Genomic DNA, 105,496 nt, shown 5'->3' on the forward strand with positions numbered 1-105,496 from the left:
AGACTCCACCAAAAGTCTGCTAGAACTGATCCATGAATTCAGCAAAGTTGCAGGATACAAAATCAATGTACAGAAATCAGTTGCATTCTTATACACTAACAATGAAGCAACAGAAAGACAAGTAAAGAAACTGATCCCATTCACAATTGCACCAAGAAGCATAAAATACCTAGGAATAAATCTAACCAAAGATGTAAAGGATCTGTATGCTGAAAACTATAGAAAGCTTATGAAGGTAATTGAAGAAGATTTAAAGAAATGGAAAGACATTCCCTGCTCATGGATTGGAAGAATAAATATTGTCAAAATGTCAATACTACCCAAAGCTATCTACACATTCAATGCAATCCCAATCAAAATTGCACCAGCATTCTTCTCTAAACTAGAACAAGCAATCCTAAAATTCATATGGAACCACAAAAGGCCCCGAATAGCCAAAGTAATTTTGAAGAAGAAGACCAAAGCAGGAGGCATCACAATCCCAGACTTTAGCCTCTACTACAAAGCTGTCATCATCAAGACAGCATGGTATTGGCACAAAAACAGACACATAGACCAATGGAATAGAATAGAAACCCCAGAACTAGACCCACAAAGATTAGTATGGCCAACTCATCTTTGGCAAAGCAGGAAAGAACATCCAATGGAAAAAAGACAGCCTCTTTAACAAATGGTGCTGGGAGAACTGGACAGCAACATGCAGAAGGTTGAAACTAGACCACTTTCTCACACCATTCACAAAAATAAACTCAAAATGGATCAAGGACCTGAATGTGAGACAGGAAACCATCAAAACCTTAGAGGAGAAAGCAGGAAAAGACCTCTCTGACCTCAGCCGTAGCAATCTGTTACTCGACACATCCCCAAAGGCAAGGGAATTAAAAGCAAAAGTGAATTACTGGGACCTTATGAAGATCAAAAGCTTCTGCACAGCAAAGGAAACAACCACTAAGACTAAAAGGCAACCAACGGAGTGGGAAAAGCTATTTGCAAATGACATATCGGACAAAGGGCTAGTATCCAAAATCTATAAAGAGCTCACCAAACTCCACACCCGAAAAGCAAATAATCCAGTGAAGAAATGGGCAGAAAACATGAATAGACACTTCTCTAAAGAAGACATCCGGATGGCCAACAGGCACATGAAAAGATGTTCCGCGTCGCTCCTTATCAGGGAAATACAAATCAAAACCACACTCAGGTATCACCTCACGCCAGTCAGAGTGGCCAAAATGAACAAATCAGGAGACTCTAGATGCTGGAGAGGATGTGGAGAAACGGGAACCCTCTTGCACTGTTGGTGGGAATGCAAATTGGTGCAGCCGCTCTGGAAAGCAGTGTGGAGGTTCCTCAGAAAATTAAAAATAGACCTACCCTATGACCCAGCAATAGCACTGCTAGGAATTTATCCAAGGGACACAGGAGTACTGATGCATAGGGGCACTTGTACCCCAATGTTCATAGCAGCAGTCTCAACAATAGCCAAATTATGGAAAGAGCCTAAATGTCCATCAACTGATGAATGGATAAAGAAATTGTGGTTTATATACACAATGGAATACTACGTGGCAATGAGAAAAAATGAAATATGGCCTTTTGTAGCGACGTGGATGGAACTGGAGAGTGTTTTGCTAAGTGAAATAAGCCATACAGAGAAAGACAGATACCATATGGTTTCACTCTTATGTGGATCCTGAGAAACTTAGCAGGAACCCATGGGGGAAGGGAAGGAAAAAAAAAAAAAAAGAGGTTAGAGTGGGAGAGAGCCAAAGCATAAGAGACTGTTGAGAACTGAGAGCAAACTGAGGGTTGATGGGGGGGTGGGAGGGAGGAGAGGGTGGGTGATGGGTATTGAGGAGGGCACCTTTTGGAATGAGCACTGGGTGTTGTATGGAAACCAATTTGATAATAAATTTCATATATAAATAAAAAAAACAACAACAACAAAAAAAAGAAAGTAATCAAAATAGTATTTATTTATTTATTTATTTATTTATTTATTTTCAACGTTTTATTATTTATTTTTGGGACAGAGAGAGACAGAGCATGAACGGGGGAGGGGCAGAGAGAGAGGGAGACACAGAATCGGAAACAGGCTCCAGGCTCTGAGCCATCAGCCCAGAGCCCGACGCGGGGCTCGAACTCACGGACCGCGAGATCGTGACCTGGCTGAAGTCGGATGCTTAACCGACTGCGCCACCCAGGCGCCCCCAAAATAGTATTTACAATAGGAAAAGATGAAAATATATTAAATGATTAACATTAAGACACTGGTTAATTGCCTATGAATTATCACATGACAAAATATTATGCAACAATCATATATAATGCTGTCAAATAATATCTAATGACATAAAATGTTTAAGACATAATATTAAAAACTATGATATAAAAAGATGACATAGGGGTACCTGGGTGGCTCAGTCGGTTCAGCATTTGACTTCAGCTTAGGTCATGATCTCACGGTCCGTGAGTTTGAGCCCCGCATCGGGCTCTGTGCTGACAGCTCAGAGCCTGGAGCCTGTTTCGGATTCTGTGTCTCCCTCTCTCTCTGACCCTCCCCCATTCATGATCTGTCTCTCTCTATCTCAACAATAAATAAACGCTAAAAAAATAAATTAATTAAATAAAATAAAAAGATGACATACATTAAGATGAAAATTGGTGAAAATTTAGGAGTGGGTTAGTGTATGAATATGCAGAGAAAAGAAAAAGATTGGAATGATTGAATCATATGGTATTTCTCTTTTTAATTTTTTCAGTAACCTCAATATTGTTTTTCACAGTGGCTGTCCCAATTTATATTCCCACTAACAGTACAGCAGGGTTCCCTTTTCCCACAACCTTGCTAACACTTATTTCTTGTCGTTTTGATTTTAGTCATTCTGACAGGAGATAGACTGAAAATTTTAATATCACTAAGTGGTATTGAGTATGAATGAGATGAATTTTGTTTTTATTTGTTGTGATTGCCTATATATTCTTTTGTAAAAACAACGAGGCTTGGGAATGCAAACTGGTGCAGCCGCTCTGGAAAACAGTGTGGAGGTTCCTCAAAAAATTAAAAATAGATCTACCCTATGACCCAGCAATAGCACTGCTAGGAATTTACCCAAGGGATACAGGAGTACTGATGCATAGGGACACTTGTACCCCAATGTTTATAGCAGCACTCTCAACAATAGCCAAATTATGGAAAGAGCCTAAATGTCCATCAACTGATGAATAGATAAAGAAATTGTGGTTTATATACACAATGGAATACTACGTGGCAATGAGAAAAATGAAATATGGCCTTTTGTAGCAACGTGGATGGAACTGGAGAGTGTGATGCTAAGTGAAATAAGTCATACAGAGAAAGACAGATATCATATGTGTTCACTCTTATGTGGATCCTGAGAAACTTAACAGAAGACCATGGGGTAAGGGAAGGAAAAAAAAAAAAAAAAGTTAGAAAGGGAGAGAGCCAAACCATAAAAGGCTCTTAAAAACTGAGAACAATCTGAGGGTTGATGGGGGGTGGGAGGGAGGAGTGGGTGGCTGATGGGTATTGAGGAGGGCACCTTTTGGGATGAGCACTGGGTGTTGTATGGAAACCAATTTGACAATAAATTTCATATAAAAAAACAAAACAATGAGGCTTAACCATATAAAACATGAGCTCTGGATTCAGGCAGATATGCATTTGAACTTTGCATTGATTATTTATATGTCACTCCATGTAAACTTTTGCCATGCATCAGTTATTGTTTTGTACTTGCCTAAGGATCAGCAAATTTTTTTCTGAAAAAAAAAAAAAAAAAGTAAATATTTTAGGCTTTGTGGGCCAAGAGGCAAAATTGAGGATATTGTGTACAATGTAACAAGGGAGAAAACCAATTTCCACAATTCTTTTATTGGCAAAACTACAAATATAACAATTGAGTACAGTTGTTTTTTGACATATTGGTCTACTAGTAAGGATAATGGCATTTCCTTGCTATGAATAACATATGTTTAATTGGGGTTCAAAGTTAGTATTCTCTATCCATCAAAATTTATCACAAAGGTATATCTATCTGTGATCTGTAGTAACACTTCCTCTATTTCATTTTGCAAGTGTCTTTGGATAGGTACTGCCAAATGCTGATATCTATCCATGAGCATAAAATTTGATTGAAGCATCATTATTGTTTGGAAAGCATTTATAGAATTCTACTAAATTCTTTTCCACAGTTGTTTTTTTAACATGTCACTATACTGGATATGAATCACTTCTAATTGAAGTTTGGTTAGAAGCTCCTCAATTGCACAGTTAAATGAATTTTGAAATATGGAAATTTCATTCTCATTTGCATTTAGGTCTGAAAAACACACCTGGAACTATATTTGAGGTCAGAACACATATCTGTTGTAAATTTGTATTGGACTGGATATCTCACTTCTTGTTTTAACTTTTGACAGCATAGAAGTATATAAAAAAAGCTTGACATTTCTTGTGATTCAAATAATATTAGGTGTCATTGAGTTTCACATATAAGTGCTTATTTGCCTTATAACTTAAGATTAAATTAAGTAGGAAATATATTCAAATCTGCAGCAAAGCTTATTTTCAAAACCATTTAATGTTCAATAATAGTGGCTTGGAATGGTTCTTTTTTTTTCATAAAAAATACTTCAATTTTGACCCTGAGGCCAAATGTTAATGTTACTATTGTTAAGCCATGAACTTCTGTATGATAGGACAAGTCAGGTTATTCAGCTTCTACTTCTGGCAAAATTCGTGGTCTATGAAAGTGAATGCAGCTCACTGATTATACTAAATCAATGACACATGATAGATTCACCTATTTTCTGCAAGGTACTTGCTGATGAATATTACAATGAATAAACACTTTACAGTTTTATGTTTTATTAATGTGTCCAAATAAACCTTTTTCTGCTTCATATATATATTTTACTACTATCAGCTGTAACACATCTTAGCAGATTCCACTTCAGGTTGTATTGAACATACTCATCTGTAGTTGTTCCTATGCAAACTGTTCATAAAAGCTAATTCTTTATTCACTTCAAACTCTGTATTAACTCTCAAATCATCAAAAGTCAAAGAAAACAACTTGAAATTTTTTGCCTTTTTTTTCAATTCACTATTGATATTGTTTCTAACACCCTTAACTTTGCAAGCAACTGTTATTGTGGAAAAGCTAATATTTTTAAGCAAGTTCATTTTCTGTGGACACATTTCTTCAGCTGTTGCAATCAAATATTATTTGATTAACTCACCATTGGTAAATGACTTGCCTTATCTGGCTAACAAATGAGCTGCTCAGAAGCTTAATTTGGTTGCAACTTCATTCTTGATTTTTACATTTTTGTGTAGGAGTTCTGCTGTTGTGATAAAATCTTCCATTTTAAGTTTTCTAATTTTTCTGTTACTTTCCTATGAGTTGAAGTATCGTGACAAATTCTTAATCTGGGAATATCAACATATATTGCATCATATTAGCATAGCTATAGAGTCATTGAATTATGAACACAATGTTTTGCCATATAACTCAATAACAAAGTAATCCACTGTGCCTTAAAATTATGATCTTGTATTTGAAGTCCACTTTTCTCATTTTAAGATGACAGGTATGCACTGATAATAAAAAAATTGCATGCCACAATATGGTGATATGCATGGCACTCAAAACAATGCTTCACTGTAATTTGTAGTACACCAAATAGCACTGAAAACCAAGGAGAGTAGCACATTCAGTCTCTGTCACAACTATTCAACTCTGCATTGTAGCAGGAAAGCAACTATACACAATACCTAAATGAATGATTATGTGTTTCAGTAAAACTTTATTTATGTATACTGAAATTTGAATCTCATGTCATTTTGATGCAAAATATATGAAATAATATTCTTGTTTAGATTTTTAAAAACAATTTTAAAAGGAAAAAAGCACTCTTAGTCATGGGCCATATAAAAACAGGTGGCAGGCTGGACTTGACCACAGGATTTAGTTTGCCTCTCCCTGCTCTACTTGACTCAAAATATTTTTGTTCCCTAAACATTTCATGCTGTTTCTTTCCTAGTTGCTTTTTTTTTTTAACTTAGATTGTCTCCTCTACTTGGAATGCCATCCATCCGTTGCTCCTTGCCTCCCTTCATTTTTATGAGATTAACTGCTGCATGTCCTTCAAGATCAGCTTTCCTAAGTTTTCCCTGATATACTCTCCTCCCTTAAGATATCCTCCTTCATCTCCATAATAACCTGTGCATAACTATTATTGATCTTTTCACAGTCTATTAGAGTTTTCTGTTTATGAATTTTCTTCCCCAACAGACTATAAAAGTTAGGACAAGAACTATGTGTTTTTTTTTAATTACCACATTGTTGATATCTCTACAAAGAAAACACGGGATTTACATATATGTATATGTATATATATATACACATACATATTTTAGACATATATAATTCATTTATGTGCATATGTGTGTGCATACATTTATATATGTGTATAATTGTATTATGTACATATGTATATTTATATTACATGTATTTGTGTGTATATATATATATATATATACACACATATATATATGTAAAGATCAGCCATAGAACCTAAATCTTCAGCATCATAATTTTTTGAAGTCACTGTCCATGCTTAACCTTATGAAATTTAGAAAACATCTGGAAAAGTTTTTTTTTTTGAGCCTGTGAAGTGAACTCCTATAAGGAAAGCCAGGTTAAGAGCAATGCCAGTTCCATATTTTCTAGGATTTGACTGAAAGACTGCATACAGATGTTTATCAAGCCAATTGTGATTACTGGGCCATCTACTTATTCATTCAGAAGAGTAGTTTTCTTCCATTTTTCTTTGTGTCTCCATTAATATTTTTCTTTCTAAAAAACAGGCTATATTACTGGGCACATTTTAACACCACAATTAGTCATGGATGTGGTGATTCATCAGGTTGGCTTAAAAAGCAAAAGCAGCCTTGCCCTTCCTAAGCATTGACTGTTGGCAACTCTCTTTTCCCCACTCTGAATCAGACGTGTATTTGTTTGAGTAATCAAGAAAGAACTGTCTGTCTTGTGACCTTAACGCTGGTGAAAGCGAGCAACTGAGTGTTTTTGGCATAGTAAAGTTAGCAGAACAATGCAAAGACCAGAGAGTACTCTGCTTGGCCACTTACTCTGGGCAGACTTGAATGTCACACAGTCCTCTGATTGCCGGCAGGATTTTTCACCCTCTGCAGAAAAACATTTTAATATAAGCAAAATGGACTTCAAATCTCATAAAAACAATTCTTAAACTCTCTCTGTGTGCCTCTTATTGAATTTTCTACTATCTATTAAGACCTGCTGCAGTCTTTCCAAAATGAGCGTTCTGAATCCTACTGTGATAAGAGCTGGTAACAGGCAGCTTTACATGATGGATGCCATTAGGGGAAAAGCACATCAAATAACCCTGCTGGGGAAGGAATGAATCAGCCTAATGCAAATTTAGGAGAGGCAACTGGACCACACAGAGGGGATGTTGAAGCCATTTCAAAGATGAGAGACAGGCGTGATAGCCAGTGAGGCCAAGAACTTTGAATGAAATGACAGATCTGATGACAGTGAAGCTGAATCTGGCGGAAGCAAAGGATTCACTTCTCATAATGGATTAACTCATCCTATTTGCCTCTTAAACAATGGGTGTTTCAAAGATACCAGTTGGAGGAAGTCCAAGTACCCCATTTTAAGGATGCCTATTAGAGCAGTTACAAGAGAGTGCCTCTCTCTTATTTTTTTCCCTTGGTAGGGATATGCAAGAGGTCATTAGAAAGCCAGATAGAGATACAAATTACAATGAAGCAAAATATCCTAGTGGACTCCTCCCTATGTTTGACATTCTTGAAATCTATGCCCCATGTCTTGAAATCTTTAAACAATCTTCAATGTTCTTTTTCTTGCCCAGGGAAACCTATTTCAGTAGCAGAGCTATGCTGGCTACACACCTATTCTGACTCATGTTCCCAAGTGATTTTATTCCAGATAAGATTTGGGGACAGTTATGTGTGCCGTTCTGATACCTTCCTAAAAGGAAATTATTTTGGAAGTAAAGTCACTGATAAAATCAACTCAGGAAAATGCACTTTGTAAATATTAAAATATGAACATTATTAAAGGCCACACTGTAAAAATACCAATTATTTTTCCTGGATAACAGTTACAATAGAACATTGATATATCTTTAGGGGACAGTGAAAGGGCCTCACTTTGAGAAATGTGAGGCAGGAGAAGTTTTAAATGATTACATTCAAGAGTATTAACCTATGTGGTTACTTAAAAGATGATTCTCTATGTAAAATAAAACACAAAAGGCCAATATGAAGGGAACAGGAGTTAATATTATCAAAGGAGACAAGTATAAATCAGGTTTCTTTCCATATCCTATCATGGAGGAAACCCCTTTTCTCTTGGCTTTCTATTTTCCATGTGGAGAACACGTACATGTCCTTGAGCATGTAAATCCCAGTTCTGGTCACCCTGACTCACTTCTGTCTAGAGGGGTGAGCAATTCAGGGCAGACTCTGGCCCTGTGGGGATGGCCTGGGGAAGGCCTGGAATTCTCCATCTCTGCCTTGCACTCACTGAGTCCATTCTCTCATTCAGGGGCTAAATGTTGGAGGATATTTATGACTGCAGATCTAAAGCCAAGTTGTCAAATCCACTCTCTTTGAGGCTGCTGGTCTGATTCTCCCTCTATCTCTCAACTGGTTCTGAGTTGAAGTAAGAAAGGGAAGAGTTATTTTTGGATCTGGATAAAGTTTCAAAAATTGACTATGAAACACAATTATGTGATATGCAAAGGGAATATCTAAGTATCCATCAGAGAAATTAAATAGAATTTATCTTCTTGAGACAAAGCAAAACTAGAAAAATAGCACAAACCAAATCCCTTCATGTTTATTTACTTATAGTGATGTATGACCTCAGATACATGTCAGATGTATAAAAGAAAACCAACGTAGAAGGTTGGTTCACTCACATGAGTGCTAGTTGACCAGTGAAGACCTGGAACGTCAAAAAAGCCTGAAAGGAGAGAAGAATTATTAACTTTGCTCTTCTCATTCCTAAAGAGAGTAACTACAAATATTTGAGTGGGAGGCATGGCCATAGACACTGTATGGCTATGCAGTAAAATCATATTCCAGACTAAGGATAACTGATTTCAGGATTTAAATAAGGGTCAGTCACAATAGAGCATATGAGATGCCATGAGACTTTGTGTAAAAGGCTGCCCACTGGGACAGAGTGGGGAATGTCCTATGTGGGAAGGAGAGAGCTTCCTTTCAGAGAAAAGGAGGAAGAACTAAAAGTTTAGTTATAAGAAAGCTAGAGACTGGAAGGAAAGAAGGGACAAATAATGGGAGCTGAAAATGCTTGATCAGAGATAGCTAGAGTGACAAAAATACAGATCTCTACTGAAGTAATATTTTTTATTGGACAAAGAAAGAAAATGAAACTCCTTACCTCTTCTCATTAAAAATTGAGCACTCGGGGCGCCTGGGTGGCGCAGTCGGTTAAGTGTCCGACTTCAGCCAGGTCACGATCTCGCGGTCCGTGAGTTCGAGCCCCGCGTCGGGCTCTGCGCTGATGGCTCAGAGCCTGGAGCCTGTTTCCGATTCTGTGTCTCCCTCTCTCTCTCTGCCCCTCCCCCGTTCATGCTCTGTCTCTCTCTGTCCCAAAAATAAATAAACGTTGAAAAAAAAATTAAAAAAAAAATAAAAATTGAGCACTCTTCATTGAAAACCCTGCTTTCATTATAAAAGAACTCAGTGAGGACTTTAGAATGACAAAGTCTTTAAATAAAAGTGAGATCCAGTCCTTCTATAGCTGCCCTGTCTGACAAGCATGTCTTTTCCTCCTCCTCCCCTTCTTCCACTTTCCATTCTCCACCTGTCATAGCTTGAGGATTGCCCATCTTCCCCTTCTCATCCCTGCACCTCCCACCCCTTCTTCACCTCCATCTCCCACTCCTTCCTCACCTTCACCTCCCACCACTCTGGAGGTAGCCAACTCCTACTCATTCAGTATTCAGTGTAATGACATCTCCTCCAAAAAGCTTTCCTCAACCCTTTCCATTCTCACTTACCCATCAGCCTTATACTGCCTCCTCTCAGACTTAAAGTAGCTGGCCCAGTGTTTAAGAACTTAGGCTATACTGGGGCACCTGGGTGGCTCAGTCAGCTGAGCATCCTACTCTCAGTTTTCACTCAGGTCATGATCTCACAGTTTCATGAGTTTAAGCCCCACATCAGGCTGTGTGCTGAGGTGCAGAACCTGCTTGGGGTTCTCTCTCTGTCTTCCTGTCTCTGTGTACCTCCCCCACTAGTGCTGTCTCTGTTTCTCTCAAAATAAATGAACACAGAGCCTGGGTCACTGAAAAAACCCAGTAAAAGGTAGTTCTGATTACTGACCGGTCCTTCTCATTCTCTAGCAAAACTTTTACCACATTGTATTTCAATATTCTGTCTGCACATCTATCTGCCTGTCTGTTTGCATGCAGACTATGAACTGGAAATTGAATCCCTTAGTGCCTGGTAAAATGTGAAGCCCCATATAGTTTGTTGAATGAATTCAGAGAGTAAGCTTACCCCATTCTCTACCATAAAGGATGCTGATATCTGTAGTTTTATTTCAGAAATGGCATGCTAGACAAAACTCTGCTCAAGTTAAACTATATCATTGTTATTCTTTCAAAATAACTTTAAAAAGAGATTCTCTAATCTCCTTTGGTAAGACTCTCCAGTCAACATTTTCTCTAAGTCAAACACACACTTTAAAATGAAAGTCTATCACTTAATTTTTTACATCAGTGGAAAAAGAAAACAGCTGCCTTCTTTCGCTATAAAATAGCCTCTCGTACATGTAAACATTCGCACTGGCTCGTTCTCCTCTTAGTAAAATAAACCTATTTCTTTAACCTTTTTAAATAGTCTTTTCTCTTCCCTTTAATAATTATGTTCTGAAAAATACTGAGTCACAAAGCATAAAAACAGTGAAAAATTTTATGAAGCTTCAAAAGTAGTACATCTAACACCTGAAGAAAGGACACCCATTTAAAAATAGAACAACCACATTTATTTGGAAATAGTGGTCTTCAAAGCATTATTATACTAGTGAATAAAGTCTTAGTAGTTTTAGCCAGTTGTAAGAATTAATCATTCTTACTTTTATAAAATATATTTCCAAAGGGTTGCAATATTGATGAATTTAATATATTAAGAATCTTAAAATATTTCATTTTTAGACACATTAACTGTTTTTAAAGAGCAAATATAAATTGATACATCCACTATGGAAAACAGTATGGAAGTTCCTCAAAAATTAAAAATAAAACTACAAGATGATCTAATAGTCCCCCTTCTGGGTTTGTATCCAACGGAAAGGAAAACAGGATCTCAAGAAGGTTTACTCTCCTGTGTTCACTGTAGCATTATTCACAATAGCCAAGAGATGAAAACAACCTAAATTGCTGTAAATAGATGAATGGATAAAGAAGATGTGGTATATGCATACAATGGAATATTATTCAGCCAAGAGAAAAAAATCTTGCCATTTGCAACAATATCAATGAAACTTGATGTTGAATGAAGTAAGTTAAATGTTAAATGTTAAATGAACTAAGTCAGATAGAGAACGACAAATATTGCATGATATCACTTATATGTGGACTCTAACAAAGCCTAACTCATAAAAACAGAAAGTAGACTGGTGGTTATCCTGGGCTTGGGAATGGGGGAAATGGAGAGATGTTGGTCAAAGGGTACAAACTTCCAGTTAAAAGATGAATATGTTCTGGGGATATAATGTACAGCATGGTGATTATAGTTGATAAACTGTATTATATGCAGATCTTCCTCAACTTACAATGGCTTTATTTAAGAATAACCAAAAAGCTCATCATAAATTGAAAATGTAAGTCAGAAATGTATTTAACACACCTAACCTACCAAACATCACAGCTTAGCCTAGCTTACTTACATTAACCTATAATTTGGCAGAATCAACTAGCACCAAGCCTATTGTAGGGGCACCTGGGTGGCTCAGCTGGTTAAGCATCTGACTCTTGATATCAGCTCAGGTCATGATTTCACTGTTCATGAGTTCAAGTCCTGTGTCAGGACTGCGCTGGCAGCACAGAGCCTGATTGGGATTCTGTCTCCCTCTCTCTTTGCTCCTCCCTCACTTGCTCTCTATCTCTCTCTCTCAGAATAACTAAAAAAAAACTTTAAAAAAACTATTAAAAAAAACACACCAAGCCTGTTGTATACTAAAGTGTTGAATATCATGTGGGATTTATTAAATACTGTACCAAAAGTGAAAAACAGAATGGTCACATGAGTGCAGAATGGTTGTAAGTATATCTGTTGTTTACCTTTGTAACCACATGACTGACTTGAAGCTGTGTCTCACTGCAGCTGCCCAGCATCACCAGAAAGTGTTGTACCACATGTCACTAGCTCAAGAAAAGATCTAAATTCAAAATTTGAAGTATAGTTTCTACTGAATGTGTTTTGTTTTTGTGCCATTGTAAAGTGGAAAAATCATAGGCTGACCCATCGTAAGTTGGGGTCCATCTGTATTTGAAAGTTGCTAAGAGAATAGCTCTTAAATGCTCTCATTACAAAAATGAAATGGTAATTATGTGCTGTGATGGAGGTGTTAGCTAACTCTATGGTGGTAATAATTTTGCAACATATAAGTTTATGAATATCAACATATTGTATACCTTAAACTTCCACAATGTTATCTGTTAGTTATATATCAATTTAGCTGGAAAAAAATATTTTTTTTAATTTTTTTTAACGTTTATTCATTTTTGAGACAGAGAGAGACAGAGCATGAATGGGGGAAGGTCAGAGAGCGAGGGAGACACAGAATCTGAAACAGGCTCCAGGCTCTGAGCTGTCAGCACAGAGCCCGACGCGGTGCTGGAACTCAGGGACTGCGAGATCATGACCTGAGCTGAAGTCAGACGCCCAGCCGACTGAGCCACCCAGGCGCCCCTGGAAAAATTTTTTAATAGCGAAGACCTAACTGAAGAAGAACTATCAGTAGGTCCATCATGACATGACTCAAAGCTGTGAAAAGTTAGAAACAAGCTATATTCTAACACTAGGGAAAAAGCCATAAAGGATAAGAAGTAATTTGTGTCAGAAAAATTCTTGCATAACACAGCCTTTCCTAAAGGATGACACAGACAATGCCTTAAAAATGATTAGGCATGTGTTTAAAATAATATTTTAAATATTATTTTTGACATTTGAAAATGTTCATGATATAATGTAAAACCAAAAATAGCTTATCAAATTGTATATTCAATATGAAAATTTTGCTTCAGATTTTTTTTTCAGTGTTTAAAATAAATATATTGAGGTAGGCATTTGTCATATATGTGACCGTCTGTGGTTTAAGACTTGAAATTAAGGCTTAATGTTGTGTGCTATCTTGACATCTGGTAAAATGAGGAGGATCTTAAGTGGCTGGCCTAAATGCAAGTTCCCCTCCCCATTTCACAGATAAGGTCCCCTTGCCAACCTTGTCATGGATTAACAGTTCTCCTTATCACCAGGCACAGTTCCTGCTTATCCCTAAGTAGTGGGCTTCGCTTCTTTGCCAGCCCACTAGTCAGGGGTTATTCAAATAAGCCAATCACATCCTTCTGCCAGAACTAGGAGTCACTCTGCCCTCTTGATACTACAAAGCCTGCCTTCCAGTGTCCCTGCTTTTTCATTCTGTTCCTGAGTGCAACCTCCATCTAGTTTTGTGTGGCACGTGGTGTTCCCCTCTCTCACGCAGTGAGTATATGTGATTAGTAAACTGCTGTTGATCTCATCTTTGCAGCGTCAGGTAGCTGTGTTCAGCCATCCCTGTAACTATGGGACAGATATCCCACCCAACAAGGTGAATAGTAGGCCATCAAAACACAACCTAGCCATTGTTAATTAAACACCCTTTTTATTTTTTTAATTTTTTTAATTTATTTTTTTTAAATGATCTTTTTATTATACAAAGATGTAAAATTTCTGTATATCATCAAAAGAATTTTATTTGTTTGTTTATTTATTTATTTATTTATTTTTTATTTTATTTTATTTTATTTTATTTTCAATATATGAAATTTATTGTCAAATTGGTTTCCATACAACACCCAGTGCTCATCCCAAAAGGTGCCCTCCTCAATACCCATCACCCACCCTCCCCTCCTTCCCACCCCCCATCAACCTTCAGTTTGTTCTCAGTTTTTAAGAGTCTCTTATGCTTTGGCTCTCTCCCACTCTAACCTCTTTTTTTTTTTTCCTTCCCCTCCCCCATGGGTTTCTGTTAAGTTTCTCAGGATCCACATAAGAGTGAAACCATATGGTATCTGTCTTTCTCTGTATGGCTTATTTCACTTAGCATCACACTCTCCAGTTCCAACCACATTGCTACAAAGGGCTATATTTCGTTCTTTCTCTTTGCCACGTAGTACTCCATTGTGTATATAAACCACAATTTCTTTATCCATTCATCAGTTGATGGGCATTTAGGCTCTTTCCATAATTTGGCTATTGTTGAGAGTGCTGCTATAAACATTGGGGTACAAGTGCCCCTATGCATCAGTACTCCTGTATCCCTTGGGTAAATTCCTAGCAGTTAAACACCCTTTTTATATTTGGTATAATTCTCACTAAAATACAAAGTGTCAGAGGCAGAAAGGCATTTTTCCAGCCTTCCCTGTAGCTAAGATACGTGTTTATGACAAGGTTTCCAACCACACAGCTGCATGAGACTTTGACTTGGAACATGAGCCATTAAGCATTCAAGGCAGTGTTCTCTTGATGAGGACGGCAGTGGTGGTGTCTGATAGTTATGTACAGCAGTGATGAAGTTCTGTTATTTAGGCCCAAACATCATCATGGAAAGTTGCGGGTTTTTTGTGTGTGAAAGCTGCAGTGTTGCAGTCAAGATGTAGCAAGAGTGTCATGATTAGACATTGTTTCAGGCTGGATGGCTTCTCAGAAGCCATTGAGGCTCTGTCCCGCACAAATCATGTGAGGACCCAATATTATTTTATATGTTTCTTTACTATTGAAAGCAGCCCAGGGTGCCTGGGTGGCTCAGTCGATTGAATATCCCACTCTTGATTTTTGGCTCAGGTCATGATTCCATAGTCATGGGATGGAGCCCTCCATCAATCTCCATGCTCAGCATAGAGCCTGCCTAAAATTTTCTCTTTTTCTCCCTCTGCCCCTCTCCCCTGCTCATGCTCACTCACACTCTCTCTCTCTCTAAGATAAAAAACAATAATAAAATAAAATGAAAAATGGAAGTTGCTTCTACTATTCACAACTCAATACCCTGACTAAAATTTTAAATGGTATCAGAAAAAGTTGCAGGCATCCAGAATCCTTAAGGAAATGGAAATCTGAGAGTATATGGCCTACTTATGTTTGAAGGCCTTGAGAAGAGAAATGTTACCAGATAATGGGATTCTACCATCTGTAGCAAGTAGTGTCAAAACAATTAATTAATTCTTCACCTGTAATTACCTGGAGTGACAGCCTTCAGGAAATAAATATCTGCTGATCTAGGATAGTAGGATAGGTGTGAGAAACGCAAGGATTATGGGGGTAGGCTGGTTGTTTCTAAGTGCACTGGAGAACTTACAGCCATTAAGCAATGTGTTCAATATCCAAAATTCTTGTCTTGATGCATTCAAGAGTAGATAATTTCCTTGATGATACCAAATTATCTTTTACAGTAATGGAACAGTTGTAGTTGAAAATAATAAACAAAATTTTATTCTGAGGTTCACAAAATTACCAAGTCAGCAACTTGTGGGCTTATTCTCATGTAAAAGTTAGGGCATTTCTTAAGCAAGATGGAAACATATAAATTAGAATAGGGCTAAATGAGAGGAGTCAGATCAGGAAAGTACAAAAACTTTTCAGTTCTACAGAATGTCCTTGGTAAGCAGAACCAGCCTTTTCTTCCCTCTGTCATGAGCTTTTCCCTGACTTGCTTGGAAACTTGTTAACAACCTTGCTTAAAGGAATCCACTTCTCCTCATGCCTGCCTGTATCACCTCCCACTGATGTCAATATAACTGGAGTCAGATATGAGCATGTTTCAAGGGGCTGCTTTCCAATAAAATAGGGAGGGGAAAGTTTATATACCAGATAATTAGAAATACTTTATGAATTTGTGATGGCAAAAATCTAGGGAATGACTTCTGAAGGGCCTAGACTAGGAGGCAGCTAGTTTCATGTGTGTTCATTTCGCAAAAAAATTCATAGAGCCGTTCATTTATTATATATGTCCATTCCCTTATGTGTGTTTCATTTCAGCAAAGTTTTTAAACGTCAGTAAATCAGTATGTTCAATCAAATCTGAACATAATGCTGACCCAACCAAAACTTTGTCTTGCTTTTCTTTCTGCAAATTACTCCACGGTGACTTTTGAATGTACCTTTCGTACATACCTGAATTCTTTCGGACGAACATTAACGAAATCATCTCCTTTTATATGTGTTGGCCTCCATAATTGAAACAAAGCAGTTCCTTCTAAGATTTGAGCAGAAAAGTGTTGCAGGCATACAAGCAGTCTCTCACTTTCTCCTCAGGTGTCTCTCCCTCTTGGGAGTCTGGTACGTTGATAGCTGGTGGCACTCTTTATTTCTCAACTTTTAACCCCCTGGCTCCAGCACACAAAAGCCCTTTCAGCTGCTTCCATTTAGAAAAACTAAGACAAGCTGGTAATTTCAAAGTAAATTTTACTAAACAGGAAAAAAGAAGTACAAATAGAAATCCAGAAAAAAAAAATTATACCTGCATTGAAATAGGTTTCTAATACAGATCTCTTAACTATTTCCTCTCTATTCCCCCCCCCATCACTTGCATTTTCCTACTTTTTTTAGATGGAGAAGAGTTGGTAGCAGGTGACCTTAGCATTTAGTTTATATCTTACAATATATTAAGGTAGGTCATTGGTGGAGCTAGAGTGGGAATGAATATTTCTGAGGGATCCTGACTTGAAATCAAAAGAAGTAACTAATTAGGCTTGGGTTATCTCAAAGGCTGAGAGTGTTGTATTCATATGATAAATAGTGGCATAATGTTGGGTGAGAAAATAGTGTTGTTGAAGTTTAAATGAAGAAGGGTAAATGTTGCCATTGGGCAGCAAAGGATAATTAATGGATATGCTTCATATCTGTGGCTGACCTATATGTTTTTGCATACCCTTTCAATATTTTGGGAAGCCATAACTGTATTTCCCAGTCTTTTTCGCATCTAGGATTGAGGCATATGATTAATTCAGATGCATCCATTGAAGTAATTAGTTGAATTAAAACCATCACTTAGAGGCCAAAAGAAGAGAGATATGAGTCTCTTTTTCTCATGAAATAGAATGGAGTGGTTTCAACCTGGGATCTTTATAAACCAAAAGATAGGTAGGGAACTAGGTGAAAAGGAAGCTAGATTTTATCCATTTCTTATGTTGAACCAGATTATGAGAAAATTCATATGGCCACAAATTCAGTTTTATATGTATCCCCTATGATACTTATTGCTTTATGGAAAGTAGAGGTTCAGTGAAGATTGTTTACATTATTATTTTAAAAATGACTCAAGTATGTTGGCAGATATTCCATGTCAATGTTAGTTTGATAGGATATGTGTTAAAATATGTTAAACCAGCATATACAGAGGGACTTAGTTTTAATTTGTAGTTTTAATTCTATAATAGTGGGATAAGGAAAGGGAATGTAGGGAAAAAGAAAACATCCCACCCTGGAGCTGGGAAATATTTTGAATCTGATGTCACAATTAATAGGAGGAGAAAATGAAATTTTCCTAAAGCGTGAATTCAAAATTCCACAGGTTCTTGCCAGGCAGGGGCAGGCCATGGTCCAGCTGCAATAGTTGTGTTAGATCCAAACTCTGAGATAGAAGAGATAAGAGTAATGGAGAAGTCAAATATGTAATTTAGAGAAGGCAGAGGCTTTTAAAAGTAAGGGTGTGAGGTGCCTAAAAAATTACATTTATTGTCAGAATGAAATTTGGCACTCTAATAAATTGAAATATCACTTGACTCCATGTAATGAAAAATCACAGGTTATTCCAACCTGTGCCCTTCATAGTAAGCCATTAATCAAAATCTCCAAAAGGACACTCAGAAAGTCAGAGATTTTTTTAAAAATTTCAATTAAATTTTATGGTTAAATACTGTGAATAACAGACTTAAAAAATGTGGACTCACTTCCTATATCTTTGTGAGGGACAATTTTTTCTTGTCGGCAGAGATGGAGAGAAATGGTGGTTCTTGAAATAATGTTAAGGGGACCACTAGATAAATTTAAGTTAAAGTAGAATATGTGGAGACTGAGGCTGAGTGACTTGGCCATGGTTTCCCTTTCTTCTCTTACCCTCTTTCTTTTCATGTGTTTTCAATGAGATCAGTCAGCTAATAAAGATTTTGAGAAGAAAATCTATCTTTACCATTCATTTAGACTCTTCTGTAGATCAAAGTGGGATATTTACCTTATGGTTGCTATGGGTTGGAGCAACCATATAAATGCTTTATAATATAAATTGCAATATAATTTTCTTCCTATAAAATGGTGTATTTTACTGGATTCAACAAACTTGGTGGAAAACATCATTTGTCTCTAACTGGCCCAGGCAGTCTCATTATATCCCCCATCAGAAAAAGACCTCCTAGATGCTTAGTGGTGGGAACAAAAGTAGGTGAAGGTGTGAGGCAGTTGTCTAAATGAAAAGAGTGAACTGTTCCATTCTCAGTCCTGCTTCCAGACTTTTCTAGAAAGATTTAAAGCACCATGGAGCCCTTTGAGTTTCGACCTATTCTGGTAGTATTGAGGTAAACAATTTCATTCTATTAGTTGCTTAAGAATACACCCAAGCATAACAATCTGTCTAGTCCCAGTTAGGGCCCTGCTATTATGGGTTTAGAAATACTAAGGTCATGTTTGCAGCTGAATTTTATACTTCTGAAATTCTTTCTCACTGCCTGCTCTGATTGTCCAGTCACCTCTGCCCTTGATCTGGTCTGTTTCTGTTAACATGACACCTGGCTTCCCCAGGGTGGTCTGCTCCAGGTCTGAATCATTCAGCAAATATTTATTGAGCAACTGGAAGAATCTGGTCTCTGTACTGGTTGCTAAGGATGCAGAGTTAAATAACATTGTCCCTCCTCTTGAGTTACCCACAGTCTGGTGGTGTGGAAACAGAGATCTATTCCTTTCTCTTGACAAATTCCTTGATACATAGAAGGCTTAAAATGATAGTTTTAGTAATGAACTGAAATAAAGAAAAAGCACTGGACACATCTTAAAAATAACAAATAAGATGAGATGGCATGATAAAACACATGGGAGTGTTTCTGATTTGGTCTATAAGACTTAAAAAAGATAAAATTTAGGTTAAATTTGACTTGGGTCAATAGTTTCCAAGGATTCTCATTTCCACCTAAAATCTGAGATGAGTTTTGTAACTTGGTGATTTCTTACTTGGTCAAAATGATGGTATATTTTCGTTCTTTATGGTTCTTGCCCTAATCCCAGCATAAGATAAGCATCATTTTCTTTTGTCTCCAAGTATTCCTTCTTTGAGTTTTATTCTACATTGAAATGACCTTATGATGTTTTCTTTGCCCTTCCAATAACTTCCTTACCAACCACAGCTTTATGTTCTTTTGGCTTATTCTCACAGATGGTCTCCTACTTTATTAAGCCCACCTAAGTGCCATGATGAAAGCATTTAAAGCTTTTTGCCCTCATATTTAAAATAGTGACAGCATTATTTATTCATTATGGTATTTTTATTAATTTTTGTTCTGTAGTAGACTCTGGATCTGGAGTTCTCTCTTGTCCAGCAAAAGAGCAGATGCAGGGTTTAAAATGCAAGAGAGGCTAATGTCTGAGAGGAGACAAGAGCTCTGAGTAAGTGTCCTTGCTCCGTTTTTATTAGGATCAGAAGGCTTACAAGCATGATGGATGTGCACAAAGAGACAATGAAACCGTGAACATTAACTCATGTGTGTGAGGGAAAGGGGGTTTCAAAGTGTTAGGAGTTTGGATCAATACAAAACTCCTGGCACCAGGCAGATGGTTATTTATGGCATGCAAGAGGCACCACATCTGTTTATCTTAGTTGGCCCAGAGGATAAGACAGATATAGCATGCTACCTCAGGGTCAACAAGACACCATTCTTTTGCTAATGAGCTCCACTCTGGGCACTTCTCCCTGCTGCAGGCTATAGCCCTGTTTACCTGTTTACCTATTTTGGCCCTTCCCTCCTGTGAAAGCAGCTTTCTGCTATTGTACTAAATTAGGGGGGTGGGGGGACGCTTCTGCCCTGAATACCTAATCTCGATTACCTAATCTTGGATGCTTTCATCCTGCTGCTTCCTATTCCTATATGCCTTGTTAACCCATGGGTGCAAGCTCAGGGAATTTCTAAGCTTATTCCCCACATTTTATGATTTTACTATTAATTTAAAGACTGGCAAATACTACAACAGTTAACTGCCATTATTCAAGTAGTCGATTACCATAATATTGAAGTACACATATTAGGGGACCAGAAGCTTTCTGGTTTAATTTATTGGACTTTCTATGGTAGTTAACATGTAATGTCACTGTGGTTTTTACTTTAAAATTCCAAGATGCAGGGTGTCTCAGTGGCTTAGTCGGTTAAGTGTCTGACTAACCTTTGATCTCAGCTCAGGTCTTGATCTCAGGGTTGTGTGTTCAAGCCCTGCATTGGGCTCCACATTGGGCATGGAGTGTACTTAAAACAAACAAACAAAAGTATAAAATTCCAAGATGCTTGGTGATATTTGTGTCTAACATATTATGGAAAGTATAGCCTATATTTAGTAAGTGCTTGCTGATTTAAAATACTGACCTGATGACTTCTGCATTTACCTGTAGCATCTATAATCTGGCAATTTTGTTAATGGTAAAGATACTTCACTATAAAATTTTAGTGGCAATGAAAGAGAATAAAGTTTTTAGTATTATATAATAAAGTGGAAATGCAAACTTTTAAAGCTTTATAATCCATACTGCATTCAATTTAACTTTCTGGCTCTGTGGGTTACAAAAATCCAAACTTCCAAGTTGTAGAAGGTAAGATTTCCATATTTTTATTATAATCTTTTATATAACTAATACATAAGAATATTTTTATTGTAAAGTTTAATCAGTTTGGAAGTATATCTTCAACATCTCTTCAGCAGCCCCTCTCAAGCCCCACTTGCTTTCCCAAAGTATATTGTTAAAGGTTTGTTGCATATCCTTCCAAAGCCCTTTATGCAAAATCACACACACTTTCACAAATGGGATGAGACTTTATATACTGTTTTTGCAACTTCATTTAAAAATTTTACAGTTTCTTGTGGATCTTGCATGAAGCATATAAATTTTACTTATAATTAGTACATAGTAGTTCATGGTATGGATGTATCATAATTTAGTTAATCCTCAATTGACTAACATTTGGATAATTGCCTATTTTTTGCTCTTAAAATAATGTTTCATGAAATTTCCTGTTCATGCCTTTTTTGTAACCTGTTTTGACATTTATTCAATTTTTATGTACCACAAGTCTCAAAAAAGAGAACTGGACCCAAATCTTTTCTTAAAAGCACCTTTATTGAGATATAATTGATATGCAAAGAACTGAACATATTTCATGTATATAATTCAATGAATCTGAACATTCTGGACAAACACCTGTGATAACCAGTGCCACAATTAAGTTAACAGATATATACAGCAGCTCTCAGAGTTTCCATGTGTCCTTGTGGGGTTTTTGCATAAGAATTCTTTACATGAAATCTACCCTCTTAACAAATTTGGAAGAGCACAATACCAAATTTTTTGATGTACATGTACAAAAATATTTTTCTAGAATAGATATTTATAAGTGGAACTGATGGCCCAAAAGTTATAAGCATTTTTAATTTGCATAAATTCTGCCACCTTGGGAATGCTATTTTTTGTACTTCCACATCTGGTTCTCTACTGTATCTTAAATAATGTCTGACCTTCCCCCGAAATCCTCAACTGCATAGCTGACCACATTCTCAGTACAATCTGGGTTTAGAAAAGTTCCAAGATGTTGTAAGGGATCTGAGGAAGGCACTTAGGGTCACCACTTTGAACAACTCTGCCATCTACATTTTTTTGTGTACATAGATGGGCTCATTAGACCTGGGAAAAATCAGATGTGCTCCTTCCAACGTGAGGAATTTCACACTGCTTCTTCTACTCCTTTTAGAACTTTCTATGGGATTCAAATGTAAGGAAGGTACCTTCTCTTTCCTGATGGAAATTTTTAGGGAAAAATCTTTTTATATTTGGCTATAGATAGAAATGTAGATATGTAGAAAAACTTGCCTTTTTAAATTTTTTTTTTCAACGTTTATTTATTTTTGGGACAGAGAGACAGAGCATGAACAGGGGAGGGGCAGAGAGAGAGAGGGAGACACAGAATCGGAAACAGGCTCCAGGCTCTGAGCCATCAGCCCAGAGCCCGACGCGGGGCTCGAACTCACAGACCGCGAGATCGTGACCTGGCTGAAGTCGGACGCTTAACCGACTGCGCCACCCAGGCGCCCCGAAAAACTTGCCTTTTTAAAGCAGAGAGGATAGATTTCTTTCAACACCATGAAACATTTATAAAAATGCCTATGATCATTTTTAAGGTAACAAAGAAAATGTTGTAAATTCCAAAAAGTAGAAGTTATACAGGCTACATCCTCTTCTCTCAAAACTGAATTTATGGGGCACCTGGGTAGCTCAGTGGATTGAGTGTGTGACTATTCACCTGGGCTCAGTCATGATGTCACGGTTCTTGAGTTCAAGCCCTGAGCCCAGCCTCAAGCCCACTACTGACAGTGGTGGAGCCTGCTCAGGATTCTCTCTCTCCCTCTCTATCTGCCTCTCCCCCACTTGTTCCCTTTCTCTATCTCTCTCTCTCTCCCTCTCTCTCTCTCTCAAAATAAATAAATAAACTTTAAAAAAAAGCTAAATTTATTTAGGTAAATGCTAAAGAAAAAAAAGAAAAAGAAAAGCAAGCAGTGGATGCTATTTATATTGACATGTTTGAGGTTAAAGCTAATAAAACTTTCACATATTATGTAACATAGACTTGAAATACATTTTTTAAAATGTGTTAAAAGTAGAAAAGAAGCTCTAAAGAAAAAAAGCAGGCAGAATTTTACACAAACTTCTAAGTCCTTGGTAGATTAAGAAGGTTAAAGGTAAATGGATATAGTATTTCTTGAATAAGTTGTGTTTATTAGGGTGTAACATAAAGCAGCTTTATTCTTTTCCCATAGTCTCTTCGAGCTCAAGCTCAATTAAGTTTTTCCTTACTGTTGAATGGTCTCTGATGGGTCACTCAGCTAAAATGCCTAGTCCAGTGCAATGATCAGAACTCCAAATTTCATTGAGGTAAAAATTTCTCCTTTTCCTCAGTCATGGGGTAGAGGATGAGGGGTAAGGAGTGGGCACAGCAGGGGCAGTCCAACCCCACACAGCCTCTCCATGTTGGGGTCCTTTTGTATCTTCAGGCTATTGTCTTGAGTAGGAGCTCTTTTAAAACTGCCCAGGTATGCTCCCTCCTGGGCAACTACTTAGCTCTTCTCAGGCATCATTGCCCTTTAGGTTATTTGGCTTGAATTGAGGGGATACAAATGAATCTTCTCTTTAAACTCTTAAGAACTTCATTCTTTACTTACTAAAGGTGTATAATCACAGAAGGTGTATGATTTACCTTTAGTGGGAACTAAAACTGATTTAGTTTTCTGGGGGTGTTAAGAAAAAGAATACAAAAGAACAAATATGAAATTAGGAAAGAACATGATTGTTTACTAAGAAGGTGAAAGGAAATCAGAACTAATTACAGATTTTAAAAAGTTTACAAGCACCCTGAACTTCACAAAATTAAAAAAATCACAAGATTTTTATTAGCTGCCTCACACACCTCTAAAATACCTTTTTCCTTATGATTTTTGGCTGCATATTCTTTGACCTCCTCTTCATATGCCAATGATTTAGAAATGCTATTTTCAATAGGTATATTAGAAAGGTATTTCAATTTTTGTTTTGTCATGGTTAATCAAAATTTTTTTATTACTAGTTTAGAAGCTCCTTTACCTTTACACCTCTTTACTGGAACTACCATGTACATTTGTAGAATTCTTGTAAAATATGGGAAACCCACTATTAAGTTTCTTTTATATACGAGCTGTAAGATTTCAGGGTGTTTCCAGTTTTCTGGTGCAACGATTAATATTAAATACCCTTTTAGTGGACATTTTTCGTTGTCTGGGGAGGCACCCATGCAAGTATGGGAACCTCAAGTTTAATCTGTATTAACTTGCAGTAACCACTGTGCCCTGCTAATGTTGGGAGAATTGGTTTTACAGTCTCTTGGAATATATCATCTGGGTCATCCAGTCGCTTGACTTGGGATGCTAGAACTCTCAGCACCTAATCTATTATCCTTAGCCTTTAGGACCTCAATTGAAACAGAGACTTTAAGTGGTATTGCATAATAATATATGGGATCTGAATAAGAAGATTATGTTAGTTTAAAAGACTAAATCAAACTGTACCCTCCAGACAGAAAATAAATATTCACCTTTCAAACTGTGGAAGTTGTTAAGACATTGTACAGGTCATAATCTCTGTCAACAATGCAATAAAACTAGAAAGTCATTATACAGGAATGTTAAAAAGGTTAACCAGTCATACACCTAGAACTATTTTTCTCAATAACTGTTGAGCCATGAAAGGAAATAAAAATTTATAATTATTCAGAAAATAGTATTAATGAAATCACTACATATAAAGATCTATGGGATGGCATTAAAATTGTAACTAAAGACAAACTGAAATTATTAAATACTTGTATTATTAAACAAGAAGTATCAAAATAAATTACACATTAACTAATTAATAATTAGTAGTGATTACCTCTCACAAAGATTTGCTTTGTTTTCTAAATATGCTTAAGCTTTGATAGTTAGGCATTTTAGGGAATGACACAATCAAGCATTCATTAGCCTATTTATATGATAATATTGGTTCACACAAGAAGACTGAACTGAAAGTTAGGAGAAGCTGAGGGGGAAATGTTTATACTTTGAGCTTATTTTATTAGACATTTCCTGTTTATGACTTGGAAAGCCTGGCACATGCTTGTGTATCTCTAGTTAGTACAGTAGGTTCCTAACTTCATTATGCTTGGCTTACTTTATACTTAAGCTTACATAGGATTGGGAGTTTACAATTGGAGAGGGAAATGTGTGGGCCCTTGGACACATGACATAAAACCTCTCAGGGAAATGTTTGCAATACTTCTTGGTAGAAACTTCAAGAAATATTGAGTTATAAGATAATTGATTGATTTCCTGTGGTTATATCTTTTGGGGGGGGTATTTAAAATGGAGAGACAAGATAGAAACAGAAATATTGACTATCTTTTGTTTTTCTATTTTTGCTTTGCATGTATTTTTTAATGCTTTTTTTTTTTTTATTGTTTTATAATCTTACACAGAGATCCTAGATGGGGTTTTCCTGGTTGAGGAGAAAGTATGTCAAGTGGAGGTCTTTCATAGTAAGATTCATTTTAATTTAGAGGACTTTGTTTACTCATCACAAAAAGGTTTTCAATAATAGTGACCCTTTCTTTTAAATTTAGACACATTGTGAAAATACTGAAATAATTGTGTTCAGAAAAAGTGTTATTCAAACGTTATTTAACAATGCTCCTCTAACTTTAACCAAATCAGAGAATGTGATTTATAGATTTTGAAGAGTTCTCAGACATAGTTTGTGGAAGTGAAAATTAGCACAACCTTTGTGTAGTTGCCAGGATTTCTCCACCAAAATATAGAACATATTTGATAAAAATTCTCTGACAAAAGTAAACACGAGCAATATACAGGATATGACATTAGAAGCTTATTGACAGGATCCTCAACATATCTTACATGTAAACTTAGTGGTTTAGGGTTTTTTCAATGTTTGTCCTTTAAAAATTCAGGTTGTTGGGGCACCCAGATGGCTCAGTGGGTTAGGCATCCTACTTCGCCTCAGGTTATGATCTCATGGGTTGGGTTCATGGGTTCAAGCCCTGCGTCTGTGTGTCAGCTCAGAGCCTGGAACCTGCTTCAGATTCTGTGTCTCTGTCTCTCTTTACCCCTCCCCTGCTTGCATACTCTCTCTTTCTCTCTCTTTCAAAAATAAACATTAAAGATAAAAATAAAAATTTTACCATAGCCAGTTTTATTTAAAATACGTGTAGACTCAAGGTTGATAGCCTCTTTTTCATGCAACTGTTACATTTTTTCCCCCTGTAAATTAGCATCTTTTTTTCATAAAAAACTTGGGGGCAGAATTATGACTTTAAAAATTCTTGATTTAAGGGGTGCCTGGTTGACTCAGTGGGTTAAGCATCCAACTTCGGCTCAGGGCATGATCTTGCAGTTCACGAGTTTGAGCCCAGCATTGGGTTCTGTACTGACAGTTCAGATTCTGGAGCTTGCTTCAGATTCTGTGTTTCCCTCTCTCTGCCCCTCCCCTGCTCATGCTCTGTCTCTGTCTCTGTCTCTCTCTCAAAACTAAATAAATATTTTTTAAAAAATTCTTGATTTAAGGCAGAAGTCTTGAAAAATAAACCTACAACTTTTTTTTTTACAAACACTTCAAACTCTGAGAAAGATGAAGCCTAAACAAAGAACAATACTGTTATGAGTCATATATTTATAAAAACGGAACTATAAAGTACTACTGCACAGGCGCACACTGACTAATCACACAGGAGGCTCATTTGAGGGTAGAGCGGGGTAAATATGCTCACTGTGCCATTCCCAGAAGAGCCTCAGTGTACAGCTTTCCTGTGTGATATGGAAAGTGAGTGTGAATGAGACCCTTCCTCCAAGCCACCAGCCAGAGCACAATGGGAATGAACGTCCTTGATGTGGACTGCAGAGGTAGAGATGGATGAATGAGGTGGGTTCACAACCTCTCCTCCTAACATCTAATGGGGTGGGGGGGAGAGGGAAGGAGTTAAAATTCAGCAGCAGCTTAAGAAGAAAATGGTACAACTTCTCTCTACAAGTTTGAAAAATGGTAATCTGAGAAGGAGACAGAGACAGAGAGAAAGCTTCTTTCAAAATAACATGTCACTCCTCTATGCAAAACCCTTCAGTAGCTTTCCATATGCCTCAAAGTAAAAGCCCAAATCCTTAAAATATCCTCCTGGCCTCTCTAGATCCTGGCTCCCACCAGCTTTCTGACCTCATCACCTACCAGTCTTGGCCTCCTCTCTCAGCTTCAAACATGCCAATCACTTTACCAGTGCTGGGACTTTGCATTTATATTTCCTTGGCCTGGAGAGTTCTCCCTTGGATAGCATGGCTCATTTCTTGGCTTTCTTCAGGTCTGTAGCTTGAATATCACCTTATCAAAGGTCTTTTTAGACTACCTTATCCAAAATACTAAGCCCTGTCACTCTCTATTATACTTACCTTCATTTTTCATCATCAAACTTATGATGATACATATAGGTGATAACCTGACTGATGTATGTTTTGTTATTTATTCATTGTTTCATTTCCACTAAAAAGAAGATTTTCACGGGGTAGGTACTTTGTCTATTTTGTTCACTGCTATAAACCAAAAATGGGCTTGGGACAGAGTTGCACACACACAAAAATGTGTTGAATGAGTGACTTCTGGTGTAGCACAGAGTTCTAGCCCTACTCCCATTCTGCAGAAGCAATACTCTGTTAATATCATGAATCCACAATGTAATGACACTCTCACCAACATCTTCCACAGAAAGAGAAATGGTCTGACAGGGCATCCTTGGAAGATCAATGAAAAATATAGGAAATATTTTGAATACATAAGATCTCATTATATGATCTCAGCAAAGGCAAGAAAGGCCCTAAGAACCTGATTGTTTCTAAGGATCCATGCTAGGGTGGATAGAGCCGGAGAAATTTGCTTATGCAGCCCTGGCTGGATACAGTGGGCCTTTCTATAGTTCCTTTAAAAGTATTTCAGGAGGATGAGGTGCTTGGGTGGCTCAGTTGGCTAAGTGCTCACCTCTTAATTTTGGCTCTGGTCATGATCTTATGGTCATTAGATCGAGCCCCACGTTAGGCTCCATTCTAAGCTCCATGTTGAGTGTGGAGCCTGGTTAAGATTCAATCTCTCTCTCGCTCTCTCTCTCTCTCTTTTCCCTTCCCCAACTTGTGTGCATGCTGTCTCTCTCTCAAAAATAAAAATGAAAAATAAAAGTACCTGAAAAAGTATTTCAGAAGGAAATAAAATGTGTCTGAGCACTGTCTTTTCCCCCTCTATAGTCTCAGTATACAGAATATAGAGAATTTCAGATCTCAAAATTAGACTTAAAGTATCATACCAAGATGTGGGGAGGGTGGCTATCAAATAGATTTTACCATACAATACCTATTGTCATGTTAAGAGGGAACACGATCTAGAAGTGTGATCTATCAATCAATAGCTACATAGAGCTATATATAAATATGGGACATGTCATACAAAAGACAAAATGATGAATTCAGTCTGGAAGAAAATGCCAAAGAATAGAAGAAAACCTAATGTGAGTGTTTTGAGTTTATTAAAACACACAAACAAACAAAAACCTTGTAAAATCATGAATTCAAAAATGAATATGAAATATAACAACAGGATGACATTAAGAGGGAGATTACTAATATGCAAATTGTTAATCAGAACACTACTGTACAATAAAGTGTACAGAACAAAATACAAAATATATATGGCTGGAAATATAAATTCTTATACATGGGAAAAACCTTAGCTAACCACAATGTGCACAGGGGTTAAAAAACATTATAAAAATGATAATAGAATGAGCAAATAAAATTCAATATTAGGAGTCTAGATGCCCTTAAAGTAGAAATTCCAACAAAAGGAATAGAATTTTATTCAAAAATGTGGAGGAAATTTCCTCTGAAAGGAAGGAAGAATAAAGTATGAAGATCATAATAAGTTATAAAGAACAATCAATACATACCAATGTAGGCATACATTATTGAAATAATTAAACTTTTAGAAAAAAGAAAATAATTCTTCAAACATCTAGAAAACAAAGGAAGACACTGACAAGAGCAGAGATGAAGACAGCTTCTGTCTTCTATAGTAGCATCCAATGCCAAGAAACAGAGAAATAATGACTAGAGAGTTCTGAGGTCAGAGATTTTAACCAGAAATATTATACCTTGCCAAAAATTTTATTATTTTATAAAAGTCACAAGTAAAATTTCAAACATGGGGGAATGCAGGAAATATAGTCTCCATGAGTTTTTCTGGAGAAGCTATTTGATCTCAACTTTTTTTTTTCAGCTTTACTGACGCATAACTGATAAAATCATAAGATATTTAATTTTTTAAATGTTTATTTATTTTTGAAGAAGAGAGACGTGAGTGGGGAGGGGCAGAGAGGGAGACACAGAATCTGAAGCAGACCCCAGGCTCTGGGCTCTAACCCACGAACTGCAAGATCATGACCTGAGCTGAAGTTGGATGCTTAACCTACTGAGCCACCCCGGCACCCCAAAACTTATAACATAAAATAAAGTGTACATCGTGGTGATTTGATATGTGTGTACATTGTGGAAAGATTCCTTCCATATAGTTAATTAATGTATCTATCGCCTCACATATCTATTTTTTTTAATGCTGAGACCATTTAAGTTCTCTTTTAGCAGATTGCAATTATATAATTCATTTTTATCAACTATAGTAATTATGTTACACATTAGATCATCAGACCTTATTTATTGATAAGCAACTTTTAATGAAGTTGAAAGTTATTTCTTTGAAGCAATATAATTTGTTTCTCAAAAGGAAAGCCCACATAGTAACCTGCTTCAAAACTAGACAGCAGGCAGCTGTAATTATAGCATGAATGAAATTAGTATACTTGGTTTCTGTCCTAGCACAGCTATTGATGAGCTCTGTTATCTTGGAAGATCAGTCAGCTTGTATGTGATTCAAGGAGATTATGGGCTAGTTGGTTCCTACAGATATCTTTAAGGTCTAAATTTCTATAAAGTAACTAGAAAGTTTGTTGTTTTGTATTGTAGTAATGTATTTGCCAATGTAGTGGACTAAAAGCTGTACTAATATTGAGTGCTTTTCAACATTATTTGTGAAACAGTTTTTTTTTTCCAAATCTATCCAGATTCAAAGGAGGGGGTGGAGATTCACTACTATAAGAGAGGAGGTGCTATATCTTGATTTTCATTTGGATGACTCTTAGTTCTAAATTTCTAAAACACACAGATTGTAAGTAAACTAAAAAAGAAAACAAGCTAAAATAAAAACAATCTGGAAAATACAACATGGTCATTTGGAACAATGGTTCTCAGATAATTTTATCTGCAATTTTTCTTAAGTATGTTATTTGTGCTATTATTCCTCTTTTCTCTACATTTTTGTTTTCCTTTTTTATTCACCTCCCTCAAACAGCACAACCTGGACTACTCTTATAAAGAAATAAAAGTCACAGTTTATGCTTCCATTACTACAGATTCTTGACTTTATAGATCTCAACAGAGATTGATGTATGAGGCCAAGGAGGCCAAGGAGGCCACTCTGCTCCTCTGCTTGACTTCAAGGCTGTCACCACCAGCCATACCTCAGAGCACAGCTCTGTGGGTGTCCTAATAGAGTCCTAGGCAAGAGAAAGTCTCCTGCGTCATCTCATAAAAATCTGCTTATTTTAAAGATAAGCAAAGTGAGGATCAGACTTCATAAAAAGTGACTTGCACTGAGTGCAAACTGGATTCCAGTACTGTGATTTCTGAGTCCGGTCAACTTTACCATGTGCCATGCCAACCACTGGCATTCTGTTTGCACACAACCAAATCTTATATTTGCCCCTGGTATCAATTTTGTTGTTGTTGTTTTCCTTCTTAAATTGGTTTCTTCATATGCTGATTCCTCGGCTGTGGAGTCCTAAGTCTCACCCACTGAGGAGCCAACTACATTGAATAAAAATATGGCCATGAACTGATTGGCTTAACCTACTCTTACCCAAGTTCCTAGGGTCAATGATCTTATGGGGGTTTTACCCTCACTCTTTTCCAGGAAGATCAGTATCATCTCAGCTATTTCAAAGCATACCTAATGTTCCAGAATACAGGGAATATCGAATCTCAGGGAAAGACATCTCTGGGGGCATATTTCTATGTTCACACCTTGTTCTTTTCAATGACCTCCCCAAGAGTTTCTGGAATGTGAAAGCTGCTTTCTTCTGAAGAAAAAACCACTGGCCTACATACTTTTTTTTTTTTATTGTTACAAGGGGCACTGCTATAACCAGCAATATGAAATCTTGGACTGTTTCCTAGTTATCTTTCTGCTTGCTCTTTATCTACCAGCCTGAAAAGAGAGGTGCAATTTTGTGAGCTAGCTAAATAAATTAAATAAATAACAAATAAATAACAAATAAATTGAATAAATGAACAAATAAGTATACTGAAGAATAGGCACTCAACTGTGAAGCCAGTGCTTCCAGAATAGACTCCTTTCTGTCACATGACTTTCTTCAAAAATATCCTTTTTCTCCTAACCATTCTGCATTTCTAACACACTAGCCTTCCCTTAAACCTTCCTTTACTTTATTTCCTCTACTTTCTCCCCTTTCCTTCTTCCTTCTCTCCACTGCCACATTTTCTTCTTTAACCATTCAAACAAAAGGGAAATTTTAATTGTTGAATTGTACTGATGCTGTGTTGCAACCACTTATAATCCATAAATAATATTTAGATGTAAATTTTATTTTGATATTTGCTCAAATTTCCTCATGGTGACATAAGACTTTTTGCGGTATTAACAATGAATGTAGAAAAACAATGAGTATGTTGGTATGTGTGTTTGTGCATGTGTGAGAGTGACAGATACAGAAACAGAGACAGAAAAAGACATAGATTTCAGATGAATATTATTTTATATTATTTAGCATCACTAAAAAAAACCCTAAAGGACATTAGTAAAATCAAAACTGTGTACTACTGGGGTGCCTGGGTGGCTCAGTTGGTTGAGCATCCGACTTCAGCTCTGGTCATGATCTCTCGGCATGAGTTTGAGCTCCACATTGGGTTTGGTGCTCTCAACACAGAGCCTGCTTCAGATCTTCTGTCCCCCTCCTTCTCTGTCTCTCCCCTACTTGCGCTCTCTCTCAAAAACAAATAAAACATTAATTTTTTTTTTTTAAAAGCTGTGTGCTACTTAAGTGGAGTTAAAAAAAAGTAGCAAAATTTACTGGAAAGCAATTTTTTCAAATCATATAATTATGTAACAATGATTCTTTTGTTTATGCCAAGCTTTCTAGTTATGTTTTTATGTGAATGACATACAATGATTTCCTTAAATTTACTCCCGCCCTGTTCTCAGGGTGAAATCTTGTTTCCTAACATGTTTTAGGAAGAGAGGTAGAAGTCAGGCTGGCCTCAGAGTGACATGTGCCATTTCCCACTCTGGATCCATCAATTATAATTGGTCATGTGGCCTCACCTGATCTCTAAGTGGGACTGGGGATAGAAGGGATAGCAATAGCCCCTGCCACCCCTGGGGTAGTTGAAAATTCAATAGTTTTGGAGTCCAGAAAAACTATGTTCCCATCTACCTCAAACTCAGTGCAGGAGACAACACTTCATTTTCCATCAAAAAGCATGCTATACTTCCCTGTATTTCCAATCACATTTACAATTCTGCCATAACACCTAACTTTTAAATGTACATTGTTTGCTGAAGAACATATAAACCCTAACATACAAGGTTTATTGTTTTTATTTTAGTTGAGAACAGTGGTGTCCTATCCAATGATTAACATTTCCAACAAAATTAGAAGGGAGCATTAGAAATAAAAAAAGCAGGGGCGCCTGGATGGCGCAGTCGGTTAAGCGTCCGACTTCAGCCAGGTCACGATCTCACGGTCCGTGAGTTCGAGCTCCGCGTCAGGCTCTGGGCTGATGGGCGTCAGGCTCTGGGCTGATGGGCGTCAGGCTCTGGGCTGATGGCTCAGAGCCTGGAGCCTGTTTCCGATTCTGTGTCTCCCTCTCTCTCTGCCCCTCCCCCCGTTCATGCTCTGTCTCTCTCTGTCCCCAAAAAAATAAATAAACGTTGAAAAAAAAAATTAAAAAAAAAAAAGAAATAAAAAAAGCAGAGAGGCATTTATTCTACTCTGTTTAAATGTGATTGAAGAAAATATGCATGTAGAAAAGTGTACATACTGTTCGTGTACAGTTCAGTGAATTTTCACAAACTGACCATACCGGGGTAATCACCCTCAGATCAAGAAATAAAACATTTCTGCCAACTCAGAACCCCCTTCTAGTCTAGAGCCTCCTAAGAGTCACCACTATCCTGCCTTCCAACACCACAAGTGAATCTGTACTTTATATAAATGCAGTTGCACAGTATGTATTCCTCTGTGCCATGCTTTTTTCACTCAGCATTATATTAAATTTATGTTATTACGTTATGCTATTAGGTTGTTCCCTCATAATGTATTCCACTGTGTGAATATAGCACACTATTAGCTTTGGGTTTATTTTTGACCATTAATCCCTATTGGAAAGAGAGCTGGAAAGTATTTTCATAGGTAATTGATGTCCTGCTTCTCTTGATCAGTTTCCTGACTTCTTCTGATCACTTCTGACTGCTTCCTTTTGAGGCTTATAGTCGTTAAATTTCCATGAGGTCTTTGCTGGCTCTGAGGCAAATCCAGTTCTCTTCTTGTTTTCCTTGTTCATTCTTTCCTGAACTTCTCTGCTACTGTTCATATGTATATATATTATATATATGATCTATCTATCTAGCTATCTAATATTTTATATAACACACACCTTTTTCATGATTATCTCATATATGAGTTATTCCCAACTTTTTCACACTGGGCTAAACTGGAGGTGATTTAGAGACATTTATAGGAGATGTGTTGAAAAAATTCATTATATAATTGTTATTTATATAATTATGGTAAAAAATATAACGTGTTAATGAAGAAATTGAGTATTGTTTTTACATATAGATGACAAATAATTGCAGTTTAAAATGAGAAACTTGGGGCGCCTGGGTGGCGCAGTCGGTTAAGCGTCCGACTTCAGCCAGGTCACGATCTCGCGGTCCGTGAGTTCGAGCCCCGCGTCAGGCTCTGGGCTGATGGCTCAGAGCCTGGAGCCTGTTTCCGATTCTGTGTCTCCCTCTCTCTCTGCCCCTTCCCTGTTCATGCTCTGTCTCTCTCTGTCCCAAAAATAAATAAACGTTGAAAAAAAAATTAAAAAAAAAAAAAAAAAAAGAGAAACTTAAGTTTGCTTTGGTGATGAACCTAATTGTTTTGTGTCACATTTTTATACCTGAAGTGGCTATAGATTTCCTGTTCAAGTCTTATTAATGGTACAAACTCTTGGTAATTACTATTGATGCGACACTTTTTTTGTGCAAGTGTTAAAAGTATTAAATGCATTAAAATGTTGGGGTGCCTGGGTGGCTCAGTCAGTTAAATGTCCAACTCTTCGTCTCAGCTCAGGTCTTGATCTCAAGGTCGTGAGTTCAAACCCCAAGTTGGGCTCCACACTGGGCATGGAGTCTACTTAAAAAAAAGAAAGAAAGAAAGAAAGAAAGAAAGAAAGAAAGACAACCATTAAAATTTACAACGTTAAAATTGTATTTGAAAAATTTAACAATCTCTTCCTTTATTTCTCACTGATAATTAAGGATAGATTTTTAACCCAACAGAGTTTTTTTCATATTAAGCATTTTGAGATAACAACAAAGCTCTATTTTGGGATAGATCTACCTACACATCAGGGAAGCTACCATGTAGCCAGCACATCAACTGAAAACAGAAAGAAACATTCAATATATGGGAAGCTAGAAATGTGGGCTCACTGCCCTGAGCTATTCCCTTCCCAACATCCCATCTGCCTCCCCTCCTCTTCATCCTCTCTACCAGGTTTACCTTAAGCTATTTGACACCTCCAACCCCAACTACTTCAGCAGCCTCACAGGCTGTGTAGTAAGATGAGTGGTGGTTCCCCAAAAGATATGCACATCCCTTAATTCCTAGAAGCTGTAAATGTTACCTTATTTGAGAAGAGTCTTTGCAGATGTAATTAAGTTAAGGATCTTGAGATGAAGGTATCATCCTGGATTAATTGGATGGTCACTAAACCCAATGACAAATGCCTTTAGAAGAAACACACAGGAGAGACTTGACAGATGGAAGATGAAGAAGTGGTGTGACCACAGAGGCAGAAATTGGAGTAATGCTCCACAAGGCCACAAGTCAAGGAATACCACCCCTGGCCTTGCTAGCTTCCCTGGGGCTGAGGCTGACAGGATAGTGTAGCACGGCCAGTGAGCCCCCGCGACGCACTGTCCTGGGGGTGGTCACATGGGTTGTTAGCATTCAACTCACCCTCTGCTAGTTATGCAGTTACCTCTCACTAAGATTACCGATAATCTGTGTTGGAAAGAAAACTACTTTCTTTAAAAAATATCCATAGTTTCGGTAGGAAAAATATAAGCTCAGGATGGGTCAGTACCAGGAAAATCACCCCTCAGAAAATATTCCCAATTTTTATTTTTATTAAAGCATTCCTTGAGCATAATACAAAAGAACCTGAAGAGGTGGTAGATGGTGGTGGAAGCCCTTCTATACTGGGATTAGAAGTATCTAGAATTCATGTGTTTGTCTATTTGAACTTCATTTTTATTAACTCTCTGACACATTACTTTTTGAGGGGTAACAAAAGTTTTGAGAAATTTTCTTCAGCCCTCTTCACATCACAATCTGCTCCTTGCAGTTCCTTTACCAGTCCTCTGTCCCTGCAACCCCCTCCTCCAACCCACCATGTGCTGCTTCTCAGGTAACAGTCCTCCTGCCTCTCCTAATAGCCTTGTGCCCACTTGTTTGAACTTTGCACTGGGATAAAGATATTTTCCCAAGGTGGCCTATCCTCCCAATTTATTGAAGAATTTTATAAAGAAAATACAAAAGTAGGGGTTCCTGGATGGCTCAGTCGGTTAGACGTCCGACTTCGGCTCAGGTCATGATCTCGCGGTTTGGGAGTTCAAGCCTTGCGTTCGGCTCTGTGCTGACAGCCCAGAGCCTGGAGCCTGCTTCACATTCTGTATCTCCCTCTCTCTCTCTGCCCCTCCCCTGCTCACACTATGTCTCTCTCTCTCTCTCAAAAATAAACGTTTCAAAAAAAAAAAATACCAAAGTAGACTGCTTGACAATTTAAAATTAGTGATTGATTAGCTTTTGGGCTTCCAGAGCTACAATGATAGGCTTATAGATTTCACAGTTGTTGGGGAAGAGTGATAAAAAAGGAAAACAGGTTCCCTTCTTCTTCTTCTTCTTCTTCTTCTTTTTGAGAGAGAGAGAGCATGTGTGTGAGCAGGGGAGGGACATAGAGGGAGAGAAAGGATCTTAAGCATGCTCCATGCTCAGGGCAGAGCCTGATGTAGGGCTCGATATGGGGCTTGATCCTACAACCCTGGGATCATGACCTAAGCGAAATCAAGAACCTAACACTCCACAAACTGAGCCACCCAGCCATTCCAACAGGTTCCCTTCTTCTAGGCCAGAGCATGGGAATATTAAACAAACACAAGCAGAGCATGAACAATGCCTTCTTGGGGTGATAGAAATGATGGTGGTCACAACAGCACACAGGGCATTCATTTCTAAAACTGTCATTGTATGAACAATCCTGGTGGAGTCCTCTTGTCTCATGGAATACTGTCTGAATTTCAGTTGAAAAGTACTAGGACTGACTGACCCTTTGGATATAAGTAAACCCTCTTGTAGCTTCTTAGTAATACTAAGGATGGGCCCCTGGAGGAAGCTGGAATCTCCATTCATCTAGGCAAGTGGGATTCATTTTACTCTGACAAACTGATATAGCACATACTGTGACCACTGCTCTAAGTACTGCCACTGTTCCATTTTATAGATAGAAAAACAAGGTACAAAGAGATTTAACACCTTGTCCAAGGTCAGAGTTGATAAAGGACAATGAGAGTCAAACCCAGGCACTCTGGTTAGACAGTCTGTTTGATATGATTTGATTAGCTTTTAAATCCAGTAAAGAGAATGGAAGGGTTCCTCTGCTGTTATTCAAATAACAGTTCCAAGAAATAAAAAGACATTGTGCATAAGGTAGTTACATATTAGTGTGAGTTGGTGTCACAGCATGATGGGAGGGTATCTCTGGCATTTTACAACAGGCAAAAGTCATACAAGAATATCTTGCATTTAGTATTGGAAAAGTTGAAACTGCTTTATGTACACAAGATTGAAATAATATTTATTTCAGCAAAATATTTTGAGCCTGTTCATACCCTGAGATTTGGAAAACCTGACATTTTCTTACCCTAGCTAGTGTAATCTATTTTAGCATTGGTGTTCTCCATTTTCTAATAAAATTAGAGTTTTAGGTTAAAGGGAAGTCTTTATTAAAGCAAATGTTACTTTCAATGTGATGTTGTTTAATTTAACCAAACTGGCATCCAGGATGCCCCTGGGACATAAGCTCTGTAGACTGTGAGTTTTAAGAAGGTTAAAACATATGTCCACTGGGTATTCTTGAGGGATCTTAAAATCTCAGGTAATATGTTACAATTTTCAATCAATTTTTGAGAATCCATACAAAAAACTCTTAATAGCCATTATGTCTAGGAAGCCAGGTTGTGACTATTAATCCTTAACATAAAATTGAGAATCAATTACTTAATATACCTGAAGTTTTCTTCTAAACTTGTTTTTTTTTAATTTTTTTTAATGTTTTTATTTATTTTTGAGACAGAGCATGAGCAGGGGAGGGGCAGAGAGAGAGGGAGACACAGAATCTGAAGCAGGCTCCAGGCTCTGAGTGGTCAGCACAGAGCCCGACACGGGGCTCAAACTCACAGAGTGTGAGATCATGACCTGAGCTGAAGTTGGACGCTTAACCAACTGAGCCACCCAGGCGCCCCTAAACTTAATTGTTAAGTAAGTGGTTTATGTCAGTATCTTTTTGTGGAGAGTCTAGCTCATCAAAAAGATGACAAAATTTCATATATTTAGAGATTAAAGATTGAGTCCAAGCTAAAATTGAGTTTGCTCTGGGTCAAGCAAAGTTGTTTGAAGAGAGAAGCTGTCATTTAATTAAAAACACCAGCCGGTGGAGACAATCTTACGAAAAGGTTTTTTCAAAATTTCAGACTTTAATGTCCTTTGTTTTCAGAACTTCAGGCACATCTTACCAGGCATATCCCCCTGGATCTGATATTGGCATTTTAAAGAAACATATCCCAACAAAACTCACCATCTTTATCAACACAGAAACTCCCCAAAGCCCATCCTTTTTGGGTTTTTTTTTTTATGGAGGCCTCACTACCTAGGTGTGATTGACTAAATCAATGGCCGTTCATGACTGATCTCAAATTCTAGCCCCTCTCCCCTCCCAGAGGGCTGAAAGTTCCAACCTTCCAATCACATGGTTGGTTCCTCTGGCAAACTCAGGTGTGCTTGAAAAGGGTTTCTTATGAATAACTGAGGACACGTTTATCTCTCTCATAGCTTAGGAAATCCCAAGGGTTTTAGGAATTCTGTGCCATGAACTGGATGAATACCAAATATGTATTTCTTGTTATAAATCACAATATGAAAGACTTCCTCCCCTTTGCCTCCTGGGTCACTTACACTCCTATTAATGGCCCAGTTCCAGTGTTGCCTTCCTCCCTGAAATCTGCTTTGCTCTCACCTCTATTCCCTTCACACACCCCTCTACTGAGGGCTTAACACATTACATAATCATTGCTTGTTTGCACGTCCACCTCTCTACCCATCTGGTGAGCTTCTTGAGCTCATTGGGTCCTTGTACACCTTGTAAACATCACAGTCTTTTGTCAACTCTGAGCGACTGTTGAATAAATGAATGAACAAGAGCTTGATGTTTTCTACATATTCATGAGACTATTATCTGGAGAATTTTCTGACTTCAACTCTACTTGGTGACCATATAAGATTACTGATAGTGAGAGAACTTTTGTATCAACCCACAATTACATGTATCTAAAATAGTTCATTTACTATTAATTTTCTTTTTCTCATATCACTCACCTACATTTGGAAATATATGTTACAAGGTATGTGAGCAAAATAGCTGTGTTGTTTCTTTTAATATTAACCAAAAGTACCAGGTATCAGACTTACTTCCATTTATAAGATTCATGAAGTAAGAAGATATGATCGTTTTATTACCATGTAACCAGAGAAAACTTTGGAGCATAGATGTATTCTACATTTCTGAAACATGATTTGGGAGAATATGTGAGTTTGATACACTTAACTTTTAGGGAAAATACCAAGCTTATAGCCACAAATATTCTAGTTTTTCTAGACATTCAGAATACCTTCACAAGCCTTTTTTTCTTTTTTCTTTTTCATTTGAAATATGTGGGTATTTTATGGGATTAAGAAGAAAAAGGATTTGGCTAGCATATCTAGTTTCTTTGAAGTGAAGTGAAATTTAGAATTTGATAGCTGGTAAATTTTCCAGATAGTGCATGTTGCTGATACATAAACCTATTTTCCTCAACCTAGTGTAAACAAATAAAGACACATGGTGGGATACAGTGTTCTCATGTCTATTCTGACTTTTAAAAACACACCTATCTTGTAATATTCCTTAGCCTTCTTCTTGTCTTAAAAGATATGACACATCGGAATGTATATTTGCTCAACAGAGTTGATGGAAGTCTTTGTCCATGGCAACCATGAATCTCAACCACACCTCACTTCAGCTCACCAAAAGATGGACTACTTTTATTACCTGAACAGGAAAACCGAGTCATTTAAAAGGGTCAAAAACCAGACTCTTTCCTAATCAGAGACCTTGGACCTTGGAACCCAAACATGTGCAACTTGGGTCCTGTCCTTTTGGAGACTAACTAATGGGAATAAATTTTTCCATAGCAGAAGAGACATTGTGATTTTTCCATATTGCACTCCAATTTTTTGAGAATGTGCTTGAGAAGGATGCTGAACTAAACTCTAGATTTCTGTCTTCTATTTCAAATACATTCCATGCAGATTATGGCACAAGTGTAGGGTGCACTACTCAGCCTCCCCACACACTATGATTCATACGGAAACCCCTTTTACTGGCTGCCAACAAACCAAGAGCTTGGGATAGCAGGATTTGAGAAGGCACGAATTCAGAGTGAGCTCGGGCTGGGCAGGAACACAGTGTGCATTCCAGGCTGGCAAAAGTGCCCAGTTTACAATTGCAAGGGAAGGCAGACCTGCTGATGCTGAAAAACAGTCAAGGAGGCTAATAAATACTTGGTAAATGAAGCCAAGAAGTGCACAATTTCTCTCTGTCTCTCCACCTTTCTTTTCTTTTCTTTTCTTTTCTTTTCTTTTCTTTTCTTTTCTTTTCTTTTCTTTTCTTTTTCCTCTCTCATTTCTCTAACGTGTTCTCAGAGCTGAGACGTTAACTGTAAATTTTCCAAAGTCCCTATTCCTTGTGTAACGGCACGCCACTGTGTTATACTTAGCTATCTCTGCAGCTACATACTGATCCATCCTTAAACTTGTAATGCTAAAGTATGTGCTGGTTTGAATCGGCATTACCATACAAGGCAGCTTTGAATTCCTCATGGTAACCTTTTTATTACTCCTTTTGAATTTCCCAAGCACTGCCAAAATGTCTTGAACTTTGGGAATGATTATAAACTTTATAAACATAAACCTTTGATTCCACTTTGAAATCTGTTAAAGAATGCCAAAATTATATTAGCAATGCACATTTCAAAACCAAAGACTTGGAATACTATTTTGATTACTCTGACCCTAGAAAACATTTGTTGGTATCATTGGACAATTGATAAATGGGCCTTGCAACAGCTGTGCTGGTTTTCAGGAAGATTCTACAACCCAGAAACAAAGACTGGGCTGCAAAGCTAGCCTGTGTGTCTGTGTTTGTACATGCCTCAGATATTTAGAAAGCTGCCCCTTTAAAATCTCCAAAACATTTGTTAGAAACACTTCATAATATAAGTATGTTTCCCTTGGCACCTCAGCAGGGCAATTCTTGTTTTCAGCTCAAAATATGGGGGATTTGGTTCAGAAACAGAAAGGGTTTTGTCTTGAACATGGTTCTGCTGCTGGTTGTATGACCCAGAATCAATGCAATGTGGAGCAACTCTATAAGAAGGAGCTTTCTCCAGAAACCGGGTGAAAGCTTCTGAAGGATGCAAATGTGCATGGAATAAATCCGTATGGAAGTGCAAACAAGCAAAAGAAAACAATTTTTATGTGGTCTTGGTATAGTTTATATGAAAGGGAAGAGATATGTACTCAGTATGACAATATGGCAAGGTAAGAATTCAGACTTTGAGACTGGATTAACAAAGCTCGAATTCCAGTTCTTCTGCTTCCGAGCTTTGTGGCCTTGGTCAAATCACACAATCTCATTGTCCTGTTTCTTTATCTGTAAAATGATATAATAAAACCTACCTCCAAGGGAGTGAGTGTATATGTATAAAGCATTTAGAACAGCGACTAGGTCTGCCATTCAGAATGATAAGGCAATTTTGATTTTTATTTTAGTTTATTTATTTTATTTTCAGAGAGAGAGCAGGGGAGGGGCAGAGAGAAAGGGAGAGAGAGAATCCCAAGCAAGGATTCCCACCATCAACATGGAGCCCATTCTGGGGCTCGAAACCATGAACCATGAGATCATGACCTGAGGTAAAATCAAGAGTCGGACACTTAACCGAGTCCCCAGGTGCCCCTGATAATGGCAGTTTTAAAAAAGAGAGTGACTAAGAATGAACTTTGTTTAAAACAATGTAATAACAAGCTCTCATGTAATAATGCTTGCCCCATCACTCATACCTAGAAAAGATCATTCTAAAGCTATTAAATTTTCCTTTGGTAAAATGCAGATTAAGTACTCTGAAAAAGGCTAAGATAGATCTTTTGGCTAGACATTAGTAATAGAAATCCTATGCTCCTTTTACAAGTAGAGAAGCATGAATTATCCTCAGCCTTTAATGAGGAGACTGACCCCTCCCTCTGGGATGCAACCCCTTACAGCCGGGCTTAGCCTGTGTTCCTACTCTGTCTTATGTCACCATAGGGCAGAGGGGAATCCTTAATAAATATTAAATGGTGATGATGATTTCACAATAGTGCCTTACAGTTACCTCCTAGATTTTGCAAAACTGCATAGGGTATTTCCTGATACTGTAAAATACGGGTGTAGTGCCATTTAGTAGAAAATAATGGAAAATCAATTCAGAATGAAAGTACTTTCAGTTGCTGTGGTCCTATATGGTCTTCCAGCTTTTCTTCCCAGGCCCCATTTTAAGTCCATTAGCAGAACTTCTTTTTCAACAAAGAAAGAAAGAGAAAATGTGTGTGTGTTGGGGTGGGGGGGAAGTACTATATGCCTTTGTTAAGCAGGACTGCCAAAACTCTCATCTCTCACATAATCCCTTATAATTCACTCTTATATATGCTTAATTACGTTGAAGGTAACTGTATAAATTATATAAATTGCATAAATTGTATAAATTGCAATTCAAGAGGTGCCTGGGTAGCTCAGTAGGTTAATTGTCCAGTCAGCTCAGGCCATGATATGGTTTGTGGGTTCAAGCCCCATGTCAAGCTCTGTGCTGACAGCTCAGAGACTGGAGCCTGCTTCAGATTCTGTGTTTCCTTCTCTCTGTGTCCTTCCCCGACTTGCACTCTGCCTCATTCTGTCTCTCAAAAATAAATAAATGTTAAAACAGTTTTAAAAATCGCAATTCAAAGGAATCAACTCATTTTTAAATGTGAGGAAAAATGGTAAGAAATTGGGTAAATCACTGATTATGAATAGTATTACATACTCTTTGATAAACTGTAAGAATTGACAAACTTCCAGGCTAATCTCCAGATTTTGTCTCTACTATTCTACTTATCACAATGGATTGAACACCTGTCTCCCTTTTAATATATAAGATGTGAACTTCTTGAAGGCAAGGCCTATATTGTACACAGTTTCACACCCATAGTACTTGGGAGCTTGTGGGTGACTAATTAGTCCCCCCTCAATGTTCCTTAAATAAATGACTTTTATTTCATAGAACTTGGAGAATAAACAAGGACCTGTGTTCTAAATTCTTTCCCACTGAATCTTTAATAGCACTAAAGGTGTTTCTCATCTTGGCAACTGGAGTGCTGAGGATTCCATTTGTTCAGCATAGGAATTCAAGAACTGAAGATTCCCAGTAGGAATATAGGCCTTCCGTTTGCTCTAGGACAGTGATCCTAACCTCCAGAATGTACTGTCCTGAAAACAGTACTCACCAGGGTTTCTGAATCTGGATTATTATGAATGTCCTTATGTTTATAAACTCTACAGATAGAGTTTATGGACTTATGTTTATCAAGACTCCACATTTGTATAAATCTTTAAGCAAAGGGAGAGGAAAGGCAGACAAAAGGATGAGTTAATACCTTAAGTATTATATTTGTATAAGTAACATTTTGTAGTATATGGAGTAAATTTACGTATTTTACAAGAATTCTTCTTTATGTATCAACTAAATCTGTTACATAAGTCTTACAGATACTATGGCTGTATAACAAATTACCCCCAAATTTGTTGAAACACCCATTCATTATGTCCATGAAATCTATGGTTGGGAATATGGACAGGCCACAGTGGGTTCAGCTTGTCTGCTGACATCAGGGCTTTAGCTAGAAGACTTGAGGTTGGGAATGGAATAGTTTGAAGAATCATTCACTCATGTGTCTGGAAGTTGATGCTGGCATTGGGCTGGGCCTCAGTTCCTTTCCATATGGACCTTCCCACATGGAATCTCCATATGGGCTACTTTGGGACTCCTCACACTCTGATGACTGGGCCCCGTCCCTTGAAATAGCCTAGAGAGGTCATACTTGTTGTGATCTAGCATATGAAGCCATGCCTGCCACATTCTGTTCATTTTGGTAGTCACAAAGTTCCCCTCAGGCTCAAGGGTAGGGAAGATAGATGTCAGGTGGTAAGTGGCAATGTTCTGGAAGAACATGTGAAACCATAAATATTACCATGGCTATTTTTGAAAATGCAGTCTGCCACATAGGGAATGATATTCCCATTTTATGGAGGAGAAATTGAGACACAAGAAGGTTACGTGGTTGCTCAGAACTTTCAATGTCTATTGTAGAAGTTCCCAAACTGCTGATTTTTAATTCACCAGTAAAGAGAACATAGTGCCTTAATTTTACCCTGGAAAAATAGAGAGTAACATGAAAATAATTTCAAAAATATCATTAACATACAGTCACATTTCATAAGGACACTAGTACCCTTTTTTGTAAGTTAATCTGAGATGCCAACATAACTTTTATTCACTGACTTCTTTATCTACATCTTTAGCTAGGTTTTCTTCAGATTCAGATTTCAGGTTCCAGAGTATACTCTTACACCTGCCTCAAGTTCAACGTTTTCCAAAGCAAACTCATTCTTCTCTCAACCTCCATAAGTTTAAGGAAGCTCCTCCATAAGGAGATCTTCCATTTCTGTTGATGTCACTGCCGTTCTTCTTATTGGCAGGAATAGGGTTTTGGGGTTGTCCTTGACTCCTCCCTGTCCTTCAAGCCCACTGTGACTAGGTATTTTAGACTCTGGTTTTGTAATGCTTTTATTTATCTATCCACTAATCTAGGAAAATGGGAAAATAACCTCTGTTATTGGAGAAGACATTTCAATATCTCAGTCACTTTAAGATCATTTCTGTTGTCTCCTTTCAGGAACAGGATGTCATTACTTTAATGTTCTGTTTACTTGTTTGTCTCCTCCAGGAGGCTATGAAGAACTGAGAACAGGAGTCTTACCTTATTTACCTCCAGTTTCCTAGTATCCCAGTGTAATACATGATGTAGTCAAGGTATGTTTGTAGAATTAGTAAGTGATCTACTTTATCTGTACTAGTTAGGAAAGACTATTAACTCCCATAACAAAAACCTTAAATTCAGTGGCTTAAAACAATAAATGCTTACTTCTTGCTCACATCATGTTCCAGTGGGCAACAGTGTGATAAAGGGCTCCTTTATCTCTTGGCTCCACTATCTTCTAGGGAATCTTAAGTTTTAACAGCCAAACCTAGAGTGCGCTTGCAGTGAATTCTGGGAAATAGAGTCCCACTGGAGATAAGTTTAGTTATCATCTAGCCAATATCACACAATCCTTTCAATGATATACTTATTTTTAGTTATAATAGTCATCTTGTAGATCTGCTGGCCCTCCCCCTCCCCCTTTATTTCCATTCTATCTCCCCCCCCCACCTCATTTGGGGAGAGTTTTATCTGTTTTTGGCATAAACTTGTTTGCCAAGTGTGACACAATTGGGGTTAGATCCCCTTTTGGGGGGGGATTTGGACTCAGAACCTAGAGGTGGCCCCAGTCTCTCAGTGTGATGAGATTTGTCACCTGTGAACCCAGGAATGTCAGGATATCCATCATTCACTAATCATGTGAACTGAGGACCAGAACATGTCCACAGAAAAAGAAAAATGGAACAGATATGCATGGAGGAACTTGGATGAAAGCAAGATGGGGGAAGAGAACTGGTGGTTGCCCATCCCTGTTTCTATTCTTTCCTTAGGCTGACAACTTCCTGCCTGTACCCTTATAATGAATAATCCTTTGGAAAAATTTGGAAAAGCCAAAAAAATATGCTAATCAGAAAGACACTTTCTGCAAAGAATTTGAAGCAGGTCAAAAGGAGAACTCATGTAATTAAGTTCTCTGGAAAAATCACAGAGGTATTTAAGTCTCTGTGTAGGGTCATATTTTGCTCAAAATCTCCTGGAAGTCAAAATAAATAGAAGAGATAGTTATTTATGTCACTCTCAATTTCAGAAATGAGGAAACGCATACCTGTCTTTGGATAGTAACGCTCTGGTAGCACTGTTAGGGAGGAAGAAAATTTCCTCTACTTTACTGTGTTCTTTGGCTGATAAATTGAATTAAGACAGATTAACAGGAGAAAAACATATTTAATTACAAATGTGTGGGAGCCCCATAAGAATATGAGACCCCACAGGCAGCCAGGCAATTGAGCCTCATATACCATCCAGAGCTAAGGAGAAGCGGATAGGGAGTCTGAGACTTCCAAGAGGAGGAAGACAATTTACAGGAAGATGGGAAAAACAAGTATTTGGTAAACAAATGTTTGCCATACCATACAAGGACAATGGGACACAGAGAGGAATTTGATCTCCAGACCAGGCTGAGCTTCCCCCAGCTTAACCACACCTAGCACATATTCTTTGTAGTTATCTCTGGTGATAGTCTTTCCCTGGACCAGGCACTCTGTCTAAATTCTTTTAGGCAGATAAGGGAAAGGAAAAGCTTTTCCCAAGTCTTTGGACCTTGATTAACTTCAGCTCAAAATAATCCACATGCCAAATTGGCAAACTCATTCTGAAGCCCTTCAGCACTAAGCTCTAATAGTAATTTCTTAAGCAGTGGGGTATAAATGATTCATGTGGGAGAGTCCACAGCCTTCTCTCAATCCACTGAGACTATCAAAGAGGATCCCAGTTCTCAGATATTAAGATAAAGGCAAATACTTGGAATCTTAGAACAATTGTGATTTCATTATAGCTACTATGCATGCCCTTATTGTCTAATATTTTTAATGGCTTTGACCTATTTGTATATTCTCTGATCTTGAATCTATTTTCCCCCATTTGGCCACATTTAATTTTATGTATTAGAATTCTTTACTTCCATTCTCTCTAGAACATAAAGCACCATGAGAACAGGGACCTTGTCTTGTTCACTACTTTGTTCCCAGTGCCTGCAGGCATTCCAGGCCTATAACAGATGTTCAATAAATATTTATTGACTGTGTGAGTAGTGAGTGAATGAATGAATGAATGATTCAATGGAGACAAGTGGAGATGGAAGAGTGCAAGAGAAGAGAAGTTGGGTAAGACTGAAGTTTGGGGGCCTTGTGAAGAGAACAGCTAGAGGTGTGATGAAACAGTTTGGAGAGAAGAGGGAATTTTAATAAGTATTGCTGAAGGTAATGTGTTTTGATCTTTGTATCATTATTTTTTAAAAGCTAAAGTAACTAGTTTTTCCACTTCCCTTCCCCCATGGTCTTCTCAAGTTCTACATATGAAACCATATGATATCTGTCTTTCTCTGACTATCTTATTCCACTTAGCATAATAGACTCCAATTCCATCCATGTTGCTGCAAAAGAGTTGAGGGGGTGGTGAAGGGGGAAGAGAAAAAGGGTGATGGGCATTGACGAGGGCACTTGTTGGGATGAGCACTGAGTGTTGTATGTAAGCAATGAATCATGGGAATTGACTCCCAAAACCAAGAGCACACTGTATACATGTATACATTGTTTTTTATCCAACTTGACAATAAATTATATTTAAAAAATAAATAAATAAAGTTGAGCTCATATGGACATGCATATACATAAAAAATAAATGAAAACTAAAGTAAAAAATTTTTTTAACTTACTGAGATATACTTCTTCTACTGATCTATTTAAAAACAAAAATTTGACTGGAGCACCTGGGTAGCTCAGTCAGTTAAGTGTCTGACTCTTGGTTTCAGCTCAGATCATGATCTTGCATTTTGTCAATTCAAACTGTGCATTGGGCTCTGGACTGACAGTGCAGAACCTCCTTGGGACTCTTCTCTCTCTCCCCCTCTTTCTGCCCCTTCCCCACTCACTCTCTCAGTCTCTCTCGAAATGAGTAAGCTTAAAAAAATTTTTTTTAAATAAAAAAATTGATCAGATGAATTCCATCTCAACTAGTAAAACTCTTACCTGGTTTTCCTGGCTTATTCAGATGTCAATTCATTTTGTTATTCACCATTTTGGAGGCATATATCATGTGTTGAGTGTTCTATTGGATTCCAGGGAAACAACATAAATAATATATTCCTACACTCAATTAGGGCAATGATATAAGTAATCTAGTAGTATAGATCAAAACCTTTGTGGCAGCAGGGGATGGGTCTCAAACTTAGTAGGTTGTGAAAGTGTCATGGATCAGCTTCTTAGAGGTAGCTGCCTTTGCAGTCTTGGATGTATGAAAGAAGTTGCTAACTTCAAAAAGCTGTAAGCATCTGGGTATGACTAGATAACAATGAATATGTATGAATAGTTGGAAAAAGAGGCTGGATCACTGTTAGATTTTTAAGTAGGAGAATAGAAATTCCATCTTTGTATTGCACTGGGGCAGAGTAATAGAGAACAGATCAGGACAGTGTTTCTCAAATTGTGGACCCAGATATCAGCATCAGCATCACTTGGGAATTTTTTAGGAATGCAGAAATCAGACCCCACTCAAGACCTACTGAATCAGAAACTCTGGGGAGTGGTGTCTGGTAGTCTGTATTGAACAAGTCCTTCAGGTTATTTTGCTGCATACTAAAGTTTGAGAATCACTCAGTGAGCATGAGGTTGACAGGGTGAGACTATAGGCAGAAAGGCCTAATAGGAACTTACAATATCCCTGGTGAGGAACAGTGAGGTCATCAACCATAGTGTTGGGTATGGTATTGGAGAGGCAGGCGTAGACAGATTCAAACATATGTTTCAGATGGTCAGATAAGTCAGCATTGTAGGGAGATCAAGGAATAAGATATAGATTGAGAGACAGACTTTAATGGAGGAAGTAACAATGACCTGTGACTTGAAATGGATCAGAAAGATAGAATGAGATGGAGAGGGGAACAAGTCAAGCAAGATCTAGTAACCAGTCACTTCAATGACTGCACAGTGTCTCTTGTGACTCCACATCACCTCTGTCCATTTAAGTGGCATCCTGCCTAAGAAAGATATCCCCAAATGATGCCCTTGTCTCATCTCACAAGCCAATAGAAACCCCAAGCCTCAGAACTAAACAGCTTCCCAGCAACCCCATACCCTACAGCTAAAGAATCTGAACTCTAAATAATAATTTGCCACAATGTTGAGTTGCTTGCCAACACAATAGCCATTACCCTTCTTCCTATATCAGCAAATTAATATTGTTCTGGGTGGTCATATGCTCAGCCCTTAGGGTATGAATTATAATTGACAAGTCAACCATAACAATGGCTTTCCTTTTTCTCTGAGGTGACCTTGTTCTAGCCAATGAAATGGGAGGGTAGCTCAGTCTGCTGGGGGCTCCTGGGAAAGACTTTACTCCCTGTTAAGACAGTAAAATACCCTTTTGCCCCTCCTCTGCTTTGTACTTTGGGTACTGTTGTGTGAGGGAGAGGTGCTTGAATGAAAGGACAAACGAGAGTGGAAGGCAACACATACAGGATGGCAGAGCAGAGAGATTAGAGAGAGCTTGTTCTGAGCCAAATTTGGACTAGCCTATGTTTTGTCTTTAAGCCACTCTTAGCTGTGTTTTTAGTTACTTACGGCCAAATGCATTCCTAATTGATGACTCATTCTTCACTAGCAAACTACCGGAACTAACCTCGGTATGCCTCTCAGCTCTGTTTACCCCAGACATCTAGATTTTTTGGCCTCATTTGGAAATCTGATATCCATTCTGCCTTTTAAATTTTAATCTGGCCCTATCCCTTCCCACACTCTCTAACTTTACCTCTGTGTCCTCCGCATGCAGCTTCTGTGAACTGCAGACTCTCTGCACCCTCAACTGCTTCATCTCCTTATTCCAACAGATAGCCAATTATCCCTAAGGTCTCTGTTTCTTCCATAGTATTCTCTAGTAGAGGCCAATTATTTTTGCTCTCATATGGGCATTCCACAGTGCTTGCAGTGTTCATGTCTTCCTCATTCTCCATTGGCATTGCCACTAATTCCTTTTTTTTTCCTAAAAAAATCACAGCTCTTTAAAGTATATGTAGTAGATGGCTTTGGGCTTTACCACCTATTTCTACCCTCAGTTGTCATCTTCTATCAAATTCCAGGATACCTCTAATATTTTTTGATAACTGTGGCCTCTGGCTCATTCTTCTCTCAACCATTTTCCCTATTGTTATTTTTGGTAACTTCAGCATATTGATATATGTGGGCTTATTATTTCCTAGACTCCTCGAATTCAATGATTTGTCCTCTATCCTACTCAGCTATAACTATGAGGAGGAGAGGGACAATCAATGGGACTTGGCCAGAAGTTCTCTAGACTCCTAAACCCAGCCCTCCTTTGAACTATATCATGATGCCTTCACAGTCAGTCAGTATTTATGGGGGCATAAACTCTGACATCTCTGCATTCAGTAATGGCTAACTCCAAGAAAGATAACTGGGTGCAAGTTGTTTTGTTATTGTCTGAAGGTCAAGATATTCTGGGGGGAAGTATCATTGAAGAAAAATCAATAGCAGCCTTCATAAATGTCAGAATAAAATGCCATTCAAAACTTGTATAAAAGGTTAATGATATCTTATTTTGAGTGTTTCAAAATACATGATCAGATTAAATAGAAGCTACAATGTCATGTTTTTCCTCATGAAAAGACAAAGTAATTAGCTAAAGCTATTTAAATATCCTGATAAATATATGAAAAAGTTGTCATTGAACATTTAAATCAGGAGAGGTCAGGAAAGGGCAGAGTAAGAATCTGTGGTAAAATGCTATTTTATGGAGACATTGAGGGAGTCGTAAGTTTTCAGAGGAATTAAGCGAATACCCAGGAGACAAGTTCAGATATGCCAGGGCATCTTGAGACAAAGGCTTAATACCGATCTTGGGTTATGGTGTCTCTTTGGTAACCATGGTGAAGCTGGATGAGCTTAAATACTGTGTGTTGGAAATTCCTCGAGAATGAGTCAATAGTGAATCTCTTGCGGGTAAAATTGGGCTGAAATATTTCAAAGTCAGATTTGGAAATCTATGCTCGAAGACTTCAGAAATATCAGCTAGAGTTGGTTAAAGGACAAACCTCACAGGCCCTTATTAAAAAAAAAAAAAGATATTCTACAACAAATAGGCTAGTGTGTCTCTTGAGCAACTTGTATTTCTTAATGGGATCAAATAACTGAAACCCACTGATTTCTCAAAATTATCACTGAATCCATGTGTTATAAGCACATTTCTGCTTCGAGATGAACAGGATATGTGCAGATTCTGTGAATGAGTTCATGATTAATCATTCTAAAGAGTTATATTCTTCCAATAAGGATGATAAATGTATTGCCTCAGTTTTCTTCAGCAACTGATGTATCATAATCTTCTGAACTTCCTGGGTCAGGAAAGAAACTCTTCTGTTCTCAAGTACTCACTGCTGAGTAGGGAATAAGAGAATCAGAAATCACCATTTTACCTTTTAATATCCAAGATGGTGGCTTCAGCAGATGGGAAAAAAACATTTCTCTTACTCTCTGTGGTGCCTTCATCATGGTTCATATTCTGGTGCCTTCTCTTTCCCAGTCTAGTCCTTCCAGGGTGAGTGTCTGCTGCTGTGTAGACATAGTTGTTAAATGCCTGCTATACTGAGTACAAAATGATAAGATAGATCTCTATTAGAACTTAAATGGAATTTGGATGATAAAGATTTCCATTTATTGACCCATGAGAAATTAGTAGATCCAAAGCTTATTCTTCAATGTCTACTTTTTAAGAAAAACAATGCAGGGATCCAGATAAAAATTTATTACTTCCCTATCTTTTTTCTATTGCAAGGGGAGGATTTAACTTTGGTCCCTATACCAAGTAAACCATTGTTTAGAATTGAAGAAAATGCAAAATAAAAAATGATGGTGGTGAGGGAGGGATCTCACTTTAAATGCTAAAGGAAATACTAGAAGAAAAATAAATATTAGAAAATCTAGTAACAATCTTAGTCTTTTGTTAAGTGTTTATACCACAAAGTATTGAAGAGACTTTGTTTTTCCAAAAAAAAAAAAAAAAAAAAAGCAAAACCAAAACTGATTAACAATTAAAAATGGCACTCATTCTCTTGTATTACATTTCATTATAGTTCATTCTCTTGTATTACAAGACCAAACTAAAAATTAAGTCAGGGTAAAGAGTAAAAACCAGTGGCTCTGTATTTCTCAGGTAAAGTAGTTTATTCTTTTAGGTAATGCCTAATATACATGCACTAACCATACATGATTAGTGAATGATGGATTTGGTCAAATTTCTTGTATGGAAATTTCTTTTAGGCTATGGGCAGACATGTAAAGTGTAGCCATGTTAATATGCAGGGGAGTTGCTTCAATTTATTCCCATATAGCCATGCCTGGGAAAGTTAACTTATTCAACTTTGTGACAAAAAAAAATGGTATGGAAAATGTATTTTTTTCATTTGAGATAAAGGTAAAAAGAGCAAGCATAAAGTGATATTTGTAGACAATGATGGACATTTGGGATACAACCATTTAAAATTGTATGTAGGATTAGATTACTCCTTTAGATAAGGTGAAATGTGTTCAAGCCCCAAAAGATACTTTTTCATGACTGGGGAAGGCATAGTGCAGAATAATGTATAAATGTATATATCTGTATGTTAGTGATAGTGTGTGAGTGGTGGGACGGGGTATGGAATTTAAGAAAAGCGCCATCAGCCAGACAATCATGAGATGGGAAAAAAAAAATCCAAAGCGAATTATTTTGAGTATGTGCCAGAGAAAACCACTACTCCCACTATGATACAAATACTTTAGACTGGAAAAAAAAAATCTCATGATCCACTAATACCAGAAAGAATTAATCCCCCACTATTCCACACTTGCTTCCTTTTTCACATTAGGTTGCCATAAAGAATTGTTAGAAAAACCAAAAAACAATTCAAGTATAAGACTAATATTTATGGGATTCATCTTCAAAGAAGATAGCTTAACTTCAGTGAAACTTCAGTGAAAATGACTTTCCTTTTCTGAAACAGAAAACTCTTGCATGAATTGAAAACCAACTTAAATGCCTTGATTTATTTAAAACTTTCCCTTCTCCATCATGAAAAGCCTAGTTTCTGTCTTGTCAGAAACAGCCTTTATTTTTGTATGAGGTTTTATCCATGGAGACAACGCCCCCTGCTGTGACAAGTGCTTAATTGCAAAAGTATTTTCCCTTTTTTTTTTTTTTGCTCTCAGAAAGTCTATTAAGACTAAAGGTACAATTGTTGAAGTGAAAATGACTTTATTTTGAATATACATATCATTCATTCAGTTTCATTTTTATATTGCATAGCCTTGTATGGAAGTATATAGGGAAAAATAAACAGAAATATCTAGGCATGGAAGTATACAGTCAAAGAAGACATTCAATACATATCCTTGAACAGGCTTAGTAGCGTTGTAGGACAGTATCCATTAGAAAAGAATGGGTTCATGCAAAAAATCTATCCAAACAATGGTAGGCAAGTGCAATCAGTACAAGTTATAGTTTTTTGGGTACAAAAAGTATACATGTTCTTTGGATTGAAAACATAATATAAATGAGTGGCTTGGCTTTTATGTCTAAGCCAAAAATCATCTATAGAAGATGTGTGGATGTCACATGTGACAATAATGTGCTTAAGGCCACAGACAGAGGTCACCAGCTGACAAAGAGAATGCTGAGAGGTAGGGCAAGTAAAAAAAAGAAGAAAAAAAAAAGAAAAGAAAAGAAAGAAAGAAAAATAAATGCAATAAAACCACCTCTGCCTAAATTAGAAAATAGCAAAGGCATTAAAATGATAACAGCTCTCCATACTATGCTGCATTTCTATTTTCTGTCAAAACAATTCACTGTGAATCACTACAAAGTTCAGTGAATAAGATAAGGCAACAAATGTAAAGCCTTGGCATTAGGGCAAGTTTAATTTCCTTTCATTTTACACAGGAGGGGGGAAAAGAATACAGAACAAGAAAATGCGCATCTTTCCATTCAACAACACTAATTTTTAAATGTTCATATATACTGTGTTTGGCACAAGAGGGATAGGCACATGAAGATTAATTAAATCTCAAGCTTCCACCTCCAAGATTTTACATATGGAAAGCTAAGCAAAGATAACAGTTCTTTACTGTTTTAAAAATCAAATGCTTAAGCAGGTTTTAAAAATTGAGATGAAAAATATGATAAGGAAAAACAGCAAAGAAAGATACTGAACAAAATCTCCTGGTTTCCTTTACAGTTCCTTTTTTTCCCATTTATTTTTTCCAAATTGCATTTTACAGCAGAAATGCAGACCACTTAGGATAGCTATGGCTCAATATTGCTTGGTGCTTTCCTCTTAAGACATCATCTTCTTACACTCCACTGAACAGAAAACCATCCCTTCTACTGGCATGAACTTCTGCCCAATGAGACACTTGCTGCAGCAGGAACACAAAAAGCACTCTGTGGACGCATGCCAGCTGAAGTTGTTATAGGTCACTCGCTGCACTTCAGGATCAATGGCATTGTGGCATCCTTGACAAACCTGTTAAGTCAATTACACAAATAAGAGAAGAGGATGAGAGATGAAACTGTGATGGTAACATTGTCATGTAGGAACAAACAACACATTTCTTTCAGATGGTAAATTTAACTGAGAATGGCCACCTCAAGAATATACAGCTGAGAGTGACCTTCTGGTTAACCTTTTTAGCCAACTTAATTGGGGTCTAAATGTAGAGCACTGTGAGGAATAACAGGTGAAGGCCAAAAGGTGATTTGATGCTTGTAAGATATCCCATGATGTTTGAAGCAGAAAGTCTTGATGGCAAGTTTCAAAGCAGTTTCCTTTCAGCGTATTCTACTAGACTGCATCTTATAATTATAGATTATTATATAATCTTATATAGACTTATATAATCTTATATAGATATATATATCTATATAAGATTATATATATAATATATAGATATATATATCTATATAAGATTATATATATAATCTTATATATTATTATATAATCTTATATAGACTGCATCTTATAAATTATAATATATATATATATAATATATATATAATTATAAAAAAAAGTCTTACGATTTTTCCTATAATACCAAATGCTGGTGAAGATGTGGAACAACAGGAACTCTTATTCATTACTGGTGGGAATGTGAAATGTATAGCTACTCTGGGAGATAGTTTAACAGTTTCTTAGAAAACTAAACCTACTTTTATCATAAAATCTAAAATTGTGCTCCTTGGTATTTACCTAAAGGAGTTGAAAACTTAGACCCACAAAAACCTGCACATGGATGTTTATAGGATCTTTGTTCATAATTGCCAAAATTTGAAGCAACCAAGATTTCCTTTGGTAGGTGAAGGGATAAATACACTGTGGTACATCCAGACAATGGACTATTAACCAGTGCTAAAAAGATATGAGGTATCAAACCATGAAAAACATGGAGGATTAAATGCATACTGCTGAGTGAAAGAAGCCAATCTAAAAAAGCAACATACTGTATGATTCCACCTCTATGACATTTGGCAAAGGCAAAACTATGGAGAAAATAAGAAGATTGTGGTTGCCAGGGGTGGGATAGGGAGGTGGGAGAAAGGAACAGGTAGAGCACAGAGGACTTTTAGGTCAGTGAAAACATTCTCAATGATATTATAATGATGGATGTGTGTCATTCGCCTGTTCTACACATTTGTCCAAACCCACAGAATATACAACACCAGGAATGAACCCTGAGGTAAACTACGGACTTTGGGTGATTATGATATGTCAATGTAGATTCATCCTTGGTAAAAAATGTAGCATTCAGGTGGTGATGTTGATAATGACTGATGTTATATATGTTTGAGCACAGGGGTTACACAGGAAGTTGCTGGGTCTTCCTCTCACTTATGTTTTAAAACTAAAACTGCTCTTAAAAAATAGTCTTAAAAAAAGATTTTTCCTCACTCTTTAAAGCTTTGAAGTAGTAATTTCACTAGCTTTACCTCTGACACATGAGATTATTAACACCACTAATTTCTAGACAGTATGAAATGAAAAATCATGTTCAAGGTAATTAAGGACTCAATTAAAAATACTGACAGTGTTTGAGAATAATTAGTTTGCACTAAAAATATAACTTGTAGTTAACTGGTTTCTGTTCTAAGTCATAATTTATGTATAATCTAATATTGTAAAACATTAATACTTACATTCTTTGTACCATTCAGTGTATGTTATGTACAAATAAATATATGGCATACATGCACATTCACACCCAGACGCATACATAATTTTCTCCTTTAGCTGAGCATGTATATGAAGAAAATACATGAACAACCCTCAGTATTATAGGAGAAAACAAAACTACCCTATTAAGACCTCCAAACACTAGACAGACCATAGGCCTTCTTGTTTATGCATGTTCTGAATGAATGTGACCATCTAAAGGTTTTAAGTATTTTTATAACAAGTGAAGAAAGGGACGAATTGTCCTGCATTACATAAAAATGTCTAATCTTCCGCACCTTTGGTTTCTTAATGTCTGTCAGGAATCACTGAGAGCTGAAGGTAGGTCATTTAACCTGACCCTCCTTACTTAGGAAGACCTTAAAATGTGGCTACTGTTCAGTAGGGAAACTGGTTTAGGGTATGACCTTGTTACAAATATCCACTTCGAACATGCAATATACTTTCCATACTTTATAGAGCTACACGGCTTCTAATTACAGAGACTATAGCTGCTTAATTCACAGGTTATGTCAACCTAGTGTTTCCTGAGAAGCAAGGGAGAGATTCTCCCTTCATGGTCAATACACTCTTCCTGAATACAACAAAAATGAGTGTTTTAATTACAAATGCACTCTTAATTTGTAGCTGTACCAGGCAAGCAGTTGCTTTTGCAAATATTCCTATCTTGTAGCTTTCTATTTAGAATGTAGTTCTATGTAGTTTTTATGTTTCATATTAATTTTTCAATATTTTAAACATGCTTGTATAAAACAGAAGCATGTCACACTCAATTTTTTTTAATCCCTTGCTTTTAGACCAAGACATACCTTTATTTCATTCCTCTAATAATACTTGTGGATCTTTTTATAATCTTTTAAAACTCATGTTGATTTTAGAATTTTTTAATATTTATTTATTTTGAAAGAGAGAGAGAGAGAGAGAGCGTGAGTCGGTAAGGGACAGAGAGAGAGGGAGAGAGAGAATCCCAAGAAGGCTTAGCATCATCAGAGCAGAACTTGATGCGGGGCTCGATCCCATGAACTGTGAGATCATGACCTGAGCTGAAACCAAGAGTTGGACGCTGAACCCAATTGAGCCACCCAGACGCCCCTTTCATTTGTGATTTTCAAAAAGAGATAACTACTATTCAATTATATGTAAAATTGACGGAATTGTTTAGATTAAAAAAAATGAACTAATGAACACACTGAATGGTATAGGAATTTAGGGTTAGTGGTTTCGTATAATTTAGTTTTGCTAATAATTTGTCATTCATCCCGAAGTCTGACATTTAGTCCCAGCTAAGGTCTACTGCTCCTAATTTTTCATAAATCTGAAAGTTGCCTAGGCCTCATTGAGGGTCTGGGGATTATGGAAACAATCAGGGGATAATATGTTTTTCACTTTCTGCTTGGCATTGATTTTTCTGGGTTCTTAAACCTCTGATATTTCAATTAGTTCTTATATCCTTAAATTTCTCCTACTTCTTTTAGTTTATTTATACACAATGTGAAAAAGCTAATGACACTGGTTGTAATGAGCTCTCTGGCGGGAGGTTCCTGTGAGATCTCAGAGATGTGAATTCAGGGGGTGGCCATTTGAGACCAGAATCCAGAGACCATGCAGAGACAAACTAGGTGTATTTCCCATTACCCTCTTTCCGAGTTAATTTTTATCTCAGAAATGCCCTGTTTTGAGTTCAGTTCATGCCTTCAGGTTTATACATAATTTGTTTGTTTGTTTGAAGATTAAAAGATCTTAGCAGACTGATGTTCTGAACTAGATAATCTTCAAAATTTTACACCATTTAGTATGTGGCATGGGTAGCTCTTTTTGCCATGTGCTGGCTTGTTCAGGCAATGGAGAGAAATGTTCATTTTACTTTTAGACAAAGGGCAGCAGTGCATCTTACTGAGAAAGTAAACTTTCTAAAAGAAATCACACCATATTGTAAAGCTAAATAATTTAGACTCTCTCTCTCTTTTAATAATATCTGTGGTTATTCCTCTCTGTTGGTTAGTTACAATATAATGAAGAAAAACTTCTAACAGTTAAATAAAGCAGCTTCATCTATTTAAAGCTTTATTCAGAAAATATTTATTGAGTATCTACTATGCTGTTCTAGTGTTGGAAGTACAAAACAAAGCAAACAAAATTTCTGCCCCCATGGGGTCTGCATCCTAGTCCTTGAGACCAAGGTCACACACCCCTACAATAAAATACATATTATGGTAACCCTTTCTTTTCCTTTAGAGAAACTGTAGAAACAAAATTCAGAGAAGCAGTTTTTAGCTAAATTATGTACCAGGCCACATGGTGATTCATTATCTTTTCCCCAAGTACAATGAGGGTCCTTGTTGATCCCAAAGATAATGAGAAATATTAGAACACAAATCAGTCACTCAAACATTTCCTAAGGGCAGACATTAAGGACATGGAAATAAACAGGCAAGCTCTATCCACCAGCTACTTATAGTCTAGGGGAGGAGACAGATAGGTGGTATTAATTACATACAGATGTGACTCATGGGAACACAGAGAGGCATTGTGGCCAGAGAAAAGGGGTGGAGCTTGGGGCAAAAAATCAAGAAAGGTGTTCTAAAAAAAGTTAAGCCTACATCAATTCTGGGGGAATATACAAGCATGTCAGGTAAAATAGGGAATAGGAAGGAGGGTGGATCAGACAAAGGAATTAGTATGAATAGAAGACCAAGAACAGTGTATAAACTAGAAAATGAGTAACTTTGTGTTAGATAACTAGTAGAAGAGGCTGGGCAGGCAAGAAAGGGCTAGATCTGTTAAGAAAAGGCTTGATGATTACGTTTGCATTTCAGAAAGATTATCTTCCATCATAACAGAAGGTGGCTTTGCATAAGGTGAAGAATGGAAGTGGGGAGACCAAATTCGAGGTCACTACAATAATCCGAATGACAAAAAATAAAGGTCTGATGTTGAGTAGTTGTAACTGTGAGGATCTGAGATTTACTGTTAAGGCAGAATTGACAGAAAATGATGGACTATACTCGGGAATGTATAAAGGTTGAAAATTTTGGCACTGGCATCAAAACTAGTTACTTTATTTTCCGTAGTATCACACTCCTGGAATGATATAAATATTTCATTCTATTCTTTTATGCTTTACTTGATAGCTCATGGGAGTCTTTAGCTAGTACATATTTTCCTGCTTATAAAGAAGTAAATGTCTATCATTTTAATACCGCTGGATTAAAGGGTTTACCATATATGGTCAATTTTCTTTATATACTCTTTATCTAAATTACTTATCTCTTGGCCATCATGCAATAGCAGCTCTGTGTAAGCAGGGTAGAGCTAAGAAAAAATATATATTTATTTTTTATGTATTTTTATATTATATTTTATAAATATATTTATATTTTAACTATTTTTATCATTAAATATTTGAATGTTTGGCTGATGCAAATAACTCTAAACACACAGGTCAAATTTTGTTATACTAAATCAATTCACAATGAGGGTTTAAGAACTAGGCATTGTACTATCTCCAGGTTAAAAATAAAAAATGAAGCCTTAGTGGGGGGCTTTAGGAACATGAACAGAAATCATAAACACTCAAATACAGCTAAGGAATATGAACAGCCCCTAAAAATATTAATGTAAATGACTCTGATCTATATGATGAGAATCAATCAATCTCATTCCCATTAAAGAACTATTTTTTAGTGGGGATTTGATTACTAAGTAGTGCTTATAATCTACAGAATATACCGTACAGATAGAAATCTTGAGGTAGCTCACAGTGAATGTATGTATTGTTTTTGAATTACCTGAAATTTAACACCCTGTGGTAGGGATTACATGTTTCCTATCTAAGGATATTACCGTCTGTTTCTCATTTGTGAGAGGGTCAAATAAAGGCATAATGTAAAGTCCTAAAGCAGGTCAAGGCGACCATATGCCTAGAATGCTCCTTACCACAGCATGATTCTTCACATAGCAGGGCTTACACACGGGCTTGTCATTGACCATCACGTATATTTCCCCAGCTAGGATGTTGTCACAGTCAAAGCAGCAGAAGTGTTTCAAATGCCAATTTTGGTTTTCTGCCTGGGTGTACTCATTGCTGAATATTAACTGAAAAGAGGGCAAAAATAAGATGAGTCATATATTTTCCTTTTTGGTACAAACGACAACGCCAGGTTCTTTAGATCAATAAAGGTTTTAGATCCACAGATAATATCAACCTACTTTCCTGGGCCCAAAGTCTAAAAATAACCTAAAGCTTACACTCGGCTTATTATTTAGTTTAGCACAAATCAATCTTTTTTGTTTCTAGACGGTCTTTCATTAGTCAACACAATTAACACGGTCACTCAGAATGACTGAAGTTAAAAGATTTTCTTTTCCACTCATCTCCTCTGCATGTAAATAAAGCAACTGATGCTTGGTTAATTCATGTCACCTTTCTGCTAAGGATGGCCTTGTTAGATGGTAAGGGGACTCTATGGAGGTACAAGAAGTAGACTGCCTGCGGTGGCCACAGAGAACATACCTCATCACAGCCAGCACATCGTGGTTTCTCACTGTCACAGTAATGTCTGCCACAGTATAGCTTCCCATTCTTCCAGAAATAAATCATGTCGACCAGGAGTTCCTGGCAGGCACTGCAGACGAAACAAGCCGGGTGCCACAGTTTATCATAGCCGGCTCTTTCAGCGTAGATGGCTGGGTCACCCTCCTTCATACTCAGTTTGCAGCAGTAGCAGGACTGAAAGGGAAGCCATCCAAAACAATCTGGTCATCGTAACCTGGGCATTTCTCATCATCAGTTTACCAGGAATTCGGAGAAAAAATTTACAAGAGAGATGATTTCTACTAACATTAGTAATTTGTCCATGGAGACAACCAGGTGTTCTTACTTCCAGGAAGTGGGCTCCCTTGGCTTCCTCTAGTCTCTTCAAACCTAATTTTTGTGCCCTGCTGGTAACAGAGCACTGTTTCCTTAATTAAAGTCACTTACAGAAAAGGGCTAACAGTAATTTTCACCACAATTTTTAAGGGGTTCTCTCAAAATGATTACCTTAGAGCTTATTATTACCTTTTCTTGCTAAGCCTTATTGGTTGGATCTATGGGAAATATATTACAGTAAGTTTGGCTCTTACTTTTTGTTCATCTGTATCATAATTCTCTTCTACTTTCAAGGCATAAAAAAAAGACTTCAATTTCTCTAAGAGATTTTTTAAAAATATGATTGACTATATAGTTGACCCTTGGACAACACAGGGGTTAGGGGTGCTGACTCCCCAATGCAGTAAAAAATCCATGAATAACTTTCTTTTCCACATATAAATTTTGACTTCCTCAAAACTTAACTACTAATAGTCTACTGTTGACTGGAAGCCTTACCAATAACATAAATGGTCCATTAACGCATATTTTGTATGTTATATGTATTATGTAATGTATTCTTACAATAAACTAAACTAGAAAAAAGAAATTATTAAGAAAATCCTATGGAAGAGAAAATACATTTATAGTACTATATTGTATTAATTTAAAAAATCTGTGATAATTGGACATGCACAGTTCAAGCCCATTTTTCAGGGTCAACTGTATACTCACATAAATTTAAATTTGAATTTTAGGCATGTTCTCACAAACAAAACTGAGTTAACCAAAGCATATATTATTCTTGTTTGTGGGAAGAGATAAACAATTAACACCAAAATTATGTTTAGAAATAGATTCTATATGTCCTATGTCTATATGTCATATTCCAGCATGACACCAATGCTAACTACCATGTACACATACAACTCCCAATTATCCTTGGCAACAGATAATCAGAAAACCTCGCTTTAGACAGAGGTTTCCAACATGATGATTTGCTAAAATAAACCTAAACTGAATTTTAATTTATTTCCTTCACCTACCCTTTTGGAAAACAGAGGAATGGCTCCTCAAAAAAATGTTCAAAGAAAGGGAAATAACCAGTAAATACACCAATTGAGCCAATGGTGTGACCTCTCTACTTACATACTGAGTTCTTTTGTGTTCGGCCGATTTGCCCTCCATGGCCCCCACTGCTGCCGTGGTGCTTCTGTCCCCTCCAGGGAGGAGCATTCTGTTGGGGCCTTGCGTGTCCATCTCACGGGGAAGTTTGACATCTCCTACTCCCAGAGCCTCACTCTTATATTTCTTCACAAACTGTTCCATCTCCTTCACCTCTTTGGGAGACAACTCATGGCACTTTGAAGGGTCTTGATCGTGTGCAGGGAGCTGCTTTGCCAGCTGCTTCTTTCGGTACTGTGCCCCCTCTGAGCCTGCCACGGGCTGCTTCTCCTTCGGCAGCATCTGCATGTATTGCCTGGCCTGAGCCACAACGAGACCAGTGTTAACTGGGAGATGGTCTGGCCATTAGACAAGCAATATTTTATAATACACATCAGAAGCGAGTTATTTAAGAAAGAAAAGTGTTTTATCCATTTGTAACAGTCTTCGTAATATAAATATGTTGAGATGAAAACACATTCAAAAAAGGTACAGCAAATAGATTTAGTTCAGTAAAAATAAACACATTTTTCTCCATGATATGAAAGCTTTTTTTCAGCTTATAAAAGATTTTGCTTACTAATGTCTACTTGAGCTAAATATACAAATGTATATTTGCAAGAGAACATCAATTTTTAGAAGGCACGTTTAGATGTTTAGAATGGCCTGTATAGATCAACAGTGTTTTCACCATTATAAAAAATATTATCACAAGGTTCACTTGAATGATTTTAACTAATCTTCTTAAAAGACTTCCAAATGTCATATTTAGTTGTTATTAACAGTAAAGGGAGTTTGACACAAAATTGCCCTTTTTTGGCCTTACATAGTAAAATATACTGTTTAACATTGTTTCATTCTAAAAAAAATGACAGAAAATTCTATTCTTTACATATTCTTTGCTATCTTAAGAGAAATCTTCTCAAGAGTAAGCTAGAAGTTACTAGATTTATACAAAACATCTGTTTTCATCTAATTATTAAGAATGTCAGACCATTCGCTCAAAAAGATTAACATATCTAAGTAGTCAAGAAATTCTATGAAGTATCTAATCTTAGTTTTAAAAAACCAATAGCAGTTGGAAGTCAAAGTAACAAGAACCCCAGAAAAATAATGGACTTGGGGTTGATTAGCTCACTAAAGGACTGCCCTAAATAAGTAACCTCAGAACTTTAACAAAGAGATGGCCCTTCCCCTTATTATTTACCAATGCCTGATTCTGGACAGGAGGAGCCCACTCGTAGGTAACTGTATTGATGGAGACATTCTTCTTGGCAGCAACTGGATTGGTCAGTATCATAACATTGCGTTTATACATGGGAATTCCATCTGTTTTTAGCTTGGCAATCAGGGTGGTATATTTGGTGTCTTCAAAAAGTTTTCCCACTTTTCGATCCTCTTCATTGCTCAAGAGGACGTCATGCTCTTCTTGGCCACACTTGCAGTTACGACATATTTTTCTATAAGTTTGGAGATAAGTAAGCAATAACTAATTATACCTAATCAATAAGTAAATATACTCAAATATTTATAGTTTATAAAATACTTTTATATGCATTCCATATAATGGTACAGAAAGGCAAGCCACTGGGTGGGGATTCTAAGTACCTATCCATAAATTTAAGTAAGGAAACATAAAAATGTACCTTCACTTTATAAAACCTTAAAAAGTTAGGTTTTGATTAAGTGTATGCTCAAGGGGGCATGTCTGAACATTCCTCATTTTCTTTTTTTTTTTTTTTTTTTTAATTTTTTTTAACGTTTATTTATTTTTGGGACAGAGACAGACAGAGCATGAATGGGGGAGGGGCAGAGAGAGAGGGAGACACAGAATCGGAAACAGGCTCCAGGCTCCGAGCCATCAGCGCAGAGCCTAGCCTGACGCGGGGCTCGAACTCACGGACCGCGAGATCGTGACCTGGCTGAAGTCGGACGCTTAACCGACTGCGCCACCCAGGCGCCCCAGAACATTCCTCATTTTCTTAAATAGATAAGTAAATAAAATCACCAAAACACTATCATAGAAAGAGGTTTCATATTTTATTGCATGGTAACATTTATTTCATAGTCATTACCCAAGTTTTTTGTTTTTTTGTGTTTTTTTTAAGTGAGAGGGAGGCTGATATAACTTTTCTGATTAAGGACTATTATCCTAGATTTAGCTTTAGCTTTCCTCATTTCCTTTCCTGTCCCCTTTCTATTTCCTTTCCTCTCCTTTTTCATTTCCTGTTTCCTTTTTCCTTTCTCTTTCTTTCCTTTCCTTTCTTTTACTTCTTCAAACACTCAGTGACCACTTACTATGTGCTTTCTTATGTATAAAAAAAAAGATAAATGAAAGTCTCTGGACTTTTCAAGAAATGAAATGAAAGATACCACTAAATGAAAGACACCGCTCCCCTTCCCCAATCTGGTCTAGCAGGTAATCATTCTTTAATGCAACATATATGAGTGTCCATGTGCTAAACAATGTACTTTATTGATATGCCCTATTACTGCATTTGTGATAGGAAAGAAAAGTACAAGGCACTTTGAGAGGGTATAATTTTGACTTGGAACTGGTGAGAAAAGGACTCCATAAAAACAAATTCCATAAGAAAGTAATATATTTAGGTTGAGGTCTGAAGGATGTATAAAACAAGCATGAAATATGTTTGTGTGTGTGTGTGTGTGTGTATGTGTGTGTGTATTTGAGATGGGGTAAAGAAAGAAGAAGAAAAGCCTCCAAATATTGAGTAGAAAGAGTATTTGTGGTGGTCCTGAATTAGGAAAGAGCTTGTGCCCTTAGGTCCCATGGTCTGAGAGGGCTGGTATGATTGCAGTGAGGTAAATAAATGGGGAGGGACAAGGTTGGAGAGGTAGGCAGGCATGAGATCATGCAGGGACTTGTAGGATACATTAAAGAATTTGGCTTTCACTCTAAGAATAAGCAGGAGGCACTGAAGGCTTTTAGGTAATGGATAACACAACTAGATCTGTAATACTTATAATATGGAAAATGGGTTAGGGGTAGACATAATTGGAAGTAGGGAGACCAATTAACATGTCAGTGGTGCATCCGGTTTGCAATGGCATGGTTCTAAGTAACAGGGACTACTTCACAAGTGGAATTTACATCTTGGATGGTTATTGTTGTAGTCTACATAAGATGTGTTATAGCTTGGACTAGAGTATTTAACAGTGCAGATTAAAAAAAAAAAGTAACAGATTTAAGATCTCCTTGAATGTAAAACTGACTAAACTTTGTGGTTCATTTGGATGTAGTGATGGTAAAGGGAAGGCCCAGTCTGTCAAAAAATGAACCCAGGTTTCCAAGATGAGTAAGCTAGTAGAAGAAATGTAACTTATTAAGACAATAAATGTAAAAGAAGAATAGATCTTAGGTATTAGGGGAAGATTGATGAAAGTCCTCCAAAATTCAACTACTTTTCAGTAGTTTGAAATGCCTATGAAACAGTATAAAGGTATCAAGTAGATTGTAGGATATAGAGATCTAGTGTTAAAAACTGTAGCCTGGTAGAAAATATAAATTTGGGAATCAGGGTATGACACATTTGCATATAAGTTGAATAGACCACTGTCATCTCCTGGGCAAGAATAGAGGGAAAAGGTAGAGGACTGGAGGAAGGAAGGAGTCTGGCAAAGAAGCAGAAGCTGGAGAAGGTGACAGAGGAAAACAGTGAAGTAGAGAGACTTTGTGGTGTTAAAAACCTAAGCTGGAAGTAAATATAGGGCAAAAAGAATATATAAATCAGAGGGAGGAGGTGAGAGTTTTAAAAGCCATTCGAATATTCTTACATTGTTCAGGAAGATATTGAAGATGTAGATTAACATGAGACGTTGTTAAAGCATGTGTTTTAAACTATCTAGAAAACTAAAGAAGGAAATACTACATATAATTTCAAACATATAGAGAAAATGGAATGACAATATAAAACTCAATTAATTAAACAGAAGGCAGTAAGAGAGGAGGAAAAAAGAAACTTAGGACATTAGGACATTTAGAAAGCACAAATTAAGATGGTTGATATAATCCAAATATACCAAAAGTCACAATAAACAGACTCAATTCTCCAGTTAAAAGACAAAGGATTTCAGTCTGGATAATACAACAAAATCAAACTATACACAACTCGGAAGAAACACTTAAAATTTAAGGACACAGAAAGGATGAAAGTGTAAAGACGTAAAAAGATACATCAGGCAAATACCAACAAAAAGTAAGTTAGGCACCTATATTAAAATCATGCACTTTGGACTTTAATGCTTTCATCTAATCTGTAGTAAAGAGTGTGCCTACATAGTGACAGAAGTTTAAAATCACCTCTATGATGTAACGATTCTAAAATTAATATAGTCTAAAAACCTAAATTCAAATTATATAAGCAAGACACCAAAACTTTAAGAAATAGACAAACTTATTATAGTAATGCTAAAAAATTAGAAATAAAGATTTGAGTAACACAATAAGCCTGATCAAGCAGACACATAAAAAATATCTTATCCAGTGACTGGGGAACACATTCTTTTGGGGAACATTTGAAACACTTCAGAAAACTGAACACATACTGTGCCATAGACAAAGTCTCAAATGCCCAGGAGGGGGCGCCTGCGTGGCTCAGTCAGTTGAGTTTCTGACGTCAGCTCAGGTCATGATGTCATGGTTCATGAGTTCAAGCCCCATATCAGACTCTGTGCTGACAGCTCAGAGCCTGAAGCCTGCTTTGGATTCTGCGTCTCCCTCTCTCTCTGCCCCTCCCCCACTCACGCTCTGTTTCTCTCTCAAAAATAAATACACATTTAAAAAATGAAAAAATAAAAAAAATAAATGCCCAAGGAATCACCATCAACCACATTATCTGAACAGAATATAATTATGCTAGACATCAACAGCAAAAAAGTAACTAGAAAGTAATTTTGGGGTGCCTGGGTGGCTCAGTTAAGCATCCGACTTCAGCTCAGGACACGATCTTACGGCTCATGGGTTTGAGCCCCACATTAGGCTCTGTGCTGACAGCATGGGGCCTGCTTGGGATTCTGTCTCCCTCCCTCTCTGCCCCTCCCCTGATCTCTCTCTCTCTTTCTCTTTTTGTCTCTCTCTCAAAATAAATAAACTTAAAAAAAAGAAAATACTTTTAAAAGACTCCTAAAAAATTTAATATTGAAACAATCACAATAGAAATGAAAAGAAATAGCATTTTTGAGAAAAAAGAAAACAAAACTATTACTTCTTGAAATGCAGAACACAACTAAAGGGGTGCTTAGGATAAAGGGACAGCTAACATGCTCAAGTTAGAAAGAAGAGAGAATAAAATTAATTAACTCAGGAAGTTAAAAAAAAAATAGAAAAAATAAGCCTGAAGTACATGGAAGGAAAATAAAGATAATAGCAGAAACTAATAAAGCAAATGTTTGCTTCTTGTAAGATGCAGGAAAAAAAACATTCAATACATTTCAACATCCCTTCTGATTATATTTTGTTTATTCATTTTAGCTATAGAAGGAAACTAGACAGGATTTTAGAAAGGGTTTCTGGAAAAAAAGCTCAAACTCAGCACACATCATTAGTGCATTCATTTTAGGATGTGAAGCAAGGAAGCAACCTTGCCATCACTTCATTCACATAGTCCTGTGGGTACTAATCAGAGAAGTAAGAAAAATCAAAGAAATAGAAGTTATAAGGATTCATCAGAAAGGAAAAGTTAAACTGTTGTTAATCACAGATGCAATGATTGATCATACAAATGTATTAACATCAGTATAAGAGTTTAAGAAGCATTCTGGATTTAAAATAAATAAAATTGGATTTCTCTACACCAAAAAAACTAGGAAAAACAACTAAATATTTATTAGATTGATCTCTTTACTAGATAACAAATTATTAAAGAATTACAGATTTTTGTGTCCTGTTTTCTTAAGGTGAGGTGTCCAAACCAAAAATATCAGATCTGACATGTGCAGTCCCAGAAAGAGATTGAGACAGAGAGGGACAGAGTCAGAGATAAGAAGGCTAGGGGGGCAAACTAATTTCCTTGTGCACAAATTGGTCAGAAATCTTTATTTGGTAAGCATCTGAAGAGTCTGCAGATTCTAGTTCAGCTATAAAAGACTCTTATATCTGGTTATCTCATACTCCCACCCAGTGGAAAGGAGTATATTGTTCTATTACAGTATGTTCTTCATTCTTGTTCATCAGTTAACAAAAATGATATAATTATTTATAAAACCATCACATTACTTTTGGATCAAGTTTAAAATCATACTTTACTGAGGGGAAAATGTCAGGGTGGGAATTTAGTTCCTAATATAGATAAATAGATCCTTATATGGCTGTGAACTATAGCATGCATCCTAATAATTAGTAAAGTGACTGACTATGGGAGGAAGTAATCATGTTACAAGGATATGTGATGAAAGGTATGGATTTCCTCTGGAAATGTTTATTATCCAGTTCTATTCCAGAACAACATGTGCACCAGAAAATAAGGGGAACTAGATTTTAGAATTTGAAAGACAAAAAAGCACCTGAAAAAAAAAGCCTTCTGGTTTTCAATTCACAAGCTATGACAAACTGTAACATGAGTAAATAAATTATATTTACTATGAAAATGTTATACATAAAAAGGTATATTAACCAATGATATAAAAGCCATCTCTATACTTTTTCTTATTACTTATATCAGCTATTTTGGGGAGATTTACATTCTGAGAATATATATATTTTCCCCATCCAGCCCTCACCAACACAACATACCTTATTAAGCAAGTAAAATCGGTTAAAGCAATATACCAATAGCAGCAGGAAAAAGAAGTTTTCAGCTTTCAAAGTGGGGAAAACCTGATTGATTCATGATAGCTTTTAAAATCACAAATACATTATAAACCCCATCTGCATCCTTGCCGCAACATGGTGGTCTGTGGTAAAGAGCACTTGGCAGGAATGTGACTCAGCAGGGGTGGGATGGTTTTTCAGTTAGAGTTGTCATCATGACAACAGCTGGAGTGACCACAACCCTTCCAGACCCCTTACCCTGGAGCTCCATTTTTACAACAAAAAGGGATAGCCACAAACCACAATTCAAGAAAGAAACCTATAAAATCTGGGCCAGGTGCCAGGAACTATCCATTACAGAAACGTATGCTATTTAATACTTAAATCTATGCTATTTACTAGTTAAAAAATTTTTTTTAATTATTAATTTTGGGGGTTTTTAGTCTACAGTGTTTTACATTTGAATCACCCACATTTAAATTGGAAAACTTTATTTTTACAAATATCTTTTAAGAACTTTTAAACTCATTAGGAAGACAGCCTGTAAGTTAATTGAGAGGAAAATTCTGTTGAGGAATTGGGGGATTTTCTTGGTATCCAAGAAAAAGCATAAGAATGAGTAGGATATTTATCACATAATTAATTTCAACCTGAAATAACGCAGATTCCATCCTTAAGAAAATGAAGAACTTTAAAAAACTGGTTTTATGCCAACTTATAACAAGACAACAATGGCATGGGTGAGCACAGTACTCACGTTGCTGGGGTATGTACAAACATGTATGGTTTGCTTAGTATCTTTCCTCAGGTGCTCCACCAGTAATTTTTTTTTGATATATGCAGACAGATAGCCTGTTTACTACATTTATTTGATAGCAATTTTGGGGGGAGTTGTAAGTCAGTTAGCATACTTAGCACAGTTGCCAAATCTCTAAATCTTCTAAACTGTCCTAGAGCACTTGTCCCCAAATTCTCCATAGGATGTTAATAAAAGTTATGTGGGGGAAGAAAGAAGGGAGGCGAATTCAGAATTAAGTTTATTTAAAATGATCTTTTTTATGACTTTTTTTTTTTTAACGTTTATTTATTTTTGGGACAGAGAGAGACAGAGCATGAACGGGGGAGGGGCAGAGAGAGAGGGAGACATAGAATCGGAAACAGGCTCCAGGCTCTGAGCCATCAGCCCAGAGCCTGACGCGGGGCTCGAACTCACGGACCGCGAGATCGCGACCTGGCTGAAGTCGGACGCTTAACCGACTGTGCCACCCAGGCGCCCCTATGACTTTTTAAAAAGATGCAAATGTAGTCTGAGAGAGTGAGAAGGGGAGGAGGATTATTTGTATGAAAAAGTTCTTTGTAAAAAAAAAAAGTTGAGCATGTTAACACATACACACGCAAAGGTTAATATGAATGACAAATCAGGACTGTAAACTCAAATTTTTACATTACAACTTCAGATTTCTTGAGTTAAATCCAGGAGAGGGAATGCCAAACTGTACCAAAGGTACTGCCTCAGAAAAATACATAGATTTACAGTTTCAAGCTGAAAGCAGACAAGAAACTATCCTCCATCCCCAACCCCAAAGAGAAATTATTTTTGTATCACTATTTGTAAAATATATATATATATATTTTTGTTTTTACAAGGCAAGTAGTAGCAACTGGAGTGCTCTGACATGCTGCCAGTACTCACAGTGATTTAAAGGTATGGTCATGGCACTACTACAAACCATATTTTAAAAGGGCTGGAAGCTGCCCGTTTATAAGAGGGATATACTTATATGGACTTAAGCATGGGCCTCTTGTTACAGAATTCAACACAAGGATTAATCCATTTATGGTGTGGAATTTTTAGTTTTCAGCCAGCCCTAAGCCAATCGGAAATTCTCTGAACAGATGTATGCTATATTCAAGTAACATTTTTCTTTTAAGATGCTACTGTTTTATTAGATGGATTTATGGAAGATAAGACAAAAGAATAATTTTATTGCTTACGTAATAAATGATCTATTATTCCAAATAATATTACTATACTTTCATATGAAATAATTGATTATAAACTTGAAATCTTGGGTTTGCATCTTAACATTTCATAAATATTTGTTAGCTCTAAATATTACTTTTACTTGACAGTGTGTCCAGAAGATAGTATAGCTCTTATTTGGTAAGTATCAGGCATCCTCAACCTTTTATTTTCTCCTAGTCTTGTAATTATTGATGGAGTGAAGAAAGAGAGTGCTCACAGATAAAGCATCATTGTCCAAAAAAGACATATGTCACAAAAGCACCACACTATAGAGAAGAGAGCCTGGTGCAGTCCAAAGTTCACTGGTCATGAGCGTGTAAACATGGGTTCTAGTTTCTGTTCTGCCGTCTAGAGAGATGGTTGAGGAGGAAGGTTTTGGCAAGCTTTGAGTCCAAATTCTAGCTCTGCCACTTATAAGCCTTGCCTTTGGTAAGTCATTTAACTTCCCTCAGTGTTTGATTTCTCATATATAAAATGGGAATACTATCACTTATCCCAAAGGATAGTATGAAGATTAGTAACAACCAAGTATGTAAAGTGCTATGATAAGCAGAAGTTTAAGACAGCCCCTATGACCTGCATTCTCTGGTGTTAATCTCATGATTATGTTACTATGGCATGGCAAAGAGAAATTATCTAGGTGTGCCAAATCTCATCACATGAGCCCTTAAAAAACATAAGTTTTCTCTGGCTGGGAGCAGAAGAGGAAGTCGGAGAGATTTAAGGCACAGAAAGGATTCCAAGCACATTATTGACTTTGAAGACAGAGATGGCCATGTGCCAAGGAATGTGAGTGGCTTCTAGAAGCTGGGAACAGCCCCTGACTGACAGCCAGCAAATAAACAGGGACCTCATGCCTGCAACCACAGGAAATGAAGGAAGTGAATTCTACCAACATTACAAATGAGTCTGGAAGCAGATTCTTCTCCCAATTTCCAGATTAGACCTCAATCTGGCCAAAACCTTGATTTCAAGCCTTTTGAAATCCTAAGCAGAGCATCCAGTTAAGCCTGCCTTGACTTCTGACCTAATGCATAAATGGATGTTTAGTCAATTAATAGGTGTTGTTTTAACCTGCTAATTTGGAGTAATTTGTTGTGCAGCATAGAAAATCATTACAAGTGCTTATTAGTATGTGACACATAGGACATTTTTATAAATTATATTTCTTATTAATAATTAATAGGCTCAAATAAGTCATTTTAACTTCGTTGGGTTTTAGGTCGTTGATCTATAAAATGAGGTTTGGCTAACTGAGTTCCAAGTTTTACTCTAAACTTCCATAAGTCTAAGAATTTATTTTTAGTTTTTTATAACTGTTGTGACACACCTTGACAGGCAGTCATGCCTACTGAATCTCTTCCATTCACTCTCTGCATTCATTCCGCACCGTTCTGCATGGCACCCTGGGCCATGCTATAGGAGGCTGACCCCTAAGGACTGCAGCAGTGGGCTACCTTGTCCCCAGCAATGGAAGATGCCAACAGGAAATCTGAATGATGAAGATAGTAAGGTCTTATTTATTTGCTGGCTCCTACAAATATATAAGGTGCCAAGGCCAAAAATGACCCTTTACTTGGGGGTATGCAGAAGTAGGAAGAGGGTGGTAAGGACTGAATTGTGTCCCCCCAAATTCATATGTTGTAGCTCTAACCCTCCATGTGACTGTATTTGTAGATAGAGCTTTTAGAAGGTAAAGTTAAATGAGGTCATAAGAGTAGGGTCCTAATCTGATAGGACTGGTGGCCTTCAAGAAGAAGAGAGAAGATATCTTTCTCTCTCCATATGCATGCACAGAGAAAAGGACATGTGAGGACACAGAGAGAAGCTGGCCATCTGCAAACCAGGAAGAGGTTTCTTACCAGAACCCAACCATGCCGATACTGAACTTCTTGAACTTCTGGCCTCCAGAACTAGAAGACAATAAATATCTGTTGTTTAACCCACCCAGTCTATGGTATTTTACTATGGAAGCCTGAGCTAATACAGGGATCAAGGAAGAGTTCTCAGAGGTAATGCTTGACAGAGACTTGAAGAATAGGAAGGACTTTTGTTTCATCATAGTGAAATGTAGGGTTTTTGCAGCTGAAGGAAACATACCAAAAAACACACAAGTTCCAGGGAGCAGCATATATCTCAGCAGTTAAAACAGAGGCTACTTGGAAGAGAAGTGGGAGAGGAGACTGGACAAGCAAGCAGGAGTAGAAAGCAGTGAGGGTTCTTAAGCTATTGGGAAGTACACAACAGTATCCATTTTCAAGACCATTCTTGTGGCTGAATAGAAGTCAGGCTGGTAAAATGTGGAGAATAATTTAACTCTGATTCTCACAATGTGCTCCATGAGGCCCTTAGAGTCCTGGAAGTCAATGGTTACCATGAAGATAGAGGAGGAAGCTAAGTGGACAGGATCTTGGGACTCCATGTCCACTGCAGTCACAGCAGTCTGTGGCCTTGGACCAGACCTGGGATCTTCATTACACTCAAGACAACCAGACTTTTGATTCAAAGACTGTACTGAAAACCAGACTTTTACTTCAAAGACTGTACTGAAAATGGCTATCTGGAGGTCAAAAGCACCTGCCCTCCAGCCTTCCAGCTATGGTGAAAAATTCAGAGAATTACCAAGAATTCTGAGGGAGAGATGTGTCCAGATTCATGCCAGGAAGAAGACGGATTTACTAAGTAATACCACCTGGATGAAGCATATAAACTCAAGCTAGGTTGGAGACTGTGGCAAAACCATAGTCTTTTATGGCTCTTAACAGATTCTCAGAGTCTATCAAGGTAAGTAAATGAAAAAAATTAAAATTAAAAAGTGATTTTCATGCCACAGAAATCTGCTCTTCTCTGACATTTTTTTAAATCTGAAAATCTCAGATTATAGTGATCTGTAATAAAAAAAAATATAGCACAAACAATAATTACTCTAAACCAACCTTCTGCTTTGGAGAAAAGATGCTATCACTTAGGAATGAGCTTTAAAAATCTCATTAGCAGTTTTTGGCAACTGTATGGTCAAACTAAAAAGGTTTTTAAACATTTTTTAAGATTTTTAAAGATTGTACAGTTAGAACCATGTCCAGCAGAGGGCACTGCAACTCTCTCCACAGCCCACTGTGAGCACCACTGAATGGTGTGCACATCAGGAGCTGAAATATTCTAGTCCATGAAAACTATTTTGTGTCTAGTGACTTAATGTTTCAGAACCACAACAGACATGTTGCCTAACTTCTATGTCCCTTAAAAAAGTGGCACAGGGAAGATCCATGAAAGTCTTGTAATTAAAAAACTCCCTGAAAAATTTTAGCTCCTTACAAATAAAGAACTGTACCATCATTTCTGCATGGGCTGAGGTTTCCACTACCTTCATTATTTAAAACAACTGTTGTTTCCTAAAACTTGCTAAATAAACCAGCTTTTAAAAGAACCTAATATCTCAAATTTTAAATGTTTATATTCTCCTATAACTTACTTTGTACACAATCCCAATAGCTGATGAAATTTTTTATTCTAGGGAGTTTTCCATGGAAATATGCAGCACAGAAATTGTTCTCGAGTGAGATTTATTCTAACCAGGCATCTGACATCCTAATAATGTATAGTTGATCACTTTAACATTTTTCTTCTAACAATGATGTGCTGATTTTAATTTGAACAGACTTAGATCAACTACCATTATAGTCTTGACAGCCATTGATGAACAAAATTTACATTCTTCATAAGAACAGGTTTAAAATACCAATTTTTAGGTTTATATAACATACACTATTACTTTAAAATATGTAAATAAGATCTACACAAAATTCACATTTTGATCCACCAACATTTTTCCTCCATATATTTGAACTTGATACAAGCCAATGATGGCAATGAATTATTTTTTTAATTCAAGTGTTAAAGCTAAAAATTTCGAAGAGTCCTTAGATACCAGTCTATGTCCTGACAACCAGCACATGAGTGCTTAATCATATTTATTGTTTATTGCAAATATATAGGTAAAATGTGCAAAGTTATCAATTTTTAAGAAAAGAATTATAATTAATAAACAGTCCTAGAAGATTACCATAAACTTATCTGCCACTCAGGAAAGAGACATAAATTCAGTATTCTAGACTCATAGGAAATCTGAAGGACAGCAAATACACAATTTCAAATATAGTCACGATGGTCCAATTAGCTCAGTCACACTTAATGGTAGGAAAACAGAATAGCTTTAGCCTTTATTTTTTAGAAAAGAATATGACAGATCTACAACTTAACAACCATGCTAGAGAATTTATAAGAGATCCCCACTGTCTGAGGAAGCAGTGCCAAAGAGCAGAAATTACTAATGTGGCTGTCATTTTCAAAACATTACCTCCAGAAGTGTAATTCGAATCCTTCACATTTTTCTTTGCATTTTAAACAGGGAGCTCCAAATCCTTGCTCATGACCTAAGCCCATCTGTTAAGTAGAAAACAATGTGTGTTATAACATTTTTTAAATATCTAAAAAATTCAATAAACTGTCCTTCTAATTCTACTAACCACTCCTGTTTTTTTTTAAATTAAAAATTTTTAAGATTTCTTAAAATTTAAATCCAAGTTAGCTAACACATAGTGTAATAATGACTTCAGGAATAGAATTTACTGATTCATCACTTACATATAACACCCAGTGCTCATCCCAACAAGTGTCCTCCTTAATGCCCATTACCCATTTAGCCCATTCCCCCCACCCAATACTGCTCCAGCAACCCTCAGTTTGTTCTCTGCATTTAAGAGTCTCTTATGGTTTGTCTCCCTCTCTGTATTTATCTTAATTTTGCTTCTCTTCCCCTATGTTTATCTGTTTTGATTCTTAAATTCCACATATATGGGGCGCCTGGGTGGCGCAGTCGGTTAAGCGTCCGACTTCAGCCAGGTCACGATCTCACAGTCCGGGAGTTCGAGCCCCGCGTCAGGCTCTGGGCTGATGGCTCAGAGCCTGGAGCCTGTTTCCGATTCTGTGTCTCCCTCTCTCTCTGCCCCTCCCCCATTCATGCCCTGTCTCTCTCTGTCCCAAAAATAAATAAACGTTGAAAAAAAAAAAAAAACTTAAAAAAAAAATTCCACATATGACCACTTCTGTTGATAGAAGTTGCAAACAAATCTTTTATAAGTATCACATTGTTTGGTCAATGAGGACACTTAGGTATGGATATGGGGACTCCAAATACCTACTCAACATACCTTGTATTCTTACTGATTTTTTCATGAAAGGAAAAGCATCAGAATACAACTGTTTAGAGGACTACAAATACTGCAAGTTGCAAAAAGTCATGAATTTATTTCTTTGGTCACTAAATGCCCTGTATGCAATAGGAACAGGGAGTTAAAGAGCCGGAGCTTGGGAAGCAAGCCTGTCCCCAAATGACATATTTTTTTTAGCAAACAAGGAATATAAAAAAGATTTTAGGAATTATGATTCAAATAATTTTATTTCATTTATTATTTATTATTCATTTATTTTATTAACATATGGTCAATTTTGTTCATTATTTCTATATTTATTATATTCAAAATGTTATTATTTATAAGTATAATAGCAATAACATATGTTGAATGCAAGGAATAAAGGTAAGCACTTATCAAAACCTTATAAAATCTCAAAAGCAATATTATTCTCTATTTTAGAGATGACAACTGAAATTCAGGAAGGTTACAGAACTTGCTTAAGACCAACATGTAAATAAATGGTAGAGAAGTGATCTGAGTCCAGGTCTTTCTGACACCAAAGCCTGTGCTTTTATGCCTGGGGTGGGAATAGAGGGGGTGTACTACTGCCCTAATTATAACAATCTATTTTTTAATCACAATAAACAACAATCCTTGGGAACTTACTGAGACATGACTTAATAAACAAAAGAGGAAAGAGTGCAGATGAGGGAAAGCCCCAAGAAGGCAATGTAAGCTCTTTTACCCAACTATTGATATTAAAGATCAGCCCACTTTATATCATCCCATCGGCAAATCACCAGCGACCAGGCTACTCTGTTTTAAATATCACATCAGTGACTCCCGACAAATTCCTTAGCAGCTAGTGCCTGGGGTAAGAGTTCAAGCTGGACAAACAATAGATTTTCTACCATGGCACCCTTTTGTAACTTTGCCAAGTTGTGTTTTTGCTACGTAATCTAAACCACACTGTAATTTGTTCCTTGAAAGCTCAGTCTGACCATGCCCTGAAGTTTAGATGAAGCCCTTCCTTTTTTTCTCTGAAGAAAATGACCACATCCTCTTACACTAACGAAGATCTACCCAGCTGCCCAGGGGAACCCACATTATTTTTAAGTCAGACCATCTCAAACTGTCCAGTATTAACTAAATTTCATCACCTTTGCCATGCCCCCATTACCAATTTTCAAAAGATGTTGAAATTATATACTTTAATACTAGATGACACTTTATTATTATTATTATTTTAAGGAATTAAATTGTTTCCTTGTCGCTAGTGATCACAGCTCATACTACGGAAGTAAAATGGGTTAAGCAAAAGAGAGAGAGGAACGGATTATTTGAATTTTCTGGTCTTTTGCAAGGAATGTAATTAAAGAATTTTCTCCATTACGATATCCAGACTAAAATGAACAGCAAATCTAAAAAAGTGTATTCTTTTTCAAGCTCTTTCAAGTTTTCCATTACAGGAGAGTTAAGAATCCTGAATCCACCTGGTGTATGGATTTCCTTCATACGGTGTTCCATTCATCTCCTGCCAAACTCTGCTCCCACATGAAAATTAAGATGACGTTATTAAGACTTAATCACATAGCTTAGCTCAAATCAACTGCTTCTAAACTCTCCTGTGCATCATTCACAGTAAGAAATACATTTATCTCATGACAGATATACGCACACACATATGGAATTAAATTAATAATAAATTCTTACCTGCCTTCAAATCTGAATCACCTGGTCTGAGCAACACTGGCCTTAATAAAATACAGCAAGTACAGTGGAAAAATACCATCTCGTTCTCGAATTCTGAATGAATTTTGGAAGCTTAGCTAATATAACCAGAACCCTACTTGGTCAGCAGAGATATGACAGTAAGGCCCAGCGTAGTTCATTGCCAACATAAAGTCAGCATTGGAAAGGGCCAAGTTTTTTCCTTCCTACCTGCTTTTTATTCCTCTTAAAATAGTTATCAGTTTATCTATTAGGATTATTAGAACTGGTGATGTTTCATGAACATGTCTTTTAAAGTGTCCCACATGCTTTTATTGCTGGATAGGCCTGGGCATCCCCCCTGGTGTAAGAGGCCGGGAAAGGAAAATCAAGAGAGCAGTTCTGCCCTGGCTGTGCAGCTAGTCAGCAGCACGCTGATCTCACACCCCATGTGTGGCAGGCCCTCCGCTCAGTGCCTTGGTGGAACTTCCCTGCGGCTTCCAAAGATTTCCTGGCCCATCTCTGTTTAAAGGGAAAGGGCTACAAATGCAGGTGCCTGAGCGCTCTAGATCGGGAAGATATGAATCTGTCAGGAAGGTTAGGAAGGCTGTTTTGAACAAATATTGCTTGAACTGCGCTGAAAGGATGAGCGGCTCCTACTCAGTGGGGAGGGGGAGGGGGAGGAAGCACATTCAAGGTGAGGGGACAGTTATGCGAAGGTCTGTGGCAGAAGCGGGAATTGTTAGAGCAGGGACACCTCAGAGCACTCAAAAGGTGATAGGACCAGACTTGCCACAGGCAGAGTGGGGTTTTGTTTTCACCTTATCTTTTCCTTTTCCCAAGGAAAACATAATCTTCCAAGGATGAGACTGGTAAGGAAGAAGCACTAGAGAAAGGCACTGGGTGGGGAGTTGGGGAGCAAGAGCACCCACCCCTCAAGCTCTGCTGGCCAAGCCACAGAGGGGACCCCTCAGGGAGATTAGAACACCTGACTCTGAAAGAAGACGTAATCTGAGAAAATGGCTCTGCAGCCTGCCAGGAGAACTCAGAAAGCACTGCTCCCGTGTTCTTCCACCCACTCTGGCTTGCCTGGAAGGCCAGCTAAGTCTCCAGACAGGTTCCTCCTACCACGGTTTATGACCACCTGAAGAAAGTTTCCCTCCCACCTCTCCACACACACACACTTTCATCTTCCCCAAACACTCAGACACAAGTTGTGAGGGGACTCTGAAAGTATCATAGAGAGGGAACAGGAGCATGAAGGAGAGTGGAATGAGATCATGGCAGTATGATACACTCTCCTGCCACAATTCAATGAAAGCAGTTCTAATTAAAAATAAACCCGCAATAAAAAAGACACCTAGTTTTTAAAACCATTGTTCGCAGCTATCATGATTAGTAAGTTTCACACTGGGAATGAACTTGTTTTTCTAGAGGAATTTCATTAAAAGAAATTATTTTTATAGCTATAAATATATAGGTATAAAAAAACCTGCTTGATTCCCAGCAATGAAGATCTCTAACCCATGCACTTACTGGGTGAGAACTTCTTCCATATTCTTACCCTCTTTATAAACCTCTGTTAGGATAAAAAAGCATAGTGCCACTAATAACAAAGAAATGTGGTTCACACTCTAGCGTGTGCCTAGTTCCACATCTAGAATGCAATGTGTTCTCTAATCCTGTTAAATCCAATTTATATGATAAAATTGTACCAGAGCAGACATATTTCTACTGGTATGAGGCAAATTTCTTCTGTTTCTGTTTCTGCCACAACTTAGGCATCTAGGCATCTGCTATCCTTCCCTTCCCAAGTCAAACATATCACGTGAAGGCAAGTGTACAAATTCCACTCTATAGTAAAGAGTTTCAGAGCCAGAGCTGCCTCGAGCAGTTTCTCCCCTATTCCAGACCTTTTTGGTAAGAGGTCACAGAAGCTGAGATTCCCTGGCTCTTCCAGTGCAAGAGTATGGAACTCTACTTACCCTAAGGGCTCAGCCAATTTCTCTCCCTCCTTCACTTCTGTATTGAGGATTCCCTGAAGTGCAGGACCCAGGACTCTTCTGCCTAGACTTCTTCCCTCCCCTTTATTCTTAGCACAGGCTGAACCCTCTGGTTAGCATCCTTCTTTCCTCAAGAGCCTTGGTGGTTACTCTCAGACATCCAGATCTTATAGGTTGTTCTCTGCCCAGGTGTCTGCGCTTGAGAATTCTTGGTGAGGGGTAAGAACAGACAAGGTGTTACATGATGACACCCAGAGTGTGTGCAGGGGAGTGAGGGCCCAGAAAGTGCTGGCAACCTGGCTGTTTAGAAAGTGAAGTCCAGATCCCTGGACTAATATAAACACCAAGATATGTGTGCTCATAGGTAATATGCTGTGAGAATTAGTCATCCCAGGTATTAAGGAAATGATCAAGAACGACTTGGCTAAACAGAGAACTGTGAAAATGTAGAAAGAGCACTCAAGGGAGTTGGAAAACTGTGGTCTGGTCCCCAGGTGTTACTGCTAGGCCTAGGGATTTCAGAAGTAATTTTCTTCTCTGGATTTCCTCATGTGGATAATGAAATGAAGGGATTGAGTTAGATTAACTCTAACAAACTTTTTAATTCTAAAATTATGACTGTAAATCATGTTTCAGATTAACTTTACCTGAGTTTGTTATTCGGCATAGTCATCTGCTCAACATCTAAACACTAAATAGACAGTAGTCATTTGAGAAAGCTAATAGATTATTGCCTCTTATTGGTCAGAATCCTTTGGAATTCAGTGTGGAGGAGTTGTTTATATAGGAAACAAAAAAAATTAAGTTCTGAGAGCTGAGATACAGTTCTGTTACATGTAATCATTTTAGTAACAAATGTGATATGGTATTCCCTGCAGAATCAACACTTGGTGCCTAAAAACACATGTTTTTCATAAGCACACAGGTCCCAAAGCTCTCCACTTACTTCATATAATTTTAGTAACACATTCTGGCCAGCGTCAATACAAGGATATGACAGATTAATTTTTCTTCTTCAGTGTCCAAAAAAACAGATCCTTTGGATTGACTATATTTGGAAAAGCTATGGTCAGGCTTTAGGAATACCTATCAAAGTCAATTGAAAAAATAAAAATGACTATAGTATTTATCCTGAAATGCTAGTCCTAGACAAGTAAGATTTTTAAAATATCCTTAACTATAGGCTCCAGAACTTACATTACCATGATCTGTGCCTCCAAACACCCCTTTTCCCCTGCTTAGTATTCTAGGATAAGAAATGGGATCAATTTCTCTGTATTCATAATTTCAGGTAACCAGATAGGTTGGCAACATTTCAAGTGACCCTTCTGACCCAGGAAAGGCTATTGCATGTCAGATACTTTAAAGAAAAAGGAAAGAAGGTTACGGAACATCTGGTATTTCAAACACGGTCTGAGTTGATTTGGAGATAATTTGAATCTGGAAGATATTATGCAGCATTCAGGGTGAGATCATCTGATTCATGCTGTTTTCATAACCAAATTTCCCTCCGGAGCAAAGAATCCTATGTGGTTACTAAACAAGCAAGTGTTACTAAGACTTCTTTAATCATTTTGGAATGAAGCAGACCAAGGTAGATTATATGAAATATACATAAATTCTCTCTCTCTGTACATGTACATGCCTATTTACCTACCTATCACATATGTATATATACATATATTCATATTATATTCTTAAAGAGCATTTTAGATCTTGTTTATATAAATGAATATTCTGAACAAAGGAACTACATTTCCAAAAAATGATCTCTCTCAGCACATAGCTCTTTTAGAAAACTGATCTGTGATCTGTGAAGTTCTCCCCACCTGAATCAATTCATTTTGATTAATTTGTGACACAAAAACTTAAAATGTTTTCCATTTTTTGTTCTTTGGCTGCTTTCCAAGCTCTGTCAACAATGGCAATACCCACCTCCACCCCCAGAAAAAGGCTAGGTTACACAGAAAACCAGACTTAAAAATAAAAATAGAGGTATCCTTCAGCTTTTATAGTTTGGCAAATTTCTTAGATGAGAATACAAAGAGATAATTTATCATGATTAAGAACTACTATTAATCATTTCTAATAAAATTGCTCTTTTTCTTTGCTTATAAGAACAAAAACTGTGCATCTCTCACTAAAGTTTGAAATACATAAGAGGAAGAATGAAGAAAGAGACATCACCACTCACCTAGTCACACAAACTGGGGCCCAGAGTCCTCCTTATCTCTGTGTAGCCATGCTTACTATGCTCCAAGTCTTGCTGGTCTGTCCTCTAAGAACTACATGGTTTGTTTCCTCACCTCCACTCCACTGCTCAATGTTCAAACTTCTATCAGGTCAGCCTGGGACCACACTTTCCTAGCTGACCACTCCATTTGAAAGTATCCTATTGCCACTCTCAAAATTATTTTAATAAAACCTAAAGATGATCACCACATTCCACTTGTTAGATGAGTTCAATGAATTCAATGAGTTCAATGAATTTGACATGCCTTAGCATTGCAGAGAAGTTGGTTTTCAACCCACACCTCCCTTGCAAACCTCTGCTTCCAGAAAAGCTTTTCCCTTTGCTGGATCTCATTCCCTTTCCCCTCCATCTGGCAAAATCCTACTTTCTATAGACCTAATCCAAACATCAGTTACTGCGTGATGCCCTTCTTGGACTATTCTCAGCCAAGTTCTAAATTCCTATCACTCTATTATTTAGTCCCTTTCCACTACGCTATGATTATTTACACATCAGTTTACCCCATTAGACTACAAGTTTCTTGCTCATATTTGAACTCCTGATGCTTGTCATAGAGGCTGAGCTTGACAGAAATGCCAGCAAGTTTTATTTATTTATTTATTTATTTATTTATTTAATACTGGTCTTAATTATCTAATGACCTTTTAACATGATACTTTTACTTCAGGAACTCCCATTGCTTTTCAAAAAAAATAAAAATTAAAATAATAAAAAAATTTTTAAAAAGAAGAAAAAGAAGAAAGCTGTGGTAGGGGTGGTTTTTGCCAGGCATGGTTCTAAGATTTTTACACGGATCATCTCATTTTATCCTCACAGCAAACCTATGAAAGTCTGAAGTACTATTAATTATTATGTGCATTTTCATACAGATGAAAAGCTGGAGCAGAGAATTGTTAACTGCCTCAGGTCAGCTGTATTGCAGAAGGCCCATTCTTAACCACTAATGCCTAAATGTAGGTCATGAACATGGAAATCTCTTGGATTAGATAAAGAGTAAATTAGTTTTTTGAAAATAGAAATCAATATAATTTTTAACTTGACACCAAGGATTATAGCTCAAGAATAGAATAATCAATTAACAGTCTTCAGCTATCAATAGCACTTACAAATGGGAATAAAACTCTTCACTGTAGATTCCACAATTCATTTCCACATTCCTTCAGTTTTTCAGTGCCATAACTTTCAAAGCCAGAGCCCTACATGAATCTATATCATAAAATCCACTGTGAGCCAAATGGAGTGACATCTTTTTGTTCGCACACAGTAGTAAACCATCACACAGATTATTGTATTAGGAAAAAAGGAAACAAGTGATCTTTCAGCCTAAATAGTTTATAATAAATTCTATTCTGGAGGTACTGTGTCAAGTCTTCCTGGAACTTTAATAAATTAAATAGATAACTCCCACTCAATCTGTCCCTACATTTCTTAAGGCAGTACCAGTATCAAGTAAGTGACACAGGGACTGTCACCAAGGCAATTTGTCTATTTTCACTCTGAGATGCAGCAGATTACCTAAGACATCTATACAACTTCAGTAATTATGGTAAAGTTTTGACAAGATCAGAAGTAGATCCTGCTGCTTTCTTCTACAAATCAATAATGAATTTTAGTTCTGGTATGATATCTTGAAACATTTCTAATTATATATTTTTTTATACTTAATGACAGTGGTATTTATACCTCCACCACCACCAATTGTTAAGATGTTACTACTGCCAGGCACAATACAGACACCATTTCATTTAATTCACAAGACAACCTATGGGAAAGGTTAATCTTCCCAATTTCACACACGAGGAAACTGGGACTTGGACAGATTGAGTAATTTGTCTAAGACTGCCCCGCTAGCAAGTGGCAGAAGTGAGATTTGAATCTTAGCAATTATAACTCCAAATCCTGAGCTCTTAACTACAAAGTCATCATTTTTTCTTCTCCAAAATGAGAGTTTGAAGACAAATAATAATTTAAATGAGTAATATTCCTCATCTGTAACTCCTCTGGAACAATAGGTTTTGATCTCAAAGACTGCCTATTCGTCACTAGCCGGAGCTCCTCCTTCTTAGACAAATGTGAGACTGATGACAAGGAACCTGAATGTCTGGACACCAGCTGCACTAACGCTAAAGGCCCTGAGGTGATTATTCACACATGCAAGAGGACCCTCAAAAGAATAGGGTGTGGGTCAAGGAAAATCTCCAGGATCCTGATGCAAAATAGGATTCTTCCAATGGTATAACAAGAGAGAAAATGTTTTAAAAGAAACAATGAATCCAAAGTATTTTTATATCATCCCCTGGAAAAAATAAAAGTGAAAAATAAAAACAAAAAGAAACAGTGAAATACAAATGAAAAAGTTAAATCTCAAACTTGAAAGATCTTTATTCAAAATATGTAGACTTATCATTAATACTAAAAACTATTTGCTATGTTATGTATTTATACATCATATAAAAGATTCCATATAATGCCCAGGGGTGATATAATGAGGCAAAAACTGAAGTAATACTTGTCATGTTTTTCAAATCACGAAATTTCTACATTTATAATGGAAAATCTCTGTATTGGTTACAAATTACCCCCAAAAGTTAGGGGCTGAAAATAAACATTTATGATCTCACAGTCAGCCAGCTGGGAGTGGCTTAATGAGGTAGACTGACTCAGGGCCTCTTCCTACATTGCAATCAAGGGTCAGCCAGGGATGCAGGCATCACAAAGCTTGACTGGGGCCAAGACACACTTTTAAGCTGTCTCACAGGGGTGCCTCATGACATGGCAGCTGGTTTTTCCAGGGCAAATGATCCCAGAGAGAGTGAGAGCTCCCAAGATGGAAGCTGTGGCCTTTAATCCCGGAAGGGACATACCATCACTTCTGCCATGTCACACTCTTTGGCAGCAACTGACCAGGTCCGGCCCACTCAAGGGGAGGGGAATAGACAAAAGTATGAATTCTAGGAGTTGGGAATCAATGGTGGCCATCTTAGAAGCTTCCTTCCACAACCTCTTTTCTGTTTTGATTTTAAATCCAAAGACTAAGTGATCTGTGATGAGACAGACATATTACAAAGTGAAGGGGTACAGGTTGTGCTTATCTACCACTCTTGTCTTTATTTTTTTCCATTTCAAATATTTAAATGTCTCTTCAATCAAATGGGCATAGTAACACAGAGCTTTGCTCCTTACATATAAATATTCTTATTCCTCTCAGTCTGTTAGCTATTTACTCAGTCAGGCCCAGGGAACAGTCTTCCGGAAGACAGGGTAGAATATGATTTTTAGTCTCTCAGTCTTATTTTCCATCAATCTTGGCACATATACACACTTGTGTAGTACATATATACACACATATTTCTTGTGTTTTAGAACACAACCATAAAATAGAATACAGAATATCAGGTTTGATTAGCAAGAAATTTTCAAAAATATGTTTAAGACAAAAAATTCACTATTTTTATAATATGCCATAGTCCTCCTCCACAGTAAAAATGGAAAAAGATTTATATAAACTTTGTTCTATTACATAAATCTATCTGGTGATGGAATTAAGTAAAAGAAAAAAAATATATAGCCCTTCTTTGTGATGTCAGGATGCAAATTACTTAATTCCAATTAGGTAATATTTATAGTCAGCAATTCCTAACTATTTTTCTAGTACTGCTTACCTATTGAAACCCAATGTATCCTCACAGTTTTACTATGGAAAAAATAATTTAGGTTTTTAAAAAAATCTACACTCATTTTAGGTAAGCAAATGATTTAAAAATGTATTGTCTGTTCAGTTTATGCTGGTTCCTTATAAACATGTTTCGAGCTGACTACTATCAAATTATTTCTATTCTATTGCTTAAAGGAAGTTGCTTGAAATATTCACCAATAGAATACCTCCTTTGTAGACTCTACTCAAAAAAGGCCTTCTCTCAATCCGTTACTTTGAGAAAGACAATGCAGGCTATAAAAATGTCACAATTAATAGGTTATGATTGTGGCTGAAATAGTTTTTTAATAGGATTGGCTGAGCTCCGGCTCCCTGGAAGGACTCTGCAATGGCATGTGCTTTTATACACAGCCCTCAAAGCTTCCCAATTATTAGCTATAAAAGGGATTTTAAAAATCTGAGTCCAAAAGGCGTCTGTAGTAGTCCCTTGAAAGAATTTAGATCAAACAAACAATCCTAATTTGGTCTTGTGTCACTACCTCAACAGCTGACTGTAAAGAGTGTATCCCACACATAGCTGTATATTGAGAGGCCTTTATTAAGACTCTGTATATCCTAAAACTTGAACATTGGCATCATTTTTGCCAGGCCTAAAGGCTAGAGTATCATTTCTTTAGGAGTAACCTGTTATAACAGATGAGTGAGGGCGTGGGGAAGATGACTATGCACTTGTGTTATTTATTGCCACTAGCTGCTTATCTAATCAGAGCACAGGCAGGAAGAGAGCAGTGCAGGTGTGTCCTCACAGAGCAGAGAAGGGGAGGCTTGTGGCACTGGCTGAGAGCGCCATTCCAGGAGGCTGCCCAGGAAAGCCAGAGGATCCAAGGGAACGTAGAAAGTAAAGGCCAATGGAGACAAGGCATAGGAATGGCAACGAGGAGTGGGGGAGGATAAAAAGTACAAAATGACAGGATTTGGATTTTCTACTTTTGCCCAGGATTGGCGTCAGGGGCCTTTAGAACAAAAACAAAGTCTAACAGCACAGATTGGGGGTCTCGGAACCTGGGAAAGGCAGGGAGAGATGTAGGAAACCCTAATTCCAGATGCTGCATGCATATTTACTTATTGTTTATAGTTTTTTCACACCATCCCTTACTCTGGAAAAACAAGAGAATTATGTTCATGTGGTGTTCTGTGTAAACATAAGAGACTTAACTAATTTTTGACCCATTTTTTTCTTTTCTTTTTTAAAAATGTCTATGTATTTTGAAAGAGAGAGTGAGAGTGAGCGAGCACGTGCAGGGGAGGGGTGGAGACAGGGGGAGAGAGAATCCCAAGCAGGCTCCTCACTGTCAGCACAGAGGGGCTCGATCCCACAAACCATGAGATTATGACCTGAGCAGAAATTAAGAATCAATTGCTTAACTGACTGACCCACCCAGGTGCCCCTGACTTGGTTTTTGATGTTTGATCCATTAGAGAAATGGTACGGATTCACATGCCTTTTATTTTATAGTTAGACCACAGTCCAAAGATTTCTGTGCTACAAAAGGTACACAGACATCATTTTAAATTTGTCTAGGGTTCAGGGGAAAAAGACCACTTTCAAAACATGCATACACCACCTTTTTACAATTAGGATCAAATGTCAGTTGCAGATGAATTTAAGTTTCCTTTATCTTGATAAACAGAACAATTAGTAAAGAAATAAAACGTAGATCTGATATATTAGAAACAGCCTATTCTGAAGTGACCAGTGATGTCAGGGAAGCTGCAGTGTCCTGATTCTTTTTTTTTTTTTTTCCACACATACAGAGGGCTATGAAGATAACTCAGAGTGAGAAAAGCCTTGTCTAAGACCCTTCCTGTAGCTTTCAGTGTGGGAGGCTGAGAAGACTTACATTCTAACAATAGAGGGTGTGTAAATTATGATTGACTGCCTAGCAGTACTTAAATATACTGGCTTAAAATAACCATTCGTTCTGAAGTTTATGATCATAATATTCTGCTCATGGCTTTTCCAGTTTGACACTTTGGACTGGGTTTAGCTGGATGGTTTTTCTAGTCTCAGCTAGGTTCACCGCATCTGCCGTCACTTTTCAGGTCAACTAGGGACAGCTGGCCTAGAGGAGCCTTAGCTGAGATATTTCATCTGTTACACGTGGTCTTTGATCCCCCAGCAGGCTGGGGTAGGCTAGCTCCATAGTAGCAGCAAGGTTCCATGAAAGTAGAAGGAGACAAGGCCTGTTGACATCCAAGCTTGGAGCACACACAACATCACTGCTACCATACTTTTTTGGCGGCCCAGAGTCAAAGGTAGGAAAATAGATTCCATTTTTTAATGGGAAGTGTTGCAAAATATTGTGGCTATTTTTGCAATTTATCACAAAATCTCTGAGGAAGATTCTGTTTAGGAAAACATAATACCTAGTCATGTTAAATCAAATGCCCCCTCCTGAGAGCCTCATTGATATAGCTTTGAATCTTTCCTATAGTGACTAGCGCATGGTGCCTGCTCAAACAAGTACTAGGAACGATTACTTAAAAAATCTTTACTTTTGGGGTGCCTAGGTGGCTCAGTCAGTTAAGTGCCCAACTTCAGCTCAGGTCATGATCTCACCATTTGTGGGTTCGAGCCGTATCAGGCTCTATGCTGACAGCTCTGAGCCTGGAGCCTGCTTCAGATTCTGTATCTCCCTCTCTGCCCCTCCCCCACTCGTATTCTGTCATTCTCTCTCTCAAAAATAAATAAACATGAATAAATTTTTTTAAAAATTTTACTTTTAGGGGCGCCTGGGTGGCTCAGTTGGTTAGGCATCCGACTTCGGCTCAGGTCATGATCTCACGGTCCATGAGTTCGAGCCCCGTGTTGGGCTCTGTGCTGACAGCTCAGAGCCTGGAGCCTGTTTCGGATTCTGTGTCTCCCTCTCTCTCTGACCCTCCCCCATTCATGCTCTGTCTCTCTCTGTCTCAAAAAAATAAATAAATAAAATGTTTAAAAAAATTTACTTTTATTATAAAAATTAAAATCAAAATTTAAAAATTACAAAAAGTAAACAAACTAAATGAATAATATAATACATCCCAATTGTTGAACTTTAGATATTTTTTTGTGTCCAACAAAGCACCAAGTATCAATTTTATCCAGAGAGCGTGCTGTCATAATATTCTTGATGATATATTCAGGTGCTTATTAAATGGTTTGAAGATCTATGCAGGATTTTCTTCCTTCTAGATTGTATTTATTGATAATGATCATGATACATCTATTTATTGTTCAGGCACCATACTTTGTGCTTTAAAATGTTCATTTCAATCATCCTTACACCCCTGTGAGACAGATAGTTGTAACCCATTTACCAATCAAGATCCCGAGGTTTAGAATGTTAAGTAACTTTGCCAAATTCACACAGCTTGTAAGTGCCAGGGCAAAGAACTGAATCCAGGATTGTAAAGCTGATAACCACTGCAATTCGGTTCTCCCAACATTTACTCATTGATGCCAAAGTCTACTTAACTAAAACAAACAAACAAAAAAACTGATCAGGGAACATTAACAACATTAATAATTAACACTGATTGGGGCACTGGGTGGCTCAGTTGGTTAAGCATCCAACGTCGGCTCAGGTCATGATTTAACATTTTGAGCCCCACATGCAGGTCTGTGCTAACAGCTCAGAGCTTGGAGCCTGCTTTGGTTTCTGTGTCTCCCTCTCTCTCTGCCCCTCTCTCGCTCATCCTGTCTCTCTCAAAAGCAAGTAAACACTAAAAAAAAAAAAAAAGTTTTTTTAATTAACACTGATAAAACAATTGCTAACACCATTCTAAGTATTTACAAGATATGCTTTATTTAGTTATACAATAACCCAAAAAGGAAGTAATATCCATGTTTTACAGATAAGCTCTCCTGAAGCCAAGAAAACTAAGAAACTTGTCCAAATTTCTAGGGGACTATCAAATTGGGATTCAAACTTATGTCTGGAGACATCAAAGTCTGTTCTGCTCCCTCTAAAGTCCCTGTGTTCAGTGCAGTGAGCAACAGTGGCCCACAGGATGATCCCATCCTCTGCCTTGACTTCATCTTGATCCAGGAGAAAAGTACTAACAAACAACATCTCTATTGTTTTTCCCTGGGACATCTTAAAAGCAATATGGATATTAAGCCATCAAAATCTGTCTTACCTCCTTCACCTTTCTTTAATTTCTGCCAATTTCTCTTCAGTTAATTTTCTATTCTGCCACCCCGGCACAGTCTAACACAGAGCAACATTTGAACATTTGTGAACTCTATTTTCAATTTGTCGCAGTATTTAAAAGGTCAGGATTTGGGGTGCCTGGGTGGCTCAGTCGGTTAAGTGTCTGACTTCGGCTCAGGTCATGAACTCACAGTCCGTGAGTTCGAGCCCCGCGTCGGGCTCTGTGCTGACAGCTCAGAGCCTGGAGCCTGTTTCGGATTCTGTGTCTCCCTCTCTCTCTGACCCTCCCCTGTTCATGCTCTGTCTCTGTCTCAAAAGTAAATAAATGTTAAAAAAAAAATTAAAAAAAAATAATAAAAGGTCAGGATTTGTAGCCACCCCCCCCCTCCTTAAAAACCTTTGGCAACTTGCCATTTTCTAGAAAAAAATTAGTTCTATATTTCTTCACATGGAGACTGTATGACTTAGCTGGAGTGAATTTGGAGAGCTCTGAGTCTAAAAGCTAACAGAAGAATCATAAGGATAAAAACAAAGATGCTCAGGGTGCCTGGGTAACTAACTAGGTTAAGTGTTTGACTTCAGCTCAGGTCATGATCTCACAGTTTGTGAGTTTGCGCCCCACATCAGAGTCTGTGGTTACAGCTCAGAGCCTGGAGCCTGCTTCAGGTTCTGTGTCTCCCTCTCACTCTGCCCCTCCTCTGCTCACGCTCTGACTCTCAAAAATAAATGAACGTTAAAAAAAATGCTCTAAAAATAAAATAAGGGATACTGCAAGGTTACTTTTCCTTTATAATTTTTCAGAAGAGCCTCTGAGCCTCTGAAAAATCAGTAGTCTGTGATACTGTGTAGACTGCTGATACATGAGGTATCTTCAGAAAAGTATACTTCAGCCTGCAATATTCACAATCCCACTGTGGTATGTGTGGCAGACTGAAGTAATAATCCCAATTCTTCATTTCCAGGTATTAAACATTCACACCCCTGCCATAGCCTCATAGTCACTAGTAGACTGGACTTCTCTCCTTGATGTCAGATATGACTGCTGTGGCACAAGCAGATGCTTAAAATGGGTTCCTACAGTGGGGCATGCCCGCTACAGTTCCAGCCTTTTGCTTAAGATATTCAATGATCTAAGGAGGATGAAAGGTCTGTGGAGTCAATGTAGTCCCAACCCACAACTTGGAGCCAAATCCAGACTACACAAAATAGACTCCGGTGTGAAATTTCCTCCTGGACTTCAAGAGATGACATAGTGTAATAAATAAGAATCAGGGTTAGGATAGAGAAATAGATCCTTAGCAGTAGGCGTCTGTACTAGCTCAGTGACACAATTCCCCGATTCAAACCTGTAACCTAGTAGAATTAGAAACCACTGTAGATCATGTACCTTGGCTTTATTTTAGAAGAGTCAAACTGAAAATGTTAATGGTATGACTATCAAAGGCTTACTGACTTTTCACAGCTGTGTTCCTTTGGTTCATGCTATTTATTCTTCCTGCAGGGTCTTCTTTGCCTAATGGAACCTTATTTATCCTATAGGGGTTAGTTTGGATGTTGTTTCCTCCATAAAATGCTCCCAAATCCACCCAATTCAAGTTAATTACTTCTGCTTCTGAGACTTCTTACTAGTCGTCTGTATTCCTATTATTGCAGTGCTACTCAAAAATGTGGCAATCTGCAAAGTCTTGGATATCAGTCTGTAAAGAGATATAAAGAAACTGAAAGTAAGCTATGAGGAATTATTAGCAATTTGACAGAAATTTTATGTCAGATGACCCTAATAATGTAAAAAAACTTTTTAAATGCTTATTTATTTTTGAGAGAGAAAGAGTGCAAGCAGGGGAGGGGCGGAAAGAGAGGGAGACACAGAATCCAAAGTAGGCTCCAGGCTAGGAGCTTTCAGCAGAGAGCCCGACATAAGGCTCAAACCCACAAACCATGAGATCATGACCTGAGCCAAAGTCAGATGCTTAACCAACTGAGCCACCCAGGTGCCCCTCCCTTTAATAATTTCTTAATTGGCCTTGTAGTTGCCTTTTTTTTCTTTTAGTAATTCATTTTTATGGTGTTTTCTTAAAAGTATTGGTCCATGGGGCGCATAGGTGGCTCAGCTGGTTAAGCATTCGACTCTTGATTTCATGGGTTTGTGAGATGGATCCCTGTGTAGGACTCAGCACTGACAGCAGAGCCTACTTGGGATTCTCTCCCTCTCTCTCTGCCCCTCTCTAGCTCATGCTTGCATGCTCTCTCTCAAAATAAATAATCATTTAAATAATATTGGCCCATGACAGATTCTACACTGACAGCTATTTTGAGCAACACTGTGTTACAGCACTTCTTTCCTTCTATCCAGTGTTGTAGTTAACTTACATATCTGTCTTACATATCAGTTTAGTTTGCCTGCCTGCCTTGTTTTATCTACCAAAGCTGCTATCACAGTGTTTTGTGGAATATAAAACTCAACAGGTGATATTGATAGAAATGGAATTTACTTTTTGTAATCTTACATTTAAATTGCCCTTTTAATATTCTCTATGAAAAACAAAGGGTAACTTTGTTTTGTTTAACTCCCAATTATTTTTATTGTAGGCCACTACCCCATGAAGGAAGAAACATTCTTTACCTTTACTTTGTGACTCATTCTATCAACACTTTCAGATATTATACTCAGAGAAACAAAAATCCACCTAACATATGCATGATCATTTTGCAATGAAACATGATATCACTTTATCTTCAGTCAAGGGAAGGGCAAATTCACTGTAGCTACACACTTACTAATGGAGTCAGCGCCAAGGCATGTGTGTTGAGCTTTCAGCCTCTTTTTTTGCAAGGCTCACTGTTTAGATAAGAAACTATGCAAACGACAACCTGAAACCTCTTTTACGGTTTTGCATGGTGGTCAGAATGTCACAATAATAAGCACAGCTGAATCACTTGTAATCTGAGGACGATCCAGTATTTCAGAGATTTAACATATTTGTATAGCAGTAGTCTTGCTGTCATTTGGCAGATGAGATCTCAGCGGTCCTTGCTGCCTGGCTTTTCATACAGCTCCCCCTTCAAGCCTGGCCCAAACCCAAGCAGTCCTGCATTCTTGCAGAATACCTAAGGACCAGACAAATTGGAAATCTTAAACTATGCTCTTCTCCTTTTTAAAATATGACCAGAAAGAAAGTCACAATACCTGGAACCAACCAATTTTTATACCTATGTACTCAGTGTGATAGGAACAAAGAACCTTCCATAGCATGTTCCCCAAATATACTGCATGGATTTCTTGTGGTTCTTTTTTCAATCACCTTCTGTTCTTTCCTAATATTTTTGTCAGAGGCAATGAGTAGTGATTATAGTGGTTGATGAGAAGGAAGAAAGAGAAAAGCAATTAAGTCATTTTTGGGTCACAGCATTAACTTGCATTAGGAAATTATAATCATGCATACTCTTATCTCCCCAATTCCCTATTATTTAAGTAAGAAGTTGAGTAGATTGGGCACTTAAGAAAAAACAGGTGAAATAACTCTAAATATGACTACAGCTCTTTTACAGGAAAGTCAAAGACTAGAGCTGGATAACTGAAAAGCATAACCTTTACATTTAATCCCCTAATAACAATGCTCAAGGCCAATTTTAATACATGATATTTACTCAAAGAGCAGAGGTGAACTTATCAGTTCACCTTAAATCTTGAAAATGTATGAGGTTTTGAAACCTGTTTTCAATTGGTTAGTTTTTTCTGTTTTCGTCTCCTTGAAAAAGTTGATTTCATAGTTCACGATTTATATAATGTTCTCTCAATGTCACCACCCTGTAAAGAGCAAAATAATTTCCTACCATATATTAATGATCTAACGAGAGAGTTTTAAAAAAATCATAGTTTCATGGCAGTAGTTACCAAAGACACAACCAGAAAACAGAACCCAGGAATGACTCTTGTAGGGCATTTGTAACCAGGAAGAACTTAGTTTGTGTAACTTCATAGGCATAAAATTGTAACTAATTATAGCATTGTCCATTCATGAGCTTTTTCACATTCTAACACATAAGAGCTGCTTTCTCATTTATTTTCCATTTGCCAATAAGATAAATAAAGAAGAATTCCTAATTACAAAGTTTACAAGACCAGGAACCGATACTAAGAATTACCACTAAAACTGCACATTCTCTATGTCAGAAATCTAGTGTACTGCTGACCTGTAAGGAGTTCACTAAGGGGTATAATCCCAGTTGTGCTTTTTATCATTTATTTTGTCATTTACTTTGCTCTATAATTCCTTTTAGCAGTGTAAATTCTATGATACAAGATACCGTATCTTTTCTGTTCATGCTACACCCACAGAGTCTAGAGCAGTGCTTGACACATAAAATACTAATAATTTTGAAATAAATAATCTTATTTTAGGAGAGAGAACTTTTAAAGACAATAAAAAATCCATTATTTTTCACTTACCTGTAATTAAATACCAAGGAAAGTGATATATCACATCTAGAATTATTTGATCTATGGTAAAGGAGCAGTTTATTATGCATTTGAAGCTTCCTATTACACATTTAAATTAATCAAATTTAATGTATTCAAATATCTCACAAATATTAAAAAGGCAAATTAAGTAAAAACAAGTTGAAAAATAGCTAAGATTTAAAAAAAATTGTTTAATGTATAGGTTTCCTCATGGAATTCACAGAACTACCTAAACATTATACACTGTACTATTTTATTAAGATCACACATATTTATATATTCTTGGCTTGTGTGATTTTTAGGCACCATGGAACTTTGTCTACTTGGTAGGCTACTGCTAATATTTATCACAGTTAAAAAGAATCACAGTTCCCCTATTAATTTTTATAGATATGGAAACTGAGATCCAAAGTGGCCAACATCACAAAACCTAGAGTGGACCAAGATCTAACTCAGCTCAGAGTGATTTTATCAACATCACACTGATACGCAGAAGTGAGAAAGCTGATATACTATATTTCTTTCTATACCCTATAGGCCTTTACATTTACTGGGACTTACTGACCTTTTCTATTTTCTGAATACACTGTGGTAATATGATTTGAAAAAAATTTATATTCAAATTAGCATGGGGCCAAACTGTATTCCTACTTATAATTCTCAGAAAAAAAGAACATAGGAAGGAGTCCCCTTTTGCCAATTTATCATTCTCTTTCTACTAAGTAGGGCCCTCACAGTAACCCTTGTTCTTCTCTGATGGTCCATGAAGTCAATGCCATGCTCACAATGCTGGTATAATCAATCCTATAGCTCAGGGAGAGCCTCATGAAATCACTGATCATTTTGGTGTTTCCCATTGCTTCTTAAAAGATCTTCTTGAATCAAGAATGGGAAATTTAAAACAATGACGACAACAACAACAACAACAACATTCTTAGCTCTCTGGTCTGCTGTGCCAGTGGCCCTCTGAGCACTTTGCTACTGGGGGATAGAAAGGTTTAGCCTACCATACTATAAGTAAGGCTTTCTGTCACCTCAGGGATTCAGCAGGGAGAACAGACTCTTCTACAGCCCATCCCATGAGTGCTTCTATACAGTTCCAGATGTCACTGAAATCCCAAAGCAGAGAGCCAAACGCAGGGTTACTGTTGTTCAAGGACCATATTAAGCTACTAGGAGAAGTTGGAAGAATCCTAGAGGATACAGTCCAGAATATGATTGGCACTTGTAAAATTTCTTTGTTTGTAAAAGTCTCCAAGAAGTCCCTTTTTACAATACTTTTACTTTATTTAGGCTTTGTCTTTGTCCAAAAAAGGTCTATGACAAATTACACGAAAGGGCAAACATATAACACGGATAAAGTATAAATAAAATATAGAAAACCAGTAGGGTGGTAATTTTATTGGAATAGAAACCACTTCTTCCAAATAATTCCTTTAAACAAAAATGTTGAAATGTGTTTTAGGTTATTCCTCTTTTTATATAAGGGTAATTCATTCAGCATAGATTTAGCAAACAAGGCAAGTATATAAGAGGACTCAAGGGCTAGAGGGCATGATGCAGGAGCATGGGTTCTGAAGACTATAGTTCAAGATCATACTTAGGTTCATCTGAAACTGCCAGAACCTATCCACCCTGTTTCTTTATCCTTAAAATGAGGCTAAGGTCTACTTCATAAGATTGCTTTAAACAACAAACAAAACTACACAAGTGTAAATAGAATAAGAATTCATTGCCCAAGCTTGAAATTTAGGAAAGAAGAAAATCATAATCTAGAAGAAGAAACGAATGAGTGTACTAAGAGTTACAGAGAACAAGCTTTGGGAATTCAGAAGAAAGATTTTGCATCTAGCTAGAACAAGAAGAAAGATTTTCTGGAGGATAGCATGTGGGGTGGGGGGAGAAGGGGAGTGTCTTGAAGGATGAGTAATATTTAGTATTGTAGATGAGAAAGCGAAGTCAAGGAGTAAGGTGATGGGACATGGTAACAGCCAGCAGAGATATAAATCCCCAATTCTACTTGATAGGATAGCACAAAGGAAGAAAATCAATAGAAAGCCTACTACAGTTCTATTCAAACCAATATTCAGGGCAAGTTAGAGAAAGTGACTTTTCATATCCAATTAATGTAATGAATCACACCATGGGTTAGAAGAGATAAAAGCCCAGCTGAGGACCACTTCACTTTCTTCTATACTTGTTCTGAGGGACAGAGTAACTGCCTCTAAGGCAAAGCCCTGGCAGTACCTTGCCCTCCCATTACCCCCAGCTTTGCCAATGATTCTCGCAGCAAGAATGGCTTCAAGCCGAGAATCCAACTGTAGATTTGAACATCCAGGTCACCGTTTACTTACCTTTTCTACTTCAATCAAGGGCCACCTATGAGAAAAGTCTCATTCTAATTCCTAATGGAAATAATCTTTGTGGTTCAGTAGTCTTGCCAACTGCCATCATGTGGTTTTACTATTTTTCTTTGGCTAATGACAGAAGCTTTTAAAACAAGTTTGGATGCTGAGAAAGGGGATTTTTAGTGACCTGTAATTGTTAAAGTGCATCTCATCTTTTTTTTAAAATAAAATTAAAGAAACAAAGAAGAGAGTCCTAGGAAAAATAGGTATGGTGTTAGGAAGGATCAAAAGACAAAGGTTAGAAAAGGAGGTGAAAACTAAGATGTAAAATTAAAAGCCCTGCAGCAATTCCAGGCAGCATAAGGGAAATTATTGGAGTTCTCTTTCTCTCTGGTATGTTTTTAAAGGGAAAAAAGTGATTCTCATGGGAGAGTAACATAGCAAAGAAAGAGGAAAACAGCTGGCTCTGGGCCATGATTTACCATTCACCACAAAATGAGACTCTGTTTCTGCTTCTCAAAGGCCATTGTTTTTTCCAAGCAGACACGGGCTCTACTTACACGAAGTCAATTATAATGAAGAGACATAAGACATAAGGAAGAGATCTAGCTGGACAAATAACTTAGAAGCAGGGCACAGACATAAGAAAGTCAAATTCTACTCTAAAATATTATTAAAACCAAAACTCTGTACAACCAAACTAGCTCTACATCCTAGCAACAGCTCGCCTGCTTCAAACAAAACAAAATATAGCAAAATCTAATTATAAAAATCCTTTGTCTTTGTGATGGTGGGACTGGTAATTAATCCAATTCTGGGCAAATGATGTGGACACCAAGTTCTTCTTTTATAAACCAAGAATCCTGTAATAGTATCATCTGCCTAAGTTTTTGTGGAATCAAGACAACCCTTTTTAGTTATTTTTATACAAAATGTTAATGGGAAAAACAGGTAACATTTTTCATATGCCTGGGGAAAATTCCTTATGAAATCAACAGTATAAGGGTTTTAGAGAGAAAAAAATACCACGTATCTTAAAACAGATGTCAAGTTTAGTTTTATTTAAGTGGTCGTGTCTTTGTTTCAACTTCCAACCTGACTTTTTTAAAAGTCTGTTCAAACTATTACTTTATTTTGTACACCAAGCCAAAAAGAAGGGAGACTTGAAAACTAGGTGGCAAAACAGGGTGAGGAGGCTCTGCTAGGAGATCAGAGATCATCTTGTAATGTTTCCTTCCAGAATGTTAGAGAACAATTTCTAAAGGCAATGCAAGTCTCTTTTTGAGATTATGCCAAAGCTATGAATTGTATTGCTAGGATGGCCAAAATCTTTGTACTGGGAAACTTTTGTCGAATCCACAGGATATCAAGTCTGTCAAGGGTCCTACAAAGGCACAGAGAGGGTAGGGCCGGTGGTCAAATTAGACATTTTGGGGTCTTTTAATAGTTTCCAATTTATGGGCTGAGGACTCTTCCCTGAGAATCAGCAGTGATGACAAGGTAGTGAAACAAGGATTTGTTACCATCATGGCATTGTAAGAGCTTTAAATTTATAGAATCTTTTTTGCTTTGGGGTGGAGGAAGGAGAAGAGGAGGATTAGAGAAAAGGATAAGGTTCTTGGTTGAAAAGGTTGCACCACATATCAAAGGGCATTTTTTATCATAATCCACATTTTGAAACTAAGGAAATTGTTTCCAAATAATGTCTGGATGTTTTCCTTGTAAGGACACTAATTCTTAACTTTGGACTTTCTCCCTCAGAATTACTTCCTCTTTGTCCCAAATAATTTCAAAATCACTTTTAAATGTTGACTCCCCCTCCCGTTTTAAGTACATATCCTTTTCCAGAGCACAAGGTATGGAGTTCCCATATACCTCCCTATACCTACCCCCCCAAATCCTCCTGCTGTACCAATATCCCACACCAAAGTGGTACGTTTGTTACAAACCAATGAACCTACATTGACACATCATTATCCCCCAAAGTTCAGAGTTTATATTAGGGTTCACGCTTGGTGTTTTTCATTCTATGCATTTTTACAAATATATAATGACATGTATCAACCATGGAGGTGGTGTACAGAATAGTCTCATTACCCTAAAAAGAATCCTCTGTGCTTCACCTATTCAGCCCTCCCTCCCAAAAGGATGCCGAATTTTAAAAAAGTAGTTTTTGTATCAATGTTTATAAGCACAGTCAAGACCCCACCTCAAATTTTAGACATGAGTAGTTCTTACCCACTTGAAAAAATAAGCAGTGTTCATCAACAGAACGCTAACTAAGCAGCAAACAAAATGCTTTTCTAGTGGCAAGCAAGATTAACAAAAAATATTAGTGTCATTTAAAAGTGAAGAATAAGACACCAAACAGGAAGAGAATAGAATGCAGTCACATTAATAATTTACATTATGTTTTCCTGTCCTTATATTCCTTTGTGAGGGCTGGTTCTAGTCCTAAGTGATGAACTGTTTTTCTACTGCAAGTTTTCATTTTGCAACATCTTCCTAACCTAATATTTTGCATTTGCCTACATTTTCAAAAATCCATTTCTGGGAATGAAACAGAATTAATGCTCAAGTCAGGAACTTTGTTTTTAGAAGATGAAATAATGCAATATTGACAACCACAGTGGGCAAGAGAAGCAAATTCAGTTCTTCGGGCGCCCCCCCTCACTTTGCAGAACTTCCTTTTCTCTGGAACCAGACCTTTCACAAAGAATGTTACACTGGAATGTGACATCAGCATTCCTTCTGAGTCACAGTTTGGTGCCCACCCTTTTCTCCCAGGAGACGTGAAGCTCCCATACCAGGGAGCAGCTCAGGTAGGGCTGTGGATCATGAAGTCCCAGGGGCGGCAGAAGGGGCGCGGTGGACAGCCTTGCGGAAACGTCTCCTTATGCTAAACCACTAGTGACAATCTCTCCTTAGGGGCTAGCTGCCAAAATGGAAGAACATTTTCTTTGAGAGATAAAGCACTAAGAGGGAGGCAGTGCTTTAGAAGTCAATAATGAACAAAAAAAGAAAAAAAAATCACTTGTCACGTTATCACTAGCCTCGACTAGGAAGGAAATGCATGAAATCAGCACTCACTTTTGAGAGACACGCTCCGCCAAGATGGGAGGGAAGGAGGTCTGAACTGTCAAAGTCACATCAGTGCTCCTAAACCACAAAGGCTTAATAAAGTTGAACTTCCTGAGACAGGAAGAAGTGTCATGATCTCGCCCGAACTTGCCCTGCCCTCATCCTTTTTTTTTTTTAGGTAGGCACAGGCGCAGCTGAAACAGACTAAAGGAAAGTTTCAAACACCTTTAACCGTTGGACTTGGTTAGACTGGAAGAAATGTCCCGCGCCCGGTCTAGCTCTCGCGCCGGACTCTGTCGCTCCCGGATTTCAGGAGTTAGTGGGGCTGCCAGGCACCCCCAATGCCTGCGGGAGAGACCGGCACCTGGGCCAGCGCACAGGGGACCCGGAGCCAGCTTGCGCCTGGCAGCCCGTGCACCCCACCCGCTGCCCGCAGCCAGGGGGCGGCACCCTGCGCAGGTGAAGCGGCTGCTGCCCGCCCTCCGCGCCCCCCTACCTTCTTCACTTTGGCCTCCAGATCCATGTTTGTGTGTCAAAGGAGGTCCTCCTCCTGTCCGGGATCTCACTCGCAGGATCGCCTGGCCTCTGGCTCCGCTGCGGGTACTGGGGGAGGATCTGCAGGGACTCCAGTTACCGGGGCCGCACCACCGGCTCCGTCAAACTTCCGCTGCCCAGTCCTCCGCAGCCTTCCTGCTGCGGGACCCGGGAACAAAGAGGCCCAGGCAGCCAATGGCAGCCGGGCACTGCCGGGCGGCCGCCAATCACCGAGCGCCGCACGCACCTTCGCAGCCAAGCTGGTCGCAGGCAAGGTGAGGGGCGGGGCCGAGTTCGGGAAACTCAGACCTGGTCTCTGTGCGTGCACTGAGCTTCTGCAGATTCTCTCGCAAAGGAATTGGGGTCCACCCAGCCTCTAGCTGAAGATGAGGAAGACCCCTTTCCATTCTGGCAGCTTGTACCTGTGTTTGCCTGAGACCTTAGATATGTGTCCTGGGGAGTACTTATCTCACTGTTAGCTTCTTGGTTTATTTTTGCGAGCAAAGAGACAAGAGATAGTGGAGACTTTTAGGGATTTCTGTGATGGGCGTTGCACCCTAATTTCGCTACTGAGTTGTGGAGGTGACCATGTCTCAAATGCTTTTGTCCATAACCCCAAGCACTGGCAAAGAACTTCATCTCACAGCCCTGATCTATAAACAGAATTGTATGTATGTTTTCCTAGCATTCAATTGTTCAAAAACAGGGATGACGTGAATCACTTCAGAGACAGGTTGTGCCATTCCTTTGGAAGTAGAGGTTTGCCCTTTGTCCCTGCTACCTGAAATGGTGTGAGGCTGCTCATGTTCTCAGGCCTTGATGAAGTTTCATAGGCATAGCAAGCAGCACTAGAGAAGCAGAGCTATTTCTTGGCCTCGTGCCAGAGTGATCACAATGAATACCATTGGCTTGGTGGGTCTGGAAAGGAGCCTAGGGATTACTGAGTATAGCTTTCTAATTTTTCTGGGAACTGAGGACCACAGAGGCGTAAGGATCTGCCCAAGTTCTTAGTGTCTTGGAGGCAGAGCTAGTGCTCATGAGTCTAAGCAATGCCTCCAGCATGTTTGGCAGCATAAACACAGTATGCTAAGGAAAAGACAAGAGCCCATTTCTTTTTCAGTTTGTGGTAATGACAAAAAATTATAATGTGCAGACAAAAGGTGACCTAATCGAGCATCTATTTTTAAAAAGAAAAAATTCCCCCAAATGTAGATATCTGGGTACACATGTCTCTTCCTTTGCTCTGAAAATTTGGTATGGAAAACACCCAAAACTCATTTTAGCCAACACTCTGAAACCTTTACTTACTTGGCTATTTGTTAACATTGTTCAACAGAGCATTGATGTATAATGTGTATGTTTTCCTTACCCTATTAATAAACTAAAATGGAATGACCAAAATGATTTGTGAATATTTCATTCTAACTCAGTTCAAGTAAAACTTTTCCATCCCGCTTCCCAAACCATCCTAAAATATTTGGGCCTCTACAAAGTTTACTTGGTATAAGCTCCCTGAACATGAAGCTTAGCTATGACAAGGCAATTTGGTCTCTTTCTGGGAGCTTACCAGATGGAAAATGTCCAATAAAACAGTTTAAATAAGACATCAAACAAATGTCATGACATAAGCCCATTTGGGTCCTATTTGGTGAGATTTTGGAGATGACACTAAGGAAAGATCTGAAGACTTTTTTTTTTTTCTAACCATCGAATTCTGCCTTCTCTCTGTCTTTCTTCCCAACCCTCCAAGGTCATTTTGTGTTTGTATTATTAGCAAGGATGGAAGTTGATTTCCATCTGGAATCTACTGTGCCAATATTATAGAAGATAAAATTGAAGTGGATAGGCATTAATTTAGGAGGATTATATTGTGAGTCCTTATTTAGCAATTCAAGTGTTAAGCTAGAGAAGGAGTTAGAACTGGCACTGTTTACTAGACATAATTGATGACAGAGAAATGAGTAGAGGACAGCACACATGTTTCTGGTTTGATCACCTATGTAGATGTTTCAGGAAAAGATAAAATATAGGATGAAGGGCAGGATTTTGTTTAGTTGTACTTTCCTTTGGGGATGGTGGAGCTAAGTTCCATTCTGAATATATTGGGTTTGAGGTTGGGATATTGAAGTGAAGTATCCAAAGAGAAATCTTGGAGATAAGAGCTGGACTGAAATGGTGATTTAGAACTCAGCATCCTACGCAGTTAAATGATCTGAAAGCCATGGATAGAGTAAGATCAGCATAGGAGATTGCAAAATAAAAGACAGTATCAACGAATACAATTGAGCAAAGCTGAGCAAGGAATCATAGAAAGGAGATGAGAGCCAGTTAGAGTGTAAGAAGAAAAGATTTTCAAGTAGAGTTCCAGCAACCAAGATGGGAAATTCAAGAAGGAATTAGTCAACAATGTCAAATTGTAGAGAAGGGTTGAATCCCCTTTGGATTTAACAAAAAGGAAATCATTGGTAAACTTGGGAAATGCTAGCTATATCCCACTTGAAATAGGATGAGGGCCAAAATAAGGCAGTAGCAATGGTTATGGAGAATTGGAAGGAATAATCAATGATACTAAGGAGGTTGAAAATATTGGAATTGATTGGTTTGAAAAGAGGGAAGATAAGAATTCCAGAATGACTCTTAGGAATGTATTTTAGGTGAATGGTATGGTAGATATAACTCACTCCATAAGGTAAGAAACAGAAGAGAAGGAAGATTGAGAAAGATAATGGGTTTAGTTTTGAATGTGTTGATTTTTTGAGGGCAGTTGGATTGAGTCTGGTGGTCCAAAGAAAGATGTGGGCTACAGATCCAGATGGCTGATCATAAATACACAGGTACACGCACATACACATACACATATACATATATGCCTATAAATAAGCACACACAGTAAACATTCTAGAAACACTAGGGAAAGGAAAGTTTTCTACATAAGTGAGGTAAAATTTCTAGATACAGTTGATTATACCTATCTCCTCATTTATTAATGTCCTAGAAGTCCTCTTTAGAAATGTTAATCATCTATTAACATGTGTTAGAGGAACTCCTGTGCTCCTGAGATACCTATTATTGCTCATTAGCAGCTTGTACAGGATTACACATTGTTCTGTAGGGATATACCAACATCTCTCAGAACAAACTATTCCCTGTAGAATTTTTTTTACGTTGGCCAAACATTGGGCATTGGCTAAGTTAGTAATGGATGATCCATATGATAGATTTATTATAGGTTCTACATGATAATACTTAAGAATTTTTGTAATAATGAACAATTATTATGAGAACCAAAAAATAGGGTTATATATACACTATACTCACAACTATGCAAAAATACCTTGAACAGAAAAGGAACATGAGGAAAATCCACTAAAATGTAGTGTTTGTCTTAGATTGGTGAGTCCATGGGGATTCCTTTCTTCCCTAAAAAAAAATTCCATGATGAGCATGACATATTTCTTAATGGAAAAAACTTTATTTAAAAATACGTTATTAAAAGCATTTTAGGAAGATGGAACAGTGGAAGCATAATTTTCAATCTCCCTGAAAACCCACATTAAAAAACAAAACAAACAACCCAACTAGTTAGCAAAACCAAAAGCCTACAGACAACCTTTACAATAAAACTAGGTGATAAGGTATCAGCAAAATAAAGCAGTCAGGACAAACCACCAAGAGCCAGAAGACATGTATGTATAAACAGTTCTGTGGGGTGGAGGGAGGGAAGCAAGAGGGTAGTGTCTTATAGACAGAAGAATTCAAGATGTTCTCCCCCAGTTATTCATTTTAAAACATGGCAGGCCTATTAAAACACCAACTGACACAGTAAGAGTGATTAGAGGGGCTGACGCAGTCTCACCCTTGTAAGATTTCAAAACTGACCCTCCAAGGCTCCCTTATAGAAAGACTCACGATAAGACGCTGCATTGAGGGAAATCAAAATTGAGTGGAACAGGGCAGAACAGATATAGGAAAGTAAAAGGCTAGAGGAGCACTCTCTAATATGGTAGCCAGTAACCACATGTGGTTTAATTAATTTAATTAACTAACATTAATTAAAATTTAAAATTCAGCTTCTTGGTCACACTAACTATATGTTAAATGCCCAACATCCAGAGAGGGGAACAGAATCAAGAAATCCCAAAAGCACTGCTGTATTTTTTAACAATTCGTAAAAATGAGGAAAGATGGAACTCTCTGAATTGGGACATAATTTTCTGAACCCTGCCTCATTGTAGAAGTTTAGAAAAATTAATATCACATAAAAACAAGCAACAGTAAATTATCAAGGTCGAATTCAATACAACGTTATCATAAGAAAAAAGAGAAAATGAATCAGAATAACTTCCCTACCAATAATGAGAGAACATCAGAAAGATGTGTCCACAAAACAGAACACAACTGTAAGCTATTATTTTAAAACAAGCTAAAAGACATTAAAAAGTTAACACATGTCGGGAAAGAGACACACAAAGGAGAATTAGAAAAACTGAGAAGAGAGGTGATTAGAACTCAGAAAGGAGTTAGAAATGAAGAAAATAATGTTACATAAAGACTAAGCAGAAAAGAATACAAAGGCAAAACTGATGATACCTAAGAAAAATAGGTAAAAAAGAAAGAAGAATTTTTATTTCTAAAAAATCAAAAGGAAATGAAGAAAAAAAGAGAAAATATTCTAGAGACAGTAACAAACTGTAATTGAGAAAACTTTCCTAAATTAAGAAATATATATTTGGAACTGGATACTGACAGATCATACTGTACCCCTGAATTAACTCAAAATAACTGACACTAAGACATATTTTTGTAAAATTACTAGACTTTGAAGAATAGTGAGAAAAAATTCCTTGGGATATGTAGATTTAAAAAGCACAGGACTTACAAGGAGAAGAAAATTATATTATCATCAGAATTCTTCTATAGAAATCTAGATCAGAAGAAACAGTAACATATTAAAGATATTCCAGAAAGATTGTTGAGCCAAGGATTTTATATGAAGTGACTTTCTTTTTCTTTTTTTTTTTTTTTAAGT

At 37.5% G+C, this 105,496-nt stretch overlaps 1 protein-coding gene across 1 annotated transcript; it reads right to left on the reverse strand.

The window, feature by feature from the left end:
• Positions 1-53,225: 53,225 nt before the first annotated feature.
• Positions 53,226-100,625, reverse strand: TES (testin LIM domain protein). The gene is made up of 7 exons (XM_040472179.1): positions 100,430-100,625; positions 75,387-75,472; positions 63,442-63,694; positions 62,220-62,555; positions 60,735-60,950; positions 60,158-60,316; positions 53,226-54,517 (listed from the first exon to the last, which is right to left on the reverse strand). The coding sequence occupies exons 1-7, from the start codon at positions 100,454-100,456 to the stop codon at positions 54,329-54,331; spliced, it is 1,266 nt and encodes a 421-aa protein (XP_040328113.1). The 5' UTR covers positions 100,457-100,625; the 3' UTR covers positions 53,226-54,328.
• Between the last annotated feature and the right edge of the window lie 4,871 nt (positions 100,626-105,496).

Source organism: Herpailurus yagouaroundi, unplaced genomic scaffold (genome assembly GCF_014898765.1).
Source record: "Herpailurus yagouaroundi ecotype Mexico unplaced genomic scaffold, PumYag 100, whole genome shotgun sequence".
NCBI lineage: Eukaryota > Metazoa > Chordata > Mammalia > Carnivora > Felidae > Herpailurus > Herpailurus yagouaroundi.

Excerpts from the sequence above, each read along its gene's own strand:
- TES (XM_040472179.1), bottom strand. The coding sequence starts at position 100,456 with ATGGATCTGGAGGCCAAAGTGAAGAAG. Across the intron at positions 75,473-100,429 it reads TGGAGGCCAAAGTGAAGAAG|ATGGGCTTAGGTCATGAGCA; the intron begins GTAGGGGGGCGC and ends TCTACTTAACAG. Across the intron at positions 60,951-62,219 it reads AACACAAAAGAACTCAGTAT|TCCTGCTACTGCTGCAAACT; the intron begins GTAAGTAGAGAG and ends CTTCCCTTTCAG.